General features: G+C 32.4%; 2 protein-coding genes across 6 annotated transcripts in view; both read right to left on the reverse strand.

Annotated features, from left to right (window-relative positions):
• Positions 1–20758: 20758 nt before the first annotated feature.
• Positions 20759–105351, reverse strand: LOC127724753 (metabotropic glutamate receptor 1-like). The gene is made up of 8 exons (XM_052231850.1): positions 104475–105351; positions 53289–53538; positions 42759–42988; positions 41070–41313; positions 38159–38348; positions 37038–37161; positions 31756–32644; positions 20759–22362 (listed from the first exon to the last, which is right to left on the reverse strand). The coding sequence occupies exons 1-8, from the start codon at positions 105139–105141 to the stop codon at positions 20910–20912; spliced, it is 4047 nt and encodes a 1348-aa protein (XP_052087810.1). The 5' UTR covers positions 105142–105351; the 3' UTR covers positions 20759–20909.
• Positions 105352–126849: 21498 nt separating this feature from the next.
• Positions 126850–144179, reverse strand: part of LOC127724692 (palmitoyltransferase ZDHHC14-like) — a 39733-nt gene continuing 22403 nt past the window's right edge. For 2 of the 5 annotated variants that reach the window (XM_052231748.1, XM_052231747.1), the window contains exons 10-11: positions 143801–143851; positions 126850–129156 (exon numbers count right to left, since the gene is read on the reverse strand). In XM_052231748.1, the coding sequence (XP_052087708.1) occupies positions 129026–129156; positions 143801–143851 (182 nt within the window). In that variant the 3' untranslated portion in view covers positions 126850–129025. Of the gene's footprint in view, positions 129157–135147; positions 135188–143800; positions 143852–144179 lie in introns of all 5 variants that reach the window. The other 3 variants (XM_052231751.1, XM_052231752.1, XM_052231750.1) reach the window with 3 other exon arrangements.

Raw genomic sequence — 144179 nt, forward strand, 5'->3', positions numbered from 1 at the left:
AGAATAATTATATAAAGATGGACTGACAGTATGGGTATCCGAGACACTATCGATGAATATGTTGCTATATGATCAAATTATTTCCTATTTATGATGTTTATGGTATTGATATCATATCATCAATCTTAACATGTAATATAGAGACGAAAATAATAGCTCTATTCACTGATGCATTTACTCGATGCTGGCCGAAATGCAAATTATCAGTAATTCATTTCCTAAAAGTCAGTTGTTAAACTTTCACATTATACGATTAAGAAAGTATGGATTTAAAATGGCACTTAAAACAACAGTACTATAAAACAACAAACACAGAAGTATATAGCGTCAACATTGTAGGGGTCGCCCTCGGAACATGAATATGATTTTGTAACAAAATAGGGGGCTAAAAACGGCCATTAGTGTACCTTGTCCTTTAAATACAAATATTTCAGTCAGAATTAACGGTATTGCGTGTCAGTTTAATCAAGGAGATTCGAATACAACATTCTTCGTCTAATCATAAGTAATTTGTTAGTGTAACCATAGATATAATAGCTATGGTGTAACTATTCAAAGTTACCTTTTTATTTCACAGTCCCTTATTCGCGACCCTCATAACGGAACATATTCCATGTTATGTCGCATTCTAATAATAATTAAACTGAAACCCATTAACACCTTAGAGCCTCAGACACACATTCAGGATTTTTTACTGCCGCCTTGATATGATCATTCAAGATTAAAATTTGACTAAACAATCTTATCTCGGTCGGACCGCATTCGGGAGAATCCGCACGCTGTCGGGACAGATTCTGTCGTTATTTTACCATGCGAAAGATATAAATCGGATCATAATCAGATTGAGAACGGGATAATCGGGACGCTTCCTGAACAATATCTGATTGTATTGACGTGATTAAATAAAGGTTTTTACAAACTTCCAGCCACAAATTGCATGATCTTTTCCCGACTTTTGACAAATTTTAATCGGGAATATCAAGGACGGCAGTAAAATCCTGATGTGTGAATGAGGCTTAACTGTGAACAAAAAGGCTTTTACATCTTAAGATCTTATGTAATCCTTAAAAATAAAAAAAAATATTCACTTAACAACCTCAAATGTCAACAAAATGCTTTAGAAATAAAATTAATTGGCACTTCCTGTTGCGCTTTTCAAAATATGCACAATATAAGAACGGTAGGTTGATCTAGCATCGATTGACTATCAACCTATATATGGTTTGGGGGTTAAATTGAAGTAGTTGCATGCCATAAATTAAATGTGATTTAAAGTCATAATCACGATAGATTACCCCGATCTTTTAATTGTATTGACGTTGCGCACGATGTTGGTACGGATTCCATTTTGCTATAGATTAGCATAAAAATAAATACGTAGACTGGTCAGTTCGAAAAAAATATAGTGATTTCTGGTTGAATTCATTGGATTAGATTTCAAAATAAAGAAAAAAAGGAACCGAAATTTAAAATACCAGGAATTATAACACCTAATTATCCCATTTTTACGCAAAAACGTAATGTCCAACGTTACATTTTGTGTGCAAAAGATCGGAGTTCCGTTTCTTTCCTACGGTATTTTTTCTCCAATCATCGTAAAACTTCACAAGAATATTGCTATTGTTATAGCTATTCGTGTGTTAAAGCAAAATCCATATCACTGAAACCGTAAACCGGAAAAAGTTATTTTTAAAAACGGTCTGAAAAATGTCCAAGCATATGCAAGGTAAGCATATATCGGGTTTGCGCATTTATACCGTGAAATTGGAAAAGCTGAGAGGAAAAATATTATATTTTATGATATTTTGAAAGTTTTTTACTTTTCTCCAGGTTCATGATATTTTTTTGCCGGAAACCATGCGTATAGTTTCTACTGCAATGACTTCAAAAAGTATAGCCATCTTGTCACAACGAAAACAACGCTGTATTTTCTTTACAATTGAGGTTTTAACCGGCTGTATATCAAATAAGAATAGATAGATCATAGAAAATAAAACTTGGCGGTAAAAGTTTTTTCTGTTTTTCTTTTTAAACAATATAGTGTTTAACGTTTTTTCGTTAGACAACAAGGTTTTTAGATCGTTTCAAAAAGTATAGCCGTTTTGTCCCAACGTTCGCAAAACGTAATGGATGTCATGGTCGGGTTTTTAATTTTATATCATAATTATTTGTTTCCAATTTAATTCGAATAAAAAATAAAATTATAAGATATAATAATATTACCAATGCATGAGAAAGGAAAAGTTTAAGTTTAAATTCAAATGTTGACCAAATGAGATTGATACAAAAAATATCGGGATCTTAGTTTTTTTTAGCATATTTGTTTTATTTAAGGAACGTTGTCTATCTGCAAGTTTTAAATCGTCAAAAACAACATGTACAATTTTTTTGTTAATAAAATAAAATAGAGAAAAACCATTGCTGGCAATTATGACAAACAAAGGATATGCATAATGCCACAAAAATACGGAAATGAGAAAAACATGAATCCTAAATGTTTAACTACCTAGATATTTAGCGACAAAGAAAGTATCGGGAAATGATAAAATATAGAAAGGAAACGGAAACGGAAAGAAATGCAACAAAAAGAGTATGTACAAATATGCAAAAAAAAAAAGGGAATATAAATTTAAAATCTAATTTATATTTAAAATAAAGCTGTGTTAATTTGGAAATTAATGTATGATTAATTAATGCGAACTGCTGCCAAAAGGAAAATTATTAATTATGGCCTGGAAAGACTGACAACTCCTGTAAATAAATATTCATTAAAAAAAATATGTATACGACCTCTTTGAGTTTTATTTGTAAAACTATGCATTTTCAGACAAACCGATTGGTTATCAAATTCACAACAGTAAATTGACTTCAACAATAATAAGCTTGAACGCTTGAAACGTTCTTTGAAATCGTCAAAATGGCCTTATTATATGAGGAACGTCGTGTAACGCTAAGTAGTACCAACATCGTGCGCAACGTCATTACAATTAAACTGTGTTTGACAAAATTTGTCGGTTGCAATAACGTTTAAACAGCGAGGGAGATATATGAAATATAATCTTCAACTTCGTACTTTATTTGCCCTTTTAACTTTTCATTCGAGCGTCACTGGTGAATCTTTTGTAGACTAAATGCGAGTCTGGCGTACAAAATTATAAAAGTACGTAGCATCCGTTTGATATTCTGGAAGGGCCAGGAGGAAGTTTTTTTTTGGGATGACTGTTCATTTTCATCTTTTGCTATGCATGCCTATTTTTAACCGCGAACATTTATTTGCACTTTTGTACACGATTGATTCCTGCATATTGTGTTGCAGAATATTCATTTTCATCCTGTCTTATGCATGGTTATTTATTTTCAGCTCTTATCAGGCCAGAATATTCATGTTCAAACCCCCTCCCCAACTAGACAATGGTCGTCTCCTAAGTTTGGTATCTTTGTTGAGTTTGCTTTATACATGCCATTTTGTATATAAACCATGAGGAATCATATTTTATTTCATTTAAGGTTCATCATAACAAATGGATAAAAAATATTGTGTTTTCACCTCGAAAATTACACTTCGAGCACAGAAAAACCTGTGCAGTGAGAAAAGATCGAAGCCCTAACACCCTATAGATATATAAAAGTTAAATGCATTTTGTATTTCAGAAAGATAACATTTTTAGGGCGATTGTTTTTCGTTCCTGCAGAAGGTTTAAACATAAACTCAGGTGGATAAAGATTTTTTAGATGTCCCTCTTAGGTAACAATTGTATTGTACTGTACAAAAGAAGGACAACAAGTGTTGTCGCTTCGAACAATAAAAATCTTCAAATGTCTAACTATCTATAGGCCTCTTTAGTGATTTAAAATTACTGCACGGAATGCGTGGAATGCACTGATAAAAGGGGTGTTCTCAATTTCAAGTATTCATGCATATTACATATTATCTGTACATGAAATAGTACAACACTTGCGTAATGTATCAGGATTTCCTTCAACTTTGAAACTTGCACTCGATTTCTGCTTGTTTGAGCTTATTAATATAATCCAGCATATTGCAATGTGAATTGTTTTGACACATGAAATTTAATAAGTTTACAGTTATTTTTTAATAACGTTGTAACATATGGAGACTATGATTCAAGTGTGACAAGGGTACTGTGGTGTTAAGATGTTAATTTGGTCCAAAGTGATCGACTTTAATTCGGTATGGCAAGAAAAATAAACAGCTGCGCCATGAGCGTATGATACGCCCGTCGTCTTGTGTGTGATTTTTTATGTAATAATCATAAATAGTTTCTGACATACGGCGCGACATGCGAAACCCCCCCCCCCTTTTTTTTTTTACAAAAACTCAATATTTCTAAAATAAAATTTTGAATCAAAACCAAAAAGTATACAGATCTTTAGATTAATATAACTAAGAAGTGTGTAAAATTTTAAGCAATAGTCATAAATCGTTTTTGAGATACGGCGCGACATGTGAAAACCCCCCTTTAAAAAAAAATCAATATCTCTAAAATAAAATTTTGAATCAAAATCAAATAGTATACAGATCTTTAGATTAATATAACTTAGAAGTGTGTAAAATTTTAAGCAATAATCATATATCGTTTTTGAGATACGGCGCGACATGTGAAAAACCCCTCCCCCTTTTTTTACTAAATACTCAATAACTCAAAATTAAAATTTTGAATCATCACCAAAAAGTATACAGATCTTAAAATTAATATAACTAAGAAGTGTGTAACGTTTTAAGCAATAATCATAAATTGTTTTTGAGATACGGCGCGACATGTGAAAAAAAACACACACCTGTTTTAGTTACTAAGTCCCGTAACTCAAAAAGTTTTAATCTTATTTTCACCAAAAAGTATACAGATCGTTTGACCATCATAAGAAACAACTATATTAAGTTTTATGAAATTTGGATAAGTCGTTCTCAAGTTACGGTGCGACATGTTTACGCCGGACAGACGGGCGTATAATGATCGTGAAAGAATTTGTAACTGTGGTCAAGAATTTGTAACTGTGGTCAAGCATTGCGAACGGATCATGTAAGATCTGGTATCGGACCGTGAATGCAATAAAATACAATTAACTTCAAAATCTTTTTTAAGAAAACTCAAGAGGCGACATATAACCCTATGCGAATAATTAAAAAATAAAACGTTTTGAATCTAAAATGGTCACATTTCAATACATCATGATATATTTGAAACTAAATCTTTATTGGGTCAGATAGTACAGTAACATTGAATTGATGTTTTGTTGAAAATGTTCAGATTATTGTTTAAAAAGAAGGTTTTTGTTAATATTTAGTCAAACTTGATTGTGAAAACAATGCATGACCAGACCGTACTGTATAGGTTATAATTTTCTTTATTGTTGAAGGTCGTACGCTGACCTATAGTTCCTTACATCTACATCATTTGCTATCTGGTTGATAATTGTCTCATTGGCAATCGTACCACATCTTCTTAATTTTATATTATTCATCAGAAAATGATGATAACACTTTATTTATTTATTTTTATTATACCAATTGATTGAAGCGTGTGATATCGTAATGAGAACGTAGATAGATGGTTTTATTTATTATTTTTGGGAGTGTATAAACGTCTAAATATGTGACAACTTTGCGACAGACGTTCTCCATCGGATAATCTATGTGTATACAGCCTGAGGGCTAACATCATATTTTGTATTTATACTTCGTCTGAAATTTAGCCCAACAATGTTAGATCTGCAAATTTGCGCTTGCAAATTTTGTTCTTTCACTCAGCAGGATTCGAAACCTTGCTTCTATGACATCGTGGAAACACCGCAATAATTGAGGCAGTTACTCCCAGATCTGTACATTGTGTGTTTAGTGTTTTGTGATTTGTATCTATCTGATGAGTTAAGCCCTATTCAACTGATTTTTGTAGATTTTTTTCTTATGTTGTGCTGATTCACGACTGTCCTATGTTAGGGGAGGTGTAGGCGCATGGAATGAATTTGTAGTTGTCTACGATTCGTTTTTGCAGTGTCTATAGATACTGATAATAAATATTTTTAACGCATTTATATATAGATTACATGCAAACCTTCTATTTAATTGCTACTCGAATATTTGAAGGAAAGAAAGATTTCAATATATGGAACTACATTAAACAATGTAAAAGAAACAAGATGTGAATTATATTTTAACATCCGTAACTTCGTGCATGAAATCGGTTTGGCAAGTAATTAATCTTCTATAAAACATTTTAAACGCAAAGCCAAAACAATTCGACTCAAAATGACAACTAAATTTCTAGCAATGCGTATTAAAATTCAATTACACTGCGATCTTTCTTTAGAATATTATCCATTGGTTTAATCAAGTTGTTTATGTGGTTTTATGTTTTGACAGAATTCTTCGCTTTCAACTAATAAAATGATTTCAGAGATCAGAAATCGCTTTTAACCAGACTTGATCATTTATGTTTACGGCTCAAAGAAATCTCTTACAACAATGGAATAGATCAAAATCGCTGGCAAAAATGGAATAGATCATACTTTGTCATATTCCATTAGTTTACTATATTTTCACTAGTTATGATATTAAGTTTAAAAGGCAGAGAAAGAATATAGCTTTGTTTTATTCATTACACAAAACCACAACACGCACGTAAGGCAAAAATAAAAAGCGAAGGAACGGCATTTTTTTCATTAGAATATATATCATAATAAAAACAAAATATAACATGCTTTAGGTAAGATTCTGGGAATATAATGACTTTCCAACAAATGCTTATATGAGCATGTGAATGGGGTTTACAGAATAGTAATGGGCAAAAAGGGCAGAAAAAAAGGCAAAAAAAAAAGATACAGAATAGAGAATAATTGGGTGTTAAAATATAGATAATAAAGAAAAATGGGCAAAATAAATAAAGAATAGAGAAAAAATAAGTTTTATACATAGAAAAAAAAATGTTGGATTTTTCTCCATATATTATTATGATATTACCTCTGAAAATGTATCAATCTTCAAATAGAAACTTTTGATGCGGTAAAATAAATCATATTTAAAAAATAAATCGTATAAAATTTTATGCAAGAAACTTTAATATTTTTAATGAAAATGTGTGTATATATACATACAGAGGAGAGCAGATTGATATGGCTATCCTTGACTTTTCTAAGGCCTTTGATCGTGGCTCACATAGACACCTGCTAAACAAACTACAGCATTATGGAGTTACAGGACAAACACACAACTGGATTCAATCTTCCTAGCTTAATGTACCCAACAAGTCATCGTTGAGGGAGAATCCTCGGAGAAAGTTCCTGTGGTTAGTGGAGTCTCACATGGGACTGTACTTGGACCCTTACTATTTCTCCTACCCTGGTATTTATTAACGACTTACTGACAACATAACATCCATCACACGACTATTTGCAGACGATTGTATAGTATACAGAATAATAACATCTCCTGCTGATACCAAACTACTACAAGAAGATCTCTACAAGCTTGCAGAATGGGAAAAAACCTGGGGCATGGACTTTCACCCACAGAAGTGCAGTGTACAAACTACCACCATATCACGCTCACCAATAAAACACTCATACACGCTTAAGGGACAAGTGCTGGAAAGATCAAGAAGTACCAATTACCTTGGAGTTGACATTGAATCAGACCTATCCTGGAAACAACACATCGATAGAGAAACCAAAAAAGCAAACAGCATGCTAGGATTTCTAAAACGCAACCTAAGAACATCTAACAGTGAAACTAAGACAAACGCCTATGTTGCAATGGTCAGACCCAACTTAGACTACTGTGCAACAGTATGGAACCCATACCAAAAAGAGCAGGTGAAAAAGGTTGAAATGGTCCAGCGTCGTGCATCCCGTTATGCCACCAATCGCTATAGGAACACCAGGGTGTGGGCAGCATGTTGGAAGAACTTGACTGGGAATCATCGGAAAACAAAAGGATGAAATTACAATTAACATTACTCTACAAAGTGGTTAATGATCTTGTGGATATACCATGCGACACTTACCTAGCACCATTGTCATCAAGAAAAAGATCATCACATACCAAGAAGTTTCTGAATATTCAACCAAGACTAATGGCTTCAAATACAGTTTTTCCCAAGAACAGTGACCGTCTGGAACTCTTTACCAGCAACAGTAGATGAGGCTCCCTCCTTGGTATCTTTCAAGAGGGAGCTTTCAACATTCTAGTCTGTTCAGTCCCCCATTTGCCAAGTAAGTCAAACGATGGACTACAGCTGTGCCGGCGGGGATTATTTCCCTGGTACCGCCACGGAAGCCGGATTGGTTCAGGTCAGATAAACGAAAAGCAAATGGGTACCCCCCTTTCTTTATTATTTTACTTTATTTTATTTTTTTTCCTTACTTTATACTTGCTTTATATATTTTTGGTTGTATCTTATAAAATTACTCTTTTTCTTGCGCCCACCGGAAGCGTTGAGTATTGGTCAAGATTGACAGTTCAACTTACAATGTAGATGTAGATGCTATCTTCTTTGACGCATAAAGTAGGTGACGTCATAGGTGTTCTTCCGGCATCAAACGTAAACACCGCGCGTTTTCTGGCTTCTTGTCCGCTTCAGAATGTAATAAAAATTTTTAAAAAGAAGATTTCTAGGTGTAAAATGTAAGTTGTTTGCTTATTATTGGAGAAATTACATGTCAATACATTCCGGAATTCAAAATGTCGGCTTCCTTAGTTACAGACTGGGAGATAGAGAATTTTACGCTTGTTGTCGTCCAATCAGAACCATTGATACAGAATAATTGCATTAGAATACCAAATCTCGTGCAATACGATATTCATCCACTCTTGACAGTTAAATTTTAAATAGTTAACTGTCTAGTGGAGGAATATCGTATCACACTCGATGTAGTGGTAGAATATCCCAAATTGAGGTAAATTATATGGTCTTCCAAATACCGTTTCGATTCCTATCATCACTGAAGAGACATTAATTGTCGAAATCCGGATATGGTGTACTAATTTTTGCACTTTTTGTTTGCGGTATACCATCTTTTCCGCAAGTTTATAGTTTTCTGTTTGGTATTGAATTAATAGTTAAGATTCATCTAAATAAGTATAAAAAGCAAAGAAATCATGTGAATAATTTAAAACGATACACAAAAGACCAATTTTACTTAAATGCGAATAGTTTGTTGGACGAGTTCGCATGCGGACATTCTAATCGTATTGGTTAGTAATGAAAAAATTGGTAAAGACATCGGGTTATTCTACTTATATCACTCAACTTAAAAATGAAGATGACGAATTAGTCACTGAAAATTACGAATAAAGCATGCCTTTTGAATAAGTATTTTCACTGTGTATCATCGCCACCGGAAATTGGGTACTAACGAAGCGGAGAGAAATGGAAAAAAAAGTAAACAAGGTAAGAATTCATTCAATTTAAAGCATTTCTACTGATTTGACGAGGGTATCGCTTAAGAAATGATTTTCTGATATATAATTCTTTAAATTATTAGGCCGATAAGTACAAAATTAAGACAAGATTTTGTGTTATACTCAAGAACTTGCCACTTAGTACCTGAAAATTTCGAGGTCGATTGTCCTCTGTCGCCCCATTGGCAAGACATTCAACTGTTTTTCATTATTTTTCCAGACACGTTTTTAGATTATGATAGTGTGACATCATATTGACTGAAATCTCTTGTCATAAAGATGTTTTTAAAGAATATGGACCAAAACATTGTTTGTTTATTGTACGGCGAATTGCAGGACGTTGTACGGCGAATTGCAAAATAACAACTTTTGTCTGTACGGCGTCTTGCAATATATTGTAATTTAAAGATGAAATTAATCTGTGTTTAGATAATATCAAGTGACGAAATTTTGGCTGTATCAAAGCTTTACCGGCTTACAAATATACAAAATAAACTACTTATCAAATATTATAAAATATATGTCGTTAATTTCGTTCAGAAGTCGTCGTACCTCTATTTGACTTTGTGTTTTTAAAGACAAAAAGGTTATTTTCAACCATATTTTCCTAAATACATTCATATATCGTTAAAATACTAACGACTGTTGTCTTATTTGTTGTCAGGGTGAAATTTTGTAAGTTTGAAAAAAAAAACCGACCATTCATCTTTTGTTGGTGCTGTTTTTTTTTTTTTTTTAATATATACAGTGGAAATGTTGTATGATTGCAAATAAGATAACTATCCACCAGGGTCAAATAAAAAAAAAGTGTATGTAAGCAATTATATGCTATCGTTTGGCCTTCAACAACGAAAAATCGTACCTTACAGTCGGCTATAAAAAGCCCCGACATGAAAATTGTGGAAGGATTCAACAAGTAAACTAACGGCCTAACTCATAACAAAACAATTAACGAAAAATAACAAATATGATAGAGATGAACCAACGACAACCACCAAACTACAGGCTCGTGGCTTCGGACAGACACATAAAGAATGTGCTGGTTTAAATAGATATAGGAAGATATGGTATGAGTACCAATGAGACAACTCTCCATCCAAGTCACAATTTATAAAAGTAAACCATTATAGGTCAAGGTACGGTCTTCAACATTGTTTATTGTTTATTTTTTAAATTTCTGAAATGATAATTTTTTAAAAGAAGAGTGAAGAAAATACTTTGTTTTCATTGAAAATTAGAAATGAATCATGAATTGTGTTTCGAATTAATTTTCTTGTTTCTTATTGAAAATAAGGTTGTATTTTTTTTTTTTTAGTTTAAGTAAATTCAATCAATCTTTTTATTTACAGGGAAAAAATAATAAAAGACTGTTGCTAGGCTGTTTGGCCTAAACTTAAATGAGTAGACGGAGGGGTAGTGAAAAGGAGTGTATTCGTCCGAATTTTCATTGTTACAGTAGTACATTTTCATGATTACTATGTATAATATTTCTCAGTAAATTTTAATGTGATATTGTGCCAATTAAAATTATATAATTAATACAAGCAAGACTTGCATTTGCCTTAAAAGATATAGCAGTACGTGATTATTTGTTTTCAAACACACCTTCTCTGTTTTGAAACTTATAAAGGTATGGATCTCGGCCTATCTTTTTGATTGAATATAAATGTGAATTCATAGAGGTTCAAAATCAACAGTGAGCCCTATTTTTGTGTGTGTGTAAATAATCTAATCTTTAGATAGATGCTTAAATTAAAATCATTTTTCTTAATTAGAAGAAAAAAGTGCAACTTAAGCACGCCTGAATGTAAAAAGGTGTACCCGACTTATTAGTTCACGATAAGAATTTACCGATTTCGGTATTTTAACAAAACTGTTTACGAGGGCAAATAAACAAATGAACGCTATCAAATCAACATTTAAATTTACGTGGATTTTTCCAAAAGAATTTATGAGTATGCACCATCAGGATTCAAAAATTTTTCAACCTGTCCTTATTAGATGTTATTTCATTATAATTCTTTAAACTTACAAGTCGAAGATGCTAGCTTTTGTGAATAATAATATATTAATATAATAAGTATATAATATTAAGATGACAACAACAAAAAAACTTCATACAAGATCATCTTTATTCTCAAGTAGAAAGTTTATATAAATAGTTTATGCCGTAGCCACAGCCGGATTTGTATCCCTTGTATCAGATTTGTTCTTTCATTCTTTCCAAAAATGATTAATCTAAGGTTAATATTTTTTAAAAATTTAAACAGTGTTAGCCACCGAGCTTGTCCATTTCTTACTATATAGAGATGAAGTTTTTTTTTTTAGAAAATTAATGTTCTTTATTCTAATATATTGGCTGAATCTGCCTTTTACAAATAAGACAATAACATTAATTGAAAAAGGAGACGTTGAATGGTTTTCACTGAGAGGACTTTCAAACAAAGTCCAAATGAAATAGATTTGACCAACTATTGGTTACTATACACTTCACAATGAACAAGACCCATACCGTATCAAAATTGCCTGATTTATGACAAAATCATAAACAAATATGTCAGGCAGCAACTTACGAAAGCCGCTATATTACATGTTCCTGACCAGGGCAGACACATATATATTGAGGCGGGCTTAAACATGTTTGTGAGCACTCAAACCTCCCTTAACATGGTGCCGTGGTGTAGCAATACAACTTTTTTTTTTCAGAGAATGATAATTCATTTATATTTCATTTTATCTGAAAGTTGAAAGAGAATCCATTCACTTAATGGTTCTAAATATTCAATGCGGAAAAATTCTCCTGCCATTACCTCCTTCCTTCCCTCCACCCACAACCCATCCCCGAAATGTTCATCACTTATATGCAAATGCTGACTAATGTTGTATGGTTAAAACATTTGGTTGAGGCAATCTAAAGTTTGAGAACAGAAACGACAGCTTTAGCTTTTTTTTCATTTATAAAAGGGCATAACTCAAGAACGGTTACAGTGACGCTACCCAATTTATAACTTGATCTGTGTTTTGTGGTGATAAGCATTTCGTGTAAGTTTTAAAACATTTGGTTAAGGCATACTAAATTTAGAGAACAGAAACCAATTATTGGGACTTTCTGGACGGACGGGAGAGACGGGTCGGACGGACATGGGTAATATTTAACCCTACTTCAGGGCAGAACAACAGATCATCAGGTATGTAAAAGATGTAATAGGACTGTGTTCAAGCCTTATATTGTGTATACATCTTAAATGGTGTCAAGCGAATTGTATTTTTATCAAACGCATAATTAGATATTTGAACCTAATACTTTATTTTCTTTAAAAAGACGGCAAATAAATATTTTGAAATTAGCAAGTTGCCATACAGTTGAAAACAAGTTGCCATACAGTAAATTTGTCAACATGAGCAAGTTGCCGTACCCTAGACTTTATTTTTTATGGTCTATATTCTTTAAAAACGTTCATTTTGACAACAAATTTCAGTAAATATGATGCCACACTATAACAATCTAAAAACGTGTCTGGAAAAATAATGAAAAACAGTTGAATATCTTGCCAATGGGGCGACAGAGGACGATCGACCTCGAAATTTTCAGGTACTAAGTGGCAAGTTCTTGAGTATAACACAAAATCTTGTCTTAATTTTGTACTTTTCGGCCTAATAATTTAAAGAATTATATATCAGAAAATCATTTTTTAAGCGGTACCCTCATCAAATCAGTAGAAATGCTTTAAATTGAATGAATTCTTACCTTGTTTACTTTTTTTTCCATTTCTCTCCGCTTCGTTAGTACCCAATTTCCGGTGGCGATGATACACAGTGATTTTTGTTCCATATCTACTTTAGATGAAAATAATAATAGACCTCCAGAATTTCTGACTAGATCAAATTCAAAAATTGATATATTTCATATAACCCCAAATCAAGTTCTTGATATTTTACAGACTTTAAAATTGGGAAAAGCATCAGGTAATGACTCAATTCGTCATTAAAAAAGACAAGTTATACTGTCATTGTACCCTTATCATTGTTATTTAATTTGTCATTTGAAAAAGCAGAGTTTCCCAATCAATGGAAAACAGCTATTGTCATGCCGCTTTTCAAAACCGGAGACAAATCACTGTTTTCCAATTATAGACCAATCTCATTGTTATCAGCAGTGGGCAAAGTATTTGAAAGAATTGTATTTAAAAATGTATTTAATCACTTAATAGCAAACAAGTTATTATACAAATTTCAGTCAGGTTTTATTTCAGGTCATTCTACCGTTCACCAGCTAATAGAAATTTACTATAGGATATGTATGTCACTTGATGATCGCTGTATAACATCACTTATATTATGTGATATCTCGAAAGCGTTTGATAGGGTTTGGCATACTGGCCTCTTAATAAAGCTAAAAGCGTATGTTATATTTCAAATAGAAAACAAAGCGTTTTTGTTTCAAATTCATATTCGCCTTTTGAGAATACTAATGTAGGAGTTCCGCAAGGCTCTTTATTAGGTCCCCTACTATTCCTTATTTATGTAAATGACATAGCTGATAATTTGATAAGTCTAACTCGATTGTTTGCTGATGACGCATCCCTTTCTTATTCAAGTAATTACCCTTACAATATAGAGGATGTCTTAAATAGCGAATTAGAACAAATTTCAGCATGGTCTAAAGATTGGCTTATTAATTTTAATCCTAATAAGACAAAGGCTATGCTATTCTCCTGTAATACTTCCCCAGATGATATTAAAATAGAATTTCAAAATCAAGCAGTAGAATTTGTCTCCTGTCATAAACACTTAGGGATTACTTTTGATTCCAATGGTAAATTCCATACACATATAGAAAACATTTTAAATTGTGCAAGCACAAGATTAAATGTTCTTAAAAAATTGAAATATGTATTGAATAGAAATAATCTTGCTCGTATATATTTAACTTTCATAAGACCCATTATGGAATATGCATGTGAATTATGGGATGGTTTTACTCAACAAGATGCCAACAATTTAGAACATGTTCAGTTGGAAGCAGGAAGATAAGTAACTGGGTTGCCAGTGTTTGCAAGTCGGGAAGCTATATATTTTGAAACAGGCTGGCAATTGCTGGTGGACAGAAGAAAGTCCAGAAAGCTCAATATGTTTTATTCTTTACATAATGGTACTGCCCCTGATTATCTCTGCGATTTAATGCCCCCACTTGTTGGTCAAATATCTAATTACGATTTGCGAAACAGTAATAAATATGTAGTACCAAGTTTTAGACTAGATATAACCAGAAAATCCTTTTTCCCATCTACTACTATTGAATGGAATAGCCTAAACCCCGACATACGTACGTCCAAAAATATAAATATTTTTAAACGAAAGATGTGGTGACAGAAATCTTTATATCATTCATGCACGTTTGAGAGAAATATGTGCAGTTCTTTAAATTCAGATTTACATCGTGTTAATATTAAACCCAGTCCCGCATGCAGCTGTGGCCACCCTGTTGAGGATAGTATTTACTATTTTTTTGAGTGCCCTTTTTACAACGAAGCAAGAGAAATATTGTTTTCAAAATTAGAAAGGTATGCTATATCCATTGAGCTTCTATTGGCTGGTGACGGTGACCTTTCTTTTCAGCAAAACAAAGAAATTTTTGAGTCTGTACAAGTATATATCAGAATAACACAAAGATTTAAAACAATCAATTAACATTCTGAATTCCTACTTTCCAACTCTTCACTCCAGTCCAGTTTTATTTATTATTCCATATTATATTGTATTTTTTGTACTTTTTTGTTTTTTGTTATTTGTTTTTGTTTGCAGTTTGTATTTATACATGCATTCCTACTATGTTTTTCGTCATTATCTAATGTACTTTGTGTTTATATTTATATAGGGAGAGGACGTCACTAATGTTGTTATAACTTGTGTCTAATCCCTTTTGCTACTTTTGCAAATAAAACATGTTTAAACACCATTTTGTTACACCTGGTGATCCGTTTATTTGGCAATCGCCAATGGCAGTCAGCAGGGTTTAAGAACATCCGTTGTTCGACCTGCTAGTCAAATGCGTGTTGTTAAAATTTACTTTTTCACTTTTTTGGTCTTTTGGAAAATATTGTTTGTGCTGTATTTAGACCCCTCTACCAAGAAATTTGTTTTGCATGCACACGTAACAAAATTGCGGTTTTTATCCAACGCAATCATAGGTTTGAACGTTGTTTTCAATTTAGACTTGTATATATATAGCAAGTCAAATGCGTTTTTTTTAAATATACTTTTTCACTTTTTTGGTCTTTTGGAAAATGTTGTTTGTGCTGTATTTAGACCCCTCTACCGAGAAATTTGTTTTGCATGCACACGTATAAAAATTGCGGTTTGTATCCAATGCAATCATAGGTTTGAACGTTGTTTTCAATTTAGACTTGTTTATATTTTTTCGTTTGGGCTTGTATTATATTTGCCTTCGGGTTTATATGATCCGTTCATCCTTTTTCGACTCTTCAAAATCCAAGAGTCTATCCTAAATTGAGGTAAATTATATGGCCTTCCAAATACCATTTTGATTCCAAACATCACTGAAGAGACATTAATTGTCGAAATCTGGATATGATGTTCCAATTTTTGCACCTCATGTTTGCGGTATACCATCTCTTCTGCAAGTTTATTGTTTTCTGTTTGGTATTAAATTAATAATTAAGATCCATTTTGTTACATCTGGTGATCCGTTTATTTTGCAATCGCCATGGCAGTCAGCAGTGTTTAAGAACATCCGTTGTTCGACCTGCTAGTCAAATGCGTTTTGTTAAAATATACTTTTCACTTTTTTGGTCTTTTGGAAAATGTTGTTTGTGCTGTATTTAGACCCCTCTACCAAGACATTTGTTTTGCATGCACACGTATAAAAATTGCGGTTTTTATCCAACGCAATCATAGGTTTGAACGTTGTTTTCAATTTAGACTTGTATATATATAGCAAGTCAAATGCGTTTTGTTAAAATATACTTTTACTTTTTCACTTTTTTGGTCTTTTGGAAAATATTGTTTGTGCTGTATTTAGACCCCTCTACCAAGAAATTTGTTTTGCATGCACACGTAACAAAATTGCGGTTTTTATCCAACGCAATTATAGGTTTGAACGTTGTTTTCAATTTAGACTTGTATATATATAGCAAGTCAAATGCGTTTTGTTAAAATATACTTTTTCACTTTTTTGGTCTTTTGGAAAATGTTGTTTGTGCTGTATTTAGACCCCTCTACCGAGAAATTTGTTTTGCATGCACACGTATAAAAATTGCGGTTTGTATCCAATGCAATCATAGGTTTGAACGTTGTTTTCAATTTAGACTTGTTTTCATTTTTTCTTTTGGGCTTCTATTATATTTGCCTTCGGGTTTATATGATCCGTTCATCCTATTTCGTCTCTTCAAAATTCAAGAGTCTATCCTAAATTGAGGTAAATTATATGGCCTTCCAAATACCGTTTCGATTCCTAACATCACTGAAGAGACATTAATTGTCGAAATCCGGATATGGTGTACTAATTTTTGCACCTTTTGTTTGCGATATACCATCTTTTCCACAAGTTTATTGTTTTCTGTTTGATATTTAATTAATAGTCAAGATCCATTTTGTTACATCTGGCGATACGTTTATTTGGCAATCGCCAATGGCAGTCAGCAGGGTTTAAGAACATCTGTCGTTCGACCTGCTAGTCAAATGCGTTTTGTTAAAATATACTTTTTCACTTTTTTGGTATTTTGGAAAATGTTGTTTGTGCTGTATTTAGACCCCTCTACCAAGAAATTTGTTTTGCATGCACACGTATAAAAATTGCGGTTTTTATCCAACGCAATCATAGGTTTGAATGTTGTTTTCAATTTAGACTTGTATATATATACAAACAAGTCTAAATTGAAAACATATATATATATATATATATATATATATGTGGACGTAACAGACGTACGTTTGTCTGATCTGACCCAGCCAAAAAACTTTTAATAATTATTCGTTCAGTGCGGTGTTAACATTGCCAATTTGTTGTGAGATGAGGACATGGCTACGGGTTGGTCTATAAAAATAACGAAAATTCGCAACCAACATTTAAAAAACAGCAATAGAATATTTACTATACTCAATACCCGGCTATGTAGACACATTCCAACAACACCTGCTCATGGGATATAATCAATGTCCACCAACCGGCTATATAAACATTCCGACAGCATCTGCTTATGGGATATTTACTATACTCAATACCCGGCTGTGTAGAAACATCCCAACTGCACCTGCGAATTTGGTATTTCAAGTACTATACTCAACACTTACCAAAATTCCAACAGCACATACTGCTTAATGTGTTTTTACTGTATACTCGCCACTCGGCTATTTAGTAACAGTCCACCAGCATATGCTTAATATGTTTATCTCCCATTTTGGTACGATATTCGGAATCGAGACAGTTATATCTAAAATTGAACTGTCGAGAGTGGATAAATATCGTATTGCACGAGATTTGGTAGTGGAATCTGTTTCTCTAATGATTTGAAAAAAAGATGTGGTCTATCTATGACGTCATCAGGCATGGTAGCTTTTTTCATGGCGTCAAGTGAAAATGGCCAAAAAAAAAAATATGTAAAAAACTTGATGTTCATATAAACCCACTTTGAAGGCTATATTATTCCTCGGCTATCTAAAAATCACTTTTTTTGCACAATAACTTTCAAAGTTTAAAAAAGTCACCAAGGCCAAAATACGAAACCAAACTCTGTGTATTGCTACCTCAAGTTTTCTGGGTAGTGTTTAGTGCGCTGTTGTTCGCCTTTTTGTATTTTGGTCATAATGATTTCGGATTTTTGGGACTTATTGGTTTTAACCCCCCTTTTTCTTGGTATTTTCTCGTCTTTTTCTTCCTGATGAAGATTAATCCAGAAAAGCGCTTCGGATGAAACAAATTTATGTGTTATTTTAATTTTACAGAAAGAAATGAATGACGAAATATAAGTACTTTGTCTACTTATGCACAGGTTGTTTGTGAAACTTTGAGTTTGATTTGATTGGCTTATATTCTGAAATATTTAAAATGACATGTCATTAAACTGGTCTTGGAAGATGCTGATGCTGTCATTTTCCCTTCAGATTTTCCGGGCCTTCACCAAAATGCATAGAATACTCATTGAGCGGAAAAAAGTAACAAAAAGGCGTTGACTTAGTCTGCAGGTATTTTAGTTCATTAATCCATAAAACTGTCCGTTTTTGTCTTTGTCTCAGCATTAATGAATTTACACTACACCATTTTCATGCTTTCATGTAGATGGTGTAGTGTTGGGTATCCGTCAATTTTGCATTGCGCAGCAGAGTAATATTATCACAACTTTAGATGAAGAATTCTTTCTCATAAAATATCAAATCTAAATATAACTAGAGGACGAATAACTCACTTGGATGTATTTTGCTCAAATAATAAATAGTATTTGTTTTTTGTTTATCAGAACCAAGGTGATAACTCATGATAAATACCTTACAAACAACATTTCTACATAATTTCTTTTCATTTCCTTCTATCTGTTCTTATAAATAGAAATCAAAAAGTAATTCCCGTAGCATTTCAATGTAAATTTTGACCTCTGAGGACAGCTATTTCTTTTGGAGTTTTTAAGTAACAACACTTGTTACAGAACTTCACTGGAACATCCGTGTCACCTTTTATTTCAATTGGTTCATTGGTTCTTGAGAAGACAGTTGCATGGATAAATGGACCCCTTTAAGTCATTTTTTGACATTTCATCATGAAAGAAGTAACAGCACTAACGTACGTACCTTCTCAACATTTCTGCATGTTTTTTTTTAATTCAACTCCATCTATTTTTCAAAGAAGAGCAAAAAGTAATTTCCCATGGGGTTTCAATTTAAACTTTGATCACTGTTGGAGGTCATATTGAATTTCGATCAACAACAAAGCAACAGCTCTTGTAAATAACCTTTCCAGGAACACATCCCGCAAGTTTTGTTTCAATCGATTCAGTAGTTTTTGAAAAGATCTATGAAAATCTGACTAAAGGAACCACTTTTTGACCCCTTGAAGTCATATTGGACTTTTCATCAGGACCAAAGTTAGTAAACAACACTTGGTAAGTAAGTACCTTCTATAAAGCATTTCTGTAATGTTTGTTTTCATATCATTAATTGCATCCATTCTTGAAAAGAATAGCAAAATGTAATTTCCCGTAGAGTTTCAATGGTCAAATTTGACCCAACGTCTAACGACCATTATAAATTTCTGTTCTAGCACTAAAACGACAACACTTGTTTTTAGACGACCATTATAAATTTCTGTTCTAGCACTAAAACGACAACACTTGTTTTTAGACGAAGTATCACATACATGTACCTGACCTGACAAACTTTGTTATATTCTGTTTAGTGCTTCTAAAAAATAAAATAAAAAACGATACAAACTAATGGACTGACGTCTAACGACGGACGCCAAGTGATGACAAAATCTCACGTTGGACTTTTGCCCTTGGCCAAGTGTGCTTAAATTGCATTTCGGTATTTAAAAAAAATATGTACAAATAAAAATGATCAGATTTAAATATTTAACTAAAACTGACAATAAATTACTTATTTTGCAAAATGCAATTATTTGAATATCCGTAAATGTTGACTATTGGAATAATGTCTATGTTATACGCCCTTTAGCTTATAACTTAAGTCTAACACATTTAGAAATGTTGTCTTATATGTAAGCATTTGTCACTCATCCATCATGTATATACGTTTTCATTAAAGGAACATTTTAGTTTTGTTAAAGCAAGATGTAATTTTTTCAATATATGTTTAAAATCTTTTTACAAGTACTTAAAAATTTAAAATTTCAACAAACTGTGTGAGCTTTTTTTCAAATGATGCGCATGTCAGTTACTGGTTGTTGGTAGTAAAGTTGATGTGATGCGATTGTTTTTGGATATAAAATCTTAGAAATTTTTTAAGTTCTTGACAACTCCATTATTATTATTTTGTTTTTAGTTTTTTTAAAGATAAAAGACGACACTAGAATTTAAAGGAAAGAATACCCAGCTGATCATCAACAATTATGTTTTCCATCTGGTCTACATTTGATTTGGATTACCCAACGATCTTCTGTTCAGGTTTTGTGGTATCAAATTTGCATGATATAGGTATTATTTCTGTTAACTAGGAAATGTCCATTATAAATTATTGGGTATAATGTTTTAAACTTTCCATTGAAAAAAGCAAAAAATTATTATAACAAAGCTACATTGTTCCTGTAAATACTATTTAAACAAATGTCAATACGTTTCTGTCGAACATATAAAGAAAGGCTGAACAAAATTGTGACTACTAAAAAATCTTTATAGATGGAAAAACATAAAATTATTCTTTCTTTTACCTAAAATGTTACGAGAAAAATTAGATTAAATTTAGGAATATCAGATAAAAAAATGACTGACATAAAATATAATTAACAAAAAACATGCACAACTCATACTTGACTGGATTTGATTGATGATATGTCGAGTTCTATGCCGCGTTTTTTCATGTATGTTTTGAATGACAACATAGAAGCATTGTCTACATCACTCTTTGATTCAGGCGGAGTTTTAACCTTCCCTAAAAACCCTTGCACGCTATAACTTTCTTCACAATCACTTAGTAAATGTCCTTCTTTCGATGATTCTGTTACATTATCAATATTAAGTGTTTTCAAATTTGATGACTGGTTATCCGAAGGAGTCAGTGACTGCGATTTAAAACCCAAAGAACTTGCTAATTCTTTTGAGTAATATACAGGCGACGAACTGCTACCGAACATTTTAGATGGATGTTGTGTGATTTGAAAATTTTCAATTTCTGCAATGGATTCGTTGTTCTGGTATGTATGTGATTTTGGAGAATGTCGTCGATTGGTTTTGATTATTTTGGAGCTACAAGGATTATAATTTGTACCTTGCAATCCGAAAGATTGCATACGGTCGTTTGAACTTGTATCCAGTTGATATGTACCGGACATAACGTTATTTAAATTAGTGTGTTTGTGGTCTCTTTGCTTTATATCAGTGTCTTTTATACGTCTTGCATATAATGCACTAGACGTTGGTTGAAGCAGAAATGAGACACACTCATCTGTTTCTTGTTTTCCTGCATTGTAATTTACAGGCGTATGTTCTTTAGCTGTTTGTGACTTATTTTTCTTCTGATCAAGGAAAAAACCTTGATTGGAATCTTTTACTTTGTTCACATGGTGGAGATAAAGTTCTGTCTTTTCATTACTTGAGACTTCTGGTGGTGCATATAAAAGTAAATTTTCTCCATTAGAATGTTTGTTGTTTGCCGACTGATAATTGTTTGGGCAATCGTCATACATCAGTTTACAACTTTCTTCTAGAGCTTCGTTAGTAAGTAGTGGACTTGTATCGTCACTTTGAGAAGTTTTACTGCACATTTGTCGTCTTTCTTGTGCGCTAGAGGGAGGATGTGATAAAAATATCTCATCGCTGTTAATGGAACTTTCAGAGTCATGTCTACCATGTCTTAGATTTTCTAACGGTTGATTAGATAACTTTCGATGACGTACTCCATCCGAAGAAACATAAGCATTGAAAAGTTCTTGATCAGTTTGAGATTCAGAATCTTGACGATAATTTCCACAATTTCCGTTTTTACGTTTTTCACTACTCTGACGCGAGCCGTCTTTTGAACTAATTGTGCTTAGTCGTCCATCATCGTCTTCGGACTTGGAATTTTCGTTGCGAGTCCATGGAAATTTCTTTTTTTCATTTGTTACGTATACATGTGTCGAATTATGACGAGTAAGTTTAAAATTTGGTGGAAGAGATGCAGTCTGTTCTCTTTCATGTGGATGGGGCTTCAGCTTTCCAAAAATGGACCTTTTCCTGAATACCGCATTTCCAGTTTTATCAAACAATTTTTTGTCCCTGTAAAATAATTACAATTACTAATAAATATTTCAAATTCATCAAACATACATCCATTTTAATGTCATGTTTCAAGTAATTATTTACAACAAATTGTGTTTTTGATAGGCTCTATCAGCAATGTTTGATTCACGTGGTCATTGAAGACAGCATTTGTTTAAAATAGTTCTTTCGATGTTGATTCACGTAATAACTGATTACGGTGCGATTTATGTAAGGTAGTAATTGTTTCAAGTATTTACTGACATTTTTTAATTAGTTCCTAGGACAAAAGCATTGTTCCACACTGTTGATGGCGGGAATTTGCTCGTGAATTGATTGGAGACAAACTATATGCTGTGTACCCATCAAAACAATCCAATAAAAAAGTTCTGCACGTGCATGCTTTTGTTTATGTTTGATTGATGAAAACATTTGTTTTAAATAACATTGAATAAAAAAGTAAGTATTTTGAACACTCATTAAAACACATCGCATCCACAAATTAGCTTGAGAAGAGCTATGAATACCAGAACTTTTCGAAAAATACTTAGACATTTTGTCTAAAAACCACTCATTATTATAGGCATTTCCTGAATTCTTACTTCAGCAGGGTAGCATTAAAATTTAGAAACTGAATAGAAATAAACAAAAGTTGTATTACAAATCAAGGTGGTATAAATGCTAATTTACCAGTATGTGTTCACTAACTTAGTCAAAATCAAATAACTGGAAAATATTAAATGCTACACTTCAAAGATTTAAAATTATTTTAATCATATCGTTAACAGCAAAATAAATATTGTTATAGTGCTAAACTTGATGTTGGAGACAATTTTTGATAAAATATTGCAAATTTTATATATTTTTGTAAATTTTTCATTGATTTTTTTTGTATCTAAAAGACAAAACATATAAAATAAGAGGCGATGTACGACATTGAAACATCGACACATATACCAAAACAAACAGTCTTCAACAATATGTCAGCAACACATCTACACATATAACCAAACAAAAAGTTTAACAATATATCAGAAGCACGTGAACACATACAAACAAACATAGTCTTTAACTATATTTCAGCAACACATAAACACATATAACCAAACAAACAGTCTTCAACAATATGTCATCAACACATCAACACATATAACCAAACAAACAGTCTTCAACAATATGTCAGCAACACATCAGCACCTATACCCAAACAAACAGTCTTCAACAATATGTCATCAACACATCAACACCTATAACCAAACAAACAGTCTTCAACAATATGTCAGCAACACATCAGCACCTATAACCAAATAAACAGTCTTCAGCAATATGTCAGCAACACATCAACACCTATAACCAAACAAACAGTCTTCAACAATATGTCAGCAACACATCAACACCTATAACCAAACAAACAGTCTTCAAAAATATGTCAGCAACACATAAACACCTATAACCAAACAAACAGTCTTCAACAATATGTCAGCAACACATCAACACCTATAACCAAACAAACAGTCTTCAACAATATGTCAGCAACACATCAACACCTATAACCAAAAAAACAGTCTTCAACAATATGTCAGCAACACGTCAACACCTATAACCAAACAAACAGTCTTCAACAATATGTCAGAAGCACGTCAACACATATAAACAAACATACAGTCAGAAGAAAATAGCTCTGGAAGATTTTCCAGAGCTATGAATTTCAGAACTTTTGTAAAAACAAAAAATACTTAGACATTTTGTCTAAAACCCGCTTGTTTTAGGAATTTCGTAAATTATGTCAGAAGCACGTCAATATATATAACCAAACTTACAGTCTTCAGCAATATGTCAGCAACACGCAAACACATATAACCAAACATACAGTCTTCAACAGTATGTCAGCAAAACATCTACATATATAACCAAACGTTGCTGTATATTATATTTTTTTTCGTACATTGTTTCTTACATAAATCAGGCCGTTAGATTTCTCGTTTAAATTGTTTTATATTTGTCATTTCGGGGTCTTTTAGAGCTGACTATGCGGTATGGGTTTTGCTCATTGCTAATGACCGTACGTTGACCTTTAGCTGTTAAATTCTATGTCATTTGGTGTCTGGTGGAGAGTTGTCTCATTGGCATTCATACCACATTTTCTTATTTTTATATATACAGTCTTCAACAATATGTCAGCAATATACACTACAAAAGTCAAAAAGTCTGAAAAGACCAGTTTTTGTCTGAATTTGCATGAATTTTTACTCGACATTCTTAATTTGTCTGAATAATTTAAAAAAATTCTTGACATAGTATGAATTTGTCTAATAAGGTTCTTGATTTTTCTTGACAAGTGTCTTATCAGTATGAACATTGTCTTAAAATTTCTCGACACTTCCTGTATCATCTGATAAGAGTCTGGATTAGTCTCGACCAATTCTTGACTGTCTTAAATTTGTCTCGATCTGTCTTGACATATTCTTGACATTCTTAATAATGTCTGAATATGTCTCGACATATTCTTGACATTCTAAATAATGTCTGAATATGTCTCGACACATTCTTGACAGTCTTAAATATGTCTTGACACTGTCTCAACAGTATAAATTTCGCCTGAAATGTGAACAGACTTATTCTGCACTGTTTATGACATTCTATTGCTGTTATATACACCTTTATTATGGCTAAACTAAACTTTGAAGAATCAAGGATTAATTTGGTATAGTAAGATACCCTTTTGGTGCAACTAAGTTGGAATACCCTGAATAATCCCCCATGTAGTTTAATTTTGATTTATTTTTATTAAATATTTAAGTAATTGTTTTCACTTGGAATATAAGTCGAAGGTATTGACAAATAGCATTTAGATTTTTGCCGTTCGCAAAACTGCCAGTCAAATTTGCTTTACTAAAATAGGTGTCTTGTATCTCTTTTGGACCCCACATTTCATCTTTTGGGTTTGTGTTGCTAAAAAAAGAGGAGGGGGGGGGAGGGCTTTCGTTTAGGTCAAAGAATTTGTTCCCATCTTGATTCAAAAACCTTATTCATTTTTTAGAACAACCCAAAAACATTTTTTTATTCAAATTTGAGTGTTGAATTTTATAATTTTTTATCAAAAATAAATATTTGTGATAACTCCTTCCTGAAAAGAAAAAATGTTTAGATCTATATTATGCATGTCTGTTTGAGAACCATTTCATAAGACCGATGATTTCTCTAGAAATCATTGATGGGACCCATTATAAATACATTTTTTTTATTATTCCTGGAGTAGATAATAATTTTCTTTTAATCTTTGAGAATTATTCAATTTGTATTTATGTTAAAATAATTAACTTTTTAATTTTGATGAAGAAAATCCATTTCAATTCAATTTTTCATTTTCATCTATCAACAAACTTTTTAAATTGTAGTGGCATGGTCGGTCAACTGATAAGTTGTATGGCTGATTACAGGTAAAGCAATAACTTCTATTTGACAGTTGCGTGTACTCTGGGGTGTGGAATACCTTAATTTTATGGGGAACATCCTGTCCATGTGTAATACTTAATATATTCCAACAGATGACATTACACAAATTTTTCTTCTGTTAAATGAATGATTTGTATATCATCATAATTTGCTATTTATATAAACCACATTTTGGTATAATAATTATTTACCATATCAACATTGAATATTATGAATGTAGAATTAAATATGTCTACAGTATGATTGGTTTGAATCATTTAATTTATAAGATTTAGGAATCAAAATTTGTAATTATTTAAAAACCGATATTGAAATTGTTTTATATCAACACACCCACATTTGAATTATTTTATACTTTAGATTTCATAGCCATATTTGCATTTGTAAAAATATTTATATACCCAAATTTTCAATTATTTTACATGCCCAACTTTCGTTTTTGTTGTAAAGAAGTGTAACTTGAAACAACAGTATATCATATAAAGAGAAATAAAGATTAAAGTTATATCATGAATATTGGTCATGATTTGTAAAACTCAGAACTGTCAAGTAAATTTAAGACACGATTCAAAATGTTCAGAATATGTCAAGCCATACTGAGAAAAAATAAGAATGTCGAGAATATGTCGAGAAATTTCAAGACAGTATTCAAATGTCAAGAATTTGTCAAGAAATTTTAAGACCATATTCAGAATGTCGAGAATATGTCGAGTAAATTTCATACAAATTTAATATAAATGAGAATTTGTCAAGGAAAATTAAGACACAAGTCATACTTTTGGAGAATGTCGAGTAAAAGTTCATGCAAATTAAGACAAAAACTGGTCTTTTCAGACTTTTAGACTTTTGTAGTGATATCAATAACAGGCTAACACATATTACCAAACATGCAGTCTTCAACCATATGTCAGTAACACATCAACACATATAACCAAACATACAGTCTTAAGCAATATGTCAGTTATCATACGTCAACACATATAACCAATCATACAGTATTAAAACATATGTCATCAATATGTCAGCAACACATCAACACAAATAACCAAACATGCTGTTTTCAATGAAATGTTAGCAACACATCAACACATATACCCAAACACACAGTCTTCAACAACATGTCAGCAACACATCAACACATATACCCAAACATACAGTCTTCAACAATATGTCAGCAACACATCAACAGATATACCCAAACATACAGCCTTCAACAAAATGTTAGCAACACGTCAGCACATATACTCAAACAAACAGTATTCAATAATATGTCAGGAACACATAAACACATATACCCAAGCATACAGCCTTCAACAAAATGTTAGCAACACATCAACACATATACCCAAACATACAGTCTTCAACAATATGTCAACAACAAATAAACCGTGACATATAACCAAACATACAGTCTTCACCAATATGTCATTGGGACATCAACACATCAACAAATATAACCAAACATACAGTCTTTAACAATATGTCAAGCTTCTTTTCATCTGTTACAATTTTGATTTCGGTAAGAATGACATTTTTCTTTTGGGACAAAATAGCAAAACAATTGTTAGCATCTGTTTTAATCACATTAAATATTTAAAATTTGGTACATGTTTAGAAGCTCGATGTATACACGTGAAGCTGTGATGCAGTGAATTTTAGCATACCTTAAAAGACGTTTTAAAAATAGGAGTGAAATAACACCAGGGGAAATTTGCCCGACCTGCCCTTGCCTGATTTTTTTTAATGCTAATGGTATATAGACCATAAAAAAATTCAAATTTGTCAATTCGAAAATGAAGAAATGACAATGTAAATACGAACAAACCAGAACTTTTGACCTAAGGTGTGACTTATACCCGTGCAACAGATAGTTAGTGAGGACAATTGAAAATCCGGCTATACAATACAACTTTATTTTATTTATTTTTTTAACAATTCTGTTTATATCTGACTGTTAGTTTTTTACATTGACTACCGATCTATTAACCAATCTTTTACATTTAATTTCATTCTTAGTGTCTACTCAGAAACAGAAATTTTGCGCTGCGGTATCAACTTGAATCGATGATTATCGTGAATTTTATCTTACGTCAGAAACAATAGAAGTAGTCAACATTTAACGAGACATTCACTGGTCGTTAAATCGTTGATTTATAACTTGTCAGTTTGTTCACATTTCAAGCTGTCAGTATCTAAGACAGCTTCGGTTTTTTAATAGATAGAATCAATGAATTCCAACATTTAATAGACTTTCCTTTTTCCATTGGTTTTGCTTAATAAGTGTTGTGACAGGCTAATTGTTTTGATAAACTACACTTGGTTTGAAGTATACCTAAATAGCATTCAGGAAATTTCTTAAAAGGAATTATGCGTCCTCTATTTAAATGCATTTTCTGGATAATACTAGTAAAAGCTGGTAAATCAGATTTTCAAAGATCATATTAATCAACTTATCATGAAATGTAAGTCTTAAATGTACAATATATTGAACAGTCGTATTCACCTTTACGACAACAAGATACTTTTTGATTGGAAATATTAGTAGTGGCTAACCGCATATAGATAAAAGACAATATTTAATATACAACACATCTAGTTGTAAATGAACTAGATTTCCTTTCCTAGATTTAGATAGTTCAGTTATACACGGGAAACTGTACACTAAAATTTACTACAAAAGGAACGATTTTTCTTTCCCTATTATTAATTTTTTCCTTTTTTGGATGGTGATGTTCCTTTGGCACCATCTTACGGTGTTTATATTTCATATTTTCGATATGCCCGTGTCTGTAGTGACGTTTTGGATTTCAATGAATGTAATCTATGTATTACTGGTAAATTATTAAATCAGGGATTTCGTTTCCATAAATTACTTAAAACCTAAATTCTTCCATAGATACAAAGATTTGGTTTGGAAGTTTGGCTGTACCCGTAGAAAACTTATTTCAAACGGGATAGCACATCCTAATTTTTTACGGAGATGTTGTTTACCGAGCCCGGAAATTTAGATACGATCTGGGTAAACTTATCGATCCTTTAAATAAACTTATTCTAAAAGCTTACCAATTCAACACTGTAATTAGATCTTTCAATATTGGTTTTATTGGTTTAAATATTAATTTTGTTATCAGTAAATTAAAACCAAACTAATATCATTGTTATATACATTTACATATTCACGGTTCTTCAATCTGTCGATACCTGTATTTTGGCATTGCACAAGGTCATGTTCTCTGACTGTTAATGACGTCTTTACACTAAATCCATTGGACGTTGGATGTGTACTGATTGATACTTTAGTCTTAGATACATCATTTTTTTATTAGTTGTTCTTGGCTTTGAACTAAGTAACCGCTAGTACTCTCAGATCTGTACTTGTTGTTTTTTTGTTGTTGTAGGGATATATAAATACCCTGCCACGTCCGGTCTGTGTTTGTGTTACTTGTTTTTTTTCTGCTTTGTATCGATCTGATGAGTTAAGCCCTTTCAACTGACTTTTATAGTTCGTTCATGTGTTGTAATGTTACACCCCTGGCGCCCTCTAAAATTTTTAACCCCGCCACATGATGTATGTGCCTGTTCCAAGTCAGGAGCATGTAATTCAGTGGTTGTCGTTTGTTGCTGTACATCATATTTGTATTTTGTCCATTGTTTTTTTACATAAATCAGGCCGTTAGTTTTCTCGTTTGAATGGTTTTACATTTGTCATTTCGGGGCCTTTTATAGATGACTATGTGGTATGGGTTTTGCTCATTGTTGAAGGCCGTACAGTGACCTATAGTTGTTAACTTCTATGTCATTTGGTCTCTGGTGGATAGTTGTCTCATTGGCAAATTATACCACATCTTTTTATATGATATGGTTATAAAACATCAGGATTAGTTTTGTTTTGTGCTCAAATTCGTCGTCGTCATATGCGTGTCAAATTAAATGGTTAAAAAGTAATTAATTCCAATTGGGTGATGTTTCATATCTCAACTTAGTTTTTACTAACGAATTGTTTTTTTCCATTTACTTTTCATATATTAATGACAATTCACAAATGAAAGTAAATTATCTGAAGAAAAAAAAACACATTTGCAAAGGTAAAAATGCACACACAAAAATCGTTAATTCGAAAATCCATCACCCAAAACAGTAATTTTCGTGACATAAGGCCAACAGATCTGAAAAGTGACATTTATTATCTTCAGTTGCCACCAAAAATAACAGAACTAAGAAAAAAAGTGTAACAAAGTTTCTTCTCAAACAATAAGAAGTTAGAAAATTTTCTACTGCACCTAATAAGTGCCTAAGTGAAGAGTAGCTACTGAATATGAAGTAAACCTGATTTGCTGTAGAGCTTGAGTTTAATGTAAAACATGTGTTATATCAGAACAACATAATACTAGAAACCAATCGATGGGTGTCGTAATACTAGGAACCCACACCAATCGCTGTTTGTCGTAATACTAGGAAGCCACACCAATTATAGGGTGTCGTAATGCTAGGAACCAACACCAATCGCTGGGTGTCGTAATACTAGGAAACCACACCAATCGCTAGGTGTCGTAATACTAGAAATCTACACCAATCGCTGGGTGTCGTAATACTAGGAACTCATACCGATCGCTGGGTGTCGTAATACTAGGAACCCACACCAATTGAAGGGTGTCGTAATGCTAGTAACCCACACCAATCGCCGGATGTCGTAAAAATTAAGAACCCACACCAATCGATGAGTGCTGTAAAGTTATTGTATTGAATTAGCACAAAATTATCATACTTTAGAAGCGACTGACTAAACAATTCAGGCATTATGCTACATGCATATCACGACGAAAGTATTTCAAATGCTTGCTTTACCGTCAAGCATTCATCAGAGGCTTTGAATACGTAATAAATAATACACGTAGTGTAAGCATATTTTGACATGTAATACATATTTTTCGTGCACTATCTCTTCGGAAAAGAAATAAATGCAATATCTGATAGATCTGCGACAAAGGCCACAAGTCGTAAAACACGTATAGATATATAGAAACTGAAATACAATATAAATGATCTGTGATTTTCATATCACATTTACCAAGTCATCAACAAAAGAAAACAACTACATAATTTATACTGCACCGCAAAGTTTCAGGTTACAATATCTCCGACAATATACCAAGTCTATAGTTTGTCAATAATGTAGTTATAGTAAATTAGTTCCTAAGACAATTTATATTGTTTCTGGGCTTATTTAGCTCATGAACTTTTTGCCTTTACTTGATATAAGCTGAGATAAAACCATTTCTCTTTATAAATGAAACTGTCACTTTTAGTATGCGATTATCTTGATCAATAATGATTTACTCACCATGTGAGGATGGATATAAAATAAATATACAAATAATAATTGGTTAAACAAACGCCTATTAAAACCATGTAAAGGATAGGAGACTTACGATTATTCTTGTATCTGAATTTCCACATTTTTTCAAATCCTACTAAGATAACAGCCTCATTTGTGTTCTATTGGGTTATAAGGACATTATGTCGTACTTCCGAAAATAAAAACATGTGTAAACGGTTAAAGATGTCAATTTTGGAAGATTTCAACAATAATATGAATATGTCCTTCTGACGGAAGCAAAACTTAACAAAAACATGTACACTTTGCAATATAGTATCAAAATGGTTTTCAACAGCAATGTGTACAGTAACGCTGAACAGTGTTTTACTTTTATGGATATTTGTTAAATTGTTGATTACCTATTAAACCACAATTTCTTAAATATAAAAATTGCGCTGGATTACAACAACTAGCGGGTTTTAATTATACTCTATATATACTCTATATATACATGTTTATATTTTTATGTATCTTGCAGCAAACCTAGTTTTCAAAAAAAGTATATTGCGGTTGAAAATTTACAATTGTTCTTTTTGGGAGATGCAACGAAGGTTTTTCAATAAAGTCGTTTTACTTACGCTCCTTCTGTCTTATCAACAGAGTTGTAGGACACTGATCCAAAATGACATCGAACGTCTTTTGATGTGGTAAAAGCACTACGTGTGTTCTTCTCTGGTGCCCAAACAATAACATAAACTTTTGGGAAGAAAAGCAATACAAGTGAAACAGATGCACTAAGACTGATGGCTATAGATAATGTGAAAACTTTTGGGTCACTTCCGAAATAAATGGCAAAAAATCCTAACCAAATCACACAAGTCGTATACATGGTAAATCCGATGAATTTAGCCTCATTAAAGTTTTCTGGTAGGTTTCGAGTTTTAACAGCATATAATGTACACATAAATATAAGTAAAAGATCAAACCCAAGAGGTACTACAATACCAAGAGTTGTTGTGTTACAGATTAGTCTGACACGACGAGTAGTTGGATAATCTAATGTGCAGTCTGCTGGTTCTATAATTAGCATGACAGTTATAACGGCGCACTCAACACCGACTAAAATGCACGAAATAATCACTTGAGAGGATGCACTCATAAAGCGTGGTTTCTTGGTGATTATTTTTTTCGTCCCTTCCAAAATTCTTGCGATCCTATTTGTTTTTGTCACAAGCGCTCCATAAATCATAGAAAACGATATTCCCGGCAATATTCTTGTTAAATAACAAGTAACAATAGTAGGTTTAGCAACAAGTACAAAGTTACAGGAATATGCAACAAGAATGCCAATCATAATAATGTACATGAGTTCTCTGGTGGAAGCTTTGACTACTGGAGTATTGTGATGTCGCATGAATATGACACTTATCCATAATGTAACAAAGATTCCAAATGATGCCACTATCAAAGCAATCATAGCCTCACTGTCCGCCCAGCTCATGTTCTCTATCGGTAACTTCCGACAAGCTGCAAAATCAAAAGAGCAGAATGAAAAATCAAGAGTAGTTTTCTGTATTGTTTAACCTATTGCCAAATTTCTGTGTTGTCTTTTGGATATTTTTAAAAGTTAAAGCATGTTAAAAAGCAATTACGTTATAGTAAAGTTTTTGAAAACAAGCCGAGTCGGTAGTTGTCGTTTAATCTGCACGGTTCGAGTGTCCCTTCTTGGCCAGAACGAGTTCGTGTTAAGGATCATACCAACCGTGAAGGTTAAATGACATGTACCGATTTGATTACCCAATAACAGTTTTCGCATAACAGTTTTTCCGCGAAACATTTCCTACTGCTCATTAAGTACTAGTAGTCAGAAAGGACGCTTTTTCACAGGAGTTATCGGTGGACGATATTATATTGTCACAAAAAAAAAAAAAATAGAGGACGCTTAATGTAAATTTAGAATACATTTCTGAAGAGTTTCCTTCTAATATGATTGACGAGAATGCATCTGGAGATTTAAACCGCAGGTGCTTTTTTATATATAAATATATATATATATATATTTGAGTACGTTTAAACAAGTGACATCTCTACGACAGATCCATCTATTGGATCACCAGTGAAGGTGATACACGGCTGAAAACACATATTATATTCAATATCACTGAAGAGACATTAATTGTCGAAATCCGGATATGGTGTACCAATTTTTGCACCTTTTGTTTGCGGTATACCAATTTTTGCACCTTTTGTTTGCGGTATACCATCTTTTTTGCAAGTTTATTGTTTTCTATTTGGTATTAAATTAATAGTTAAGATTCATTTTGTTACATCTGGTGATCCGTTTATATGGCAATCGCCAATGCCAGTTAGCAGGGTTTAAGAACATCCGCTGTTCGATCTGCTAGTCAAATGCGTTTTGTTAAAATATACTTTTTCACTTTTTTGGTCTTTTGGAAAATGTTGTTTGTGCTGTATTTAGACCCCTCTACCAAGAAATTTGTTTTGCATGCACACGTATAAAAATTGCGGTTTTTATCCAACGCATTCATAGGTTTGAACGTTGTTTTCAATTTAGACTTATATATATATATATATATATACTAGTATATAACAAAAATTAGAAATTAAAATTTGATGTGACGGCATGGTAAGTAAAATTATCATCCTTTATGAAAGACAAAACCAGCTGATCTGCAAGTTATACGATCTACTTGCCACTGTACATCATGTACTGTGTTACAACCATAGATAAAGCCGACGAGGAAAGGCATTACCAGACTAACGAAAGCCATATTTTATATATCCTAGTTGTTCGAGTAGTCTAGTAGTTAATAGTATAGTTTTTGAAAAAAGGGAGTCGGTAGTTGTCGTTTAATTTGCACGTTTCGGGTGACCCTTCTTGACCCGAACGAGTTCTTGTTAAAGGGTCATAACAACCGTGCAGGTCAAATGACTTGGAAATTATATAAAATCTCCTTATTTTGATATTTAATCACTTTTTTTTTAATTTTCCTTCCAATTTGCTAATCAGGAAGGATGTAAATATTCCATATATCAGTAAAAAAACCATTGGCTATGGACGCAAATGTTGATTTCATAATTTCTACGCAGTTTTAAAAGAAAATGCCGTGTTCGTTATTTAATGTCGAAATGGGAGTAAATAATGACGAGAAGAAGTGTGGCATGTTAATAAGTTGAATTCTCTGGAGTCAGTGTGAAATAGTTTATATTGCATCAATGGACATACTTGTGCATTCAATCTATCAGAAAAATTCAAATAATTTTACAATATCCGCACTATTGCCGAAATCAATAGAACTAAATTAAAAACAAAACAAAAGTCCCAAGATTCAGCTAAAATCAATAAGAGGTAAATTAAGCAGAACATCTCCAGTTATTATAACTCGAATTCATTAAATAAATCTAAAAACAATAAAAATAACATCGGGTATTATTCAGCATTTAGTCCTCCATTCCTACATTCAGGAGTACATTCACAAGTTGTGCTATACCCCCAGCATGGTACATTTTCCGGAAACGCGCGGTTAGTGGGGTTCGATCCTAACAAGTACGGCAATTGTAGCTAGGAGATACATTTTTGACGTATTTTATACCAAAATAATGATATTTTCAGATTTTACGAAGCATTTTGCGCCTCCCTTGAATCTATCCTCTCAAACAATTAAGGAAAATAATTGACTAAAAGACATGCACATGACAGTCAAAAGCAAATGAGCAAATTGTACATAAATTAAACATCGTTGCACTAGGCACTGTTATGTATATCAAGTTAGCATCGAGTGAGATGGTTGTTGTTTCGGATAACAGATAACATCTTTGTATATGTAAGAGTATGATAATCTATCATTCTTTAACAAACTTAGAATATTTCAATGCTCAAGGCTCAATAAACTCATCAATGATACTAGATTTATAATTTTGTATGCCAGAATCGCGTTTCGTCTACAACAGACTTATCAGCAATGTTCGAATGAAAGTTAAAAGGCAAAATAAAGCATGCAAGAGTATTGATAACCCAAAATTCCAAAAGGTTTTGCCAAATACAGCCAAGATAAGCTTTTCCCTCGGTAGAAAGTCCTTAGTAATTCGAACAAATGACCTATGAATGGTTTTAATCAATAACTGGCTTCATTGTCATTGCCATGTTTATAAGTAATGCATGACTTGCTATTTATGCATTCCTTTTGTGGATCGGTCATCGTTATATAGGGATTTTTTCATATTATATGGGAAATATATAAATAATGTGTGTGTTAGACATTAGATGACACAACAGATACGATGCAATTGTAGGAATTGTACTAGTTTCCTTATTGTGAGTATGAATGTTAATCATGTAATCTTTTCGTGAGGAAGCAGCTTTTTGTTTATTTACAGTTAAAAGCAATAAATTCGAAATTATTGTTACAAATAAATTTTATTCCACAGCCAATATTTTATTGCAACTCTTTAATATGACAAAAGACTATTTCATTAATAACATTAACTGTACCAATTTTTCTGCACCAGATGCAAATTTCGACAATCAATATCTCTTCAGTAAAGCTCGAGACTTCACAATTTGAAAATCCCAAATCTAATACAAACGTTAAAGAGCTGAAAACAGACCTAAAATGTTATTGTCAAATCCGGTCGAGGAGATTTTTGCATGAGAGAGATATATTCCTAAATTAAAAATAATTTCCAAAATTCTATAACAGCAGATTTTAATCAAACAATATTCGTATTTTCATGCCAGTTCTTCTAGTAGCAATACAATAAAAATTTAATCACCCCTCCTGATCATCCATGCATAGATACTAAGTACATGGAAAAAGTATGTACTATGAAACTTTGAAGGGAAATTCGAGCAATTTGATTGGACGATTGGACGAGATGTTGAAAATAAATTCTAATTAAAAACATTGCAATGACAATGAAACATATTCTTGTATAAAACCAATCAAAAGATGATTTGAGCCTTGAGCACTTTATTATATTCTAAGTTTACATATACATAGAAACAACTTTAGTACGAAATCGTAATGATTAAATCCTACGATTGTCTGATGATTTGAAGATATTTTAGGCTATAAAAACAGTTTTACCACCAGTTTCAATGTAATTATGAAATTTGTTTATTTAACAGTTATGTATACGTTCATTTGTATATGGAAGTAATGTTGTCGGTGATGCTACCCTGTTGTTATATGGATGTAATTTTGTCGGTGATGTGACTCTGCTGATATATGGAGGTATTGTTGTCAGTGATGTGATGCTGTTGTATATACGTTCTGTTGTTAAATGGAGGTAAATATTGTCGGTGATGTTACCATGTTGTTATATGGAGGTAATGTAGATGGCTATGTAACCGTTATTATATGGAGGGAATGTTGTGATGTGACCCTGTTGCTATATGGAGGTAATGTTGTCAGTGATGTGACCCAGTTGAATTTTACTATTGTCTGGCTAATCATCTCTTGTATTTTATTCAAAATTCATCTGACAAAAATATATCAAGATTGTTAATTTCTAAAGATATCTACAAAACTCAATGATATTCTTTAAACTGACTTTACGTCTTTTTTGGTGTTATTTGGGTTTATCATTAGTAACTTTTGAATCTCCGATATATGATTTGGAGCAACAGTGACGATAAACACACTTTCGAAGTTGGCATATGTGCTTCAAACTTATTTCGACATCTTGTAATTTTGCTTTCCGTTGAAAGAAAAAAAAAACAAATTGTACAATTCGCACATTTGTTGATTTGTTAAATAGCATGAAAAACAATGAACCACACAACGACATAGTGACAGTTAAGTAAGTGAATTCACAATAAATTATTCATTTGGCAAAACGTATAAAATGACTGCAATTCCTTTTTACCCCATATACCTTAAGGATGGTATATACTGACCCGACAGATCTTCGTTAGGCCACCACCCTTTACTGCAAGGTTTACAAGTTTCCTCGTCCAACATAATCTCATTATCCTCACATTTTGTGCATTTCCAACAGCACTTGATATTAGTTTCGATATTCTGAAAGGAGATAAATGTAGTATTAAATAAAATAATGTTAATTTACTGTTAATTATCTTAATAACCAAATTGTTATTGTCATAATGATTCAGAATTTTCGAATATTCTTTATAGTAAGGAACTTAAAATGTTTAAAAATTATTTCAATTACAAGACATCATTAAAAAAATGAAAACAACAAGTTATTAATTTTATAATGATACCCGGGAACTGATTGTCCACCCACAGAGGTATGGACCCAGTGCTGTAAAAAATGAAAGCAACACGTTATTAATTTCAGGCGTCCGAAGCGCTTTTCTCGATTTACCTTCATCAGGAACGCTCAAAGCCAAATATTTAAAAGCCGAGGATGTATTCGAACCGAAACAGTTGAAGAGCTATATGACCAAAAATCTACCTAAAAAATTAGCCAGATTCACCTAAGGTCAACTTTGCTTGCGGAAGTTGAAACCTTAATTTCTTTATAATTTCAAAATTTATAAACGGGCAATTTTAAATAGGTTTGTTATAAATCATGTCAGTACCAAAGTACTGACTTCTGACTGATGATACCATCGGGCACTGATAGTCCACCCACAGAGGTATCAACCCAGTGCTGTAAAAAATTGAAAACTACACGTTATTAATTTCATGCGTTCGAAACTCTTTTCTGGATTTACCTTCCTTAGGAACGCTCAAAGCCGAATTTTTGAAAGCCGAGGATATATCCGAACCGAAACAGTTGAAGAGTTATATGACCAGAATGTACCTAAAAAAAGATATTCGAAAAGTGTTCAAATTTTCGTTTGCCAAATTTGTTTTATCAAATGCACACCTGTTACACCGAATTTCGAATGTTATTACAGTTTCAGTTTAATACATGAATACTCCTTCTAATTGAAAAATGTAATCTTATGAAGTCGAAATCAAAAGATATAAAAACTTCACTGGTAAAAATGAGGGACATTAACCTTCTATTCACAGGGCGGTCAAACACTTCCTAACATCCAAGACCTACCTTAACAAATCCTTTCTTACAGGGCTCACTACATACAGATGTCATAGGTTTCACCTTTCCAATTCTTGGCCAATAAATATTGTCTTCATCAATAATTAGATGTCCTGTCTCCCATGAACCTACCATAATGTATTTGTACGACACGTTTCCAAAGTCATCCTTTATTTCTTGGAAATTCATTATATCGTATCTGTAATAAATCAGAATATAGTGACTACAAAATATTAGACTAAAAAGGAAATACACAAAGACACTCTAACACAATTAACAAACAAAAAAAAACAATACAAGATACAAAGAACTATACATAGGTCTTACTAAAGATTTCTAATTGGGAAAATGTTCTTCCCATGAATTGAATATCGATTAACTCTTAAGATAAAAAAAAAACGATGGCATTTTTCACATGGCATCTTAAAAAACAAAAAACAAAAAAATATTAATTTAGATTGTATAGGAGTCCTATTTGAGGATTAAATCTTTCAACACATGTTTCTTCTACTCGGTTTTTATTTTTCATGTCCTTAAAGAAAACTTAATTATTGTCTGACTGGTTGTCAAAATGGATTTGTTTTAGAGGTCATTAAAGCATATTTTTATAGCATAGATGCTATAAAGAGAGAAAAGCAATAGATATTGCATAAAACTTTTCGTGATTTAAGGTGTCACCATGCAATTCAAAACCCCATTATATTTTACAAAATTTCCAAGATTTCTGAATATTTTACCATAATCTTAAATTCATAACAACCAAGTATATCATGAATTGTACATGTAACGTCTTTATATATGCCAAATTAAAATATGGCGTCACCTACTACTTAATATAGCGCTCTGACTTTCTGAAAACCTTTTATATCAGTCATACTATGTTGCACATCTACACTAGAATTATAATGCAAATTTATGGAAAAGTAAATGTGAGCTCTAAAAAAAAATAAAATAACAAAAATACCGAACTCCTAGGAAAATTCAAATCGGAAAGTCCCTAAATGATCCAAATATATTTCTCATTCATGTAAATGTTCTTTAAATCATCATTACAAGCACTATGTTTTGTCAGAATAGGGCTACTTTTACATATTTTCTCAATGTGGATTGGTTGAATAAGTGGTGTGTCACCTAGAGTAAAAGTTGACAACTATCCACCGGAGTTCATTTAAGATTGGATTAAAACGCACCTGCCACATGCAGGTTTGAATTAACCTTAGCTTTATTTGGCAACAATGTTTGGCAAAACCTTTCGGGATTTTGGGTCCTCAATGCTCTTCAACTTCGTACTTTATTTGACCTTTTTAACTTTTTTGATTGGAGCGTCTCTGATGAGTCTTTTGTAGACGAGACGCGAGTCTGACGTACACAATTTTAATCCTGGTATCTATGATGAGTTTATTCACAGTCTCAGTGTTAACAGGCTAGTAATACAGTATTTGAACTACGTAGACCACTATGACACCGAGGCCTCTACTTGAGATTCAGGATACTTCCAAAAGTACAAGGTCTGTTTCATATCTCGATCTTTTAATCGATATGGACAAAGATGGACGACTACAAACTAAAATCTATGACAAACGTGATGATTTCAACTTTCCAATTGTCAACTTTTCATTACTCAGCATTGACATGCACTCTGCGCTATCGCATGGCGACCACATATCTGAGCTAAAACAGTACGCTAGTGCATGTTCATCATATACGGACTCCATTAACAGTGGCGTGCTCCTTACACAAAACGTCACTGGACGTTAAGCAGCCAACAACCAATCATAAACTGCTCAAACAGAGTATGAGCAAGAACGACTGAAATCGACACTACATATGTTTTACGGTTCATCATGGATTGGTTGACCGATGCAATGCGTCAGTGTCTCTACTCACTAGCGACATGTTTTTGCGGAGTTAGATCTTAGGACACCAGTATAGTCATCATGATCTGTAATTCTACCAATTGCGTCTTATTCCTTACAGTAGTATTTTGACTGAGTGTAAAGTAGCTTGAGCGATAATGCATGCATAGCAGGAGACCCTTACCCTGTCGAGGCACCCGGTCTCGCTCCTTTAGGAGTTCATGCGATTCCCTCGGCTTTTGTCTGTGTCCTTGATTTGTCTCTTCCTAATCGATATACGCGATTTGAACATCCGTAAACTACTGCCGCCTTAATTTGTAACACGATATATGATATATAGTGGCAAGTTGATGTTATACCATGCGGATCAGCTGTTTTTGTCTGTCGTAAAGAATGATAATGTTACTTACCATGCGGTCACATCAATATCAATTTTATCATATACGTCAAAATATTTGACAACACACATTCTCCATCAGATAACCTATTATACTACAGGGCTAACACCATTATTTATATATACTTCATCTTAAATTTAGCTCAACAATGTTAGATCTCAAAATTTGCGTTATTAATTTCTTTTCTTCCCTCAACGGGATTCAAACCCCTGCTTTTGCGACATAGCGACCACACATTAAACATATACATATGTTTCATTGGTAATACTTTACGACAGCCGGTTGTTTATTAGAGATTTTTTTTTATCTCACCGTCAAGGATGACATTGTGTTCGATATTGGTAGCAAATAAATAAAAAAAAGTTGTTAACTTCCATGAAAATAAAAAAAAAAAAAATTAATAATGTCCTTTAAAATATTTAGTTAATTAATCATCTCATGTCTCATATCATTTCTAATTTATGTCATCAATTATGACTTAATAAAAATTTATATTTATAACTTTTTTTTTCATTACTAAGACCAAATGATGTGGTTTATTAGAATTACGAACCAAATGATACAAAGAATGGATCAAAGGAATTTTTCTCAAACTGAAATCTATAAGCAAAAACATCTAAAACTGTAACGAACGAAAAATAACCACAACACATAAATACGCATTACCTTGCAGGTGGGTCTCCATTGTCATCAAAGTAAAGACTTTCGTTGCTATAAGTTGTAATAGAAACGTTTAGTAAATACTTTCTGTAAAGAGAACCTTTGACAGGTGACATTTTCTTGCATATACCTGGTCTTCCACCACATAGATCTTCCTGCATAGTATGGAGAGCATATGCCATTGTATACAGAGCATTTTGTATAAATCCTAGCTTAGAATCCTGAACAAAATTTGGATTCTTTTCATTGCCTATCAAATAGAAAGAAATTATATTTAAATGAATTTGGCATTTGGTGTAAGGGGAATGTCACAACTATAAGTCTAATAATAATCATACATTTATTTTCTCAAAGTTTAAAAAACTCAGTTGATAAATTATTGACATACATCTTTTCCAATTTTATTGGTTTCTTGATTTTTTGTATTATTGACGTATACTCACTTCCCTTTTATTCAAACACACTCCGTATGTGATCAGTTTAGATTACTAGTATCGGGTTTTTAACACATTGATATTGTAACACATCAGTCGTGAGACACAGTGTGGATCTTTTTGGCGAATATAAGTGCAGCGAACGAGCAAAAAAGCTTCACGTTGTGTCGAGAGGCTGATATCTTACTATATCAATGTGTAGAAAAACCTGATACAAGTAATCTTAAGTTATTTAGTTATTTTACATGTCACCAGTGGTAGTTTCGTGATTCTGATTCATTTCGCCATTGAGGTGCAAATTTACGTCAAATTCTGTCAACACTATGTTTAAGCATTATGTATGGGAAGTTTAATTAAGACTTAAAGAAAGAGGTATGATAAATTTGCCCATGTGTACAGGATTGTATTTGTTTCACTCACAAAGTCAGATTTTGAAAGTTGTCTAATCCTTCTGGAATTTGAATATTGACGAGTCTATATGTTTATCTTATACTTTTCCCATCAATTTTCAACATGTTTTGATAAAATCAATATTTAATTGGGCGCTAAATTTTGCTATTTTAAATTAATTCTGATGCAAAACACATTTAACTTTTTTGCAGTTATCCATTTCGACCCTCTGTGTCATCAGAACATAGCCAATTGATTAAATTTAATTATTTTATCGTCTTACACGTGGCTGAAATGTTTGACACTCGACGTAAGAAAGCAACTGCAAGTTTCATCTAGTAGTCTACAAGGAGATGGAAATATGTATGATTTATTCGACAGCCATCAGATCTTGGGTTCATCCGAATTAACAGTACGACAGTACTTTGATTTATGAATGTTTTTAATGATATTGCAAGTCTAGGCATGACCAAATTGGCGCGTTTTTTCTTTTGTTCGCTTGTCTGAGTCACCTTAATGTTCGCTATCTTGAGTCTGGTTGGATAAACATGTCCGAGAAAATTTGGCACAGGAAATCCAAAATCTTTGTGGAATTGAGGGTGATTATTGCTTAAATGTCCCTTTTCCCACTGTTTCTTGTCCGTCCTCTTTTCATAACATATAAAATATTCATCATTGGGACGTGTATGCCTTAAACATGTTTCGCAGAATAACAAAAATTCACAGCTTTTTTTTTCATATGTATGTTTTTAGTTATCAAATACGACTAATAGTCTAAATAGACAAGATTTGGAAAAAAGTAAAAGTAATTGGTTTGTCGATTTTTTTTCTCATGACAAATGGAATCTTATTGCATATCATAAATAATTACCTGTGCAGGTATTATTGAATTGTGTGGGTTTTGCTCCAGGGATGCTGCACTTGTAATTTTCTTGCCAATATTCCTGAAACCACGGATTTCTATCATTGGTGTACGGACTTAGGTTCTGGAACATATCATCAAACCAATCAATCAGAGGTGAATGAAGCTTTATTGACATACCACCTGCTGCTGCCGCCTCGTTGTCTTTGACAACATCAGGCCTATCATTCCAGCCGTCGCTAAATATGTTCAAACAAAATAATTTATTGCTTATGTTTGTCGATGTTCTGTAGGCTACCAATATATTTATTGAACAGAATTCATAGAGAATTTTTTTTTCCATTCTATTATTTATTTATCTAAATTTATCAACGTCCAATTGAAGTCCAAGTTACCATTTTTTATGATGGGTCGGGTTCTTAAGTATAATTTCAAAATTATAAAATACAAATCTACAAGAAAACAAAATACATTTTATGTTTAGATGCACATTTATTATTCGTCGGTTTTGCTCAAACCCGCAAGTGTCAGACTGTAAATTTTTTTATCTTTTCCTCAATATTGACACAGATGGACGACTTCACACGAAAATCTATGATAAACGGGACGATTTCAACTTCCCAATTATCAATTTCCCATTTCTCAGCAGTAACATACCATCTGCCCCTTCGTATGATGTTTACATATCTCAATTGATACGTTATTCTCGTGCTTGTTCACACTATACGGACTTCATATACAGGAGAGTGCTCCTTACGCAGAAACTGCTCCAACAAAGTTACGAGGAGGACAGATTAAAAATGACACTCCGTAAATTTTATGGACACCATCACGAATTGGTTGATCCATACGATTGTGTCTTTGTCCAAACTAACTAAGGACATTTTTACCACGTGTTAGATTGTGGTTTGTCATTACGTCGTCTGATCTTTTAATTACCGAACGTGACTTATTCCCGATTGTGACTGTTTTGCTGAGTGTGTAACCGCATTGCTATAAGACGTGTCACGGTACTTTTCTATCCCAAATTCATGTATTTAATTTTGATGTTATATTTGTTATTCTCGTCGGATTTTGTCAGATGTCTTAACGTCTTTTCTGTTATATTCGTGTGTTATGGTAAAGATAATTAATCACCCCCTTCATTTATTAGATTTTAGTTTGGTTCAACGAAATTTATACGATATATTTGGTTTACAGTTTGATTAAGAAGAAACACCGACATAGCTAGATAATACAATTAATTATCTAATTACTACCACAATTTGATATTAATAAGAATTGTAATTTTCATTGTTATTAATAAATGTAATGTCAGTATTACAAATCTAATCTTGAATCAATCCTAATCCTATCTTATTTTTGGGAAATATTTTTACAAATTCAAATGTGACGTCACTTTGTGTTTTTTTTTTTAGAATTTCAAATGTGACGTCACTTTGTGCGTTGAGGCTTTGGCTAACTCGGCTGTGTATTTTTATGTGTTGGATTAAGTTGTTTTATGTAATGTATCCGTTTTTATTCTGTAGTTAGTCCCCACTTCGGTTTTATCATGTATGTCTATTATATAGTCATTTTATAAAATTTACTGTTTGCAAAATTATAAATTATTCTAAATAATAAGGATGTTCTTGTCCCAGGCAGAAAACCCTGGCCGTGTTAGGCGCAACTTTTTGGAAGTTTTGGTCCTCGGTGCTCTTCAGCTTTGTACTTGTTTTGGCTTTCAAACTTTTTTCATCTGAGCGTCACTGGTTGGTCTTGTGTGGACGAGACGCACGTCTGGCGTATTGAATTTTAAGCCTAATACCTTTTGTTAGCTATTATTCGTGTGTTTCTTTGTCCTATATGTTCTCCTATTCATTTGTATTGTGGTCCTGTCATGTGATGTTGTAGTTTTGGTGTTGTGTTTGACGTTGCCATAAAAGTGGGAGGTTTGGCATGCCACAAAACCAGGTTCAACCCACCATTGTTTTCTTAAAATGTCCTGTACCAAGTCAGGAAAATGGCCATTGTTATATCATAGTTCGTTTCTGTGTGTGTTACATTTTAATGTTGTGTTTTTTGTTGTGTCGTTGTTCTCCTCTTATATTTGATGCGTTTCCCTCAGTTTAATTTTGTAACCCGGATTTGTTTTTATCTCTATCGATTTATGAGTTTCGAACAGCGGTATACTACTGTTGCCTTTATTTGTAAACTGAAAATTTTTGAAGTATCAATATCATAGAATAACGTATAAAAGTTATTCTAAAAAATATCTGCATAAACCTCTAGAAAAAAATGTTTCATCCTTATATTTGTCAAGTCAATCATTTTTATTTCTTTATTTCAACTTTCTTGGAACCCAAGGATTCCATTCATATTGCGTATGAATATATCACAGTAAAATTGACATAGTGTTAACGAAAAAGTTTCGGAAACATTGCTTATTGAAGTGTAAACCAAGAGGAAAATTCTAACGGACCACATTCAAGTGCTTGTAGATATGCAAATCATGTAAGAATTATTCAACGCTGAATATTGTTGTTGATGGCTATTTTGAAACATCACTGAAATGTATATGTGTTTGTTGAAAAATACATCGAACGACATCCTAACAAAAATGAATCAATTTGTATCTGAAAAACAATGTACATACAATATAACTACATTGTCAGAAAATGTAAAATGTTTGTACGAGCTTCAGAAACAGGAAGAAAAGCGAGGCTCATCATTTGAACAGAGTATAACAGTATAACATCAGAAATCGATCCCTTACTTTATCACAATTATAAACTTTCTTTGTCAGTAGGAGAAGGCGAAACAAAAGTTGACATATTACTTGTCACTCTTCTGACATTTACATTTACCATAAATTCAAATCAGGATCTCGTATCATACGAGATGCCACGAGAATAATGAAGATCCTCTTGGCTATGAATCTTTCACAAATTGGAAATGAACACAGATGTATATGCTTGTTACATTGTTTAATGTTTGTGGTATCTAAGTTGGATGTAGATTACCATTCATCACACGGAGAAAATTACACAAAACTGCCCAAGGGTAGTAAAGTGGAAAATATGTATATAAAGAAAGTAATTTCAAATCTTTGACAGTTAAATAGAAAGGAAAGGAAAAAAGCGAATCAAGCGATTGTCTTATGAAACCTTATACAAATATAAAAATAACATATACATGATATAATAAGCATACAAAATAAACTTGCAATTATCTTCATTAATACATTTTGATTTACACAGAGAGTCTCGTACAGATAAAAAGCTGTGGTTTTTAATGTCTAGCGCTGAAGATGCAAAGTCCAGCGCTAGCTGGATATACAAAGTCCAGCGCTGATAAATGTTCAGTCCAGTCTTGACGTATAAAGTACAGCGCTGAAGATGTAAATTAAGTTCAGTCCTGTAGATATAAAGCTGTAAATGTATTAAAAATATAACGCTGGAGGTTTAAAGTCTAGAGCTTGCCTGAGATGTAAAGTCGAGTGCTGAAGATATAAATGCACGCTCTGTAGATGTAACGTCCAGCGCTAAAGATGTAAAGTGCAGCGATGGAAATGCAAATCCAGCGCTGTAGATAAGAGTGCCTTGTGTCCCCCCCCCTTCCCCATACACAGGATATAGTTGTTATCTAGCATTCACAGGCTCATTCTTTCAACATCTTAAATTTATACAAGGAAACCAATACCAATTTAAAGAACTCCACAGAAAAATACATTACAGAAGACGGGATTTTTGTGAATAATAAATTGACTGGCAATTATCAGCAATATTCGTTTTATGGGAACTATGATTGTCACTAGTTTATGGAAGAAGAAGAAGTCAACAAACTTACGAAGCATCGATCAAAAGATTTCTCTAAAATTAAGTTGACAAGAATACCTAAGGGTATACTATTTCAAATACGTTATACTAATCATAGCAAAATGATTTCACAACATGGCCATTTTTATTTACTTTTAAAGCTTATCTAATTGAACTGTTGGAGAACCAGACTTCCGTGGAATCCTTATTTTCGCCAATGAGAAGATAAGTAAAATATTAAAAAAAGTGACGCAATCCTATCAGTAAATTTACCACCACCTTTCGATCTTCACATGGGCCCAGGCGAATTAAATGTAATCATGCAATGACCATTTTATACTTTAGCAAACTTTAAAACTATTACAATGACTTCATGTTTAACTAATATTCGTTAACGTCACCATTTTCAATAAAATTGAAATTCAGTGCAAAAAGGAATAAAAAAGAAGCTGAAGATAACAAGGGGACTCATAATCGGAGATGAAACTGACAAGTCCGTGGCAAAAACTGAAAAACGACGAAAAGACAAAAAGTCCACAAAGCAGTAAATAGAAAACTAATGGCTGAGCAACACGAACCGAACAAAAAAACTGGGAGTAGTCCTTGTTGCTCTAGACGGATAAACAGTTCCTGTTTCAATCGTGACACACGGTGATCATTCTTATGGAAAGAGACAATTCGGTGATGTTACATTCGGTGAATCGAGGAAAAGTGGACGGGTGTGTGGTTATAACAATTGGACGGTTAATCGAGGAAAAGTGGACGGGTGTGTGATTATGACAAGTGGACGGTGAATCGAGGAAAAGTGGAAGGGTGTGTGGTAATGACAATTTGACGGTGAATCGAGAAAAAGTGGACGGGTGTGTGGTGATGACAATTGGACGGTGAATCGAGAAAAAGTGGACGGGTGTGTGATGATGACAATTGGACGGTGAATCGAGGAAAAGTAGACGGGTGTGTGGTGATGACAATTTGACGGTGAATCGAGGAAAAGTGGACGGGTGTGTGGTTATGATAATTGGACGGTGAATCGAGGAAAAGTTGATTGGTGTGTGGTTATGACAATTGGAATATATCCGTGGCCATCTTTGTGTTATTGCATAGAGATAGAAAATGGAAAAACTGAAATCATCCTTTTTGTTGTATATTTTTGTCCACAACCGACCCTTATTGTCAATTTCTAGATGTAAGTCAAGATATGCGGCAGACTTCCCTGTATTTGTTGTTTCCTTTTATAAAGTTCGATGTGATTGATTAGTGAGAGGACATCTTCTATATAGCGGACATTTAGTTTAAGGATAATGTTAGCTTTTTTTTTAATCTTCTGCAAAGTACCTGTATGAAGTCTGGCTCACATGAATAAAGGAACAGTCGGCAAGTAGAGGAGCACAGTTGGTTCCAATAGGAATGCCGATTGTTTGTTGAAAAACACCTCCAAACGTAACAAATATGTTGTCAATCAAACAATCAAACACCTTGATGATGTCAGTTTCAGAAAATGTTGGCCATTCTTTTAAATGAAACAAAGTTGAACTCGTACATTCAATTTGTCTCAAAGGTTAGAATGGGGAATACTAGTGTAAAGGATAGAGAAGTCAAATGCTTTTATATTATAATATTGCAAGGAGAAAGAGACACAGCATCCACTTAAACAGATATTTAAATTTTGTAGTATCCACATCTGATTCTCTAGAACTCCCCTAAAAAAGGTAGTTTCACAGTAACTCTGGCGCAAACGTTATGACATCTGTAAACATCACGCGTTTTCAAGCTTTTTGTATGCTTCAGAATGGAACCAAATTTGACAAAATTTATATTTTCAGGTGACACATGTGAGTGTTTGTATATACTGTTGAAGAAATAATCACAATTCGACGTTGCAAAGAGGAAATGTGACCCTTGAAAGTCAGCATCGACATAACATATAACCAATGGAAATACCACAATTTTTCAACAAACTGCAGGATAGGCCAACCAAGTTAATGCACTTTAGCGTCACTTATTCATGTCTAACTGCGGTCAGTGTGATACGAAAAATATCTCTACATGCGGGGATTGATAAATAATAGTCACAACCATAAAACAAAATGCTTTGAACAATTTAGGCTTCAATGTATTAATTATAAATATAGACGTATGGATGTTAAGCAATCGCTAAAAAATCATTACAATACGTTAAACGACATACAGTGGTTTGAAAACGATTTTGTGACATTTCATCCATCATACGATGTTCGGCAGACTTTAGAGTCAGCTGATGATTTCCACAGGGACCAGATCAGTTGTCAACATTTCTTAAACTGAAAAGTCATGAAGATTAGTTTAATACGTCATCTCCATGTGTCCCCTATTAGAATGAAAGGATAACATTATAATAAATTATTTACAGACATATGGTGTATAACTTCAATCAATAATTTCATGATTTAGAACTGAAGGGTCATTATGCCTTAATATCTGCTCATATAATATTCGATGGGTTTTGTACACAAATGAATAAATCTTTCAAACATTAAGATTGTACTTTCATTTACCTGATTAATTTAGATTTAGTCTAAGGTTAAAGTTTTTCAGCCATCAATAACATCATTCAAGTTTATGGATAGAAGCTTATTTATCCCCACATGACAGTATCCAGAGTAAAATTTTTGAAACATTTATTTTTCAGTTTGCCTTATTTGACTAATAATTGAACTGTTTTTAAGTTAACATTCAAATTTAGTCTAAGGTTAAAGCTATCAGTCATCAACAACTTTATCAAACCTTCATGGAATTTTACTTAAGTCGGATAAAAGGTTTTTTAGAACCAGAATCCAGAACTTAATATTGAAAATATTGATTACCTTGAATTGAACAAGTTTCTTTTATTTTCATTTTCTAATGTTCTTATATGAGTCGGCTTTCGTTGTTCATTTTGAAATAAATGCATAGCAAGTATGTGTATCCGTGCTTATTTTAGAAAAAAGCTCTAAAATTTGTTCCTGAACATGTGTTTTCACAATTGTTTCCGCATATTAGGTGAATATAATGTAAAGATATAATTATGCATATCCCCGTTGAGAGGACCTGACATACTGTAATTGCGTGAAGTCTTTGTTGTCGACAGCCAGTGATACAAACGATAATACTTAATTACCATGTGTCCATGTCCACGCTGTTATGAAATTCATTCCATTTGTATAAAGCTTTATATTTCAGAGGATAGAAAAAGAGATGCGAAAGATACCAGAGGGGCATTCAAACTCAAGTCGAAAATAAACTGAAAAAGACAAACAGACAAACAATAGTACACGAAACACAACATAGAAAACTAAAGACTGAGCAACACGAACAACACCAAAAACTGGGGGTGACCTCGGGTGCTCTGGAAGGGTTGGCTATTTGTGCATAGAAGATCTGGGTGCTTTATACCTTGTATACAGATGCCTTATGTTACGAAATTATGTCTGCCATATGTCCATTGTTCTTGACCTCATTTCCATTGTTCAGCGACTGTTTAAATGTTAAGGTTATGTATGCAAATTTCCTATTTATTATGAGTAATTAGATAACTATATTTGGCATGTGGGTCCTTTGCAAGGTCTACATGTCCGTTAGACAGTGCTCACCTAACCTCGACCTTATTTCATGGATTAGTGATCAGGGTTAATGTTTCGTGATTATGTTCGTTCTCAAATACTATAAGAAGTAGGTCAACTATAGTTGATATATGGAATGTAAGGTGTTTATGTCTGTCTGGCAGGTTTCATCTAATTTTGACCTCATTTTTATTGTTCATTGGTCAATGTTAAGTTTTCTTTGTTAAGTCTATTTCTTAAATACTATATGCAATATGTCAACAATATTTGGTGCACGGATAATTTTAATGTGCAAATGTTTGTCTGGTATGTATCATATGACCTTGACCTCATTTTCATGATTCATTGGTAAATTTTGAGTTGTCTTGGTTAAGTCTGTTTCTTAGATACTATAAGCAATGGGTCAACTACATTTGGAGTATAGATTGGTTGTAAGGTCACATGTCTGTCTCAGGATTTATCTGACCTTGACCTCATTGTCTTGGATCAATGATAATGTTGAGTTTATTTAATACTTGTAGATAAATCCTTATCTTTAAGAATTTCAACATTCAATCAATCATGGTCTGTAAAGCAGGCGAGACATTTCAGCGTGTGCACTCTCGTTACAGTTTGTTCTTATGCTGTCACACGATAGAAGAGGATTGAGCGCTCACAAACATGTTCAACCCTGCCACATGCTATATGGGCCTGTCCCAAGTCAGGGGCTTGTGATTCCGTGGTTGCCGTTGATTGCTGTCTTTCATATTTGTTCTTTATTTATTGTTTTGTCATAAATAAGGCGTTTGGTTTTTTTTTCGTTTGGAGTGTTTAATATTTTGTCATTTTGGGGCCTTTTATATCCGATTTTACGGTATTTTTGTTCATTATTGACGGCCGTACGACGACTTACAGTTACTAAAACTTACGTCATTTGGACTTTGGTTGATAGTTGTCTCATTGGCAATCATACCACATCTCCTTATTTTATTTAGAAGCAGGACAACATGAGACATTATTTGTATACTTGTTATTACGCAAGCGCAATGTTATCTATTACGATGCTTTTTACCGTTGATTGTCAAGTAATAACATACAAACAGCTATAGTATATTATAGATACTACTATATTACTATCTTTCGGAATTCCCCCAAAAATATGTATTTCCCACATAATTGACTAATAATATGCGCACTACTCGCTTACGCACATGGAATTTCTCGAATTTCGGTTGTGTGTTTGCTGTTTTGGAAAAAAACATACCTAGTCAATTCACGCCATACTCTGAAGAACATTAATCTCTAAAACGGTATTTTGCGGTTGATCTATTTTATAGATTTCAAGACGAAACGCCGCGAAATGAGCAAAGGATCAATTCAATCAACTTAGGATCAAGTCTCTTATTTATCAGCTTTTTTCCTATACTTATTATGGTACATAATTCATTTTCCGCTTCATGATTTAACAAATCCTTGTCATATGGTTTCTACACCTTAAAAACTATTTACAGTCACTCCCTCCCTTTAAGAATTATTAGTAAAATTATCGAATGCTCAACCCTTACTCATTTTGAAAATTCAGTTGAAAAAGCAAGATCCATTTATCTTAATGTTGAATACCAAGATATTGTTAGAGTTTATTTGGTAAAATTTTGAAAAGGGTGGAGTAAACGGAGTATTAATCTTAGTCTACTTATATACAGGTTGAGAATCATGATCAGGACGTTGAGGTATTCGTATAGTATACCACTTCCGTGGTCAGAATGTACTTGTTTGTACAACAGTTGGAGGATTGGAGGATTAATATATATAAATATATATATACAAAATAGATAAAACGTTATTCGTTTGAAATACAAATTAAATGTATCATGCAAGAAGCATACGATGGACATAACGTTTTTCAGTTTAACATTACATGTAGAAATGTATTACATGTTGTAAGTTAAACAATAACGAGACGATGTTGCCAAAGATTTAAGGAACTATAATAACGGTGATGTTTATTGTTTCCTTATTCCGCAATGTTTTACTTGTATTCCAAATTGGCTAGGCTATTTCATTGATGGTTACAGTCATATTGACATTTTTTATAGATCTTGTATAGATGACCATTTTTGCTGTTAAATAGTTTCAGAGTATCTATAAAATCTTAAAAGATTATACCTAAAAACGATTAAATTAGTCAAAATTCGTCTTTTAAGTGCAATTACGTCAATAAAACTTCTATAAAAAGTCAATTGATGGTTTAAGTCATACTCGTATTTTTGTAGATATTGATTGTGTTGACGATATGTTTTGCTCTTTACAGTTTCTGTCTATCTAATAAGATGTTCAAGTTAATAGGCAAAAACGCTTAAAGAGGTAAATGCAATGGACAATAAGTCATATAATGGGTCGTTTGATTATTTTGATAAAATTGTAAAGTAGTTAGATCTTGACATTCTGAACATTTTCACTTCATAGGTTTTTCTGTATCCACTATGATTTCAAAAAAATTAGCCAATTGCTTCCAGTGGATGATGATAATATAATTCACAAAATATAACTGAGACACCTCTAGGTTCGACCATGTCAACTTTGGTCTAAACATATATAATACTTCCATGGTCTAAATTAGTTCAGTTGATTAAAGGAAGCGATCTTTAAAAAAATTACGACTGACGACGGACGCCAAATGATGGCAAAATCTCCTATGGTGTTTTAAGGCCAGATGAGGTAAAAACTGCGCAGAGCTCTGAAATACATGCCCCTCCCCTCTTTTGCATAGATAAAGTCCATCTGAACCCCTGGATTATTTTTCTTAACCAAACCAAAAACAAGAGCTTGGTGCACATAATGCATATTGAAAAAGTTTCTGTGAAATCCAGTCGGATATTTTGGAGAAGCTTTTAATACAAGATACAAAGAGTCCCTTATATGGAAAGCATGAAAATTATTTACGTAAAAAAAAAATTAAAGATTGGAGATGCATAATTCGAATAGGTACTTGAACTTTTCTGAAATGTCATTGGTGTCATTACATGGTTTAAAAGCAGTTTTATAATCAAAGTGTCGGCCATGGACGAGCGGACGAGCAAATTAACAGATGTATAGTCATTACGAACACTACACACTTTCGTTAAAATAAACAGTGGATAGTGAATATGGTATATACATTTTTGAATATATATTAATAAACTTGCCTGCCTAGTATAAGAAAATAGCCTTTTGCCCCTTCAACTTTGTTAGTTGCTTCCAGTAGAGTTTTAACAGTCCTCCCTTCACAGAAACAGACAATTACCCGCGCTTTTGCTATTTTAAGTAACTGTTCAATGATATTTGTGAAATCTTTTACTGTAGCAGTGCCTGGAACTCCTTCATCGAATGGGATGCAAACATTATATGTCTTTGCCATTTTGATAAATCTATCCATGCCCCTGGAACCGTAACTGCCTGCAACAGAAAGAGCGCTTGTTATTGTTTGTTTCATAGCTAATGCTGGATAAATATATACAATCAATGTATGCCTATGTTGTAATTTGAATATGTCAAAAGTACTTACAGGACACAGAAAGGCATAACGAAAACAGATATAGACAAACAATATTAAAACAAAAAAGAAATTTGAAGATATGGCGATAGTACCCTACAATTTACAACAAAGGTTGAATATAGATTTAGCAGTAGATTAAGTAGTTCGAGTTTCGTATTAACAGTAAATTGATATGATAACCAACCGTAAGCAATAGGTATTGCTACATTATTATGCTTTATTATCAAATACAAGAGAAGAAGATTTATGTCCATTGAAAGTACATGTATCATTCATTTTTTGTAAATGATTTCATATCGTAATTCTTTTAAGACGAATTTTCAAAAGAATATTTAGAAAAATTTGATTATAAGGAAATATCTTAACTAAATATTTTTTACTGCTGGTCTTAATCAATAAGAAAGAATATGTCGTCAAAATATTTGCAGGTATAGTTCAATATTTCTATCCAGAGATGTTTTATTGGGTATTAATGGTGTTAAATCATAAATTGCCAAGGAAAAAATCTGCGTTGAGATGACGCATCAAGACGATTTAAGACAACAACCATTTGCAATATACTTTATGGTCAAAATGGATATTACGTTTGAGACTATTTTTCACTGTTTCAAAATGCAACAAAATACAATATAAATGACGAACTATGTGGTGTTTTACAAAAGATAGTCGTATACAGACGTAGTGACGAATAGTGGAGACTAAAGAAATAATAGCACACGAATTCGAATAAAGTGCTTAATTCGAACAACAAAAGTTTACAAAAAGCGTAAAGTAGCTTGATAATTATTTTTACATAAACTTTATAGAACTTAAAGCCGGTCTTTCAACTCAAATGTGGCTACAATTGTACGAGGATTACCATCTGATATTGGTCGAAGTCGATTGACAATGTGAGTTCAAAATGTCATTATAACCTTAAAAATTACAAAAAGTTTTGTTCATTTGAATAATTAATTAACTGAAAATGTATGGTCACTGAAGTCGTGAAAGTACCAAGCACTGGTTTCTATGTGGATATTATCTGGAAGAACTTCCAGTCTACAATCAGTGGTACCAATAAGGTACTAGTATACATAGTAATTTAAAACAGTATATCGATTTCATCCGGCATTTAACGTGTCTTATTAGTAACCATCTTCGGATAGGGTCGTATAAATACACCTAAAAAACAAGGTTAGATTCAATTGATACAGGCAATTCCAACTTAAGTTTTATTACAATTACGTTATGGTATGTATAAACTGCAGATTTAGTCAAAACGTATCAATAAATTCATCACTAGCAAATTGATGGATGGTAACACTGCGCGCTGACAGTTTATATACTGACTGACTTTAAAAACGCAACGCATATTTTGTTTATTTTTTTCCTCAAATCATGACTTATATTAATTTCATTGCTCATCATGCTTCCCGTACTCCTCTTTGAATAGAAAAATCATTACCTGAATTTCCCCAGACAATCAAACATGGTCGAATTTTGACGTCGCACGAATTTCTTGACGCGAAATTAGAAGCGCATACATGATTTTTTTGAGAACTTTTTTCCTCGTTAAACATTTCTTTGAATCAGTTGCCAAGTTTTAATCAGTAAAAAGTTGTTGATTTTCCTTTTTGTAACGACTGAGAAATGAAAATTGAAATGAAGTCATTAGAAATTTACAGACAGAATTTAGTGCACGTTCTTTTGAGAGCAATTTCGCGCCATAAAACTACTTTTAGGTCCCTTAAACTTCAGAACAGGTAGTCATAACTCGTAAGTGACCACCTATGGAACCGGTCTACCTGTAGTTTAACGTCACGTCATTTCAATCAGATTAGGTAACGTCATTTGCAGCACAGTATAACAGCTACAATGTCATTTCTTTTTACCAAGTCATTGGATGTCATGACAGACAGATTTACATTAGCAATGTTTCTCGAATGCTGAAATGTCACATTATCCACTGTAGACTTGTTGTAAATGGTTTCAGTGTTTACCACATTACTGCAAAATAACAGACTGAAATGGGTGAAAATGGGCAAAATCAGAAGGGGGAAAACTTGACTGAAAACATTCTCAACAGTAGTGGTTAACCTTTCTGTCAATCATTTAGGGATTTTTAACAGCTGTCGATTGACACGACCAATAGTTAAGAGAAAACCAGGATTTTAGTGCATACCACATGATTTAAACGTTAAGCGTAACGTAATCAATTCATCTTTCGACTTTCAAACTTACCTTAGACGATGAAGAAATAAATCAACTTTATATTCAATTTAGTATTTCATGCATCATGTGTATTTTAAAATGAAAAACTAAAACAATAATCGAGTGTTGCGTTTCTAAAGTCGGTCAGTATATGTACCAACCACAGTCCGACCCTGTGGTAGTAACATACTAACGCTCCAGAGCAAAACTTTTGAAAAAGAAAAATTGTGTTCAATTAGATATATTCGTAGTGACGAATAGTGGAGACTAAAGAAACAGCACACGAATGCAATTCGGCCCTTTTTATTTACGAGATGCAGACAAGCCGTTTTTCTTATGGAAGCCAGTTTGAACTTGTCATGTTAAGAAGAAGATTATCGAGTTTTGAGTGGTTGTTGTCCTTAACGACGTTTCTTCCGTTCTATAAGAATAGGTGTTCTCTAAGATTGTTAAGAGGTTTGTTTCTACGAACTATCGCCTTACAGTCAGTTGACATGTAAAGAGTTTCAAGTTTTCACCGAATTGAACTTTCCTTTTGGTGAATTACCTTTGAGTTAAGTGTATTTCCTATTCTTATTGTTTTATTATATGTATCAAATAAAACCTTCAGCTGAGGCATAAATATTTCTACCATTGATAGTATAAATATTTCTAACATTGATAGTATAAAATTATATTTCTAACATTGATAGTATACATTTCTTTTCTAACATTGATAGTATAAACATTTCTAACATTGATAGTATAAATTTCTTGACTAACATTAATACTGTAAATTCAGAAATTATTGCGATGTTTTTATTATTGCGAAAAATGCGACAGGGTTATATTCGCAATAATTTAAACTCGCATTTTGAAATATTTTATATGAATTAAACAGGATTTTTCTCAATATCGCAAAAATTAAAATCGCATTTTAGTCTATGATGACAAAATCGCAATAATAAATGCACGCAATAATTTCTGAATTTATAGTAGTATAAATATTTCTAACATTGATAGTATCATTTTCTTGTAGTGATGGTTAACCATTACAGAAATTTATTTGACATATAGAAAGTAATTTCATGTTAGTATTATTTATAATGTGCCACATTTCTTTCTGTTCGTGACATCAAAATCAATTTTTCAATGAATTAACGTGCAATACGGCGATAGCTAACGATTTCTGTATACATCAATCTTATACTAACTGTACTATTAACAAAATTTCAATAAAAAATATGATTACGTGTTAATTGGCCTTTTAATTAGTTGCAGCAACTGCATGTCGAAACTACATCTAGATTTGGAGATTATCAGTCAAATATCAGAAATCAGTGAGTACATTTTCAAAAACCCTAGACTAAAAAGTTTTTCAGAACCAAACAAAAGTACGAGAGGAAATTTTTGCTTTTCATTGTTCCAGTAAATGTGCTTTTCTTGTAAACTTGCATAATCTGAAAACAGCAAAATTTTGTATAACTGTGCTTTCGACTTCTATAATTGTTAAACGTTAGACTTTCATATGCAAAACTACACCACATGATTCATATAACTTCAATCACTTTCATATACATAGCTACGCCTCATGATTAATTTTACTTCATTCACTATCATATGCATATCTTAACCTCATGATTCATTTTACTTCATTCACTTTCATGTGCATATTTACAACTCATAATTCCCTTGAATTCATTCACTTTCATATGCATAGCTACACCTCATGATTCATGTTACTTCAATCACTTTCATATGCATAGCTACGCCTCATAATTCATTTTACTTCATTCACTTTCATTTGCATAGTTATACCTCATGATTCATTTTATTTCATTCACTTTCATGTGCATAGCTACACCTCATGATTCATTTTACTTCATTCACTTTCAAATGCAAAGCCATACCTCATGATTCATTTTACTTCATTCACTTGCATATGCATAGCTATACCTCATGATTCATTTTTAACTCATTTACTTTCATATGCAAAGCTATACCACATGATTCAGTTTACTTCATTCACATAGCTATACCACATGATTCATTTTATTGATTCACTTTCATAAGCATAGCTACACCTCATGATTCATTTTACTTCATTCACTTTCAAGTGCATAGCTACACCTCATGATTCATTTTACTTCATTCACTTTCATATGCAAAGCTATACCTCACGATTCATTTTACTTCATTCACTTTCATATGCATAGCTACACCTCATGATTCATTTACTTCATTCACTTTCATGTGCATAGCTACACCTCATTATTCATTTTACTTCATTCACTTTCATGTGCATAGCTACACCTCATGATTCATTTTACTTCAATCACTTTCATACGTATACCTTTTCCCTCAATATTCATATTATTTCAATCACTTTCATATGCATAACTATACCTCATTATTCACTTTACTTCAATCACTTCTTAATCAAAGCTAAACATTAATTTTTAGCGCTCTCCTCAAATATAATTTACCGAAATCTACAATTTTTTCAACAACTAAGTTTTAGAGCACACTGCTCAACTCATTGTCAATGTTACTTTTAATATAGAGATATTTCCTGACTGTCTAAAAATAACTATTTATTATGCAATTGGCCAACTAGATTACAAATTACATATTTCAAATCCTATTTGACAAAAATTTCCGCGGTTTGCGTTCACACTTCTTCCGGATTAAATGCGTATTTGTGAATCAGGAGTCAAACCACTTGAGATAGGTACATGTAGTTTGACATCCATTTTCAACGAACATCGAATTTGAGTCTATAGATTTAAATACGTGTGAACGCAAATGAGTATTCTAATCGAGAATATATTCGTGAAAATGCTATTTTATTACTACATTTTGCTCAAGAAAATCACGTGCATGAATGAATATTCATATCTTTTACTCGTAGGCGGAATTAAATCTAGAATAACGAGAAAAGAATTACAGAAACACGTGTAAACGCAAACTGGATTTAAATCCGAAATGATAAATCCAGTAATAAATCGGATTTAAGAATACTAGTATCCAATTTAAAAACAGCATGTGTATTATTGAATTCATGTATTAGTATATAAACAAAATTCGACAATCTTTGTCGACACTTGGGTAATTTTGCTCCAATCATAATTTGAATTGAGTCAAACCAGAATTAAATAAGATTTTCGTTCATACAACTTGACCTAGAGAGTTACAAGGGCATTAGCTGTCAAATTCATGCTCACCGATTTGACTCAAATTCTCATATTTGATTTATAACATACTAAAATGTATATCCAAATAATAAAAAAGTCTAAGATAAAAAAATTACGATGCACAGACTCGATAAAATGTATCAGCATTTCGTGTGTATTTTAGTCTAGACGCCATCTAATTAACCATCGAGGTGACCTCCGAAGATTGCCGACGGTCATATAACCCGATATAAACATAAACATAGATATAAATAGATAGCGAACTCGTGTAATTGGATTTTTCTATGTCTGTTTGATTTCATATCATAGGTTTAAAAACATGTTAATAATCGTTTTTACCTGTATAACAATGAGTTTTTGTAGTTCGAATCAGTCAACCAAATGATTTACCCTTGTTTCACTTCCAATGTTGACATTCTTTTCTTTTTAATAGCTCAACACGCCTAGTTCATACGTAACCAATCTCTATCTAAGGGATTCAATTAAAGTTCACATGAATACGGATTTAATGAGGTCGAATTATTCACTTGCAGGTGAATAATTCATAAGCGATGTTTCTTTTGCTTATTTTGACAAAACTGAACTAAACTGGCTGCTAAAAGCGAATTGTTATATCACTATTTTACTTTCATTAATGATTGAACCAAAAAAAAAATCATATATTCTATTTTTTTTCTATATCTCGTAGCTAATGCCCCTTTAATTAAGGCATTTAGCTACAAGTTTAGCATAAAGTCTGTAACAAACCAGTCAACAACTATTTCATCAAGTCAAATGCCAGGACCCATATTTGTAGATTAGCCAACTGTTAAAAGTCTTAAAAAATAGAAAATTAGAGAACTGTAACAAAAAATGTTTTTTAAAATGTGATTTGAATTTTAATAATGGAGCTACAACTTTTACAGTAGCTCCGTGGCAAAAGTGTTCTGAAACAATACATTTATACATATGTAAACGGCAGAATAGCTCCGTGGCGGAAGTGTTCTGAAACAATACCTTTATACATATATAAACGGCAACATAGCTCCGTGGAGAAAGTGTTCTGAAACAATACCTTTATACATATGTAAACGGAAAAATAGCTCCGTGGTGAAAGTGTTCTGAAACAATACCTTTATACATATTTAAACGGCAAAATAGCTCCGTGGCAAAAGTGTTCTGAAATAATACCTTTATACATATGTAAACGGCAAAATAGCTCCGTGGCGAAAGTGTTCTGAAACAATACCTTTATATATATGTAAACAGTAACATATAATATTGCATCATTAACTAACACTATTATACACAAAAAAAAACAAATATTTGTAATGAATGTGGTATAATGGCCAATGAGACAACTCTTAGGCTCCTCCAATGACCAAATGATTTAGTAATTATAGTAATGACATAAAACAATTTAGACGAGAAAACTAACGGCCTGATTTATGTATAAAACATATTTAATCTGCGAAAGAAGTCTATGAAAAAAACCAACCAGCAAATTTAATATGTACCGGATCGTCTAGAATAGGCGATACTGTGCAGATAAGGAAAAAATTATAAGAGTCTAAAGATTTGCGCAACGGTACAAAACGATTTTATAACATCATCTTTGTATATTACCACCTTATATTAGAACCGTTTCGCAAATCTTTATATATATATATATATATATATATAATTATTCTCACAAACCAAATGTCAAAGGTATGTTTTAATAACAACATAAATACCGTACGAAAGTAGATAGAGACATTTACAATTAAGTACCCAGAAGAGTTCAATTTGTTTAGGTCTCCTTAATTAGTTGACACCGTTCATTTAGTTCTGAACATGTTTTGGAATTCATTGAATCATGAAACTTCAATTCAATTTTCAATTCTTTTAATACTTTAAGTTATAGTAGAAGATGACATAATGACATTCTCCACTTTATTTTTTAATATTTTAAAATGGTTGAATGTGGAAAAACGAATTCAATATCAAAAGGCAATACTTGTATTTAAATCATCAAAGGATATGGTTCCTAACTATTTACGAGAAAACTTTCATTTTACTGATAATCAAAATTATAAATAACGTTCAGCTGATGAAAAACTATTGAAACTTCCGAAGCCAAAAACAAATACTTTGAAGAAAACCTTTTATATATTCTGGTTCGCAAATATGGAACAGTTTACCAAATGAAATAAAGGTGAGTAATTCACTTGTATCTTTTAAAGCAAAATGTTACAAGTTTTTTCATGAAGAAGGCAGATTAATATGTTTTTTTCATTAATATCTATACAAAATTGTATATTGTGTATAGATCATCATAATATTGTATGTACTTTATGTATATGTTATTATTATTTTTAGGACTCTCAGGAAGATTAGTTTTAACTAATGGGATTATCCTCTTGAAATAAAGATAATTATTTATTTATTTTAGTTAAGCAAATAATGCTCATCAGCACAATGACATGTAAAATATATATGCAAATACAATAACTGATAAACTAATACATAATAATAAATAACTGATAAATGAACACATCAGAGAAGAATAATGATCTAAATTAAGTATTGGATACTAACAAGTCTGTTCTACGTTTATATGCATGGAAATTTACATAGGTTATGTATGTCTTTTACATTTTCTGAGCTCAACAACTGTTCAAGCTTAAATGACGATTGACGCCTACAATAATAAGGCTTATGTACTGTCTCCTTATTACATTATAACAATCACACTGTAAAATTAAACGAAATTCGTGCTCTATTGTATTTAAAGTACAGATTTTCTTGCTGATCTATTAACATCGTGGTAACGGCCTGTTTCAACAAATAAACTACGTGAAGACAATTTTCTATATTCTCGTTAGATACACTCTAAACTTCACATGTTTAGTAAGGTAACACAATTTTCTATATTCTCGTTAGATACACTCTAAACTTCACATGTTTAGTAAGGTAACACAATTTTCTATATTCTCGTTAGATACACTCTAAACTTCACATGTTTAGTAAACAAACATTACTAACACAGTATTTATACAAAAAACACTTTGGCGAACTGTCCAATAATTGATTCAAATATTGTTTAGCTTTAACAAATATTCTAGCTTTGATAAAATACATATGAGCGTTATTTACAACTAAACTTTCTTGGTCATACCAGAAGTCGTTCAGACCCAAATTAAACAATAAATACTTCAGCTGATGAATCCAACTACTTCTGTTATTACATTGATTCCGTACCTGTTCTTGATAACAATTTTTAAGAATACAATTATTCGTTAATAAAAGTTTAAACCAGGATTTTATAATATTATACCATCTAAGTATATCAAAGGATATCTACCAAGCTCATAATACACAATTGCATTTGTGGTACATTGTTTGACACCCAAAAGATTTTTGCAAAAATCTAACTGAACTTTTTCAATATTCGGAGCTTTATGAAAGCCCATGTCTCACTGACATAGCATAAAATACTACTTATATACGTATTAAACAAATTTAAGTATGTGAAAACATTCAAATATGAAGATGAAACTTTTGATTTCAAGACAAAAACCGCTTTCCTACCTTGCTCAGCTAATTGTTTCTGAGTTTTAAAAAATTTAGTGTGAGGTCTATTCCTATAGTGAAATTTAATACATTCTTTTCTACAGTCATTAAAAGCTGAACAATTAAAAATGAAATGGTATTCATCACCAATGTCATCTAAATTGCACAATACGCACTTTCTTTTTTCTCTTTATAAATTTAGCCATCTACCAGTTTCAATTGATAATTTTATGTACAGAGTTCGAAATTTTAAAGATAAGGATATTTGTCTGTCATCCAAAATAATGAGATATTTCCCGAACTAAAGATTATCCTTATATAAACTGTAGCTTTTGGTGATTCCTGCAGGTATGCAAGCCACAATTCAATTTTGTTTAAATTGATATATTAAGTTGTTCTACGGTTTCGTGTAACCATGTTTTGTGAACAAAGAATTATATATGTTGTTTCAAACACATGACAAGACACACGTGTCTAAAATCTAGGACTAATAGATTCATTGTATTAGAAATAAGATGTGGTATGAGTGCCAATGAGATAACTCTCCATCCAAGTCACAAAGTGTAAAAAGTAAACAATTATAGGTCAAAGTACGGCTTTCAACACGGAGCCTTGGCTCACACCGAACAGCGAGCTATAAAGGGCCCCAAAATGACTAGAGTAAAACAATTCAAACAGGAAAACCAACGGTCTAATCTATATAAAAAACGAGAAACGAGAAGCACTTATGAACAACATCAACAAACGACAACCACTGAACAACAGGCTCCTGACTTAGGACAGGTGCAAACAAATCCAAGCTTGGGTCATATATTATTGATTAATTTAGCCAGTTAAACATACATATTTTCTTTCGATTCCAAGAAGAATGGAGATTAGGTCTGTATTTTGATTAGGTTGTTTTACTGCTATATAAAGTAAGTCGTTTCAATCGAAATTGTCTTACGAGAAAAAAAAACTAAGGTTTCGCTTGCTCGTACTTCTTTATATCGTCCATAGAACAAAATTTTAAAAATAAAATCAAATTTACAGATTTGAACAATTTCATAACTCCAGGCATAACATATTTTTTAACTTTCAAGTCGAAAGAAAGAAAAAAAAAACATTTCCAAGAAACTTAAAAAATACCGCTTTGACTGTGTTTTTTTTTCTTTAGCGCAAGCTGTTTTGTACTTGCGTTCATTTTCTAATCGTTGTTTTATTTTGACATTGGAGTAATAGTCATTTTTTTTTCATTTATCATGAATTTACATTTTGAATGAAAATTGTGTTATCAGTAACCAATCTTTTTTATTTGTATTGATGGTCTACTGTTTCATTTACATATATCCTAAATATCGTGATCATATATAGAGAAAGATAATTGCATCCGAGATCGCATTATGTAATGGACTAATTTTACCATTGTATTACTGTCCGCCTTTAATTGCCGATGGGCATTCCACTCTCTTTTGAAAATACTAAATCGAATACGAAAGTACATGCACGGAGAAGTTTGTTTGAGGTGAAAATACGTAGTCCAATATTTCACGGCTTCATTTATACACACACAGTGCACTGATTCTTTATAACATATTAACGAAATCATTTGAAATTTTGTCAGTTTCCGAAGAAAGACCTATATTACAATATATTGCAATAAGCATATTTATGTACGTCGACATGCCGCTGCATGACAATTCATCAGTTTTTGAAGACATGTCAAACTGTCACTAGTGTTAGAAGTCCTAGTAATGGACTTCTGCTAGTATCCCAGGAATTGTATATTTAAATATACAATTCCTTGTAGTATCAAATCAACTGTTCTATCGCACATAGATCGGCAGATGGAGATGTTTGGTACAATCTAATTTCTAAAATGACATTGTCATAGTTTTAAGACACTGTTGTTATCTGTATATGTATCTTACGAAAGCCTATTAGGATCACAAAAAAAAAAATATTTATCTCGTAATTACGAGATAACTATCGCGTAATTACGAGAAAACTATCGCGTAATTATCTCGTAATTACGCGATAGTTATCTCGTAATTACGAGATAATTATCTCGTAATTACAAGATAAAAAACTTCTTATCTCGTAATTACGCGATAGTTTTCTCGTAATTACGCGATAATTATCTCGTCATTACGAGATAAAACTATGATTATCTCGTAATTACGAGATAAAAATCTTATCTCGTAATTACGCGATAATTATCTCGTAATCACGAGATAAAACAATGATTATCTCGTAATTACGCGATAATTATCGCGTAATTACGAGATAATTATCGCGTAATTACGCGATAGTTTTCTCGTAATTACGAGATAAAAATATTTTTTTTGTGACCCTAATAGGCTTTCGTAGTATCTGTATCAACATCAAATAGTAAAGTACTTTTTGTCGGAGTTGTGGACTACTTATTCCAAATAATGTTGATTTCGACAACGAGCTTTGTAATCGCGGAGAAAAAGTTGAGTGTAAATCAAATATGTGAATATGAGTTCAATCCGTGAACATGAATTTGACATTTAAATGTGCAAGTTATGTTGTAGCTGATATTTTTCCATCGCGGTAAATCGTTGTTTACTAATTGAATGTCAGTGGAGGAAGAAAGCCAGACGTATAGTTATTACTGACACTTACTCTCGCTTTACACTAATATACATAGACTAACCTCTCAATAATCATTTGCAAAAGTCAATAATGGTTTGATTCAAGAGGAATTGTAGGATCCTTGTAATGGGTCATTATTTAAAAAAAAGGTGGCGGTAGTACATCGTCCGTAAATTTAATTATAGGCCGAAGTTGTTTTATAAAGATAGTTTACACATACTGTACTTAAACAATATATTGAAATGTTTCGTACAGAACAGCGTGGTGCCTTTTATGTTTGGTTGATGAAAAAGCTACTTGCACTTAAGACATAGGACTAGGAAATTCTATTATAAAAGAGTATTTGTTGCCTCAAAACATTATATGGTTTCTGATAGGTTTGGTTAACTTTCAGAGCTGAGGCATGATCTTCACTTGGTGCGATGTTTTTATCAAGATTCGTTGTTGTGGGCACCACACGTCGTTATTCATACGGCAGAATTAATATTCACACCGTTTTATATAACTACAATAAAATAGTTTACTTATAATAGGTCAATGTGTCTGTATTATGAATCGAAAATTATAATGCATATAACAATTTTATACCGAATTTGATGTCACCTTAACATATTTTCTGCACTAAGATATCTCTTTACGTTAACATTCAATCAGAACCTGGTTGTTCTTCCTTCATCAAACTATAGTTTATAGCTTACTATTTCGGGTTCAGATCAAAGTGAAAAAGATATACAGGGACAATATAAGGCGTAACTTCAAGTCTTATCTCATCATTCCTCACTTTTCCAGTTGAAAAAAAAAAATAAATCAAATTCCTGAATTCTAGGTCCGCATTGTCTAATTTTTGTATTTATATGTCTGCCCTTTTTATGGACTTGCCTCTCATATTGTTTCCTTGATATTCTTTTCTTTACAATTGTTCTCCTACTCTTATTACAATGAAAAGCACTTTAGAATTCAACTTCATTGAATAGTGTCCTTAAAAACTTAGAAACCTGCTTCCATTTATATTGGTAAAACACATTTTGTATATATTAGTCATCAATTACAAATACATAAGCATCGCAAAATAAAGAAAAAAAAACATTATGGAGAAATATAAGGACGATGCAATAATGATTAATAGTATGTATTGTTAAGGACATGTATACACGAAAATACATATGCATTGTCCCATAATAGAATGTACAGCATCAGCAAAAACAGAGATAAAGAAACCAGTGCACTTGAATGTTTAATAAACCATCATATATAGATATTTTTTTTCGGTGGCCTAACTGTGATTTTGAAATTAAAAAAAATTCCAATAAAAGTGGATTCCTTTTTCTTTGGGTGTTGTTGTAACAGTAAATTTGGTCCGGTAGTAAAATTTGTCCGCCAGACTTTTTTTCCTAGTTAATCAAGTCCATGACCATTATTTTACTAGGAATTTAAGTCCCAGGAAAAAATTTCCTAGGAAAATAAGTCCATAGCTAGTAAAATATGTCTGGCACTTATTTTCCCAGGATAAATTGTCCTAAGACTTGTTTTTCTAGTAATTTTTATTATATTTTAAAAATTATTGAAAATAAAAAAAAACATTTTCTTAGTTAAGATTGGAAAGTTTCATTATTTTTTTCCTATTAAAATAAAAGGACATGGCCGGACGTTATAACCTAGGCATGTTAATGACATGGACATGATGTCCTAGGAAAATTAGTCTGGGGACATAAATTTTATTAAAATATTAATACACAACTCTAAAACAATATTAAAACATAACATTTAAATTTAACTTTCAAAATAAAGGGAATGGACGTTTTCACCTAGGAATATTAATGACATGGACATGATTTCCTAGGAAAATTAGTCTGGGGACAAACATTATATTTAAAAAATTGATACACAACTCTTAAACAATATTAAAACATAACATTTATATTTACCTTTTAGAACAAAGGGCATGTGGACGTTTTTACCTAGAAATATTAATGACATGGACATGATTTCCTAGGAACATTAGTCTGGGGACATGAATTTTATTAAAAATATAAATACACAACTCTTAAACAATATTAAAACTTAAAATTTAAATTTCCAATATTGTTTAAATGTAAATGATTTGATTCATTAATATTTTTCCTATATAAAAAAAGGACATGGACGTTTTTACCTAGGAATATTAATGACATGGACTTGAAATCCTAGGAAAATTAGTCTGGGGACATAAATTACTAACATCGGACTAAAAATACTAGTAAATTCTGTAACCATGGACTATTTATACTAGTAATATGTGTCCGCCCGGACATATTTTACCAGGACAAATTTATCTCTTACATTGTCAGTTGTGTGTTAATTAACTATATACCGAGACAAGAAAGAAATTGTCATATCTGCAAGACTGGTCTTGGGGACGAATTTCATTAAATATGTTTATGTAAAAATGATAAAGTAAAGGATTTAAGGAAAAAAATCATTCCAGATTATTATGTAATATTTCCACAAGTTAGTAAAATGTATGATATGCTCAAATACTGTAATATAGCTGTACTTATGAATTTGGCCATTTTTACACAAAAAGTAGAAAGATTGGTGATCTAATCTTACATATTTCATATGCACATAAATCCATGTAATTTAGAATTTTTTTTCTGATACTCTATGTATTAATTATAAATATTCGTTACGGACATTGTCGACCTCGTGGAATTGTTGACACAGATCTGCACAGGTTCACTCTGTTCGCTCTCAAAGTATTATGTGAAATAGAATCAATTCATATGCAAATGTTTTATATTCAAATGTCAATTTGCTATATAAACATGTATGTTTTGTCGCTCCTGGTACGTAGTAACTGCGGCTGAGCTGTATTTTGAAATAAACATCTAAACATCTATAATTCATAAAGTTCAAATCATACCAGTTATAGAAGAAGCAGAAATAGAACAAAGATGAAAAGATGACGCTTCTGATTGCAGTGTCATATTTGCTGCCTTTAAATGGTAAACTGGATAAATTTTCCCTTTCTAATTGACGATTATTTGAATTTCCATTTTACCCAACGGTCATGGCATTTTTTCGTTATAGATAAATTTATTCGTTATAGATAAATGTATTCTGTGTGAAGGAATAATTTGATATTTGGTCAAGGACTTTGTGACTTTAGTTGTATCTTAAGCGATTTTCATTTCCCTGTTTGGCGACACTTTGAATTTTGAATACAACATTTGAACATGGAATTTTTGTTCAGTCTTATTACGAGAATGAATATACTTTTCACAAAATCGCGTGCAAGTATTTGTTTTGGATTGATGAGAAATACAACCTTTCTTTATACTTTTATATAAACTTATTTCACGAACCTAAATTGTGGATTTTCTAGTGCACGTTCACTCTTAATCGATTTTCTTTTCATATTGACCATTGGCGTTATCGATTTCTACCATGGCAACTTTAAAGGGGCATTAGCTACGAGATATAAAAAATGATTTTTTTTTTGTTCAATCATTAATGAAAGTGATGAAGTGAAATACTAATACGCTTTTAGCAGCTAATTTGGTTCAATTTTGTCATAATAAGATAAGACACATCGCTGATGAATTATTTACTCTCAAATAAACAATTCGACCTCTTTGAATCCGTATTCATGTGACCTTTAATCTAACCCCTTAGCTGGAGATGGGTTACGCATGTATTCAGCTGTTAAAAGGAAAAGAATGTCAACATTGAAAGTGAAACAAGGATGAATCATTTGGTTGACTAATTTGATCCACAAAAAAATCATTCATACACAGGTAAAAACGACGATAAACATACTTTTCAAACTCAAACAGACCAGGACAAATCCAATTCTACATAGACGCTGTTTATGTTTATATTTATGTTTATATCGGGTTATATTGGTAAGACCGTCGGCAGTCTTCGGAGGTCATTTCGGTTGTTAATTAGATGACGTCTAGACAAAAATACACATGACATGTTGATACATATTATCGAGTCCATGCATTGTTAATTGTTTATTTTAGACTTTTTGTAATTTGGATATACATTTTAGTATGTTATAAATCAAATATGAGAATTTGAGTCAAATCAGTGAAGATGAATTTGACAGCTAATGCCCCTTTAAAATTTGATTGGTGTAAATGAATATGACTTCTCCTGTCTAGCAGTAAAACCCTTGCTAAAGTGGGGCGTCCCTTTCGCTGTGCGAGATGTTAACATATTGACACGTCCTGTAAGAATAGGGACATTAAATTTGTGCCCAAAAGTAGGGCGAGCGCCTCGATCTCTGCTTGGTAAAGAACAATTTCAACAACTCTCCAAGGAGTCCACAGGTGACATTTTATGAGGCATAATTTCTTTCCCCTTCTAAGATACCCTCATTTGCCAATGGCAGTCCAAATTTTCCACTCTTCAACCCGGTTTGCCTCCCTTGTCTGCCTCCCTTGCAGACCATATAGCTGTACATTATACAGTGTATATATTGTTAATTTGTTATCGTCCTACATATCCATGAAATATTAAAATATGCCCCTGGATGTTAAGCAAGCAACAATCAATCAATCAATAAGGGATTGCAATCTTATCAACTTATTCCAACAGAGACCAAGTGACTTCGAAGTCAGCAATCAAAAATCACACAATGAGCAAAACCCATATCGCAGAACAGACTATGAAAGGTCCTGACATGACAAATGTAAAACTATTTGCTTCGACAACAAACGTGTGCTAGGAGTACAAATGGAGCAGTACAGGTATATTAGAAGATAACACTTTTTCATTAGAAAAATCGGGAGCAGAGAAGCAATTGCTCTTTTGATGGTTTTGGTAAAGTTGACAGTGTCTTTACTGTGATTACCATGCATACTGATTAAAAGTTATTTTCAAAATCAGAATTATATGATATTTTGATATTTTTGTTAAACTGCTTGGTTTGAAATGTAAATACATAATTCATAAATTCATATTTTACCCTAAAATGCAGTAAAAGCATATTTGCATTGATCTTTTAAAACAGATATTAATCTTAGCTGCATACTGATAATCTAGATAAATCTTTTCAAAAAGACATATAAACAGATAAGTTTTATCCATACACCAGTTTAAGATAATATGTATTGTCATATAAACAAGTTAACAATGTTATTGACAAAACCATAATTATAGAAGATTCTTAAGTTCATTCCATACATCAAATTTCAGAGAATTCCGGCTGGTAAACATCGAGTTACACATTCCAACAGAATCTATAAATATTCAACCACTAACTTTTAGAAGACACTTTTTTTTTCTTGAAAACACCTTTTCTAATGTGTAAATGTAACGATAAAGAGTTATGTATATTTAGGAGAGACAACCACGGTTTAAAAGAAATTTAATTTTTAAAATAATTCAGTTTGCCTTTCTGTTATCCACGATGCAAAGCAGTCTGTTTTGTTGATATATATATATATATATATATATATACAAGTCTAAATTGAAAACAACGTTCAAACCTATGATTGCGTTGGATAAAAACCGCAATTTTTATACGTGTGCATGTAAAACAAATTTCTTGGTAGAGGGGTCTAAATACAGAACAAACAACATTTTCCAAAAGACCAAAAAGTGAAAAAGTATATTTTAACAAAACGCATTTGACTAACAGGTCGAACAACTGATGTTCTTAAACCCTGCTGACTGCCATTGGCGATTGCCAAATAAATTGATCACCAGGTGTAAAATATGGATCTTACATATTAATTTAATACCAAACAGAAAACAATAAACTTGCGGAAAATATGGTAAACCGCAAACATGAGGTGCAAAAAATTTGTACACCATACCCGGATTTCGACAATTAATGTCTCTTCGGTGATGTTAGGGATCGAAACGGTATTTGGAAGGCCATATAATTTACTTCAATTTAGGATAGACTCTTGCATTTTAAAGAGTCGAAATAGGATGAACGGATCATATAAACCCGAAGGAAAATATAATACAAACCCAAACGAAAAAATATAAACAAGTCTAAATTGAAAACAACGTTCAAACCTATGATTGCGTTGGATAAAAACCGCAATTTTTATACGTGTGCATGTAAAACAAATTTCTTGGTAGTGGGGTCTAAATACAGCACAAACAACATTTTCCAAAAGACCAAAAAGTGAAAAAGTATATTTCAACAAAACGCATTTGACTAACAGGTCGAACAACTGATGTTCTTAAACCCTGCTGACTGCCATTGGCGATTGCCAAATAAATTGATCACCAGATGTAAAATTTGGATCTTACATATTAATTTAATACCAAACAGAAAACAATAAACTTGTGGAAAAGATGGTATACCGCAAACATGAGGTGCAAAAATTTGTACACCATATCCGGATTTCGACAATTAATGTCTCTTCAGTGATGTTAGGGATCGAAACGGTATTTGGAAGGCCATATAATTTACCTCAATTTAGGATAGACTCTTTCAATTTAAAGAGTCGAAATATGATGAACGGATCATATAAACCCGAAGGAAAATATAATACAAACCCAAACGAAAAATATAAACAAGTCTAAATTGAAAACAACGTTCAAACCTATGATTGCGTTGGATAAAAACCGCAATTTTTATACGTGTGCATGTAAAACAAATTTCTTGGTAGTGGGGTCTTAATACAGGACAAACAACATTTTCCAAAAGACCAAAAAGTGAAAAAGTATATTTCAACAAAACGCATTTGACTAACAGGTCGAACAACTGATGTTCTTAAACCCTACTGACTGCCATTGGCGATTGCCAAATAAATTGATCACCATATGTAAAATTTGGATCTTACATATTAATTTAATACCAAACAGAAAACAATAAACTTGCGGAAAAGATGGTATACCGCAAACACGAGGTGCAAAAATTTGTACACCATATCCGGATTTCGACAATTAATGTCTCTTCAGTGATGTTAGGGATCGAAACGGTATTTGGAAGGCAATATAATTTACCTCAATTTAGGATAGACTCTTTCATTTTAAAGAGTCGAAATAGGATGAACGGATCATATAAACCCGAAGGAAAATATAATACAAGCCCAAACGAAAAAAATTTAAGCAAGTCTAATTTGAAAACAACGTTCAACTTCTCTTGTCTAAAAGAGTACATGTATTGATTGTTGACAATTAAAAAAAATAATTAATATTAAACGTTAGTTAGAAATAATCGCATACTCGAACATTATAAACTTACATTACACAAAATAGGTATAACCTGTCGCTCTCCTTTCAATGTTTTGATGAGAAAATACTATTATTATAATTCATCTGTTCACAGTAAATATAAGTAGACATAATCAGTCCTTATTATGATTTATTTTCCTTGAAATTATGTGCCGCTTAAAGGCAAACATAAATAAATTCACAATGGCACACTGCTATTCAAGATTAAAGAATTAAGACCCAAAAATCAAATTATCATTTCATAAATGTGAACTTATTATATATTTGATTAACTTATTTCTTATAACGAATACGAAGCGCTACACAAGGGACCAGTTATTACACTAATTACAGGAAACCATTTGATTGGGTGTCTTGTTTGTAGATATTTCAGCATGTGTAATGCCGTCCAATGTTATGGAAGTAATTACACATTTCTTCTTCTATGACGGAATGAAAAAAGTAGAAGGGAAAGTTCCTTTTCACACACAAAAAAAACCTAGCCAATGCAAAAGCTTTTGTATATATTTTATTTCGCATGAATGTGTGATTCAAAGCACTTTTTAGCTTTCCAGAACTCAGATTCAAACAGTAGAACAAATCATAATTGGAAGATTATCAACATAGACTCCTGAAATCGTGCTGATAAGTTGTATACATGGCACAAATTATAAAATTATAAAAAGGAGCATTCAATTCTTATGATATATATTTGTACGCTTCTACCAACGAAATACGAGGGATATCAAGCATTGAGTTTGTTTTTCTATGCATTGTTGTAACTCTATCATGAGAAGCACGTGCAGTTATGCATTTCATTTTATTGGGCAAGAAAATATAATTTTGGAATGCCTCGCAATTGTTGTCTGCCTCCATATATTACGAATTATAATAAAACGTGCATGTAATGTAATTATACGTCAATGTATAATTTTTTCAATTTTTTTCACCGTCCGCTACACATTCAATTTTGATGATTTTTACCAAAACATTTCATTAAAACAGTTTAAAGAGTTTCAATTTATATAAAAAAAAACATAAATTGACTTAGAAATAAATTTTACCTGCACTCTGCTCGAAACAAAATAGAAATGCTCGGCTGTTTCTTAGCCTCAAACAAATAAATGTTATGTTTTTAGAAAATGAACGGTTATTCTGTTATTCTATTATAGCACAGTATGCCATGATCCATAAACTAGATGAACGAACGACTTCTTTCACCTCTTGCGGGTAAGGTTTTGTTTTATCTAAATATTAGTAAACATATATCAAAATGAGACAGTTTGTATTCTTTAACATATTTAAAGTCAAGTTGGATTTAAGGACAGAAAGTAAACATGTTAGAAGAAATAAGAATTGTCATTGTTGATAGAGTCATGTTCTGTAGAATTGTGAATGTAAAACGGTGTAATATGTTTGATGTTTTTAATTCACGTCTTAAAACCTTTGATATGTTGCATAGTATATGCATGAACTAACAAAAAAATAATAATAATTTCTGTTCATTTTCATGAAAAATATAAAATGTTAAGAATTCTATTTTAGTATCGGCTACTGATTCCACGTGAACAGAGAAAAATATTGACTTATAAAAGTCACCATACTGTCATTATTGGTTGGGACTCAAAGCATAAATAAGTAAGATCTGAATAACTCGACAACTAAGCAGTGAATTGTCGACTGAAAATAACATATCAAAGTTACATTGTAAAATCATGAAAAAATAATAACATCTTATGATATTTTGTAAGGGTATTGTAAATATCTAATACTTTCTATATTTGTTTCGTTCAATTATCTAGAAGGAAAAGTGAACTTGGTTTTTTGTATTGAAATGTGTTTGTAGTTTTTCCCCTTGTGTTTTCTGTATTTGAATGTGTTTGTAGTTTCACCTCTTGTTTTTGGATATTTAAATGTGTTTGATGCACTTTTAAGACAGCTAGTGCATTGGGAAAGGTCACTAGTGGAAATAAAATTTATCACAAAAGGTGAATAAACCTGGCCTTGCACTGGCACAGTGCGTTTGCGCTTTTTTTTTTACCTGTAACACAAAAAGACATTTGCGCTTGTAATAACTATGAACATTTCACTTTTAAAGTTTAATACACCAAAACAAAATTGACTGGACATTTGCGCTTTTAAAATTTGATACACCAAAACAAAATTGACCGGACATTTGCGCTTTTACTTATAAAAGTTTAACTGTAAACGAAATTATCGTTTTTAAATGTATGGATGGAACATATACAATTTTTGCCTTAAGTTCTTCAAGCAGATTTATACGATTCATGGATCTAAAAATAGAAACTATATTCCTCTTGTGTTCATTCTTTTCCATGAAAAGAGTAACTCTTCCACCTTCAATCATTATTTGTCCAAGCCTCTTTCAATTAGTGCAGATCTAAATTTGATTTTTAAACCAACGACTGTTCAAGTTGACTTTTGAAGAAAGAGTCCTGGTTGTTTATCCTTTTAAACTATGATTCGAGCGTTACTGATGAGTCTATTGTAGACGAAACGCGCGTCTGGCGTACAAAATTTCAATCCTGATATCTATGATGAGATTTTGTTATAAGAATTCATTTTGATTCGCCTTTTGAATTGTTTTCGTTTTCATCTGACACATGTATGTTTTCAATTAATATTATGGGCTGAGCAGCGCTCACACAGAATGGAACAACAAATTGTCAAAATCATTTCATAATGGTAAAATGAACAATTTTACTCAATTCCCTGCTGCCGGAGAAGAATATCATTGAACAGAAATCCGTCTCCTAATTCAACACGAGATATATCAAATGTTATGTTGATTAAGCGCAAATGTTCTGTTTAAAAACGCAAATGTCCTTTAGAAAAAGCGCACATGTTCTTAAAATTGAAGCGCACATGTCCTAAAGATTGAAACGCAAATGTCCATTTAAAAATGCAAACGCCCCGTTCCGGTTGCAATATCGGGTTAGTGATCATGATCAAGTCGATAATTTGGAAGTTCTTCTAGTTTGATATTATCCGTGGTTGAGTTTTTCACAGGATGAACAATCGCGATGAACATAGTAAAGATCTTTAAATCGTAAACGTTAAGTCTGATTAATGACTCGTATCTTTGTTATTCCTTTTATTTTATAACATTTCTGTTAATTTCAAATAACAAAGAGTACTGATTGAATGTAGTTAATCACTAATCGGTATTGCACACATCACTGCAAACACTTATCACCAGCTATCTAAAGGTAATTTTCATGGAGTCAATAAATAAATCTGACTTTAACAATAATAATTTGTACAAGCTATCGCCTCAACGTTAATAATTACTTGTCAAAGAAACACTGGTAAACTGAAAATAAAAAAAATATTACTAAAAAGCAAAAGAATCAACGTCAAATCATAGAAATTAGCCGAAGACCTTCTTTTCCAAAATGTTAGGATAAAAGCTTTAAATTGGCAAATTGACTTTCCTCTGTTTCTCTGTAAGCTTTTACTGGTTTTTTTTTTAATTCTTAAAAGGTCTTCAATAGGAAAACTATAATTCTACTTTTCCAAAAGTAACTTGACAACATAAATTAGCTAGATATCAAAGACAGAATAATCGCAATTAGATGCTGTTAAAAAATGTCAGTTCAAAGTATATATGGTATTAACACCGGCAAAATATAGTTGTTCTTACTGGACTCTAATCTGGATAATGCACAGATAAGATGTGCATTTAGTACCTCAAATATACAGCATAGTTCAAATGGACTATATTGCCTTACAATTACGACATAGGTTTCAACTATCAACTTTGTACAACTCGATCATTTCGAAATATGAAAGGTAAAGGTTATAAAAGTGTAAGGGACGAGAAAAGGACTCCTTCCTAAAACTGGGAATTTTTCCCGACCCAGTCGGTAAAGTCTTGATTTGGTATCATTTGACCTTAATGATGCTAAACCATGGTAACAGCTTGGGCGTTGTCGTCGATCTGTTCTCTGATTGAACGAAATTGGTGTCATTGGTAAAATTAATGAATATATAAAAAGTACTGAAAAGCAGACCCTGCAAATTATAGAGGTGTAATGATTATTACTTACAGATGGTGGTATTCTGCTTTTCTGCTGTCATATTCTCTTTACTGTTCATCTTCCTTCATCTCTGAATCTCTGTCGCTCTCTGCCGGTGCTTTGATGTCTTCAGATGGTTCCAACCTTCACCAGATGTTTCGACCCTGTACCATTACATTGGCGGGTCAGTAGAGGTGGCCAAACCTCTACTCATCAGCACTCGGCTTCCAGCTCAGATCATCTCGCCGATGCTATAACCAGCAAGATGAAAGTTCTGCTGCTTCCCCTAGCTGTCTTATTGTTGTCTTTCTTGCCTTTCCGACTATTCCCATTGCCTGTAGCATCCTCCATACTGACTGTGCAGGCAAACCTCTGCAGCCTACTTCTACTGGGAACAGCCACGCTTTCCAACCTCTCTCTCTATTGTTGTCATCAGCTCTGTGTACTTTTCCTTCTTCCGCTGGTATGCCTCTCCACATCTCTCTTCCCAAGGAACTGTCAGTTCTATTGCAACTATCATCTTTGACGACTGTGACCAAACTACAATGTCTGGGCGTAGGGTTGTATGTACGCATTCTGGAAACACAAACTTCTTGCCAATGTCAGCCCTCATGTTCCATTCACTGCCCTTGTCCAAGATGAAGTGCTGTTGTGACTTTGTTGCATGACCATTATCTCCCTCTCTGACGAATCTGATCTGCTTTGCCTCTGTTGTTGATGGTCTCTTCTTCCTTCTCTCAATATCAAGGAACTCTGCCAGATGTTTTAGGACCTTGTCGTGCCGCCATCGCTATCTTCTCTGTGTCAGAGCAACCTTGCAGCCTGAAAGTATATGTGCCATAGTGCCTCTTTCACCACATAATTTGCAGCTTGGTTCTTCTATCAGTCCCCACTGGTGTAAGTTTGAAGGGGAAGGAAGTGTATCGTACACTGACCTAAGCATGAATGAAATTCTGAATGGTTTCATTCTCCATAACTCTGCCCATGTGATCTTTCTTTCTGGCAAGTTCCACTTCATCCACGCTCCTTGACGGCTAAGCTCTACTGCCTTTGCTCTTCTTTGTTCTTCTTCTACCGTTCTTACTTCTGACTGCACCATGCTGCTCTTCTCTTTTGGTGTTGCCTTTGACCACTGTGTCATTCCTAAGCCTTGTCTACCAGTACAGGTGTTGCCCACTATGTCTCTGTGATGAAGAATACTTTCTGCTTGATCTACTGCAGTTCTCGCTGACCATTTCCGCCCAGTACGTGTCTGGAATCCAGCCTTACTGATCTTTGAGTCTCTGAGAGTCATAACAAGTCAGCTCTTTGATACCTTGTATTCCTCCAAAGTTGATGTTAAAGGTAGCTGGATTTGTGATGATCTACTGTAAAGACCTATGGCTGTAAAACTTGGTGGTACTCCTAGCCATCTTCTGAGATGACTGTTTATCTGTGGCTTCGACTGTTGTTGCTGTCATTTCATAGATCATGAGAAGCCATGTTAGTCTTGGTAACAGCCCATGTTGGTATATCCAAGCCTTAAACTTCCCAGGCAATCTACTCTTATCTACCTTCTTAAGCCATTCTGAAACCTGATTTTGTACTGTCTTCACATTGGTATTGTCTTTACGGTTATCATCAAACCATTTTCCAAGGCACTTTATAGGGTTATTTACTATTGTTGGTATTTCGTCCCCTTGGATCTTAAGTTGGAACTTCGTTGTTATCTGACCCTTTCTTAGTATCATTGATCTTGACTTCCTTGGCTAAAATTTCATCCCGGCCCAAGTGTCTACCTCTTCCAGCGCTAACAGTATCCATCTTGCTTGAATATGGGATGACGTTGTTACTGTAAGGTCATCTATGAACCCTCTTGTTGCTGGTAGAAAAATCCCTGAATCTGTCTTTGGACCTCATGTTTCTCTTTCTGCTGCCTTCATGATGATATTCATACTCATAATGAATAGTATCGGTAAGATGGTACAACCCGTAACTATTCCTTTCTCTAACTTCTGCCATGCTGTTGTCTTGTTATCTACAGTAAATCGCAGCTGTATTCCACCTAAATACTTTTGGACTATCTTTTTGATGTGATCTGGAATGTGGTAGTGATCCATTGCCATCTCTATCAATTTGTGTGGTACTGATCCATATGCGTTTGCCAGGTCTAACCATACTACTGCCAAATTCTTCTTTCCAGTCTTTGCCTCATGTATGAGTTGGCTAAGAACACTTGTGTGTTCTACACATCCCGAAAAACCTGCGATGCCTCCTTTCTGCATAGATGTATCGATGAAGCTATTCTCTACCATATATTTCGTCATCCTGTTTGCCAATACAGAGAAGTAGATTTTTCCATCTACGCTCAACAATGAAATTGTCCTTTGTATTTTGAATCCTTTTCTTTTGGTACAAAGCACCCTTCTGCCTTCTGCCAGCTTTCCGAATAGCTGCCATAGTTTTCTAAGTATCTTTGGGCATTTCTTGTAGACTTTGTATGGCACACCACTGTACCCAGGTGCTGATCCTGTTCTTTCCTTTTTTACCACCTCACAAACTTCCTTCCATGTTGGTTCCTTCGTTTCAAATTCTATTGTTGGTTGTTCTTCTTCTTCAACTCTTGGGCAATATCCCAAAGGTGTCTCTCTTTCTTTGTCTGAGTGTGTTTCATGCAGATACCTTTCTACTTCTTCCTTACTACAATGCAGATGCCCTGTTCCTCCTCCATCCAACAGTGTTTTTGTGTAGTTGTATGGATTCTTAATAAAGTTCGCTCTATTTTTCGCTTTCTTCTTATTACTTTTCTTGAGTTGTTCTGCCCTTCTAGTTTTTCTCAACTCCTCTCTAACACTGTCTGTAAGGCAAGCTATTCCCAACTTCTCTATCTCATTGCTTTTCTTGTACCGTCTGTTTAGGTCTTTGAGCTCCTTCCTTAGCTGTTTAATTTTCTGTTCTCTCCTGTTTGGCGTCTGCTTGATGTTACTCTTTTCTTTCCTCTCCTCAACACCAAATCTCTCCTTCCCGATGTTATATACTAGCGTAGTCAGTGTTTCTATTCTCCTCTCAACACATCCTTGAAGTAATGTTTCTAGAATTACCCCTAAATCATCGTTCAGATCTCTCCATTAGGCTTCACTATTCATCTTTGGCCATGCTATCCTTTCTTTCTGATGTGATGTCTCTTGCCTATGCTGTGTAATGTGCTCCTCACCGTTCAAGCTTTGACTGCTGTCGTGGGATGGTACTGATGCTGAGAGATTCCTTGCGCTATGGTTTGTGTCATGGCCAGGATTCTCCTGCGTCTCACCAGATAAATCTGTGCGCTGCTCTGTAACAATTCCTCGACTGCATCCAGACCTTGACTGTTAACATAAAACTCTTGTTTAGGAAAGACTTTTTCGTCAATAATAAATGAGAGATTAAAAAGTTTCTCGGATGAAGTTGAACTACTATCAGAATCTCAGGCTGGATTTAGAAAATGATTTTCAGCTTCCGATAATATTTTTCGATCGGCATAAAATTCTTTTCGATTTTGTGGATTTCAAGAGAGCATTTGACACTGTTTGGAGAACAGGGTTATGGCAAAAGTTACAAAAATCTCACATTAATGGGGAGATTTTTACAGTTATCTACAATATGTATCAAAATATAAAGACATGTATTCGATATGGTAACCAAAGTTCAACTTTCTTCAATTGTGGCGTTGGTGTTAGGCAAGGTGAAAATTTATCACCTTTTTTGTTTTTCTTTAATGTTTAAATGATTTAGAAAGCTCTTTTATGGAAAATGATGTAAAAGATTTAGAATATATATAAACAAGAGTGCACACGCTGAAATGTCTCGCCTACTTTACTGGCCATTGATTTTATGTTGATAGTCCTAAATATAAAGCTTAACTGCAAGTATCACATAAACTTAATATGATCCAAGAAAATGAAATACATGTACGCCTTACAATCATTCCATACACCAAATATAGTTGACCTATCGCTTATAGTTTCTAAGAAAAACACTTAACCAGGAAAACTTAACATTGACCAATGAACCATGAAAATGACGTCAAGATCAGATGACACCTGCCTGTTGGACATGTACACCTAACAATCATTTCATACAACAAATATAGTAGACCTATTGCTTATAGTATCTGATATATGGACTTGACCACGAAAACTAAACCTTGTTCACTGATCAATTAAATGAGGTCGAGGTCAGATGAAAAATGTCTGACAGGCATGAGGACCTTGCAAGGTACGCACATATTAAATATAATTATCCTATTACTCATAATAAGAGAGACATTAACATTACAAAAAATCTTAACTTTTTTTTAAATAGTCACTGAACCATGAAAAATGAGGTCAAGGTCAATTGACATATAACAGACGGAAACTTCATAACACAAGGCATCTATATACAAAGTATGAAGCATCCAGGTCTTTCGCCTTCTAAAATATAAAGCTTTTAAGTAGTTAGTTAACGCCGCCGCCGGATTACTATCCATATGTCGAGCTTGCTGTGACAAATGTTGAAGGCTCGACAAAAAACAGAGAAGAATTGTTACAAGTATTAGTTAGAATCTTTGTCATTTTGTACGGAGATGACACGGTTATCATGTCTGATAGTAAAGAAGAACTACAACATGCACTTGGTGTTTTTGAACAATATTGTAACATATGGAAACTCCAAGTTAATATAGATAAAACAAGAATTGTTGTGTTCAGCAAACGAAAGGTACGACAAAAATTTGATTTTCATGTATACTGTAATGCTATCGAAGTTGTAGATTCTTACAATTATTTAGAAACAACTTTTAATTACAACTGTAATTTTTGTACTGTTAGAAAAAGAATTTTTGATCAAGCACAACGATCAATGTTTGCTCTCTACAGGAAAATAAAACATATATCATTACCTATTGATATTCAGTTACAACTTTTCGATGCTGTGATAATCGCACCTATATTATTATAATTCATCAGAGGTTTCGAGGTTTGAAAATAAACAGAATATTGAGAAAATGCATCTGCAGTTCTGTACTCGGTGTTTGGAATAGTACACCAAATTTTATGATTTACGGGGAATTAGGTCGGGTTCCTTTGGATATCTCTTTAAAACTTAGGATGGCATCATTCTGGTGCAGAACTATTAAAGCAGAGAGCAAACTGTCAAATATCCTTATAAGACTTAAAGTGGATCCAATATGTAAAATCTATTTTTAATGATACAGGTATAAGTTTTATATGGAACGATCAATTAGTGGTAAATTATGATTGGTTTAAGAGTACGGTTAAACAGCGATTAACAGATCAGTACTATCAGCATTGGTTCTCACAGATACATAATGCATCCAGGGGAGAATACTATTCCTTATCTAAACTTGAGTTTTGTTTGGAACCATATTTATTACGATTATTACCTAGAGACAGATATTATATTTCTTAACTTCGATGTTCGAACTTGAAGTTACCTATTGAGACGGGGAGATGGGCAGGGATTCCGCGAGAAAATAGAATATGCACTTTATGTAATGAGGGAATATGTGATGAGTTTCATATATTGTTTACTGTAAAAATGCTGATATTTCTGCACTTAGATCAAAGTTTATACCATATTATTATGTAATGTATCCAAGCACAAACAAATTTACCGGTCTTTTGTCTATATGTAACGTAAAAGAAATTGTCAATTTTCGTAAAGAAAATTATGAAATACTTTAATTAATTATATCAAATATCTTTTATAACATACTATGTATTTGTGTTTTGTCTGTCCTTTCTCGCTATGTATTATCTTATGTTTTAATTATAGTGTCCTCTTGTACACCTGTATGTGTCTAAGGTTATGAATAAAATCTTGAATCTAGTTTTGTTTATCATATATAGGGGAATTAAATATGATCAAAAAGTTTTTGAATTGAGTACAGTGGCCTATAACTGCTTACTACCACTTCATTTTAACGCTGGTGGATAGTTGTCTCATTGGCAATCATACCATATGTCCTCATTTTTATATAAAAATATGGTTTAAGTAAATCATATGCTCCCATACGAATGCGTCGGATATCTTTTTTACTCGTTTGATAGCTTTGGTACTAATCTAAATCAATCACAAGCTTATTTGAAATAAATAATTATTAAGTGAAATGCTGTTAGTTTTTTCCGATATGCATGCGGATATAAAATCTAGTTTATTAATTTATGTTTACTTATATGTATGATATTAAAATGTGTAATATTTACACTTATATATATATGTTGTGTACAAGTTGTAATGTTGTACAAATTATAAATCGTACAGATTTTTTGTACAAATTATCAGTGTTTAATGAACTGCTTAACACAAATTGATGATGAAAGCACTCAGTCTTTTGTTTGGCATATTTCTGTCATATTTTCACAACTACGTGATACAGTTTAATACTGAGCATTGATACAAAAATCATTATAAGACCACAAAAAGACTTTTTATGGATATGAATATGGTATAAGGAGAAAAACAAAATTAGAATTCAAACCATTTAGGAATCCTCATTTCCAGTTTGAGGACAAGAAGAATAGCACAAAACGTTAGATTGAAGTGTATATATTTGAATTCAGAACATTAAACTGGTTCATTTTAGAAGATAAACCTGTATCACCAGGTGCAAGAAGGTATAAAGCACAAAAATGTCAGTATTCACCTCTGAAGCTAACAAAGCCTTTAAATAGACTTATTAAGAAGGGATATAGTTACGATACTGTTGTCAGGTCATTAAAGATTGCATATTTTGGCGTTAATATTGATTCACTTATAGGGTCTTTGCATCGGCACTAAACACATTTATTTAAAAACCAGTTGTTGGCATGACACGGGTTATGTTCTTCTCATATATGTTATGATGGTATGATACTAAACCCCTAACGGGAAGGATTGTGCCTGATATTCATATGATGAAGACATAATCTTTCAATCAGTTTAATTGAAGTCTGGAGCTGGCATGTCAGTTAACTGCTAGTAGTCTGTTGCTATTTATGTATTATTGTCATTTTGTTTATTTTCTTTGGTTACATATTCTGACATCAGACTCGGACTTCTCTTGAACTGAATTTTAATGTGCGTATTGTTATGCGTTTACTTTTCTACATTGGCTAGAGGTATAGGGGGAGGTTTGAGATCTCATAAACATGTTTAACCCCGCCGCATTTTTGCGCCTGTCCCAAGTCAGGAGCCTCTAGCCTTTGTTAGTCTTGTATTATTTTTAATTTTAGTTTCTTGTGTACAATTTGGAGTTTAATATGGCGTTCATTATCACTGAACTAGGATATATATTTGTTTAGGGACCAGCTGAAGGACGCCTCCGGGTGCGGGAATTTCTCGCTGCATTGAAGACCTGTTGGTGACCTTCTGCTGTTGTCTGATCTATGGACGGGTTGTTGTCTCTTTGACACATTCCCCATTTCCATTCTCAATTTGATGTGTAAAAAAACTTATAACTTGTACAAAAACCCTGTACAAATTATAATTTGTACAAACTTACATCTTGTACACAACATTTATATACTTAGATAGTTATTCTCTCTGGATATCAAATAACTTATAAACAGGGAAACAGCCCATGACTGTAAGCAAAGTAAATTGTTACACAGAATTTAACGATTAAAGATTATCTAATTGTGTTAAAGAAAAGTAATTTCTAAACATAATCAATGAAAGTTTTAGAAATAATGAATAATGAATATTATATTTGGATTAGATTTGTGCTCAATGGAATCGATTGCGATTTTTAAATATTTATTCCTGTGAAGGTACCATTTAGTGGTCGCATATTCTGTGGATCATATTCTATAAAAATAAACAAGATGCAGACCAATAGAATTCATTCAGATGCAGCATGTCTTCAAAATTAGTCGTCGATTACAATTGAATTAGGGGGGGGGGGTATTAATTAATGAATAATATTAATATTTTGAAATGCGTCAAATGGAGATAAAACTGTTTAAATAAAGGGAGATGTGAGATTTACGCCAATCAGACAGCTACCAAACGACAAAATTAACCAAAAGACACCTAGAGGTCAACATACAGTATTGAACAATAGACAGGAGTCTACACATAATGTCTCAACAATAGACAGGAGTCTACACATAATGTCAAACATTCAATCAACATACAGTATTCAACAATAGACAGGAGTTTACACATAATGTCAAAAACTCAATCGTCCCATATATATATAAAAACAAAATTGTGAATAAATTTAACAATCAATGATCTGCCATCCAAACCCAATTTTCAAAATAACGTGAAAATTGCAGAAAGTAAAAAGCATAAAAAAAAGTTTATAATTAAAAGAAACCAACATGTTTAACATACTTAAAGGCGTATTTGACTTTCTATTTAAACGCGTGAACTTTCCCAAGAGCCGTGTACTGACGATGTCGTCTTTTGTATAGCTTCCCTCTTTTTTCTTATCGTTTCTAATATGTTTGATTAACTGTATAATGTCTTCTTGGATTGTAAAATAATAGTACACATGGGTCTAGTTCTTTGCTTAAATCTGCATGTGTTGCGATATACTGGCAATTTATGTGTAAGACTGTTTATTTAGATAAGGAACATGTGATTTATTGCATTATTTAGACTGTTTTAACAGATACCAAATGTTTGTTTTTGATTGATTTATTTTTTTACTTAGCCATGTAAGGGAAGGTAACTCTTCTAGTAATTGTTTTTTTTTATAAAGGAATGGTTATACACAAAATATTTTTACTTGTCGCACGAGCCCGACTTGTAGCTTAAGAAAACACGGTTACCCTTACTCTTTCATTCAATATTTGAAAAAAAGAATGGTTAAATCTAAATTTTGAAAGTATTAGAAAATACAATCTGAGGAAAAATATATTCAATTCAATTCAATTCAATATTTTATTGCCATATAAACTTTGCAGTTTGTGACATATAACAAAACAAATGAAGACAATAACTAAGCAACTCAATATATATATACAGGTTCAAGTAAATATTAAAGGGTCCCCCGTCCTCAGTTCTATTGACTTTTTAATAAAGGATCCTAGTTTGTTCACTTGTGTTGGTGTTGATGGGTTAAGTATATATATAACTTTGTCATTGTCAGTGAGATTAGCAAATGAATTATCTTCTATGATAATGCAATTAGAATATGTTAATCTAATATTAGAATTGTGAGAACAATTTATTAAGAAATGTTTCTCATCATCTAGTACTTTGCATTTTTTGCAAAGTCTCTCTTCGCGAGGAATTTTCAAATGCCTTCCTTTTTCAATTAATAATGAATGATCACTGATTCTAAGTTTTGTAATTCATTTTCTAAATTCAAAATTTGAGTTAGAGAGGTAAGGTTTTATCAATAGATTTGGATCAAGTCCTTTGTAAAAATTAAGTTTACTTTTATCATCAATAGTACTTAACTTATCAATCAACAGGTTGTTGTAATATGAGTTTATTTGGGGTTTAATATAGTTTTTAATATTTTTTAATTGTTTTAATTTATCACAGGTTTTCAATCTATCTATATCAATGTTGGTTTCTGAAAGAATATGTTTATATAGTGATGATCCATCAATTTTAGACACGTGTGGCTTGTCATATGTATGGAACAGCATCTTTTTTGTTAACAAAACATGGCTACATGTAACCATTAAATAGAATTTAATAGACCAGTTCAAACAAAATTGGCTAGCAAGCCTACAGGAATCACCAAAAGCATTGAATTATCGTTTATTTAAGGATACTTTGGAGTTTGAGAAATATTTTAGTATTTTGGATGAAAGACAGATATCTTTATTTTTAACATTTCGAACTCTGAACATGAAATTTCCAATCGAAACTGGAAGATGGCAAACTTAGAAAGAGAAAACAGACAGTGTGTATTGTGTAATTTAGATGCCATTGGTGATGAATACCATTACATTTTTAATTGTTCAGCTTTTGATAACTATAGAACACAATGTATTACATTTAATTATAGGAATAGACCTAACACGTTGCAGTTTCATGACTTAATGAATTCCAAAACACGTTCAGAACTGAATGAGCTGTGTAAACTTATTAAGGAGATCAATAACAAATTGAACTTTTCTAGGTGAACAATTGTAAATGGCTCTATCTGCTTTCGTACATTATTTATTTATGTAATTGTATTGAAATATGTATAATTATCTCATACCTTTGTGATTTGGTTTGTGAGAATAAAAGATATATACATATACCTATAAAGTGTCGTTTTTGTTAAGTTTCTTTCAACTAATTATATATGTTTGGTTTTTTTTCTAATAATTACTTGTCGTTTTTGTTTAATGTGTATCTACTAATTACCTATCATTTTTTGTTAAGTTTCTTCCTAATAATTTCTCATTGTCTATGTATAGTTTCTTTCCAGTAATAACAATTGTTTTAGTTTAGTTTATTCATTGTTTTTTTTTTTTGTTTCTTCACAATAATAACTTATCGTTTTTGTTTAGTTTTTTCCCCGATAATCACTTATCGTTTTAGTTAGTTTCTTTTCATCAATAACAGTACTTATCTTTCTAGTTAGTTTCATTTCACTAATCACTTATCATTTTGTTTTGTTTTTTCCGATAATCACTTAAAGTTTTTGTTAGTTTCTATTCACTAATTACTTATCGTTTTACTGCCCTTTGATTTTTTTTTACTTCTTTATAATAATATCCTAAATAAAAACTCATTAGTCGAAATCTCTGAAAAAAATAATTATTAGAAAATTATTGAATCTAGTTATAAAAAAAATTTAACAGCTTTTCAGCTCCAATTTACGTTAAATCTAAAGGAATTATTTGTACCAAAGGTATTTGTTCCATGTTCTGTCCAAATCAAAGAGGAGGCAAACATTATTATACTTAAATATCAATATCCATGAAAAACTAACCTAACAGATAGTGTCATTACATTTAAAATATATAGTATTTGCCCCAAGAGAGAAACTGACACAAAACAATACAAATAAAATCTTGAAAAACCAATTCAAATGAGTTATTTCTGTTAGCTTAAAATTTAAACAAAGATGATTGAATTCAATAATTAGTTTTATTTGCTTTTATAATTCTAACAATGCACGTATTGGAACGTATGTATTGATCGTAAATAACGTTGATAATCCATACACAGGGAATCACAGACTCTTCATTGATCAATACTTTATTTACTTTTAATTTTGTCTCGAAATGTTATCTAGTATTAACGAACTTTGACTGGAACAACGACAGAAACCAAGTGTCATTGTGGGAAGGTTTGCAAGAACTTGAAAGGTTTAAAGATTCACCAGTCAAGAACTAAGTGTGGACCTGGGAAGCAGCAGAGGGGTCGCACAGTGAACACTGATGAGACGACGGAGGACCACAGTCAGGAAGCACCCCACAGTGCTGAGGACCTCTTACCTAATGAAGCTTAGATCAACATCGAGGAGGAGCAAGGGAATCAAAACCAGCAGAAAACAGCGACAGTACCTTCAACAGACAGCAGGAAACGAAAGATACAATGGCCACCAACATATGATAGATGGGAGATCTTTGACGAAGACCTAGACAAGACCTTAGATAACACACTAACTGGAGATGTACAGAGAAAGATATCACCATTGTCAACAATTGTATATGCAGTAGGATAAGAACAATTTGGAGTTAGTAACACCAAAACGAGAGAAGGCACTCAGGGTACCACCAAACATAACCGACGTCAACAAGAAAATACAGACATTCAGAACGGAAATAAATGATGTCCCAAAGCAGTATAAAGAGTAAACGAGGAGGTAAAAAAAAGGTTGAATGAGCTTAGATCAATACTGAGGGAGAGAAGAAACAATCTACAAAGAGCAGAAAGAATCAGAAAAGCAAGGCGAGAAAGAGGGAAGAAGAGAGCAATTTGTGTTGCCAACCCATACAAGTTTACTAAAGCAACACTAGACGGAACAAAGGCGAGATCGGTACAAAGCAAGAAAGAGGAAGTGAAATAACATCTATCAATGACACACAGGACGAAAGGCAGTGGGGACATCTAGGAAACTGCGAAAGGATAGAAAATGTGCCAGAACCAGAAATACCCATGAATATTAAGGAACCATCATGGAAAGAAGTGGCAGATGTAGTGAAGAAAGCTAGGTCTTATCAGCACCAGGACCAAATGGCATCCCGTATAAGGTCTATAAGAATAGTCCAAAGATTTTGGAACACCTGTGGAGGCTACTGAAAGTGATATGGAGGAAAGGGAAGATACCGTCATGCTAGCAGAAAGCAGAGAGGTGTTTTATTCCAAAAGAAGATTTCGCCAACGGCTATGGCACAATTCCACACATGCTGATACAAGAGTCACTAGACCATTACCATATTCCAGACCACTTTAAGAGAGTTATAAGAAGTTATCTCAGTGGGATTGAGCTGCGGTTTACAACAAACACATTTACAACAGCATGACTGATATTACAAAAAGGAATAGTTACTGGATGTACCATCTCAGTTATTTTGTTTGTCATGGGAATGAATATGATAATTAAATTTGGAGAGAGAAAAACTAGCGTCCCAAAAACATCAACTAACATTAGGCAACCACCAAATAGAGGGTTCATGGACGATTCAACCACCACTACAGATACCAATGTCCAAGCTAGATGGGTGTTAAATGCCTTGGAAGAGACAGTAACATGGGCAAGGATGGCTTTCAAGCCAAAGAAGTCTAGAGCGCTAATAATAAGAAAAGGGAAAAGCACACACAAAGTTGAACTGAAGGTGCAAGGAGAAGTAATTCCATCAATAATTGACAATCCCATCAAATGCTTAGGAAAGTGGTTTGAAGACTCTTTAAGTGACAAGAACAATTTCAGGAGAATCGAACAACAGGTATCAGAGGGAATAAGGAACATCTACAAGACCGGTCTACCAGAAAAATTAAAGGCATTGATATACCAACATGGACTCCTGCCAAGGATATCATGTCCACTTATGTTGTACGAAATTACATTGACAACAGTTAAGACGCTTGAAAGAACCATCAAAAGACATCTAAGAAATGGTTAGGTGTTTCACCGAGTTGTACAACTGTAGGACTGTACAGCAGGACCGCCAAGCTGCAGCTACCATTAACATCTATAGTGGAAGAATTCAAAGTTAGCAAAACTCGTCTAGTAATGACATTGAAATAATCTACAGATGACAAAGTAGGAACAGCAGGTGTCCAAGTAAGAACAGGACGAAAGTGGTCAGCCTCCAAAGCAGTTTCAGAGGCAGATAGTAGATTGAGGCATAAAGACATCGTAGGAACAGTGGCAGTAGGAAGACAGGGCCTTGGTACATCGAAAAGTTGCTACTGGAAAAACTCTTACACACAAGAGAGACGAAGTCTAGTTCAAAAAGAGATAAAATCTAAAGAAGAAGAAAACAGACAAGCAAAGACAGTAGAACTAGGGAGCCAAGGTGCTTGGTCAAGATAGAAATTAGAACGATCCCTTTCATGGTCAGAAATATGGCGATATCCTCAATTCCAACTACAGTTCCTTCTAAGATTAGTGTATGATGTGTTACCAACACCTACAAATCTGCACAGGTGGAAACTTTCAGAAACGCCAGATTGTCCATTGTGCGGAAACAGAGGGGAGACTCTAACACAGGGGATATATACATGGCGACACAATCAAGTACTGCGGGAACTTGCTGAAGTAATTGAAAAAACATAGGAAAATAAGCAAAACACATAAGAAACAAACCTACTTATCGTTTATGTTGGTTTCTATTTACTTATGACTTATCGTCTTTGTTAGTTTCTGTTTATATAAGACTTATCGTTTTTATGAGTTTCTGGTCACTAATAACTTATCGTTTTTATTAGTTTCTGTTCATTAATGCCTTATAGTCTTTGTTTATTTCTGTTCATTAATCACACTTACAGTTTTTGTTAGTTTCTGTTTACTAATGACTTATTGTTTTTTTAGTTTCTGTTTACAAATGACTCGTCGTTTTTATTAGTTTCTGTTCATTAATGCCTTATAGTCATTTCTTATCGTTTTTGTTAGTTTCTGTTTACTAATGGCTCATCGTTTTTGTTAGTTATTGTTCACTAATGACTTCTCGACTTTTTAGTTTCTGTTCACTAATAACTCATCGATTTTGTTTGTTTCTGTTTACTATGACTTATCGTTTTTGTAAGTTTCTGTTTACTAATGACTTATCGTTATTGTTTGTTTCTGTTTACTATTACTTACCGTTTTTGTTAGTTTCTGTTTACTAATGACTTATCGTTTTTATTAGTTTCTGTTTACTAATGACTTATCGTTTTTATTAGTTTCTGTTTACTAATGACTTATCGTTTTTATTAGTTTCTGTTTACTAATGACTTATCGTTTTTATTAGTTTCTGTTTACTAATGACTTATCGTTTTTATTAGTTTCTGTTTACTAATGACTCATCGTTTTTATTAGTTTCTGTTCATTAATCCGTTATCGTCTTTGTCAGTTTCTGTTCACTAATGACTTTTCGTGTTTTTTTGTTTCTGTTTACTATGACTTATCGCTTTTGTTAGTTTCTGTTTACTAATGACTAATCGTTTTTGTTAGTTATTGTTAACTAATTACTTTTCGTTTTTACTGACATTTGATATATTTTTCCTTGTTAATAATAATAATCTAATTAAAAACAAACCCTCATATCTGTCGAATGTTTAAAAAAATCAAATATCGGAAAATTATTTAATCTAGTTATCAAACATTTTCAGCTCCAATTATGTTAAATTTAAAGGAATTATTTGTACCAAAGGTATTTGTTCCATGTTCTGTCCAAATCAAAGAAGAGGCAAACATCGTTATACTTAAACATCAATTTCCCATGTAAAACTAGTCTAACAGATAATGTTATTACATTTGAAATGTATAGTTTTTGCCCCAAGAGAGAAACTGACACTTTTAACAATACAAATAAAACCTTAAAGCAAATTGCGGAAAAGATTGAAAAACTAAATCTAATGTGTTATTTCTTTAGGCTTAGAATTTAAACAAAAATGATGAAATTTGATAATAAGTTTTATTTGCTTTTATAATCCAAACAATACACGTATTGGAACATATGTATCGATCGTAAATAACGTTGATAATCTATACCGTGCTAGAGATCGAATCACAGACTCTTCATTGATCAAAACTGTATTTACCTTTAACTTTGTCCTGAGATGTTCTTCTAGTATTATATTACTGGCACAATTATGGACTCGTTTATTTTAAGAATGGAATGCATCTTTTTATGATTTTATTGGGATGTAAAAGTGTTAACCGAAGCACATTTTGTATGAAGGAACCGCTTCATACTAAAAAAAGTGCACACGATCAACGCTTTTACAATCCTATACAATTATTATAAGAAACTACAATCATGAAATTAAGAGTTATATCAAACTTTTCGTTTGGTTGTATATACTTTTTTAACATTGTCATGGGTAGAACGTGCAGTCATAGCTGATGTATTTATGCAAGTGTTTGTCAACCAATCAATTTCATGGATTATAATGAAACATACATGTAATGTAATTATTGAATTTGAAAATCTTGTCAACAAATGCTTCTTTTATTCAAATATTTTTTTCTGTTATAAGCAATATGCTTGTTTTGATAAATAATGTGAGGGTAACTTTATACAACAGAAACTGTATGCATCACTTGGCGATAATTGTGTTCAAGTTGATCTGGTGTTTTAAATGTATAGATGAAAGGTCTAGTCAGTCTAATATGGGATGTTTATTCAAAAATATTTGGACCAAAAATCACTGGAATATTTTAAAACAAGACCATTATACTTCCGATGACACAGACTCCCCTACGATTAAATTGATCGTTAGTTATGTAAAATAAAAGAAACGGAAGATACCAAGGAGACAAAACACATCAGTAGAGAAAATCAGACAACGCCATTGGAAAAGGCGAAAGACATCACAAATAACACTTAAGACTGAGCAACATGAACTCAAACCAAAAAACTGGCCAAAAATTCGAGAGTATTTTTTTCTCGTAAGATTTTTTTGTGAAATTGATCGCAGAAAACTTTAGTATTGTTTTACTAATTTTGTAAGTAGGTCAGACCGGCCTACTTTGTACAATTATTCACAAAAAGTATATATTATAGGTCCCTAAGTATCTTTTAGTGAATTTTACTCGGATGTTAAACTTGGTAAACTACAATTTGAACATAAAAACTATTGAATATTGTAAATATGTCCTCCCTGTTATGACATATTCACGAATTTGTTCGTATATTTCAATAGATTATTTGTCTATATGTCAATCAGTTTCTGAGTGCCTGGGCACTTTTGTACCGCAAAGACCCCAATTTGGGATGCTTAATCTTAGTTTTCTATCTAGCGTTTTGTGAAGTGAATAGCAGAACCTTATAGTGTGTGGACAGCGTTGTGTTAAGTTGTCTGTTGGTTGTCTTTTTGTCATTTCTTTCTTTGTCCAAAGTGTTGTTTTTTCGTAAACTTAAGCCTTTCGATTGTCCTTTTCAACAACTCCTCATTTTCGCATTAGCCAAAATGAATATGATTCAAAGTTTCCTCTTTTTGATTATACTTCAGTAAGTACTTAAAACGTGGTTAAAACCACGGTAGGTGTAGTGTCCGATCAACTTTTTTCGAGTGTAGATCAGGTTTTTTCGAGTGAATTTACATGAGATCAGATCGATTAACTGCGATTTCGCGAGTATAATAGTTTTATTCGTGACTGTTCATCTTATTCTGAATGCTGTACATGTTTTGAACACAAACGACGCAGAATGTCCTTGTAGTTCCTTACAATATAGTGTTTTACATTGTCCGTGTTTTTTCGAGAGCAACATTTAAAACGTCAGGGTTTTTTAACAAATGGTCCGGGTTTTTTGAAGAAAATCTGAATAAGAAAGAAGACATTCTTTGGTTTAAAAACAGACTTTTTCTAGTTTGTAACTTTAATTTAGCGAAGGATTATTACATATTCTTAATAAGTCACAAAAACAGGTTTCTATGTTGATCAAATTTAACAATTATCAATTGAATGATAACTTTATGTTCTGAAAACATTTTACCATAACCTTGCAGTATTACGATATAAAAGAAATCAATGAATCCTTTTTAAAACGGTCTTAAGAACCGAGTACAGGGACTCATAATCTTTTTAATTTCATTGCATGCTACCTTTGTTTTTACAGTCAATAATATTTTATGATTGATATATATTACAGTGACGAAAAAAACATAGGAGCAAGAAAAACTAAGGACAAGGAGTAAACAATCAAAAAAATTCAATATAAACCCAAATATTCTACTAAAAGAGCTCCCCCTTTCCCCCCAAATAAAAATTAATAAATGACAATATCATTTGAATTAAATGGAATATCTAATAAAAAATGAAAACAACACTTTTTAATTTTATGCTATATGACCAAAAGGACCTTAAAATAGCCAAATCCATCTAAGGTCAACTTTGCTTGATGGAGTTGGTTACTTAACGTGCAGTGGCAAATGTGCCATGCATGTTCAGGACGAGAACAAATTAACAATACATCCAATAAGTAGGTCCTGTAACAGAGGACGTTCGGAATAAAGGTCGGAAAATTTAGACTGCCACTGAAAATAAGAGTATATTGGATATGGACAGAAATTTTGCCTTGCAACAGGCCACTTACGGACCCTTCAAAGGGCTGTTTTAAGGGTTCTTAACGTGTAATGGACGTAGCACTCTCTCTAAATGCCCATTTCTGACCAGACGTGACTGCGTACTTGAACATCCCACATAGCCAAACAGACGTCCCACTTTGGCAAGGGTCGGTCGGAAGAGGACTTAAGTGACCATATTTCTATTCTCCTGTCCCCCTTGGAGGTTAATAATTTTAGAAAGGTTTGTTTTATAAATCATGTCAATACTAAGTACTGACTACTGAGCTGATGATAAACTCGGGGACTTGTCCAATATTATGTATTTGATAAACAACGAAATAAATAATCGATAAGCTTCATTACGATCCTATTGAAATAATAATAATAATAAAAATAAATGTGTATATGATATGAGTTCACCTCACAAATATACATTGTCAATTTTTATTCTGGTGCTTTATTACTGTGTGACCAAGCATAGCATACGCTTGATCAGACTCCTCTTCACAGTAGGGGCAATTAAATATTGTACTTGATTTCCATTTCTAGAACGATAAAACATTATTTCTTATGAAGCAAGAATCTTGCAATCTGATTGGTTAATTACCCGGGTGTAAATAACACCCCACCCTAGTTCACCAGGGGATAAAAAAATATGCCAAAATTTCCCAAAAAATAACATTTTTGCCAAAATTATATAAAAAAAAAATTTTGAAAAAATAATAAAAAAAAAAAAATTATAGATTAATAAAAATAAAATTTTGAAATTTTTTCAAAATAAAAATGTTCTCCAATATTCCCCAAATAATAAAATTTTTCTAATTTTCCACAAATAAAAAAAAAAAGATAATATTTCCATAAAGACAAATAGTAAATGAAACATTAAGGATATATTTTCTGTAAAAAAACAGATTTACCCGCTTTACACACTACACTATGTGTGCGTACGTCTCAGTCCAACATGTCTGAGTTCGCATAAAGATTGTTTACATCACGAAATATTTACTGTATGAAATCCATATCGGTACACTAACATGAAGATTTCTGAATGCAAATGTACGATGACTTTTTATGAAATGTGCGTGTTAATACAGCATTATCAAACTGGTTCAATGCATTGTTTCGTGCTTTAAAAAAGTACTTTATTTGAACCTTTTCGTTGTTTTTTAAACGTAAATGCACTGAAATATTACGTTTTAAGATTTTTGTTTACTCGATAAAACAAGGACACACTCGAAAAAACACGGACTGCTCTCGAAAAAACACGGACATATAAAAATTAATTTACTCCCCAAAATGTCCTTTTCAATGCAAAAGCAAGAATTTTGTAAAGTATCTGTATATCTAATTCTAAGTATAATTATAAGTATATATAGATTCCATGTGCACATTTCCGTTGACATTTGCATTGGTATGTGTATAAAAATGGCTTTAATCTACATTTTGGAATAAAGCATTGTAAGGCTAATATAAACGTTTTTAAAACAAAATAATGTAAGGTTGATAATATCTTTTTATCAAAAATACTAATGTACCTTTTATGATCTTGTATATAAGGTTCTAGCATATTTTTTTTCACGTTTTACCAAAAAGGAAGTTTGTTTGTTTACATTTTTGATCATATTCACTCGAAAAAAAGTGATCACACTCGAAAAAAACCGATCAAATCACTCAAAAATCACGATCCCAGCCGAACACTTTACCTACCGTGAAAACGTTCATGATAATATCACATGCTAAAACTGTGACGTAAATTATGTTTTATTTATAATGTTTCTGCCTTAATTAATACATGTGTATTGATATTTGGACTTAGCCAGGAAACTCTCTGACATCTACATTTATTTTAAAACTTAATGATAGATGTTTAACGTCTTTACCAAACAATTACGTGTAATCTAAATTCATCTTCCAAAACGTATGTATATGAATAATTCCCTTTTTTGTCAAATCATAGGCTGAACATATAATGATTTAATCTTTTGAAAATTAAAAACACTGTTAAGATGACAGGCATAATTTGAACATGAAGTTTTCATTTAAATCTTGTTAGTTTTAACGAGACTAAATAAACTGACATTATTCCATACTTTATTTTAAGTAACTTTAATTTTTGTCGTCTATCGTGGCACTTCTGCATGGAAAGTTGGGATAAGTACAGGAGAGAGCGCTCCGTTTTGAATGTGAAGATTATACCTCATCATATGAAACCCGTCTGGATTTGGCAAAGGTAAAATTCTGCAGGTAAGAAGAATCAGGAAAATGGCACTTGAGAATTATTAATGAATTTCTTTATTTATAAATATCATTTTTTTATCCCGATTTTCACCTATATTCTATTTTCTTAGTGCTTATTCCAAATTATTTAGTAGATACATCTTTAAACAGTCTTTCACATATAAATGTCAAATTTTGTGTATATAATGCATGTTGTTATTATTGTTTTTATGTTGTCTATATGTTTTTGATATTCGGTTTATGTTGTCTATATGTTTTTGATATTCGGTTTATGTTGTCTATAAGTTTTTGATATTCGGTTTATGTTGTCTATATGTTTTTGATATTCGGTTAAAAGCTCTTTCGAGCTTGTGTTGTATAGTTTTATAAATGCAGAATCAAAATACAATTTTTTTTTCTTATCTTATCTTGGTATGTTTGTATTGAGCAATATATTTTCTCTCTTCCATTAAGCGTTATTTAAAAAGAAAAATTGTTTTTTTTATTTTAGTAGGAGGATCCTGTTCTTTATGTAAACAGGTGATATAAGTTATCAAGATAGGTTGGTGTATTAGTTCTGACGCAGTAGAATTTCACCACCAGCGTACTTAAAAACACAAAATACTTTTATAAGTACAATGTATAGTCGAATCACTTAGATACACTATCTCTCAGATACAGTATAAATGGAACACGACCTAAAACATGTTTGAAGAGTGTTGTGCCAAAAAACTATATGTTTTCAATTCTAGGATGACATAGAGTGTGCTCTACTCTGAATTCGCCCTGCATGTATCCCCATTGCAACGCAGTAATTGAAATAAAGGCAGCAATGAATATGTGCTGCTTACACCATTATATGTGTGGCTACTTTAAGTGTTCTGTTCTAATTTCGCTCTTTTCAAACAGCGAGTAAACTGATTCAATGATTGTCTACTTTCTAGGTAATACTCCTCAGTATTTGACACCCTCTATGAGTTTACAAAAAAACGTTCTGGTAAATACTAGTAAGTACTAGTAATAAGGGAAAAATAACAATATAATAGGATTGTCATTACACTTTCATGATTTTGTTCGACATGATACACAATGAGGTCATAAGGTTATTGGAGTTTTGTTTAACATCAGTATGTTTCTTTGCCATAGTAAAAAAAAACTTCAGATCCCAACGAACCAACCGCTATTTATTTCTATAATAGCTGAATATGTCAGTAAAAATGGTAACGCAACATATTTTTCAACAAGCATTACAGACAACATAATATCGGTCTTAATTACACATTTCATTTATTTATTTTTGGTACGAATACATCATGGGAACAATTTATTATTGAAGGAGGTGGAATATCTGAAACTTTCCAATTAGAGTTATTTTTACTGAATCAATAACGTATATATATATATGATCCTCAGAGCACATTAAATAAACAACAAAATAACCAAGAATATCCTTGGAAAATGGTCAGATATATTTCACAGTGCTAATAGCATCTTTGTGTCTATAAAAGAAGATAATTTAGATGTTATACATTATATCAATGTGTTGATCGAATTCCCCATACGTATAGAAAAAGGAGATTAAGGAGAAACCAAATCAGCTTGAATCCAGCCTTCATTGCTAATGTGTGTTATTTACAACATGTGAATTCATATAAAGCTATCATACGTGTTTTAAACTGACATTACAAACCATTACATCATGTTTTGTCTGCGGAACTATTGTATAGAAGAGTTTCTATAAATATGAAAACTCGAAGAAAAACCGACAAAATTAAAATTAAGACAAAAACACAAAAAAAAAGTCTACAAAATACTTAATGAACAAGACCAATACCGGATCTGAACATGCGTCGCTGCATGCAATTCAGTGAGGTAATATGTATACTGGAGCATAACTGATCATTCCCTTTCAATGATGTGACGAAAACTTTCCTTTTACAATTAGTGTTGTAAAAAAATTTATACAATCGGCAAATAAGAAGTGAATATATGGCAGATGTAAAAATTGCTTACTCGCTACAACTCATCAATATGAAGCTGCAGAACAAATATTAAATCATTCCCTTTTATGGAAGCCAAAAAAACTTCGGCACGGAAACTGACGATCGATCCATGTCAATTAAGATTGGTATCGAAAACACCTGCATCATGCGGGGTGCGATATTACGATAGCATGAAAACTCGGGCCAAGTCAACTCGGATCATTTCATTTTTAATTCCACAGCAAACAATATTTCAATCATAATGGTGTTTCTAAATACCATTTTCTCTTTCTTATAGAGCTCTTCAATGTTTTTCATACAAAATGTGCTTCGGTCAACGCTTATGCACCTCAATAAAATTTCGAAAAGAAGCATACAATTCTTAATCATTAAACAGGAACATTGTATCTATCAAAGGAGTAATACCACCTTACTAGTCTGTTAAATTTTCATTTTTCAAAAAAGATGTGCCGAATTTATTTTTGTTTCAAATAAATCAATATTTGGCATGAGTAAAGTTTTATCCTGCCTAGTTCTACAGTGAAAATTTCACATATTTCATTGCATATAAGATAATAACCATCACCGGAAGTGAACCAATCAAATTTTAACCCCTTTTTTCCCTGTTAACAAGCTTTAGTAACCATGTCACCTCAAGTTTCCAAAATATTTTATAGAAACATCAAATAAAAAAAGAATGGTGCTTTAAAACACCAAAGATATATGTTCATTACTCAGAATTTTTTTGCCTGCAATGAAATGCAGGGTTAATTTCCCACAACTGTCAAATTCAAGAGAATATTTATTCTACCCTTTTTTGTATGAAACCGGATGAGATGTACCATGTTTTTATGGTATTACACCTATAATGGTGCTTACATTGCTAAACCAAATGTTATGACTTAGTACTACTCTAGAGAAATAAATTAGTCTCTAAATGGAGTATCTTATAAATCATCATATAAAAATCGTATGCAATGCAATAAAAATGGAAGAGACTGTTGTCGATTTTAGTCTTTGATGTAATGTAAATATACGACTTAAGTGAGGAATTATCGTCCTTGCAGCTGATCCCGCCAATCTGTATATAGAAGAAGACAGAAAAACCCGGAACATACTATTTATTGGGTAATTGTTTTCAGACATTTCTCATAAACTGGTCATTTGTACTGAAAGTAATTATGTGGTAACACAAAATCTTCTACAATCCTCATTATTGATTGTTAAGAGAGAAGAAGCGGAATAATAATACTTAAACAAATCTTATTGAAAACTTTAAAAGTGCAAAATCCGATCAAGGAAACAATTAGGAGCCAGCTGGGAGCACTAAACACACACAGAAATGATTAACGTGAGAACACGAACAGCAAATAGTATCCTAGTCTCAATGGTACCCAATAGTCCTAATAGATAAAAGATATGGAGGTAAAAAAACTTTAAAATAATGACTAAAAGGACATAGGGCACCATATTGTAGGAAAACCACAGCAAGCCGTTCAAACAGATCGATAACAAGTTAAAACATTTTAGAGTATGCATGTGGTGGTCAAGTCCATAAACATCATATTTATGGCCATCTTTCGACTGAGGCGTTCCAAAACCACAGACATCAGAAGAGTATTTTGCGTTAGAAGTGGACATAAAACGTCTCAAGCAAAATATTAAAGAATGAAATACAAACAAAAAATAAGTAAACATAATAACAAATATATTAAAAAGGGAATATTGAATTATTATAGATGTTATTGAAGTAAGAATTGAATATGTATTTATTTCTGACTTTAGAGGGTTAAGGTATATTATTTCACGTTTGTTTTAGGGTATATTTTAGTTTTTACCTCCATATCTTATATCTATTAGAACTATTGGGTACCATTGAGACTAGGATACTATTCTCATTGGTTGACCATAGGCTTATATAGTGATAAGATTATCTTAGTTGGTAATCAGTTTGGCTCAGAGGTCGGTGAATGTCATTTTCTATGTGGGGTTTTTGGTATAACTTGTGGTGAAGGTGCTTGCTGTTACTTGATGTCACAGACAGAAAAAAAAATCGAATATTTATAATTTTACGGTTCCCTCCGAACCAACGCATGCAGCATAAAATACAGTCTAATATCAAAATATATATCTCTCTCCCTATCCACATGTATCGAAATTCAATAATTTTATGGTTCGCCCCGAACCAACGCATGCAGCCTAAAATACCATGGCTCCCGTTCACAGCATGCCCGCCATGGATTTTTTCTAAATTGCATTACAATTATAACTTTTTGAAGGTGCTCTGCATTTTAGAGGTCACAGATCCACCTCACAACCGAAACTAAAAAGCAGTCTGACAATATTCAAAACATTATATCTTTCAAAAACCAACTGCTTCTTTGTAATGCTATAGATACAGATACCATGTGGATATTATTACTACGATAGACATTCTTATCCTCAGATAACCTCATAGTTCTTCAAACTCATTGTCATAACCATCTGAATACCTATCCTCCTATAACCCCTAACCATATTACACACCCTATTCGATGTCTACTATAACCTGTCCTCAGATAACCTCATATTTCATCAAACTCATTGTCAGTAACATCTGTGTACCAGATAAAATAATGTTATCCTCGTTTTAACCTTCTCCAAGCCGTACTATACACCTTACTCTATCATGCTATGTCTACTCTAAACTATCCTCAGATAACCTCATACTTCGTCAAACTCATTGCAATAACACCAATAACCTACCTTATTCTATGTCTAGTCTAACCAAATCTGAATTAACGACCGACAAATTTAAATAAAATTAAAGACCTTACCGACTAAGATAATCTTATCACTATATATGCCTATGGTCAACCAATGAGAATAGTATACTGGAAGACCGAGTTGTGAGGTAATAAGCAGCACATAGTATACTAGAAGACTGAGTTGTGAGGTGATAAGCATCACATAGTATACTAGAAGACTGAGTTGTGAGATAATAAGCAGCACATAGTATACTAGAAGACTGAGTTGTGAGGTGATAAGCAGCAAATAGTATACTAGAAGACTGAGTTGTGAGGTGATGAGCAGCACATAGTATACTAGAAGACTGAGTTGTGAGGTGATAAGCAGCACATAGTATACTAGAAGACTGAGTTGTAAGGTGATAAGCAGCAAATAGTATACTAGAAGACTGAGTTGTGAGGTAATAAGCAGCACATAGTATACTAGAGACTGAGTTGTGAGGTGATAAGCAGCACATAGTATACTAGAAGACTGAGTTGTGAGGTGATAAGCAGCACATAGTATACTAGAAGACTGAGTTGTGAGGTAATAAGCAGCACATAGTATACTAGAAGACTGAGTTGTGAGATAATAAGCAGCAAATAGTATACTAAAGACCGAGTTGTGAGGTGATAAGCCATTCTGTGTTGATATAAATGCAAAACATAAATCTCACAGTTACCTTCTAAGATCATACAAAGATGTTAAATGCATGTTAGAGGTTTGCCATAATACGTGGTTTAAGATGAATGAATAGTCTACTTAAAAGTTGATTGCTAGGTTAATACACATTTTAGATCATTATTCATATATCTATAATGGCAAATGATTGCATGTTATGTTACAATAATTTCTGTCAGTTGTGTATTAAACATTGAATTGCAATGTCTATATATATTTTTAATCGAATGATCATGTAAACTCTGTACTATAATTGAAATCTTTACGAAGGGTTAGTCAAAGGAATTTGGTCGTCCTGTATTCTTTGTTACTTAAATATGAAAACTTTCAAACCAACTTGATGATTTATGACTGGAAAATAAAAGATGATAAAAAAAATCTGACAAGCTCTTAAAATCTCTAGTGAATAAGATTTGATGAAGAATCTGAATAAAACTTTACCTAATTTCTCCTGAGATATCAGATCTATATAATCTAGTTTGTCTCCAGCAGGACATTTATGACTAATCAATACTATTGAATCGTACTGAGAACTTCAATTTGACATGCATCAGCATCAAAACCAAACTGCTAAGTAACAAAAATAAAACGGAAATTAAAATAGGATTGAAGTTAATATGTGGGTCACGTTAATTTTGCTGTCAACAAATTGCAACTTGTCGTGATGCAAAGGTTGTCTTTTGAGGGTGGACTAGCAATTTGACTTCTTATGTACCTTCATCTGATTCGGTCCATTAGTTTTATAACAAAGAGAGACCTAAGCTGTTGGTTGTTTGACAACATTCACCCAGACTAAATTTGTTTAGTTTTTAGTCATCGTTGAAGTACTAATAATATTTTTTCTCTAAATTCTCCAGCTTTTGTTTAACTGTTTCATCCATATAAATTGCATTATGTTAAATTAGTTATTGTATTAAAAATATATATTTAAAATTTACATGTCATGGAATCATTACAATTTTCATTCACGCATTAACGTAAATACCGTAATTGGGAAAAGATGATGGTTATACATGCTTTTTGACAGGAGCGCTTCGGTGGCTTTAATGTGTTAAGTTGTTGGAAGGTTTGGATATAATTATCAAAAGCAACATAGATAAACAAAAACAAAAAAAAAACTTCAGCAAAATGATAATAAAAAAAAACAGAAAAAGCGAAACCGCTGGTAACAAGATGATTTTGAAGTATTTGGCGCAAAAGATATATCGTCGTAAAAGTCCACTAGTTTACATTTTAAACCCAAGAATACTTTGAGAAATTTATAATGCAAAACTAGATATCTCTTTAGTTATCCTTTAAAATGTTGTCTTTCGAAAGATTGATTTCTTATTTGATGAAAAGAACAAAAATAATTTGTGGGTGGTCCAGTATGTCGGACAATAACAATGATGACCAAACTAAAACCTACAGCATCTACGTACACAGTTGTTTTCTATTAATTTGATACCTATATTTAATGCATCACTAATGAAATGTTTTTTTCCCGTTGATGTGTGTAATGTTTTATATTGGTGCCCAGCTGCTTTAACTGATTTTATGCTGCATGTGGTTAATACTTATAGTTTGTCTCAGATAATGCAAACATTCTGTATACTGTATGTTACCATTCTTTCATCTACATTGAATTTGTATTACTATTCTTTTCAGTTTTTATATAAAATTTATCTTTTCCACGATTGTGCCATCACCGAACGAGACTTGACACCGAATCTGTACTTACAATGAGCAACAGAACGGTTTCACGTGTGGTGCAGGATTTTACCCTTCCGGTACACCCGCACATCCCGGTTTTTGGTGGGTTCGTGTTTCTCAGTCTAATAATTTAAGTTTTTTAAGGTAGTGTTTTGAATGTTGTTTGTCTTGCCATGATTTTGTCGGCCTCTCTTCGACTTATACGTTTTATCAGTCCCGTTTGTATTATTCGCTCTATCATAAATATAAAAACGCGAAAAAATGAAAAAATGAAAGAATTATCTCCCAATGCGACATAATAATAATTTATCGTCACATATTTAAGCATTCATCTGGCGAATTTGTACTGTAAAGGTATAAAACTGTTCTATAAATTTTGATCAATTATGCACAAATCTGTATAGATACTGGTAGAAACAACAAGTGTAACTTGAAATAACCCTCTTTTTACACATTTGATACATCGCCTTTCTGTGTTAAAGTGAAACAAATTGAATTATCGTTAACTATAAAGTTGATTAAATTTTGCGTTTAGGAAATGTATTTTTCCATCATATTCAGCATTCTGAACACGCTGACTGTCAAAAGAAATCCGAGTGTTATTATACAGCTGATAGATTTATCAATAAAAAAAATATCAAAATTTTCTATAGCTCAATTTGAACAAAATGAAGACAGTTTCAGACATTTCATGCTGCCAGAGTAAATACAATTCGTCTTTTGGAAGGGAAACATCTATACAAGATATGAATTTTCAAGAGTAAACATTATATCATCACGATTGATTAAAAAAGTGCTTAATCTGTTTCAGACAAAGGTCACAGGAATGAACTTTGTTGGAGTGAAAGTAAATTGTATGCATTCTAATTTTTCTGGTTCAAAAGTGTACAATACTAACCATCTGTATAAATAACAGCCACATATGTCCGAGCGAACAATACTTACCATCTGTATAGATAGTGGCTACATATGTCCGAGCGAACAATACTAACCATCTGTATAAATAACAGCTACATATGTCCGAGCGAACAATACTTACCATCTGTATAGATAGTGGCTACATATGTCCGAGCGAACAATACTTACCATCTGTATAAATAACAGCTACATATGTCCGAGCGAACAATACTTACCATCTGTATAGATAGCGGCTACATATGTCCAAGCGAACAATACTTACCATCTGTATAAATAGCGGCTACATATGTCCAGTTAAATTTCAAGACGATATCTAACATGGCCTGTGCTTGGTAATTATCAGATGGCACAACTCGCTGAAAATATTCGTACAGGTTCTTACTACTTAACTCCATACTCGTAGCTGAATAGCCAATTTGTGGAATTTCGAACAGTTGCAATAAATTTTGTACCTGAATTGTATTAGAACTAGATCCTGGACCTAACAGTCCAGCTATAGGTTTGTCTGAATCCACAGCACAACGGTCTCTGGTTGTAAAATTTGTTTCTAAAGAATCTATGCTTGCTATAGAATCTTTGATAAAGTCTATACTTTGTTCTAACGCAATAGGTGAGTACCAACACGAGTCCCGTATATCATAACCCAAATGTACACCCGGTAAAATAGTTGAATCGTTGTTGATTTTTTCGAGTGTTGTTAGAAACATTTCTATTCGATGTATTCCGTACTGTTCCCAAATTTCTGCACATTTTCTGGTATAAACACGTGTATCATGAGGAGCTTTATGTACAGGGAACAATGCTCCAATAATGATATCCCCGTCCTGGCGGGCTTTTTGGTGATCACCTACATTGCAAAATGATACATGAACATGAATGCAAACTAACAAAAACTTATAATATTTACGAAATAAAATATAAATTTCCATTTCAATAGTTTGTGATATTGAAGAAACCACTTTATCATGGGTACACAAAATCAAACACTTTCTTCGTTAAATGTTCTAGTATCTCACATAAATTTTCAAACCATAATTAAACATCTGTTCTCCACGTTGTGAAATTCTTGTTATTATAACAAAATAGTACACTCATATGTAGCAAGTTTTTAAAGGATATTTAAGTGATTTCCGTTTTCCGTTTCAACAGTAGTTTGTCTATTTTGATAATAAATTCCCAATAGTTACAAGATAGAAGGTCGATATGTTTTAACACCTGTCCAACATGAATGACATTACTGCTAAAGAATTCCGCTGTCCCGCGGGACAGTCACATTTACCAATACGCGATCAAAGAGTAATCCTACACAGAGCTACTGCTAACCAATAGATAAAGACAATCGATTCTATCCTCCACTTTTATTTACATGGGTATATTTACTTGAAGGAAATACAATTTGCAACCATCTGCCAATAAATGCCGATAGAAAATAAATATTTTGAATTATTTTTAAATCACTTTCTCCTTCTACTGGAAGCAATCAGTAAGTATGTCTATAAATGTAGAAAAGTATAGGAAAACAGTGTTTTGTAATTTATTATTTATATTCTGTAATCGGAAAACAATTGATTTTGATATTATTGGAAACAAAATATTGTTTCTACCTGATATTATATTGTCAGATAAAAACGCATAAATTGACGTTTATAATCTGAATTGGTTTGAATAAACGGAGATGTGGGGTATGTTTCAATAAGGTAGCATTCCAAAAACACAAAACGGCATATGAAGGCCTACGAGTAGACTTGAACAATATACAAATATTAAGTTGTAAACATATAGTATACATAAGTTGTGGACAAATTAAAGATATTGCTTTCGACACCAAATTCCTTAAAAAACAAAACACCTTAAAGATATAATTAAATACGACCATTGACAAGTGTTTGACTAGAGACAGATACAAAAATGTACGAGGTATAATTCTGTAGAATGTCAGCCACTCGACAAAATCGGATTCTTTTGCCACATTATGACTGGCTATTATTTGTGTATGTACTCGCTCGTATTACATACATGTGTTTGTATATTTGCAGATGATGAAAGTTTCAGTACATTTGACAAACTTTTGTATAAGGAAACGGCCATTTAACTTTGAGGTGGGAGGGGGTATGTTTTTTTTTAATATTCACAAAAAAAAATCGTTTATTTTGTTGTTCTTCGAAGCGCATTTTTTTAAAGAACATAACAATTAACATTAAATTTAATGGCAAAAACTTCAGGTAACCTTGGATCCACACCTGTTCAAGACAATTGTCATTTTACAAAATATTAAAAACTGTTAAATTTACAGTCCAAACTATCGTAAAAAGATAATTATATCGTTAGTTCAATTCAAACATGCTTATATCGTTCTACCCAATAAAAACACAATTCATAGCGTTCGATAACTTTTGTGACATTTTCCCATTAATCTAACTTATAAACATTACACAATGTGATACCTGATCGAGTTTTTACGAAATTAGTCTGAAACAGACATTGGAAAGTTAAAAATTACTTTATAAGGCTTGAGAAAATATATACATGTTTTCTTCCAGTTTTATTGATGAGGAAGTAATATGATATAATGCCGTACATAACCAAGAAAAACGACAATCATTTTAAAACATCAGCGCTTTCAAGATGCGTATTCAGAAAATAATACTAAAGGGTTAAAACTTAAAACCACACAGTTAATCATCTGTCTGTAAGCCAAGTATGTGAACAAAATATATTACAAATAAAGAAATAAAGAACAGAAGGTAGCAAATATTAAACTTGTAAAAACACGCAACAAAGAAAAACATAAAAAAGTATGTATCGGCGTTTTAGTCATATTCAGACAATTACGTAGACATGGTATACTGTATTTAGAAGCATATAACAGGCTTTCTAAAAGAGAGTTACTAAAACATGTAAAACACCTAGAAAATACTAAAACATAAAGAGGCATACTGACATTTATACTATTCAAATAACGAGTTCCAATTTGTTAGCCGACATGACGTAAAAACGACGAATCAAAGAATTCAACTTTATATATAACTAATATAGGACAATGGCGTAGAAGATTAAAAATTACACCATTCCAGGCCCTTTTGTTTTCCACATATAATTAACAAGTTCCGGGTCGAATCCGATACCGATACCAATAGTATATGTCGCGTGGAGTTTCCGGTTGTAGTGTATGTATGTATGTATCTTCCTCCTTTAATAGGAGCGCTACCATGGGTTATAGTGTTAAGGAGGACATTTAACACACTGTATCGGTACTGATTTAATGTGAGCATTTGCCTACCCAGTTTCCCAGCCTAGTCGTGACGGGTCTTACTACCAGAAAGTTAACCTTCCCCCAAATTAATAAGTACAATGCAATAAAACATACGAATATACACTCACCTGATTTGCTCATCCTCAAAATATTAAAAATGCAAAATATAAAAACAAGCAAGAAAACCAGGACGGGTTCAAACAAAAAGATTTTGAAAGCAGAGAAAACTGTGCACCTTATAGTCAGCATGACTTTATCAGATGACAATACGAATACTAAAAATCCGTGCTAAGAATTAGGCGTAGGTACTTAAATTCAGCCACGGACCCGCAATGTCGCGGGTGTGTTCTAGTAATCAATAAAAAAAAGAACTTATAAAAACATGCAACACCATCAATACAGAGTACGATATCAGTCACGCATATACGATTTGGAACATCTACAAAATAGACCATACTACCAAGAAGTGAGTGGACCAGATAACATCAGTGGTAGGGTTTAAAGGACACAGCTGATATCAGCATTTTCACCAAATCGTGAGAAACTGGTCAAACACCAAAAGACTGCAAATATAGCACCAGCATTAAAAGGGTAAATATTTAAAGGGCTAACAATTGTAGACCTATGTCTTTAACCTGTATCTGCTGCGAATTATATAAAGATAAACAACAGCGTAAACATAATACATCAAGCGTAAATAAATCTCAAGGCTTTCTTTAAAAAAACCTTAATATTTCAAACAGCTAAATGAAATCACATGAGAATAAATCCATCGAAAGAACAAAACTTGAATATACAGGTAGTTGCAGTCTATTGGATCCACATATAACAAAACACATTAACAAACTTGTAATGGTACAGAGGCGTGCTGTCCGTTATGTATGCATCATCTGCCATAAAACCAGTAGTGTAACATCTATGATAAACAAACTAGAATGGCAAACTTTTGCAGAGCGCCACCTAAAACCAGACTTATAATGTTCTACAAAGATGTTCACAGACTAATTGCAATTCCATCGCTAGCACTAATTCCAGCAAACACTCACTAGATTAAGAAAAATACACAACGAATGATTTCAGCAAAGCTCTACAACAAAAGAAAGTTACAACTGGTAATTTTCTCATTCAATTGTAAAGTGGAACATGCTACCACAAGTTCTTGCATGTTCAACAATTTATCCATTTATCCTTCAGAGAACATCAAAATATCAATGAAGATAGTTTAAATAACTTATTTTCTAGATCTTGATCATATATATATCCAGAACACAAATAAATTTAAAAAAAATAAATCATAAGCTTGGCACTTTTTCTCTAGTGTGTGTGTGTGTGTGTGTGTGTGTGTGTGAGAGAGAGAGAGAGAGAGAGAGAGAGAGAGAGAGCATTGGCGTACAATCGCCAAAAGAAAAAAGAGGACCTACAACATGACAAAAAAAGACGGACAACACGATGATCAAAAGAAAAAAGAGGGCCTACAACATGACCAAAAGAAAAAAGACGGACAACACCATGACCAAAAGAAAAAAGAAGGAAAACACCATGACCAAAAGAAAAAAGACGGACAACACCATGATCAAAAGAAAAAAAAAACAACACCATGTGTGTGTGTGAGAGAGAGAGAGAGAGAGAGAGAGAGAGAGAGAGAGAGAGAGACAGGGAGAGAGAGAGCATTGGCGTACAATCGCCAAAAGAAAAAAGAGGACCTACAACATGACAAAAAAAGACGGACAACACGATGATCAAAAGAAAAAAGAGGGCCTACAACATGACCAAAAGAAAAAAGACGGACAACACCATGACCAAAAGAAAAAAGAAGGAAAACACCATGACCAAAAGAAAAAAGACGGACAACACCATGATCAAAAGAAAAAAAAAACAACACCATGACCAAAAGAAAAAGATAGACAGCACCATGACCAAAAGAAAAAAATAATGGAATACACCATGACCCAAAGAAAAAAGACGGACAACACCATGACCAAAAGAAAAAAGACGGACAACACCATGACCAAAATTTTTGACAATAAAAAATGAAAAAATTGAATGTAGGTATATATACTATATATAACATCATTATTGTACAGCGTGATTCATTAGCTTTGTTCAGAATTAAGGGCATACGATACAGTTACAGGGGAGGTGATGATGTCGCTAACGTAAAATGTTATTTTTCGCGACGTCAAACTGTGACAAAGCGAGAAATGATCCATTTTTCGACTGATTTAAGTTGAAAACGAGTTCATGGACCCATCTTTTTAAAAATGCCATTTGGCTTGATTAGATACGAAGATTATTTGTGCCAATTTCTATGAACAAATCACCAATGAATTTTTTTTGAATTAGATAAATATACAGCCAAAAATGCCAGTTTGTTTTACTAAAATCATGAAAATGTGATAAAATGAATTATTTGCAAAGAATTTTTACACAAATTCTAAACATGCTTATGTAGAGAAAATATTCCAGATGTTTTTAGAAAAATCCGCTTGCGTTTATCTTTTAAAACAAAAAGTTAGGTATGTCTTTTCAAACGATAGAAATGTCAAAGAAACCGAATTGTCCAGTAAATTTCTAAAATTTCTGCCCCATTTATCTCGAAAAGTAGGACATGAAGGTATATTTTTTATTACATATTTGAATTGACTAGGTGGAAAACAGCTTGTATGCAAACTTTCGTCAAAAATTCACCGTGGGATCAAAACTGTATCGTATGCCCTAAAAGCGAGAAGTCCCAATTATCGTGCTGAAAACAAGAAATCAAAACATGCATTTACAAGAAAAAAAAATTGAAGACAAGTCGAAATTTAAAAGCATAATTATATCTAATAATTGCGGTTTCTACATTATTTACTTTTTCTGAAGATCTTTGTCAATAGTCCATTTTCCTTAAGATCCTTGTCAATAGTACATTTTCCTGAAGATCCTTGTCAAGAATCCATCCTGAAGATCCTTGTCAAGAATCAAACCTGAAGATCCTTGTCGATCAATATTCCATCCTGAAGATCCTTGTCAATAGTCCATCCTGAAGATCCTTGTCAATAGTACATTTTCCTTAAGATCCTTGTCAATAGTACATTTTCCTGAAGATCCTTGTCAAAAGTACATTTTCCTGAAGATCCTTGTCAATAGTCCATTTTCCTGAAGATCCTTGTCGATAGTTTTTTTTCCTGAAGATCCTTGTCAATAGTCTATTTACCTGAATATCCTTTTCAATATATTGCAAAATGAGACAACTCTCCACAAGTGACCAATGACACAGAAATGAACAACTATAGGTCACCGTACGGCCTTCAACTATGAGCAAAGCCCATACTGTATATTCAGCTATAAAAGGCCCCGAAATGACAAATATAAAACAATTCAAACGAGAAAGCTAACGGCCTAATTTATGTAAAAAATAAAGAACGAAAAACAAATATGTTACACAGCCACAAACGACAACCACTGAATTGGGGAAGGCACATACAGAATGTGGCGGGGTTAAACTAGTTTGAAGGTGACAACCCTCCCCTTAACTTGGGACAGTGGTGTCCATTTTCCCGAATATTCATGTCAAAAGTCCATTTTCCAGAAGATCCTTATCAATAGTCCATTTTCTGAAGATCCTTGTCAATAGTCCATTTTACCGAAGATTCTTGTCAATAGTATATTTTCCTGAAGATCCTTTTCAATAGCCGATTTCCTTGTCAATAGTCAATTTTCCACTGAAAATCCTTGTCAATAGTACATTTTCCTGAAAATCCTCGTCAATAGTACATTTTCCTGAAGATCTTTGTCAATAGTACAATTTCCTGAAGATCCTTGTCAATAGTACATTTTCCTGAAGATCCTTGTCAATAGTCAATTATCCACTGAAAATCCTAGTCAATAGTCCATTTCCCTGAAGATCCTTGTTAATGGTCCATTTTCTTTACCAATAGTCAATTTTCCACTGAAAATCCTACTCAATAGTCTATTTTTCTGAAGATCCTTGTCAATAGTCCATATTCCATTGAAGATTCTTATCAATAGTCCATTTTCCATTGATTAAAGATCATTGTCAAATTTAGTCTTTTTTCCTGAAGATCCATGTTAATAGTTGATTGTCAATAGTCAATTTTCCACTGAAAATCCTTGTCAATAGTACATTTTCCTAAAAATCCTCGTCAATAGTACATTTTCCTGAAGATCTTTGTCAATAGTCCATTGTCTTGAAGATCCTTGTCAATAGTCCATTGTCTTGAAGATCCTTGTCAATTGTCCGTTTTCCAATTACTGACTTTGTTTCCAATCTTAGATTTTTTTTCAAAATGAAACAACACCAACCTAGGTAGGTCCCTTTAACAGAACAATAGTCAACTGACATACAATTTGGATGTTTAACTACCGGTAAAACCAGGTTTAACCCATCATTTTCTTCGGAAAATGTCTGCACCAAGTCAGGAATACAACAGTTGTTTTCAAATCGATCCGTTTTTTGATATAGTCGAGCGTTTGGTTATATCAGTTTTTATGGACATCCTCTTTTGAATTTACCATGAAGTTCGTTTTTGTTGTACATTCATTTGTATACCTTATGGAAAGACCATGTTTTAACTGTTTTCTATACTTAATTTTTTTTAAAGTTTCGTTGCGTAATCGCCTATTTTACGGGGTATAACCACCGTACAGTTAATTCCTGACGTGTTTATCGAAGCGAAGTTCATAAATGCAGAGTCAAAATGCTTTCATTCAAAGACGAATTGCCGTAAAAGAAGATTAATGCATTTTCAACAAAAAGATCTCAAAATTGTAGGGTCACATTTAGTTTTCGAGAATGCTTGACCTGTTCCATCAATAGTTTTATCCAGTTTGTGCTGCACAGTCTTAGTTTCTCGATTTTTATGATACCTTTTGTCCATCGTTCAAGCTTTTATAACGACATCTAGATTTCTATTTTGATTGATTGCTGTCTTATTAACATTAACAAAACAGTGAAAAAAAATTTAACAATGCGCTAATTATACCCACAAATAAAATGAGCAGGAATCGTATTACTAGTATTGGATGCCTCTTTTATAAAAACCTCATTGAGAACATCTTATTGTTGGTATATATAAAAATAAGACACCAAATGACATATTAGTTAGCAACTATAAGTCACCGTACGGCCTACAACAATGAGCAAAACCTATACCTCACAGCAAGCTACACAAGGCCCCGAAATCACAAATTTGAAAACTAACGGCCTGATTAATGTCAAAAACAATAAACGAAAAACAAATATGATATACAGCAACAAACGACAACCACTTTATTACAGGCTTCTAGCCCGGAACAGGCACGTACATAATGTGGCGGTTTTAAGCATGTTTGCAGACGCCCAACCATCCCCTTAACCTGGGAGAGGAGTATGTTTTGGTATATGTTTTGCCCCTTTAAGACGTTAATAATTGCAATAAAAACGTATGATATGATTTCCGTGCAAACAATTTGTGTTTCTAGAATAACTTTCATCATGTACACTCGAGACCAAAGTATCACGTGCACTCGAAACCAAAAGTATCATGTGCACTCGAGACCAAAAGTATCATGTGCAATCGAGCCCAAAAGTATCATGTACACTTGAGACCAAAAGAATCATGTACACTCGAGACCAAAAGTATCATGTACACTCGAGAAGAAAAGTATCATGAACACTCGAGACCAAAAGAATCATGTGCACTCGAGACCAAAAGTATCATGTACACTCGAGACCATACAATCATGTGCACTCGAAACCAAAAGTATCATGAACACTCGAGACCAAACGTATTATGAACACTCGAGAACAAATAGTCGATCATGTAAGTCGAGACCAAACGATCATGTACACTCGAGACAAAAAGTATTGAATGCAAAAAAAATAAAACGTTTGAGAATATACCTTTCCTTGAATTTTGCTAAATGGGTACACCTTTTACTGTAAAATGAAGAATATAAAATTGATGAATGGTAGTAACAATAACAACAAAAAAAGAAAAAAAAGAAAAAAAAAAGATGAAAAACTGATTTCATGTAAAATTGTTTATACAGTTTCATCAACTGGCCGAATAATTAGTAGAAGTTTATTGGATTCGTGTCGGATTTCATCTTACGCATGAAAAAAAGGATGATATATTACGGCGGGAAACAAACAAATAATTAATATTATCAATTATTATATTTGTATTTCGTAAAGGGATTTGTGTCCAAGTCACGGTTTGTTGTTTTTTATTCGTGCACAAAGGCTTATTCTATAGCAGTTTCGTATAGTTAAGACACATCGATTATCTTTTTAATAAGAAATTGTAACTTGCTTTTAAACGAGTTACGAATCGAAAAATATTTGTAAATGTTAAAAGGATTATATAATGTTACTTTTCTCCAAATGTAATTTACTAAAAACTGAAAATAGTTTTCAATAACTAGTGATTTAATTGTAAACATTTTCAATATAATTCTTCGTTTGAATGTGAACATGTTTAATCTGATAATCAAATTATGTAAATTGAAATGTTGCATTCATTATTTAATTTATCATATTAAAACCTTTTTTGGTAGCGGCTTGTTTATTATCTTGTAAAATGGTTAAATAAAATCATGCCACTTTATACACACATTTTAGTTTTCGTCAAAATTTGATGATGCACATTGACGTTGGTATCAATGGTTTTATCTCTCGAACCTATCTCCCAACATCGAGTTGGTATCAATGGTTTTATCTCTCGAACCTATCTCCTAACATGGAGTTGATATCAATGGTTTTATCTCTCAAACCTATCTCCCAACATGGAGTTGATATCAATGGTTTTATCTCTCGAACCTATCTCTCAACATGGAATTGGTATCAATGGTTTTATTTCTCGAACCTATCTCCCAACATGGAGTTGGTATCAATGGTTTTATCTCTCGAACCTATCTCCCAACATGGAGTTGATATCAATGGTTTTATCTCTCGAACTTATCTTCCAACATGGAGTTGATATCAATGGTTTATCTCTCGAACCTATCTCCTAACATGGAGTTGCACTTTTTGGCGATAGTTTACCCACACACGTTTTCAGACATTAACCTCCAATACATTTCGTCTCGGGGTGATCTGATGGAGTTTACTCTAGAAACAATTGTCGTTCAAACAAATTTGACACCGTTTTCTAATTGAAATTTCTCAAGTATCAAAATCAAATAAATATTAATTCAGCAAAAAAAAAACCACCATCAGTGACTTCGATAGTAATACAACATCACAAGATATCAAACTAATTTGATGCACCATTTGCACATTAAGAAAACGATTGGTGCTTGACAGAAAAAAATTGGAAATCTGAAAGCATCAAACGTAGATAGCAATATTAAAAATGTATGAAACCGATTTGAGTGTTTTTATTTGGTACTTTTGCTACAAAAAGACTTTGGAAAGCCAAATATCTAAATATTTGTGAACATCTAAAGCATCTGGGCCTTTAACAGTTGAATGTAAACTTTACATTAATTAAGCCCGAAAATAAGCTATAACAAGGACGTAAAAAAACAGATAAGGAATGTATTAAGATTATTAACCTAGATTTTAAACATATCTGTCTATTTGTAAACTAAACACTTTTGAAACATAGCTGGTTGTTAATACACTTTATCATTAAAAACATAGCTGGTTGTTAATACACTTTATCATTAAAAACATAGCTGGTTGTTAATACACTTTATCATTAAAAACATAGCTGGTTGTTAATACACTTTATCATTAAAAACATAGCTGGTTGTTAATACACTTAATCATTAAAAACATAGCTGGTTGTTAATACACTTTATCATTAAAAACATAGCTGGTTGTTAATACACTTTATCATTAAAAACATAGCTGGTTGTTAATACACTTAATCATTAAAAACATAGCTGGTTGTTAATACACTTTATCATTAAAAACATAGCTGGTTGTTAATACACTTAATCATTAAAAACATAGCTGGTTGTTAATACACTTTATCATTAAAAACATAGCTTTGTTGTTAATACATTAAAACATTGCTGCTTGTAAATATACTTTATAATTCAAACATATACTAATTAGCTGCTAGTATATACATTTTATCAATAAAACATTGCTGCTTGTAAATAAACTTGAACATTTAAACATAGCTGCTTGTAAACATACTTTGACCTATAATGGTTTACTTTTATAAATTTTGACTTGGATGGAGAGTTGTCTCATTGGCACTCATACCACATCTTCTTATATCTATTTATCAATAAAACATGGCTGCTTGTAAATATACTTTATCATTAAAACAAAGCTGCTTGTAAATATACTTTATCATTAAAACATAGCTGCTTGTAAATATACTTTATCATTAAAACATAGCTGCTTGTAAATACATTTTATCATTAAAGCATAGCTGCTTGTAAATATATTTTTTGCTCATATTCTTTATCATTAAAACAAAGCTGCTTGATAATACACTTGATCATTTCAATATAGCTGCTTGCAAATACACTTTACCATTTAAACATAGCTGCTTGTAAATTTAAACAAAGCTGCTTCTAAATACACTTTACCATTAAAACATCACTGCTTGTAAATATACTTTATCATTAAAACATAGCTGCTTGTAAATAAATTTTATCATTAAAACATATAGTAGGGCTCCCAGTGTCCAAAAAGTTCTTTAGCTAACGAATTTAAGTTAACCATGTTAACGGAATAAGTAAACACTCGGCTATATTTTTTTTTTGCAAATTATAGGAAAATCATTGTATCTTACAATCATGATTGTCGTCGTAAGTTCCCGTGGTCACGATTTTCTAAATTTCGTGTTTCTACAGGGTACCCCCAGGTACCGTATTGTACGGGAAACCTTTAACAAGAAAAATAAAATTATTGAGCTTTGTTGGTGGTTAAAATAGTACTTATAACATAGCTTAAAACATATCTGCTTGTAAATACACTTTACCATTAAAACATAGTTGTTTGTAAATATGTTTTATCATTAAAACATAGCTGCTTGTAAATACACTTTACCATTAAAACATAGTTGTTTGTAAATATGTTTTATCATTAAAACATAGCTGCTTGTAAATACACTTTACCATTAAAACATATCTGCTTGTAAATACACTTTACCATTAAAACATAGTTGTTTGTAAATGCACTTTATCATTAAAACATAGCTGCTTGTTCATATTCTTTACCATTAAAACATAGCTGTTTGTAAATATATTTTATCATTAAAACATTGCTGCTTGTAAATACACGTTACCATTACACCATTTCTAGTTGTAAATACACTTTACCATTAAAAATAGTTGCTTAACTCCTTCTGAATAGACTTTAACCACAATTACTTTAGAGTTAATGTATAAATATGATTTTCTTTGTATTAATATTTCTTTTCTTTTTGTCTTATCAAATCATATTCATTGCAAAAAATTTACGATTTTTATTAATTTTGAATAGAATATTCAAAAACGTTGATCATCTTTATTGAGAACAAATTGGTAAATTGTATCAACGTATAAACACTATACATTGGACTTTATCAGACTGTAGAAAGAGCTCGGTTGGAATCTCGCATGAAGTATTTTTTTTCTAACAAAGTTGTTTCTGTTTGTAACTTAGATCTAAAAGTACGATTATTTACTAACTATTGATATATATCGTCATGTTTTCATTTAGTGTTAATGCTGGAATGACCTTTGCTCCGAGGCAAACATTGAGAAGGCAAAAGGTTCTTTTTAACTAAAATAGGTTAAAAAGAAAAGAAAGGCCAAATCAAAGACCAACTTTCTCATTTATGTCCTTAACTTCCACGGTATTGCTAGCTCCAATGCTAATGGAATCGATGCTGCTCTTAAAAAACATTAATAATTATTACACAGAGATGACAAGTCGCCTTTTCCAGCGATTTACTAATTAGAAAATCATGTTTTCAAACAGTGCAGCGCTTAACATTTATAGTTAGATTACACTCTAAAAGATTGCGTGGTTTGAATTTTAGTAAAATTAGATTTGGAACATTTTGATGGAAACCAATACATTAATTACACAATTTAGTAGTTTAAATTAAAGAATGTGCTACTAAATAAATGACAAGTCTGTTTCAGATAACGTCTTAAGAAGAAATTTATACGTAACTGCCTACATTGTTTAACTTGCTCCTAACAAGCCTTTAACTCAAACATTACGTCGTGAAAACGTGATTTTGTCACGTCTCTACTGTTTTAAAGAATTTGATAATGGCAGTGTTAACCTTTATCATGTTTATAACGTTAAATGATTAGTGAATTAATTGACATCTTCATATTGGTTGTACCCTTAAAGAACGTAAAACACACAAACAAAGAGGCTCTAAAATTAACTGACGGAATCGATGTACAATATTTGCACCAAACAATCGTATATACTATGGCAAGCCGTTGGACCCAACCCATTACCTAAAATGTGTTACCTGTTTTTAATTTGCTGTGACTCGAATTTTACACTCTGCTCATCCCTTGCAATTCTATTTTGAACATGTTGAAGTTCCTCTTTTAAAGTTGTTAAAGTGCTTTCTATGTCCTGTTTACAATTAAAATCTAGGCGATACAAATTCGATAATACATTTAAATACTCCCTAGATCGTAGAATTTGTTCTTTGTTCAGGTCTTCATCTTGTATACACCTGTGGGACTTCTCAATAGTATCACGAATGACCGATAGTAATCTGTTCTTTACTTAATCTACATCATCCACCATTTTTAATTTTCTGCGGTTCCGATTTAGGGAGCGTTTGTTATTTTAAATGAATGTGGATTGTGTCCACATGTGGACACAGATGATGCCCTCGCTTGCATATCATATAGTTATAAAGGGACATAACTGAAGAACAGTAAAAGTGACGCTACCCAAATTTGAACTTGATCTGAGTTTTGTGGTAATAAGCATTGTGTGTAAGTTTCATAACATTTGGTTGAGGCTAACTTAAGTGGAGAACAGAAACTAAAAATGCAGCAATTTTTCTTTTTGTAAACACGCATAACTCTAGAACGGTTGTGTATAAGTTTTATAACATTTGGTTGAGACAAACTAAAGTTAGAGAACGGAAACGAAAAATTTAGCAATTTTTATGTTTATAAAAGGACAAAACTCAAGAATGGTAAAAGTGACGCCACCAAATTTCGTACTTAATCTGTATTATGTAGTAATAAGCATTGTGTATAAATTTCATAACATTTGGTGGAGGCAAACTAAAGTTAGAGAACGGAAACAAAAAAATTGTACTTGATCTTAGTTTTGTGGTAATGAATATTGTGTATAGGTTTCATAATGTTTGGTTGGGGTAAAAATAAGTTACAGAATGGAAACTAAAAATTTTGCAATCTTTCGATTTATAAAGGGGCATAACTCAATAATGGTTAAAGTGACACTACCCAAATTCAACTTGATCTGTGTTTTATCAGTGGAAGGCAAAATTAAACATTGCATTGTATAAAGCATTGATTGTAGTTCATTCAACTATAATCATGGACAAAGGAAGATAACTCCAATTTTAAAAATTACTTGAATAATGACATTGATATTTTTAGAAATTACATTTAGTTAAGACAAACTCAAGATAGAGAACGGAAACGAAAAATTCAGCAATTTTTTCATTTGTAAAGGGGCATAACCTTAGAACGGTAAACAAAGAGCTTGTAAGCACTGAATGGTAAAGATTGCTTTAATTTATCAGTAGGAAGTAAAATTGAATATTGCATTGTATAAAGCATTGGTTGTAGTTGATTCAACTACCATTATGCACAAAGAAAGATAACTCCAATTTTCAAAGAAGACTTTAAAATATTTTTAGAAATGAAGGATAAAAATTGCTTTAATTTATCAGTGGAAGGCAAAATTAAACATTGCATTGCATAAAGCATTGATTGTATTCAACTATAATCATGGACAAAGGAAGATAACTCCAATTTTAAAAATTAATTGATATTTAGAAAAAAAAATGAAAAATTCAGCAATTTTTCCATTTGTAAAGGGCATAACTCTAGAACACTAAAAGTGACGGCACCAAAATTCAAACTTGATCTGTATATTGTGGTTATAAGCATTGTGTATAAGTTTCATAACATTTGGTTGAGGCAAACTTAAGTTAGAGAACTGAAATGAAAAATTTAGCAAATTTTCCATTTGTAAAGGGGCATAACTCTGGAACGGTAAAAGTGACGCCACCAATATTCAAATTTGATCTGTATTTAGTGGTAATAATCATTATGTGTAAGTTTCAAAATATTTGGTTGAGGCAAACAAAAGGTAGAGAACGGAAACCAACTTTGGGACGTACGTACGTACGTACAGACGGACAAGGGTAAAACTTAATGCCCCCTCCGTTACGGCGGGGGCATAAAAAATGGCTGAAGTTGCGTTTATTAGATATCTTATAAAGTATATAAAGTATAAGAGATATCTCATAAAATTTCCTTATAAGATGTCTTATAAAGTATATAAGATATCTAATAAAGTATATAAGATATCTTATAAATATTTTTATATAAGATATCTTTTATACTTAATAAGATATCTCATATATTTTATAAGATATCTTATAATTATATATAAGATAAGTTATGAACTATATGAGATATCTTATAAAGTTTGTTAGATATCTTGAAGTTAGAATAAATAGTAAAACGGCTTCCCCTAGTATATTCGCATTGGAGCATAGTGTCACTAGTGTCAGGGTCTATTTAATTTTTAAGTTGTTATCGTGACTTAGTAACCGATTTTAACAACATAGCAAACTCGTTATCACAACAAAGCTAACTAGTGAAATAGACTTAACTTTATCGTTTTAACGACTTAGCTAACTCGAGTAGGTCGCCATAACGAGTTAAAATAAAACTATACCATGAAACTAACCGGCTTTTGTACTTTTCGAGTCTGAGCTGTGACTATTATACTTACTTATGTCCCAGGTCTGAGTTAAGAAAAAAACATAAAAATAAAATAAACCTTACTGATGAGTTAATCCCTTTTTCAACTGATTTGTATAGTTTGTTCTTATGTTGTACTGTTACACCACTGTCCCAGGTTAGGGGAAGGTTGGCGCCTTCAAGCTAGTTTAACTCCGCCACATTCTGTATATGCCTGTCCAAAGTCAGGAGCCTGTAATTCAGTGGTTGTTGTTTGTTGCTGTATATCATATTTGTTTTTCGTTCATTATTTTGAAAATAAATCAGACCGTTAGATTTCTCTTTTGAATTGTTTTACAGTTGTCATTTATGATTTTTGGGCCTTTGATAGCGGACTATGCAGTATGGGTTTTGCTCATTGTTGAAGGCCGTACAGTGACCTATAGTTGTTAATTTCTATGTCATTTGGTCACTTATAAAAGTGTTTTCTTATCAGTCAAACGTAGTACTATTTGCATTTTCGTAACTAATTATAACACAGTTATAGTAGTCTCAGATGTAATATTGCCTAGTTGATTTACTGCATAAAATTATTATAGCAAAAGTTTATTTTAATGTTATTTTTTCTTTCACTCATTGGCAATCATACCATATCTTCTTATGTTTATACTTACGGTCGATCTTTAAAGAAAAATGCTTTTTTGGCCTCTTTTTGACCCATAATTCCTAAACAGTTGGGACCATAACCCCCAAAATCAATCCCAACCTTCCATTCAGGCTATTGAACCTTGTGATAAAATTTCATAGAGATCCATTCACTTATACTAAAGTTATTGTCCGGAAACCAAATGTCTTTGGACGACGACGACGCGATGACAACGACCTGACAGCAATAAACAAACGCAATTTTTTTGCGGTCGTATAAAAACTCAATCAAAAAAAAAAGAGGAAGAAATATAAAAATCAATAAACTAGTGAAATCGTTTTAACAGTTGTACATTCACGTTTTTTTTTACGGTGGCTGCAATTTTGTAAAGCATACGATTTCCCGCAAAAGTGTTAATACCTGATTACCAAAAAGTATTATATAAATAATATGGACTTCATCCTCTTTCACAGGTTACATTTGCCTCATATTATATTGGTAGTCTAAGATCAAGGTCTAAGTATCACAAAAAGTATTGATGTATGAACCATGAAAGTGAGATAGGTTAGATTGACATATAAATCTTGCACCACAATTCTAGACCGAATCAAGTTGCCTTCCATGATACATTTTGACTACTAGTAACTTGATCCATCATCGATAAATTTTATATGAAACCTGTCAGAAGCAATGGTCCCCTTTGCAATCATTGTAGAACTCAAACCGGGTCAACCTTTTACCCATAGTAATACATGTAGTAAAATTTTGTGATAAAAAACTTTAATATTTACCATTAAATTAGGTAAAGGACAATTGTCATATGGCAAGTGAATGTTGCAGCCCATTAAGCATGTGTTTATAAGTTCTGGATTCTCCATCTTTCCAAATATAAAGCTTTATAATATTAAGTCAAGCTTACTTCAGTCGGGTTAGCATAGTCTTGCAATTAGTGACTAAGCATATTATATTATAGTTATAAAGATTATGGATTGTCCTTGAAAGAGGATATTATTACACGATGCAGTTAAATCTATTTTTTTCAAATGTTTATGATTCATTGTTTGAAAATTACCTTAAATTTCTTTTCTGTATTGAAATTCTGTTCACGAAAATTTTTCTAAGAATTACCCTAGATAGAGTTCACTGTTCTTAACTCGCTGTAAAAATATAGTAGCTTTTTGATGGTTTGAATACTCCATCAACGATACAGTACAGCATTCTATGTATATCAGCAACTAGCTTTAAATTATAGTTGACAGCGACATTACTTAGTTATGTGCATTTTCTGTCCTGATTTTGACAGTAGATTTCTGGTTGTCTCTGTTAAATGTATTTACACTGTGTCTAAACTTAAAACTTGTCTTTTGCTGAAAAACCATATGTTGACTTTGTTATTTTAAGTGTAAGAATAAAACTGTCATTCACATATACCCAGCATCTTTAAAAAGTTTCATATAATCAAAACAAAACTGAACTAAACTAATAGTAGAAATTGATGTCTTTATTATGGTACAGCTAAAATTCATCACTGTAAGCCATGAAAGTGCTTATCACATATCACAATATATTAATTATCATATTCATAAAACAAACCATGAACAATTTAACATCCATAATATTCATAATGACACTGAATAACTGAAAACTGTGTTTTCAAAATAAACATCCATGCAACAAAGGCTGTCTTTTTAACTTAAAATGTAATATCTAAATTTTTGTTTAAACACATCACACTGGTGGCTGCATACAGAAAATACAGGACATATTCACAAATTTTAATACAACCCTCAACAAAGAATTAACATACAAGTTGTTATTTGTCATCAAAATTTCAAAAGCCAGATATATACCATTCCATAATTTGTCAACAATTTCAATGGAACCATCATGATTTTTTTTAATTTGTTTTTCTTTTCCTTTGGGGAAATGAACAGGTGTAAGTAGATAAGGATACCCTGTCAGACTTTATCAGACATTTTGAATATTATGCTCCAATTCTGGATTATAATATTATAATGTACTATATACATGCTTAACAATATATTTTAAGTTTATACTACATTATTTTCATTCTTTTTCCATTACTGCTGTTGTTGAAGACTAATATGTAGACTTTATAACTGTATACATGATCAAATGTGTTGTTTGGATGACATTAGAAACACAAACCCTTAAATATGATGCTGTAAAACAATTTTATTTCTGACGCCATCTCTGGACATTCAGAAGTGGTAACCTAAACACATTAACTGCAAGACCACAATCAATATAATAAAATAAAAATATAATAACTTCAAAAATAAGTCCAAAAAAAATTCTTGTGTTTCTGAATATTTAAAATAACATTTTAGTCTAGCATCTTTCCCATGGTATATGTGGAAAAAATTGACACAATAAAGATATTTTCATGATCTGTGGTTGTATTTTTTCTTTGCATTTAATTTTTTTTCTTTGGATTGTATTCTTTTGACATAAAATAAAATGAGAAGAATTTTTATATTAAATGTATAAAGAGCAAAAATAATGCACACATACTTTTCTTCCTTATATCAAGAGACTAAAGTTCCAACTCCTGCAGGCATAGATAAATCTGGCTATTCTTTTGAAATTTCTTTTGGTGTTATTGCTCCTTATGTATTCAGGTATTTAAACATTCTTGGCTTTAAAGTTTTTGGATTTGAGCGTTCTGATCAAGGTAAATCCAAACAAGCATTTTGGATGCATCATTTATAAAAATTCGTAAGGGTTCCGCAGAAACCCAGTGTCTCGCCTACTTTTGCTGTTAGTCGCAGGCTCAACAACAATGGGGAAAAAATTATCAAAAATTTTCCTCTAGATACTATCTTTTGATTTTAAGAAGTTCTGTTCAAGTTTGGTAAATATCCAACTGCAGACTGTACGTAATGTTAACTGGAATAAAACTAAGTCCATTTATAAGTAATATACGGAAAAACAGGAAATACATTTTTACAAAATTTCCTTCTAGATACTATCTTATGATCACAAACAAGCTTCTGTCCAAGTGTGGTACAAATCCAGGATAGTTTAAGAAAGTTATTAAAATTTGAAAAACTTTAACCACTGAGTGAATGTTATGTTAAATGGCAGAAAAACTAAGTCCATATTTGAGTAAAATACGGATAAACAGGATTTTTTTTTTACAAAATTTTCTTCTGGATACTATCTTATGACCATAAACAAGCTTCTGTCCAAGTTTGGTTGAAATGCAGGATAGTTTAAGAAAGTTATTAAAATTTCAAAAACTTTAACCACAGAGTAAATATTTGTGGACGCCGCCAACGGAATGTAGGATCACTATGTCTCGCTTTTGCGACTTAAGTCGCAGGCTCAACAAAAATGACAACAACACTATATAAATTTCATGCATTTCCAGATTTGAGCTGTTAAACTTGTCATTGTATGTCATGAGATATTTTTAGCTGGATTCATTTTATATCCTTTATATTCACACAAAAACAAATTGTAAACAATATAAAAATAAAATGCTCCGCAGGGCGCAGCTTGATACGACCGCAGAGGTCGAACCCTGAACAGTTGGGGCAAGTATGGACACAACATTCAAGCTTGATACAGCTCTGAATTTGGATTGTGATTAAATATTTGACACAGCATAGGTTTCTGACACAGAATGAATGTGGTCTAAGAACTTAAAAATTTTAAATTGGACATTCAACTATTATGGTCCAATATCCAAAATCTAAATACATGGTTAGATTCAGCATATCAAAGAACCCCAAGAATTCAATTTTTGATGAAATCAAACAAAGTTTAATTTTGGACCCTTTTGACCTCAACGTGGACAAAGTTGATAATGGGGCCCAAAAATCAAAAATCTAAATACATGGTTAGATTCAGCATATCAAAGAACCCCATATATTCAATTTTTGTTGAAATCAAACAAAGTTTAATTTTGGACCCCAATTTGGACCAACTTGAAAACTGGGCCCATAATCAAAAATCTAAATACATGTTTAGATTCAGCATATCAAAGAATCCTTAGAATTCAATTTTTGTTAAAATCAAACTAAGTTTAATTTTGGACCCTTTGGACCTTAATGTAGACCAATTTGAAAACAGAACCAAAAATTAAGAATCTAAATACACGGTTAGATTCGGCATATCAAAGAACCCCAATAATTCAATTTTTGATGAAATCAAACAAAGTTTAATTTTGGACCCTTTGGACCTCAATGTGGACCAATTTAAAAACAGGGCCCAAAATCCAAAAACTTAATACACGGTTAGAATCAGCATATTAAAGAACCCCAAGAATTCAAGAATAAAACCCCATTGAAATTGTTCAAGAAATAAGCAATTTATACGAAGTATTTTCTTTTGTACAATACTGTGCAATTGAATATTTCTTGCTATTGCGCAATACTGTACAATTGACAATTTCTTGCTATTGCGCAATATTGTGCTATTGGATATTTCTTGCTATTGCACAATACTGTGCAATTGAAGATTTCTTGCTATTGCGCAATACTGTGCAATTGAAGATTTCTTGCTATTGTGCAATACTGTGCAATTGAAAATTTCTTGCTATTGCACAATACTTATTTTATAATAATTTACACATCCTGTTTGGTGTGTATCTCCTACCATATCGTTATTATTTGCTTTTAAATATAAAACAGAAATAACCAACTTAAAATGGAAAATTTTAAAAGAAAAAAAAAAGGAAAAAAAAAAACAAAAAAAAAACCCAAATTTTTTGAACCCCCTTATGATTCATCACCCCCAAACTCAATCCCAGCCTTCCCTTTGTGGTATGGTACCTTGCAGTACAATTTCAGAGAGATCCATACACTTGAACACAAGTTATTGTCTGGAAACTAGAAAAATGCTTATTTTTGGCCCCTTTTTGGCCCCTTATTCCTAAACGTTTTGGGCAATTACCCCCCAAATTAATCCCAGCATTTCCTGTGTGATATGGAACCTTGTGGTACAATTTCAGAGAGATCCATACACTTGAACACAAGTTATTGTCTGGAAACTAGAAAAATGCTTATTTTTGGCCCCTTTTTGGCCCCTTATTTCTAAACGTTTTGGGCAATTACCCCCAAACTCAATTCCAGCTTTCCCTTTGTGATATGGAACCTTGTAGTACAATTTCAGAAAGATCCATACACTTACACACAAGTTATTGTCATGAAACTAAAAAAATGCTTGTTTTTTGCCCCTTTTTTGGCCCCTAATTCCTAATATTTTGAGGCAATTACCCCCAAAATTAATCCCAGCATTCCCTGTGTGATATGGAACCTTGTGGTACAATGTCAGAGAGATCCATACACTAACACACAAGTTATGTCTGGAAGTTACAAAAATGCTTATTTTTGGCCCCTTTTTGGCCCCTAATTCCTTAACTGTTGGTACCATAACCCCCAAAATCAATCCCAACCTTCCTTTTGTGGTATTGAACCTTATGGTAAAATTTCATAGAGATCCATTCACTTAAACTAAAGTTAGAGTGCGAAAACCAATGTGTCTTCGGACGACGCCGGACGACGCCAGACGACGACGACGACGACGACGACGACGACGACGACGACGACGACGACGACGACGACGCCAACGTCATACCAATATACGACCAAAAAATTTTCAATTTTTGCGGTCGTATAATAAGCCTTTGCTTCACTTAACTGTACACTTTAATTCCTTCTTGCTGAAATACTAATAAATGCTTGTAATTGGTGTAAAATTATACATAGGTCAAAACTATTATTCCAAGTGTCCCATGTTTTCATTTCTTTCAATAAAAAGACATCAGATTACAGCTCTTTTGAATTTTCTTGTAATCATAATAAGCATAGATCTCAATTTTGAGAAAAAGTTGTGTTCCGAACAATGTACTGTAAATACACAACAAATATTATATCTATTCACAATAAATATGATTGGTTTATAAATTATGACAAAGTGTAACAATGATATAAATATAAAGCTTGTGATATGGAATGTATACCATACACAGAATAGATGATTTATATATATAATGACAACCTTACTACAGAGATCTATACACTTTATACTTCTTCACTAAAAGGATTGGAATATGTAGTCTCACTTGTCCAAAAGATGTTCACAGTCATATATTACATTGCCTGAGGACAGTCGGGGATAAATATATGCATGCAACACTAACTATTTAACACTGATACCTGAAGCTAACAATTATTTTCCAAAATAAAAATTTTTGCTCCACACAATATTTTTTTGTACAATTTCAACTCTAAGAAAATGAACATTAAGAAAAAGGTCTTGGTAACTAATTAAAATGTTCAAACTAAGCAATGATAAATACAATGGATAACTGCTCTATGTACACAACAATGGAAGCAAATATTGTTTATACAACTACACATACACATTACACAATAATGGTTTTGTTTCTAGTATAGAATGAGTTCATTTATTTACTGAGAGATGTATTAAATAAGCAATTAAATGTATATATATTTTATCTCTTTGTTTTATATTAATGGCAAAAGTTGTATTTGCTTTTCAAAGAAAATGAACAAACTTTATCTCCTGTTACAAAAGTTTTGCTAATGCAAATTATCTATGCATTATCATTTAATACATATTTCGGTCAAAATTTGATGGCTTTACAACTGATAGAAACTGATATACTATTAATAATCATAAAGTCTGCAGCAATGTTAAAATAACTTTTAAAGAAAATACCTTTATCACAGTTATAACTTATAAAATTAAGTTAATTCACTATAACATACACAAATGATACATGTACTATATTTCCAAGCTGACAAAGGGATCTCATTACCACTAGGGAGAGGTAGAATGTACCTACAACAATACAAAAAATATCTGTTTGTCATGCAAGCCAAAGCAAAGCCAGTGACAGAAAATAGGCACCCTTTGTCAAAATATTATAAAAAACAAATCATTTAACTACTCAGTTTCATAAAAAAATAAGTCTGGATATCAAATCCGCATATACAAAATCATTGGCACAAATGAAAGCTGAACACTCACACACTGATAATACTTGGTACAAAATCACTTTGGTCACTTCGTTTCAATTCTCCAGGCACTCTGGCTTCTCCACCGATAAAAACTAACCACCATGAAATAGGCAATAAAGTGCTGTGTTCAACACAAACAATCAATCATTCTAATTCTAGCATTGCCTACAAATCCAGCAACTTATTTTGGAATGAGATCACGAAACTAAAACTTTTGGCCATACCATGCACAGTCAAGTTTATATAATCGACCATTCCCGTTCATAAAAATTATCATTTTACACAATTTGAAAATGTTGATAGAAGATGTGGTATAATGAGATAACTTTCCACCAGAGAACAAATGATGTAGAAGTAAGAAACTATAAGTCACTGTAGGGCCTCTGGTTGTAATATTCTGGTGATGATTACACTGATAAAGATTAATAAACAAAATTAGAAACTGTTTAAATTTAATACATCAAAAAATAGGATAAACAGGTGAAATAAATTTAAAAAAAATTTCTTCCAAATGAATATGTTTCAACTAATTATGTTTAATTTTACCATGTTTACCTCAGGAGAAATTTTTTTTCCAAAGATATAAACTATGTTGTTTATTAGAAACAAACTTTTGTCTTCTAATTTGTGAAGGAGAAAAATAGACCTGACCAAAGTAATTTTAACCATAAATCTGAGCAAATACATGCAAAATTTCAAATCATATAAAAGCTAGAAAAATTGTAACACAATAAGTTTTGATTAGAAAAAAACACAAATAATATATTTTATGATGATGGAATAAATATTTCTGACAACTAAAATGGCCTTAATATATTGATGATATATTAAAATTGAAAAAATTAAAGTAACATATTGCAGGAAATATTTTAAGAGTTTCATTTATTAGATAAAGACTCTTAGTGATACAGTACAAACAATATTATATATGAAATTAAACATGATAAATAAATGACTTTATTACACAGAGAACAGTGTTTAAAATGGAGCTTCATTTTCTATGCATTTACAGTAATAAAAATACCACAGTTGGTTTTGAGTAAGTACTATAATGGTGACAGTTCTGTACTACATCCACGAGAAACAGCATTTGCATTGTCCCTCATGTATGGTCCAACTTCTGCTTCTGCTAATGGAAAGTTGACTAGTGGAGTGTCATGGAAAACTGGTGGTTGAACTGAAAAAGATGTATTTCAAGTCAATATTAAAAATACTATCAAAAAATAATAATAAATGATTTAAAACCTATGTCATTTCTAGACAATACTACATGTGACTAAAACTAAATAGAGAATGGTAGAATGAATGATTGATTGATAAATAATTGGATTATTCCCACTTTAAAACACCAGAATTTGAGCCCAGCTTTTAGGTCGGTTAGTGTTGCTCATCCCTTAGTTTTCTGTGCGATGTTTTTTTTTTAAATTTTAGAATGCAATGACTAATTTGTGACAAAAATTAGTACAGTAGGTTAAAGTAACTAGAGGCTCTCAAGAGCCTGTGTTGCTCACCTGTATCTACTTACTGTTGTTTTGGAAATCATGTAAAATAAGGTTAAAATCATAATTAATAGTATTAGATACCCTATAAATAATTATTGAGGCCAAGTTTGGTTTAATATGGCCCAGTAGTTAAATTAAAAGCAGGTCATCCCATTGTAGTCCTACAATAGTTACTGAAGACCCCTTATCATTGTTTAAATAAGTTTTCAAGTTGTGACCATTTGAAATTGTTTTTTTTACAATTTTCCCTTAGACTTCTATAGTAAACCCCTATTTTCAATTTTTAGCCATGGCGGCCATGTTGGTTGGATGACACGGTCATCGGATATATTTTTCAATCAAGATACCCTATTGCAAATTGTGGCCAAGTTTAATTCTATTTGGCCCAGTAGATTAAGGGGAGAAGATTTTTGTAAAAGATTACAAAAATTTACGAAAAATTGACTATAAAGGGCAATAATTCCTTAATGGGTCAATTGACAATTTTGATCACTTGACTTATTTGTAGATCGTACTTTGCTGAACATTATTGCTGTTTACAGTTTATCTCTATCTATAATAATATTTAAGATAATAACCAAAAACTGCAAAATTTCCTTAAAATTACCAATTCAGGGGCAGCAACCCAACAACGGGTTGTCTGATTCCATTGGGCCAGGTGAGCTAAAAAGTAGCAATTTTGCTACGTTCATTTAAAGATTTAAAGAATTCAAAGCTTAAACTGTATAAATAAATGAACAACTGTATGACCATGAGGTGTTTAAATCCTAGACCCTCAGAGGCCCTTGTGGGAGTCACTATCCTAGATTTGGTAAAAATTAAAAAACTAATGAATTATCTCCCTGTCCATGTGTTTAGGTAGATCAGATAGATGCATGCAGCAAACACTACTTTCTGCAACTTGTGTAATGTTTTCCTTGAAACATATACAGTCGACTCTCGTTATCTCGAAGTCAGCCGGACCAGAGAAATATTTCGAGATACACGTAGTTCGACTCAAACGAACTGAAAATCTGTGACCATTATAAATAAATAACCTGACATGGACATGTTTTGGATTAAAAGAATATTCACTTCACAGACTGGGAGAACACTTTATAAGTTTCATCCCTTTTGTATATTAAAGTAAATAAAAATATGTTTAACTTCACTTCACAGAACTATGCTGTGTGAACCCACAAAATACAGGTCGAGACGAGTTTGAAATTTAGCTAACTAGCCAATGACTTAAGGGGTTACATTGCACTTTGTTCAATCCATACCCCAAAAATATATGTAATAATTCATCACCACTGATGACTACACTTAAGGAACAAACAGTTCATCAGCAATGACATTAAGCTGAAGAAAAAAATATTGATTTCAAATCTAGTGAGAAAAAAATCAACCAGGACAAAACTCACGACATGATCTACAACAGGTCTGGATACTAAAAATCAGGTCAATGTCTTTAAAAAACTTGAAGACTTTTGGGAAAGGGAATTAGGACAGTCAATACAGCAAAGGGAGAGTACAGTCCCCTCAGCTTTGCTAGTTTTTCCTGCAGCTTTGTCAGTAAAGACAGCTTGTAATCAGTCTATGTATTTTTGAACAAATTATTCTTATGCAGACAGCATTCAGCTAAAATGATCATTCTTGGACTTATTCAGACTGATTTTTAATATAGAATTGAATAAAATAAAAAATAACATCTGTCATTTCTTTTCAATCAAAGCTATTGTTTTTGGGCCAAAACTCTGAACTTGAGATAAAATTAAGAATGGAAATGGGGAATGTGTCAAAGAGACAACAACCCGACCATAGAACAGACAACAGCAGAAGGTCACCAACAGGTCTTCAATGCAGCGAGAAATTCCATATTCCCTTTTATATAATTAAATCAGTAAAATAAGTTATAAGTGAAAATCAATAATATATATTTAAATAAAAGAAGAATGTGTCCATATGACACAGATGCCCCTGCTTGTAAATATGTGGCAAATTTAGCAATTTTTCCATTTATAAAGGGACATAACTCTAGTACAACGAAAGTGACGCCACCCAAATTCAAACTTGATCTGTGTTTGGTGGTATTAGGCATTGTGTATCAGTTTCATAACATTTGGTTGAGGCAAACTAAAGTTAGAGAACGGAAACTAATTTTGGAAGATATGGACGGACGTACAGACAGACAAGGGTAAAACTTAATGCCCCTCTGCCGCAACAGGGGCATAGGGCATGAAAATAAAAATATATAATGTGAATCTTCCATGAAGGTGTGTGCCACCTGTCATCTCAAATGATATCAGCAATTATGTCCATGTTTTAATATTGCACACCCCAAAAATCACTTGCACAAAATTTAAAACACCATATCCTGTAGAGGAATCTGTTAAAGTTTAGTGGAATTCTGTCAATTTATTTCAAGGGGTTAAAAACTAATAAAATGTGACATCAACAAGGACAAAAGAAGTGATCTCTGCTATGAAAATTACAGAAAAACTGCATGGACAAACACTCAATAAATTTCTCCTTTCTTGGAAACCATTAACCTCATAATAACACTTAGCCTCAGTTTATAAGGTTCAGTCAAAGTTGCAGATGTATCACAGGAAACAATACATGCAGAGATATGGGACTCTTTACAGATGACAAAACATACCCATATAGTCAAGAAAAAAATAAAATGACTAGAACTAGCATATAACAATTAAATAAAGCAGGTGCAAACTTCTAACGGACAGAATTCAAAACCATAAAGTCTCACTTATCAGTTATTCTGTATAATTTCTTCATATAAGATGTCAAAATCAAGTGACATTAAATATAAAATAAATGAAGATTAAACTCTAAGCACATTACTTTGATAACAATTTTACAGCACCTATACCTATTGGCTATTACTACCAAAACATATCTTTGATCTATGTGAACATAAATCATACAAGTTTTTACATAACTATATATGTACTACATGTAGAGAAACCTTAATCAATAATCTAAATATCCTTCCAGGAAACTATGTTTTAGATGCATAACTATTAACTAACAGTAAAACTAAACTTCAAACGAACAATATATCTCAATTTTCAACATTTTAATATGAGGTTAACCAGATTTCATGTACCTTTATAAAATTATTGTTACAGGCACAGACCATCATCATCAAAACCTATGTCATCATTATTCATAGCCAATGAATTGTTCTCTATAAATGCTTACTGTAATATATTGTTATATTTTCATATTGTATTATCATGATTATGGAGAAGTATAAATATGTTTTACATATTACATGTGATTAATTCATTTTTCTTAAAGTGGTCAGGTAAAATATGTTTGCACAAAACTGGTTATATATACAAAATCAATATCATATCCCTGTAAAAATTTATAGCTTGGATTTCCTATAAAATACTCTCTATCAAAGACAAAGGATGTGAAAATGAAAATCTACAGCCTTACAGCTTTAACAAAATTGCTAGCTACAACATTATGCATATCAAAGACAATTTGGAACCAAATTTCCTTAAATTGATTTTTATGATATTTTCCATCAGACTGAGTACCAGGATTTATTATGAGATGGGTTGAAAGAATCAAAGTGCTTGTTAGCACTGAAGGGTAAAGTTTGCTTTAATTTATCAGTGGGAGGTCAAATTAAACATTGCATTGTATAAAGCATTGGTTGTAGTTGATTTAACAATTATGGACAAAGGAAAATAACTCCAATTATAAAGATTACTTTAACAATGATTAGAACAAATATTAGAGAATGATTGAAATTCAAATTAACAGTTTGGAAAGCCAAAATAAAACCCAAAAAAAACCAAAAGGCCTTAGCCGAACTGTCAAACTAAGGTCAAATTTGCTTGAGGGAGTTGAGACCTTAGCTTTGGCACAACTGAATAATTTTAATGAACTTAATATTTACAGATAAAATATATCATTGAATTATGCCATTGCAGAAGAACTGGATACATGGTGGATTGTACCCTATGGGTGATAGTCTACCAGAAGCAGTACTAACATAGGGGTGGTAAAAAACAAGGAGGTAGGATATAGCCATTTTTTAACCACCTAGGATTTGAAAATTATAAGTATCAAAAATCTTTAAAATAGAATTCTTCAGATGTTCACCAGACATTAGTCATATGTCAGGATGTCAAACTTCTATCATTTAATGAAAAACTGCTTAAATGCCCTTATTCTGAAAATCTTGTCATCGATATTAAGCCTTACCAAAGAAGATATTTTTCTTCATGATATCTTATACAAATTTGTTGATTTAGGTTAAATATCTTTACAGGAAAGGTTGTGGCTTATATTAAATTTTCCCAAACCTATGACTATTCAATAATATTGTCCTTTTTAGGCATAATAGGTATATTTCAATATGTTTATGAGGCCAAATTGACAGTTCCTATTCTATATTATAAAAAAAAAAGTTATTTGAAATAGATTGAAGAATTTCACTACTATTGTAATTTCAAAGGCTATATAATGGCTCTTATCATATATACGTTGTACTTATGTAAAAATTTCATTATTGAAATATATTTGTATCAAAGTAGGCAAATATTGTTAAAACTTTGCTAAATTTCACATTACTTGAGGTGCATATGACCTGACCAAATGTAATGCAAATGTTTATTGAGACATCAATAATTAGGATTTATTTTCATAAAATAGGTACCATCTGCATTTTACTGAGAAATCCATTAGTTTCAGACTGAGAGTCCAGAAAAAAAAATCAATAATGGAAAATGGACAGGTTAAAAATGTGAGCAATTATTCTGTTAAGATGCATGGATAAAAGTCACTGAACGGTATTATTGTGAAGAGCTGAGCTTTAACCATGCAAGAATCTAGCACAATAATGTTCAAAAAAATAAAAAAATAATAATTAAAGCATTGTCTACTAGAAACCAAAAAAACTTACAATACAATAATCAAGCTGAAACAAAGTATTAAAATAATTTTTCTAAATTTATTTTACACAAAAAAAGCTGATAATTAATTGAAGGAGAATCAAGTTCTTGTATCATATTTTTTCAAAACCCTGTAATTATTTATTTCCATACACACATAAAAATTGAAATTTTCTACAGTTTAAAAGAAAAAACATGGCTCCTTAGTAGAAAAAAATCAACTATCTTAACATATCAAAACATAAAAAAAGAAGAAGTGTTATTTGCTTGTTCATTTCTACTCCATCTTGGTATACATGTAGATATAACATAGAGCTCTTCTACAATAGCTTGTTAACAAAACTTTGACTTGTTTGCTTTCAAAATTTGTTAGAAGGTTGACTGCATTGCACAGAAAATTAAAATATTAATCCAGTTATTCTTTTACATTTCAGACATGATTTGTCATCTGCCACTGTCAAAGCAAAATTGCACACCTACAACTTTTAAAGTAAAATGAGCATTAACGTCTGTTAGTTTCATTACAACTGTATTTGCATGGGATAGACTTTAACATTCTTGTTGTTTATTCTGTACCAAAAATGTGGTGAACATGTTTCATTTTAAAGCTTTTGGCACACTAATTATGGTACAAGAACTATTCTTTTTTTTTAAAGTTTTATCACCAATAACCTCAAACTTAATTTTTTTATATAAATTCTCTATGTGCTCAGAAATTGATTCTCCTTGCATTCAACAAAACAGCAAGAAACTCACCTTCTCCATAACCCAAGCTTTTATTGACTGGGGAGAGAAGCTGGAAGGAATTTAAACACCCTCTTAGATTATCATGCAACTTAAATATTCAGAGAAAATCATGATGTATATGTATAATAAATCAAGAAAACTCTTAAAATGTTCACTAATGAACAGGAAAGACAAAGCAACTTCTCTAATAAAGATACAGAAAAGAAATTAACTTCAACAGGAATCTAAAAGCCAGTGATGAGAAATCCTTACCAATTTATAGTTCTATCATATTTATAAACTCAAATCAAAATACTTAGGAACTATTAATATAAATAAACAAAATATAAAAAGTCTCACTCTGATCAAATCTGAGGAGAGTATGTATGTTTATGTTTATTATATATACATTTATTCTGCTACATAATTTTGTCTGGTGGTCTGTGAAGATCATAGAGTTGTGGATCTGTGGCCTGAATAAACTGATAACTTTATGTCCGACTAGAATTTGAGTTGCATATACTACGATTTTTAACTGGACCCTACTTAGCATGCCGTTCCATGACTTCTTCAACAAATTTTTTTCTTGTTTAATTTGACTTCACAGAAAGCTCTGGTCTAGGCTGCTGTTGGTTACAATTTAATTTGTGGTTAAATCTTATGTAAAACCCAATGGATACATCTATCAGATGTTTTAAACAACCTTGTTTAGACGGTTTGATATTCAATAGTTGCCTTATCTTGTTAAAAGAACAAACATGGGACTTCCTATCATTGATGAGCTTCTACAAAAAACACTGCCACTGTTCAGTCCTTTCCTGGATCCATGTTATTATTAAAGCTAAAGTTCTACAGCTACATCAAATAACAGAAGTGCACACACAGAAATATCTGGACTGTTTTACTTATCGTGATTGATTTTATATCGAAAGTCTTTAAGATAAAGGGTCTACTACAAATATCACATAAACTTAACATTATCAATGATCCACGAAGATAAGATCATGGTAAGACGACAACTGCCAGAGGGACATGTACACCTTACAATCATTCCATGGTTATAGAAACAAAACTAACTTGAAAATTAAAATTGACCAATGAACCATGAGAATGAGGTCAAAGGAACCTTGCTAGATAGACATGTACACTATGCAGTCATTCCATACACCAAATGAATATAAAAATGAGATGTGGTATGATTGCCAATGAGACAACTATCCACCAAAGTACAAATGAAGTGGATGTAAGCAACCTAACAGCCTAATTTATAACAAAACGATTTACAAAATACAAATATGACAGACATGAACCAACGACAACCACTGAACTACAAGCTCCTGACTTTGGAAAGGCACATAAAAAATGTGGCGGGGTTAAACATGTTTGTGAGGGCTCAATCCTCCCTTAACCTGGGACAGTGGTGTTACAGCACACCATAAGAACAAACTATAAATCAGATGAAAAGTGCTAAACTCATCAGATCGATACAAAGCAGAAAAACATCTGACAAAAACACAGACCAGACGTGGCAGGGTATTTATACATCCCTAACAACAAAAAAGACACAAAGTACAGATCTGAGAGTACTCACAGTTACTGACAGCTAGTTCAAAGACAATAACAACTAATAAAAAAAAACAAGAATGTGTCCAAAGTACACAGATGCCCCACTCCAATACATTTTTCTATGTTCAGTGGACCATGAAATTGGGGTCAAAACTCTAATTTGGTATTAAAATTAGAAAGATCATATCACAGGGAACATGTGTACTAAGTTTCAAGTTGATTGGACTTCAACTTCATCAAAAACTACCTTGACTAAAAACTTTTAACCTGAAGGGGGAAAGACTGACGGACGAACGAACAGATGCACAGACCGAAAAACATAATGCCCCTAGGTGGGGCATAATGATGTATCTTAAGACAAAATATCAATCAGTACACATCCAACATCCAATGGAAGGAGGTTGACCTACTACAGGGTACTTATTGGATCCAAGAAATAGACCTATCCGTGAAAATCTATCATTAACAATGAACTATGAAATGAGGTCAGAAACATTGGGCATATGACAGACAAAAACTTCGTAAAATAAGGCATCTATATACAAGGTATGAAGCATCTAGATATTCTACCTTCTGAAGTATAAAGCTTTATACAAATAGTTTACACAGCAACCCCTGATTAGAAGACCTTGACGAGACAAAAAACCCACTGTACCCAGAGATAAAGGTATCAAAGCAAAAGGGGTGCATAAGAAGATGATCGTTTCATTAGACCATAACACATTCAATAGAGAAGTTTTTAAAGACATCTAATAGTTGTAAATGCATATTAAACTGAAATACATCTCATTCTTACTTCATTACACAATGCACATAAAATAAGAAGTGAGAACGTTAAAAAAATCAAGTTTAAAATATAAAATTAACATCACATATATGTTTCAAATGTACAACAATGCCTTACATGTTAGATATTTATATACTGTCAACTGAATAACAACAGACAGTAAAATCAAAACATAGGGTTTGTTCAACTGTATTACAGTTATTTAAAATAAATAATATTCATAAAAAGAAGATCAAATAATATATTACATTCATAGAAAATAAGGAGAAACATTGCAAGACATTTCTTAGGCTATGCTTGATCCTGTATCATAGATGTATTCAAAGGGGACAACTTCAAAACTAAACATCAATTACTTGGCATTACTTTAACCAGTTAAATATAGTTTGAGGAATATTTTTTTTTACCTCTTGACTTTAAGATGTTGTTAACTTTGAATTTGTTTCAATCTATAGTTTTCAGGTGATTTTCCAAGACCATTTAAAATAAAATGCTCCGCTGGGGCGCAGCTTGATACGACCGCAGAGGTCAAACCCTGAACAGTTGGGGCAAGTATGGACACAACATTCAAGCTTGATACAGCACTGAATTTGGATTGTAATTAAATATTTGACACAGCATAGGTTTCTGACACAGAATGAAAGTGGTCTCAGAACTTATAATTTTTTAATTTACCTATTCATACATGTGATGGACTGTGAAACTCAGATCAGGAGATTGGGAAATTTTGGTCAGGAGATTAGGACTCAGATCAGGAGGTTTTTAATCGACATAAATTTTGTCGTAAATGTAACCGTGTGCTGTAAAAATGGTCTTTTAAAGTGTGTTTTCTTCAACTTTCCATCCAATTTATTATGTTTATAGTACCCTTGTACTTATAAAGTTTCTCCATCTTTATATTTTACATGTTCAATCTAACATTTTTTTTTTTCAGTATGTTCTTTAAATTTTTTACTTCATATTCTATAAAACATTTATTGCAACCAGAACATTTGTTTAACTATCTGCAAATAGCTTTTGTTTGCATACTCAGAAAATCATTCTAACTGTAAAACAAGGGTCATAGTTATTATATAAATTTCAATTTAAGCCTTGAAAGGAAGTATAGAATCCTCAAATAATTTTCAAATTATTATTTTTTTATTTGTCCTAAGACATTTAAAATCATTTATTTACCATCCTTTTATGATTATTTGTTCAATTTATATTTTATTTATATTCTTTTAAAAATTTTCATTATTAAAAGGAAAGTAACTTAAAACAGGATAAATCAAGGGAAGTAACCCAATAAATACACAGTTTTTGTTACACAACGGCAGTTAGCCTGAGGTAAAAAATCATTGATTACCAGTATGTTTGACACCCAAGCTGACAAGTGAAGCCATATAATTATGCATGTTAATTGATTTACAGGTAAAATATAACTTCAGGTAATGTGAGTTACACCAGATGCCTGAGATGATATGTTGGGCAGAAATTTTTCATTCATGAAAAATTTCATACACGGGATTATAATTTTCCTCTTCAACCGGAGGTCGGGAGGAGACTCCTGAAAACAGGATTATTGTACTCCTGTCGGGAGGTTCACATGTATGCTATTCAAACCATATCATTATTATTTGCTTTTATATATAAATCAGAAATAACCAATTTAAAATGGAAAATTTTAAAGAAAAAAAAGGAAAAAAAAATCCCCCCCCAAATTTTTGAACCCCCTTATGATTCATCGCCCCCACACTCAATCCCAGCTTTCCCTTTGTGGTATGGTACCTTGCAGTACAATTTTAGAGAGATCCATTCACTTGAACACAAGTTATTGTCTGGAAACTAGAAAAATGCTTGTTTTTTTGTCCCTTTTTGGCCCCTAATTCCTAAACGTTTAGGGCAATTACCCCCAAACTCCAACCCAGCTTTCCCTTTGTGATATGGAACCTTGCAGTACAATTTCATAAAGATCCATACACTTACAAACAAGTTATTGTCCTGAAACTAGAAAAATGCTTGTTTTTTGCCCCTTTTTGGCCCCTAATTCCCAAAATTTGGAGGAAATTACCCCCAAAAATCAATCCCAGTATTCCCTTTGTGATATGGAACCTTGTGATACAATGTCAGAGAGATCCATACACTTACACACAAGTTATTGTCATGAAACTAGAAAAATGCTTGTTTTTTTGCCCCTTTTTGGCCCCTAATTCCTAAAATTTGGAGGCAATTACCCCCAAAATCAATCCCAGCATTCCCTTTGTGATATGGAACCTTGTGGTACAATGTCAGAGAGATCCATATACTTACACACAAGTTATGTCTGGAAGTTACAAAAATGCTTATTTTTGGCCCCTAATTCCTTAACTGTTAGTACCATAACCCCCAAAATCAATCCCCACCTTCCTTTTGTGGTATTGAACCTTATGGTAAAATTTCATTGAGATCCATTCACTTAAACTAAAGTTAGAGTGCGAAAACTAATGTGTATTCGGACGACGACGACGACGACGACGACGCCGCCAACGTCATACCAATATACGACCACAAAAATTTTTTTGCGGTCGTATAAAAATAGTTATAAAAGAAAAATCAGCTCAACATTTTCATGCACATAATTTTTAAAATGTATTTTTTTTACAATTATGCAATTGGAATTTATGCTTTATTCTAATATTTAAAAGTTAAAAGTATAAAACAATGACATCCTAACAATTACAAACTCTTAATAAATATTCCTAAATATTATATTGAATTAAATGCTCTGCAGGGTGCAGGTTGATATGACCATTGAAGTCAAACCCTGAACAGTTGGGGCAAGTATGGACACAACATGCAAGCTTGATACAGCTCTAAGAACTTAACAATTTGAAATTGGACGTTAACCTTTTATGGTCTAATATCCAAAATATATACATGGTAAGATTCAGGATATTTAAGAACCCCAAGAATTCAATTTTTGATGAAGTGAAACAAAGTTTAATTTTGGACCCTTTGGACCTCAATGTGGAACAATTTGATCACTGGGCCCAAAATCCAAAATTTAATCCACGGTTAGATTCAGAATACCAAAGAACCCCATATAATCAATTTTTGTTGAAATCAAACAAAGTTTAATTTTGGACCCAGATTTTGACAAACAGAATTCACATTTTGTTAAAATCAAACCAATTTTAATTTTGGTCCCTTTGGACCTTAATGTGGACCAATTTGAAAACTGTGCCCAAGATTAAAAATCTAAATACACAGTTAGATTCAGCATATCAAAGAACCCTAAGAATTCTTTTTATGAAATCAGAAATAGTTTATTTTAGACCATTTGGACCTCAATGTGGACAAATTTAAAAATGGGGCCCCAGAATCTAAAAGCTAAATACACGATTAGATTCAGCATATCAAAGAACTCCCTATATTCATTTTTTGTTGAAACCAAACAAAGTTTAATTTTTGGACCCTTTGGACCTCAATGTGGACCAATTTAAAAATGGAGGTCCAAAATCCAAATCTAAATACACAATCAGATTCATCATATTAAAAAAACTCCAGGAATTCAAGACTTTGAATTAAACCCCATTGAAATTGGTCAAGAAATGAGCAATTTATACAAAGTATTAGAAAACCATTGTTTAAGGCCCTTATATATTTTCCTAAACAGTTAGAGTCATAATCCCCAAAACCAATCCCAACCTTCCTTTTTTGGTATGGAACCTTGTGGTACAATTTCATAGAGATCCATAGACTTATACTCAAGTTATTGTCCAGAAAAAAGAAAATCATTGTTTTTTGGCCCCTAATTCCTAAACAGTTTGGACCATAACCCCCAAAATCTATTCCAACCTTCCTTATGTGGTATGGAACAATTTCATATAAATCCAAACACTTATACTCAAGTTATTGTCTGAAAACCAAATGTTTTTGGACGATGAAGACGACAGGGTATACCATTATATGTCCAATAAATATTCCAATATATTTCTGTGCATCTTCCCCTTTTGCTGTGCTTTGATTCATAACACATTTTTATAAACTATTGTAAATCAATTTAAACAAGTGAATTTCATAGGTTTTGTTCATAAATACCTTAGAAACTGTATTCAACAAATCATTTAACACAAGAGTGCACATGCTGAAATGTCTCACCTACTATACTGACCATTGATTTTATGATGATAGTCCTACATATAAAGTTTTACTACAAGTATCACATTAACATTTATGATCCAAAAAAATGAGGTCAAGGTCAGATAAACCAAGCCAGAAATACATGTACACCTTTAATACAATCATTCCATACACAGAATATAGATGACCTATTGCTTATAGTATAAAAGAAACAAACCAAACCATGGAAAATTCTATACTGGCCAATGAACCATGAAAATGAAGTCAAGGTCAGATGAACCCTGCCAGACAGACATGTACACCTTGAAATCATTCCATGCATCAAATATAGTTGACCTATTGCTTTAAGTATCTGAGAAACAAAGTTAACCAGGAAAACTGAACATTGACCAATCAACCATGAAAATGAGGTGAAGGTCAGATGATACCTGCAAGACAGACATATACACCTTACAATCATTCCATACACCAAATATAGTTGACCTATTGCTTAAAGTTTAAGACCAAAACACAAAAACTTAACATAAGCAATGAACCATGAAAATGAGGTCAAGGTGAAATAAAACCTGCCAGACTGACACATACATCGTAAAATATTCCCATACACCAAATATAGTTGACCTTTTGCATACAGTATTAGAAAAACAGACCAAAATACAATAAATTTAACATTGAGCAATGAACCGTGAAAATAAGGTCAAGGTCAAATAAAACCTGCCAGTTGGACATGTACACCTTACAATCATTACATACACCAAGTATAGACCTATTGCTTATAGTATCTGAGATATGGACTTGACCACGAAAACTTAACCTTGTTCTCTGATCCATGAAATGAGGTCGAAGTCAAGTGAAAACTGTCTGACAGGCATGAGGACCTTGCAAGGTATGCACATAAAAAAATATAGTTATCCTCTTACTCATAATAACATGAATAAGAGGGAAATTAACATAACAAAAAATCTGAATTTTTTTTTCAAGTAGTCACTGAACCATGAAAATGAGGTCAAGGACAATGAACATATGACAGGAGGAAACTTCATATCATAAGGCATCTATATATATTGTATGAAGCATCCAGGTCTTCTACCTTCTGAAATATTAAGCTTTTAAGAAGTTAGTTAACACTGCCGCCGGATCACTATCCCTATGTCGAGCTTTCTGCGACAATAGTTGCAGGCTCGACAAAAACTAAGGAATAAAATAAAGTCCAAAATCAAACTCATCCCTGGAGCATTAAATGATAGATATTGTCATGCAAAAATTTGAGAAATATATAAAATTTCACACATGTAGATGTTTAAAAAAGTGAAATATCACAGACACAGTATATTATTATGGGTATCACTAAAATTAACTTAACCAAAGTCACCCAAACAAAAAAATGATTTTATAGTAAATATGAACTGTTTATTAGTGTTTATTCCATGGTCAATCATTGAAATACCAAATATGGTTTTTGAGATGTGATATAATGTAAATTTAACCGAAGGAGACAAATAAGAATAACAGTATAATTTTATGCTCTTCCTCATTTTTGGACAAGCATAAAAAGCACAATTCAAATTATCTGTAATTCTTTTAAAGATTTTCTTTTCTGATTAGAAATGTACTTCAGGATGATAATACAGTTGACTCTCAGTATCTCAAAGTCAGCCTGACCAGAGCAATATTTCCAACCTGTAGTTCTACTCAACCGAAAACCGGAAGTTTGAAAGACCTAGGGACACAACTTTTGGTCAGCTTGGTAAAGCTAAAATAAATCGGGATGACAATGGGTAGGGGGGGACGATATTCTGGTTTCAGATCGATGAATCTGTATGTTATGGTCTTTTATTATTATAATAAAATTTTATGTTTTCGTCTCTTATTTATTTCTTTGTACTGTTACAATTTTTTCCTGTGTTTTTTAGCCGGAACAGTAATTTCCAATGGATCGTTATTTTAAGTAGACAAAATTGTTCATTCTCGTATATAAGAGATTTTAGAAGACCACGAGAAAACTTCGACTCATCCGAAATTTCGAGTCAACCGAGTTTGAGGCAGCGAGAGTTAACTGTAATTAAGAAGATACTAACATCTATGATACCTAATTCTCAAATTAATGGCTTTAACATAATAAGCCTTTCATAACTTCTGATATAATAAGAACCAAAAGTATCTTGATGATAAGCAAACATAAAAAAACTAATTAAACCCCCATGCTTTACGACATGCCTAACTTACCTGGGTAGTTTAACTGGGTCAATGTCATATTCCACAAGGATTTTTTCCCTCCTGATTTTATTGAAAGCCCAAAGAAAAAGTTAAAAGTCACATATTTCTTATTAGTAAAGTGATATTTGAAGAAGACTTGCAGCTCTAGAATTTTAAATCCTAAGATCACAACTGAAGTTTTCATTTTTCCAGATGTAAGTTAGGTCTTAGCACAAATATATGATCTAACATAATTCTTGCTAACATGTCTTTATACATCAACACAACAGATATCTGAATGTCAGACATACACATATCCTATTTATGTTGCTCTTGAAATATTTTTTTTAAAAATTTTATAATGAATTGATTGCTGACAGCAAATAAATTTCAATTAAAAAAAAAAAAA

Source organism: Mytilus californianus, unplaced genomic scaffold, assembly GCF_021869535.1.
Source record: "Mytilus californianus isolate M0D057914Y unplaced genomic scaffold, xbMytCali1.0.p SCAF_14, whole genome shotgun sequence".
NCBI classification, from domain to species: domain Eukaryota; kingdom Metazoa; phylum Mollusca; class Bivalvia; order Mytilida; family Mytilidae; genus Mytilus; species Mytilus californianus.

Bases quoted from the DNA above. Each gene is read 5' to 3' on its own strand.
- LOC127724753 (XM_052231850.1), bottom strand. From the start codon at position 105,141: ATGGAAATTTATATTTTATTTCGTAAATATTATAAGTTTTTGTTAGTT. The intron at 41,314-42,758 runs GTAATTATTTAT...TCTATTTGATAG, and splicing joins ATTCAATAATACCTGCACAG to GCAATGAAAAGAATCCAAAT. The intron at 37,162-38,158 runs GTAGGTCTTGGA...ATCTCCTTTCAG, and splicing joins GTAAGAAAGGATTTGTTAAG to AATATCGAAACTAATATCAA.